Genomic DNA, 144,179 nt, shown 5'->3' on the forward strand with positions numbered 1-144,179 from the left:
AGCGGCGAATGTATTAACCCCCAACCCCCTTCTATATACTCTAGAGGTTATATGCGCCAAACTTTGCGGTTTGTTCTGGACATTGGTTGATATGCGCTCAAATAAGACCTTTTTAATGTCGGCTGCTAGAATTTGTGCACCCTGTATTCAATGAGGTATATAATAATCTACAATTCATGTGAGTTTCAGCACATTTAAAGCATATGGAACATTAGCAACGAATGTATTACCCCAACCCCCTTCTATATACTCTAGACGTTATATGCGCCAAACGTTTAGGTTTGTTCTGGACATTCGTTGATATGCGCTCAAATAAGACCTTTTTAATGTCGGCTGCTAGAATTTGTGCACCCTGTATTCGATGAGGTAAATAATAGTCTACAATTCATGTGATTTTCAGCACATTTAAAGCATATGGAACATTAGCAACGAATGTATTAACCCCCACCCCTTCTATATACTCCATACGTTATATGCGCCAAACGTTTAGGTTTGTTCTGGACATTGGTTGATATGCGCTCAAATAAAGCCTTTTTAATGTCGGCTGCTAGACTTTTTGCACCCCGTATTCGATGAAGTATATAATAAGCTACATTTCATGTGAGTTTAAGCACATTTAAAGCAAATGGGAATTAGCGGCGAATGTATTAACCCCACCCCCTTCTATATACTCTAGACGTTATAAGCGCCAAACGTTGCGGTTTGTGCTGGACATTGGTTGATATGCGCTCAAACAAGACCTTTTTAATGTCCGCTGCTAGAATTTGTGCACCCCGTATTCGATGAAGTATATAATAATCTACATTTCATGTGAGTTTAAGCACATTTAAAGCGAATGGGAATTAGCGGCGAATGTATTAAAGGCCAAAAAACCGTTCACCGATATACTCTCCACGTTATTCGCTATTAACGAAAATATTTGTTCTGGACTTTGGTTGAAATGCGCTCAAATAAAGCCTTTTTAATGTCGGCTGCTAGACTTTCTGCAACCCGTATTCGATGAAGTATATAATAAGCTACATTTCATGTGAGTTTCAGCACATTTAAAGCAAATGGGAATTAGCGGCGAATGTATTAACCCCACCCCCTTCTATATACTCTAGACGTTATATGCGCCAAACGTTTAGGTTTGTGCTGGCCATTGGTTGACATGCGCTCAAATAAGACCTTTTTAATGTCCGCTGCTAGAATTTGTGCACCCCGTATTCGATGAAGTATATAATTATCTACATTTCATGTGAGTTTAAGCACATTTAAAGCAAGTGGAATAGGGTTGCGTATGTATTAAAGCCCGAAAGCCCATTCACCGATATACTCCCCACGTTATTCGCTATTAACGAAAATATTTGTTCTGGACATTGGTTGATATGCGCTCAAATAAAACGTTTTTAATGTCGGCTGCTAGATTTTCTGCACCGTGTTTTCGATGAGGTATATAATAATCTACATTTCATGTGAGTTTCAGCACATTTAAAGCAAATGGGAATTAGCAACGAATGTATTAACCCTCACCCCCTTCTATATACTCTAGACGTTATATGCGCCAAACATTTAGGTTTGTGCTGGCCATTGGTTGATATGCGCTCAAATAAGACCTTTTTAATGTCCGCTGCTAGAATCTGTGCACCCCGTATTCGATGAAGTATATAATAAACTACATTTCATGTGAGTTTAAGCACATTTAAAGCAAATGGGAATTAGCGGCGAATGTATTAACCCCACCCCCTTCTATATACTCTAGACGTTATATGCGCCAAACTTTGCGGTTTGTGCTGGACATTGGTTGATATGCGCTCAAATAAGACCTTTTTAATGTCCGCTGCTAGAATTTGTGCACCCCGTATTCGATAAAGTATATAATAATCTACATTTCATGTGAGTTTAAGCACATTTAAAGCGAATGGGAATTAGCGGCGAATGTATTAAAGGCCAAAACCCCGTTCACCGATATACTCTCCACGTTATTCGCTATTAACGAAAATATTTGTTCTGGACTTTGGTTGATATGCGCTCAAATAAAACCTATTTAATGTCGGCGGCTAGATTTTCTGCACACAGTTTTCGATGAGGTATTTAATAATCTACATTTCACATGAGTTTCAGCACTTGAAAAGCAAATGGGAATCAGCAACGAATGTATTAACCCCACCCCCTTCTATATACTCTAGACGTTATAAGCTCCAAACGTTGCGGTTTGTGCTGGACATTGGTTGATATGCGCTCAAATAAAACATTTTTAATGTCGGCTGCTAGAATTTCTGCACCCCGTATTCGATGAAGTATATAATAAACTACATTTCACGTGAGTTTAAGCACATATAAAGCAAATGGGAATTAGCGGCGAATGTATTAACCCCACTCCCTTCTATATACTCTAGACGTTATATGCGCCAAACGTTGCGGTTTGTGTGTGACATTGGTTGATATGCACTCAAATAAGACCTTTTTAATGTCCGCTGCTAGAATTTGTGCACCCCGTATTCGATGAAGTATATAATAATCTACATTTCATGTGAGTTTAAGCACATTTAAAGCGAATGGGAATTAGCGGCGAATGTATTAAAGGCCAAAACCCCGTTCACCGATATACTCTCCACGTTATTCGACATTAACGAAAATATTTGTTCTGGACCTTGGTTGATATGCGCTCAAATAAAAACCTATTTAATGTCGGCGGCTAGATTTTCTGCACACAGTTTTCGATGAGGTATATAATAATTTACATTTCACATGAATTTAAGCACATTTAAAGCAAATGGGAATTAGCAGCGAATGTATTAACCCCAACCCCTTCTATATACTCTAGACGTTATATGCGCCAAACGTTGCGGTTTGTGCTGGACATTGGTTGATATGCGCTCCAATAAGACCTTTTTAATGTCGGCTGCTAGAATTGTGCACCTTATATTTGATGAGGTATAGAATAATCTACATTTCATGTGAGTTTCAGCACATTGAAAGCAAATGGGAAATTAGCAAGGAATGTATTAACCCCCACCCCCTTCTATATACTCTAGACGTTATATGCGCCAAACGTTTAGGTTTGTTCTGGACATTGGTTGATATGCGCTCAAATAAGACCTTTTTAATGTCCGCTGCTAGAATTTGTGCACCCCGTATTCGATAAAGTATATAATAATCTACATTTCATGTGAGTTTAAGCACATTTAAAGCGAATGGGAATTAGCGGCGAATGTATTAAAGGCCAAAACCCCGTTCACCGATATACTCTCCACGTTATTCGCTATTAACGAAAATATTTGTTCTGGACTTTGGTTGATATGCGCTCAAATAAAACCTATTTAATGTCGGCGGCTAGATTTTCTGCACACAGTTTTCGATGAGGTTTTTAATAATCTACATTTCACATGAGTTTCAGCACTTGAAAAGCAAATGGCAATCAGCAACGAATGTATTAACCCCACCCCCTTCTATATACTCTAGACGTTATATGCGCCAAACGTTTAGGTTTGTGCTGGCCATTGGTTGACATGCGCTAAAATAAGACCTTTTTAATGTCCGCTGCTAGAATTTGTGCACCCCGTATTCGATAAAGTATATAATAATCTACATTTCATGTGAGTTTAAGCACATTTAAAGCGAATGGGAATTAGCGGCGAATGTATTAAAGGCCAAAACCCCGTTCACCGATATACTCTCCACGTTATTCGCTATTAACGAAAATATTTGTTCTGGACTTTGGTTGATATGCGCTCAAATAAAACCTATTTAATGTCGGCGGCTAGATTTTCTGCACACAGTTTTCGATGAGGTATTTAATAATCTACATTTCACATGAGTTTCAGCACTTGAAAAGCAAATGGGAATCAGCAACGAATGTATTAACCCCACCCCCTTCTATATACTCTAGACGTTATAAGCTCCAAACGTTGCGGTTTGTGCTGGACATTGGTTGATATGCGCTCAAATAAAACATTTTTAATGTCGGCTGCTAGAATTTCTGCACCCCGTATTCGATGAAGTATATAATAAACTACATTTCACGTGAGTTTAAGCACATATAAAGCAAATGGGAATTAGCGGCGAATGTATTAACCCCACTCCCTTCTATATACTCTAGACGTTATATGCGCCAAACGTTGCGGTTTGTGTGTGACATTGGTTGATATGCACTCAAATAAGACCTTTTTAATGTCCGCTGCTAGAATTTGTGCACCCCGTATTCGATGAAGTATATAATAATCTACATTTCATGTGAGTTTAAGCACATTTAAAGCGAATGGGAATTAGCGGCGAATGTATTAAAGGCCAAAACCCCGTTCACCGATATACTCTCCACGTTATTCGACATTAACGAAAATATTTGTTCTGGACCTTGGTTGATATGCGCTCAAATAAAAACCTATTTAATGTCGGCGGCTAGATTTTCTGCACACAGTTTTCGATGAGGTATATAATAATTTACATTTCACATGAATTTAAGCACATTTAAAGCAAATGGGAATTAGCAGCGAATGTATTAACCCCAACCCCTTCTATATACTCTAGACGTTATATGCGCCAAACGTTGCGGTTTGTGCTGGACATTGGTTGATATGCGCTCCAATAAGACCTTTTTAATGTCGGCTGCTAGAATTGTGCACCTTATATTTGATGAGGTATAGAATAATCTACATTTCATGTGAGTTTCAGCACATTGAAAGCAAATGGGAAATTAGCAAGGAATGTATTAACCCCCACCCCCTTCTATATACTCTAGACGTTATATGCGCCAAACGTTTAGGTTTGTTCTGGACATTGGTTGATATGCGCTCAAATAAGACCTTTTTAATGTCCGCTGCTAGAATTTGTGCACCCCGTATTCGATAAAGTATATAATAATCTACATTTCATGTGAGTTTAAGCACATTTAAAGCGAATGGGAATTAGCGGCGAATGTATTAAAGGCCAAAACCCCGTTCACCGATATACTCTCCACGTTATTCGCTATTAACGAAAATATTTGTTCTGGACTTTGGTTGATATGCGCTCAAATAAAACCTATTTAATGTCGGCGGCTAGATTTTCTGCACACAGTTTTCGATGAGGTTTTTAATAATCTACATTTCACATGAGTTTCAGCACTTGAAAAGCAAATGGCAATCAGCAACGAATGTATTAACCCCACCCCCTTCTATATACTCTAGACGTTATATGCGCCAAACGTTTAGGTTTGTGCTGGCCATTGGTTGACATGCGCTAAAATAAGACCTTTTTAATGTCCGCTGCTAGAATTTGTGCACCCCGTATTCGATGAAGTATATAATAATCTTCATTTCATGTGAGTTTAAGCACATTTAAAGCAAGTGGGATGGGGTGGCGAATGTATTAAAGCCCGAAAGCCCATTCACCGATATACTCCCCACGTACTTCGCTATTAACGAAAATATTTGTTCTGGACATTGGTTGATATGCGCTCAAATAAAGCCTTTTTAATGTCGGCTGCTAGACTTTTTGCACCCCGTATTCGATGAGGTATATAATAAGCTACATTTCATGTGAGTTTCAGCACATTTAAAGCGAATGGGAATTAGCGGCGAATGTATTAACCCCACCCCCTTCTATATACTCTAGACGTTATATGCGCCAAACGTTTAGGTTTGTGCTTGCCATTGGTTGACATGCGCTCAAATAAGACCTTTTTAATGTCCGCTGCTAGAATTTGTGCACCCCGTGATCGATGAAGTATAAAATAATCTACATTTCATGTGAGTTTAAGCACATTTAAAGCAAGTGGGATAGGGTGGCGAATGTATTAAAGCTTGAAAGCCGATTCACCGATATACTCCCCACGTTATTCGCTATTAACGAAAATATTTGTTCTGGACATTGGTTGATATGCGCTCAAATAAAACATTTTTAATGTCGGCTGCTAGACTTTCTGCACCCCGTATTCGATGAGGTATATAATAATCTACATTTCATGTGAGTTTAAGCACATTTAAAGCAAGTGGGATATAGTGGCGAATGTATTAAAGCTTGAAAGCCGATTCACCGATATACTCCCCACGTTATTCGCTATTAACGAAAATATTTGTTCTGGACATTGGTTGATATGCGCTCAAATAAAACATTTTTAATGTCGGCTGCTAGATTTTCTGCACCCCGTATTCGATGAGGTATATAATAATCTACATTTCATGTGAGTTTCAGCACATTTAAAGCAAATGGGAATTAGCAACGAATGTATTAACCCTCACCCCCTTCTATATACTCTAGACGTTATATGCGCCAAACTTTTAGGTTTGTGCTGGCCATTGGTTGATATGCGCTCAAATAAGACCCTTTTAATGTCCGCTGCTAGAATTTGTGCACCCCGTATTCGATGAAGTATATAATAATCTACATTTCATGTGAGTTTAAGCACATTTAAAGCAAGTGGGATAGGGTGGCGAATGTATTAAAGCTTGAAAGCCCATTCACCGATATACTCCCCACGTTATTCGCTATTAACGAAAATATTTGTTCTGGACATTGGTTGATATGCGCTCAAATAAAACAATTTTAATGTCGGCTGCTAGATTTTCTGCACCCCGTATTCGATGAGGTATATAATAATCTACATTTCATGTGAGTTTCAGCACATTTAAAGCAAATGGAAATTAGCAACGATTGTATTAACCCTCACCCCCTTCTATATACTCTAGACGTTATATGCGCCAAACTTTTAGGTTTGTGCTGGCCATTGGTTGATATGCGCTCAAATAAGACCTTTTTAATGTCCGCTGCTAGAATTTGTGCACCCCGTCTTCGATGAAGTATATAATAAACTACATTTCATGTGAGTTTAAGCACATTTAAAGCAAATGGGAATTAGCGGCGAATGTATTAACCCCACCCCCTTCTATATACTCTAGACGTTATCAGCTCCAAACGTTGCGGTTTGTGCTGGACATTGGTTGATATGCGCTCAAATAAAACATTTTTAATGTCGGCTGCTAGAATTTCTGCACCCCGTATTCGATGAAGTATATAATAAACTACATTTCATGTGAGTTTAAGCACATATAAAGCAAATGGGAATTAGCGGCGAATGTATTAACCCCACTCCCTTCTATATACTCTAGACGTTATATGCGCCAAACGTTGCGGTTTGTGCTGGACATTGGTTGATATGCACTCAAATAAGACCTTTTTAATGTCCGCTGCTAGAATTTGTGCACCCCGTATTCGATGAGGTATATAATAATCTACATTTCATGTGAGTTTAAGCACATTTAAAGCAAGTGGGATATAGTGGCGAATGTATTAAAGCTTGAAAGCCGATTCACCGATATACTCCCCACGTTATTCGCTATTAACGAAAATATTTGTTCTGGACATTGGTTGATATGCGCTCAAATAAAACAGTTTTAATGTCGGCTGCTAGATTTTCTGCACCCCGTATTCGATGAGGTATATAATAATCTACATTTCATGTGAGTTTCAGCACATTTAAAGCAAATGGGAATTAGCAACGAATGTATTAACCCTCACCCCCTTCTATATACTCTAGACGTTATATGCGCCAAACTTTTAGGTTTGTGCTGGCCATTGGTTGATATGCGCTCAAATAAGACCCTTTTAATGTCCGCTGCTAGAATTTGTGCACCCCGTATTCGATGAAGTATATAATAATCTACATTTCATGTGAGTTTAAGCACATTTAAAGCAAGTGGGATAGGGTGGCGAATGTATTAAAGCTTGAAAGCCCATTCACCGATATACTCCCCACGTTATTCGCTATTAACGAAAATATTTGTTCTGGACATTGGTTGATATGCGCTCAAATAAAACATTTTTAATGTCGGCTGCTAGATTTTCTGCACCCCGTATTCGATGAGTTATATAATAATCTACATTTCATGTGAGTTTCAGCACATTTAAAGCAAATGGAAATTAGCAACGATTGTATTAACCCTCACCCCCTTCTATATACTCTAGACGTTATATGCGCCAAACTTTTAGGTTTGTGCTGGCCTTTGGTTGATATGCGCTCAAATAAGACCTTTTTAATGTCCGCTGCTAGAATTTGTGCACCCCGTATTCGATGAAGTATATAATAAACTACATTTCATGTGAGTTTAAGCACATTTAAAGCAAATGGGAATTAGCGGCGAATGTATTAACCCCACCCCCTTCTATATACTCTAGACGTTATAAGCTCCAAACGTTGCGGTTTGTGCTGGACATTGGTTGATATGCGCTCAAATAAAACATTTTTAATGTCGGCTGCTAGAATTTCTGCACCCCGTATTCGATGAAGTATATAATAAACTACATTTCATGTGAGTTTAAGCACATATAAAGCAAATGGGAATTAGCGGCGAATGTATTAACCCCACTCCCTTCTATATACTCTAGACGTTATATGCGCCAAACGTTGCGGTTTGTGCAGGACATTGGTTGATATGCACTCAAATAAGACCTTTTTAATGTCCGCTGCTAGAATTTGTGCACCCCGTATTCGATGAAGTATATAATAATCTACATTTCATGTGAGTTTAAGCACATTTAAAGCGAATGGGAATTAGCGGCGAATGTATTAAAGGCCAAAACCCCGTTCACCGATATACTCTCCACGTTATTCGCTATTAACGAAAATATTTGTTCTGGACTTTGGTTGATATGCGCTCAAATAAAATCTATTTAATGTCGGCGGCTAGATTTTCTGCACACAGTTTTCGATGAGGTATATAATAATCTACATTTCATGTGAGTTTCAGCACATTTAAAGCATATGGAACATTAGCAACGAATGTATTAACCCTCACCCCTTCTATATACTCTTACGTTATATGCGCCAAACGTTTAGGTTTGTTCTGGACATTGGTTGATATGCGCTCAAATAAAGCCTTTTTAATGTCGGCTGCTAGACTTTTTGCACCCCGTATTCGATGAGGTATATAATAAGCTACATTTCATGTGAGTTTCAGCACATTTAAAGCGAATGGGAATTAGCGGCGAATGTATTAACCCCACCCCCTTCTATATACTCTAGACGTTATATGCGCCAAACGTTTAGGTTTGTGCTTGCCATTGGTTGACATGCGCTCAAAAAAGACCTTTTTAATGTCCGCTGCTAGAATTTGTGCACCCCGTGATCGATGAAGTATAAAATAATCTACATTTCATGTGAGTTTAAGCACATTTAAAGCAAGTGGAATAGAATGGCGTATGTATTAAAGCCCGAAAGCCCATTCACCGATATACTCCCCACGTTATTCGCTATTAACGAAAATATTTGTTCTGGACATTCGTTGATATGTGCTCAAATAAAACGTTTTTAATGTCGGCTGCTAGATTTTCTGCACCGTGTTTTCGATGAGGTATATAATAATCTACATTTCATGTGAGTTTCAGCACATTTAAAGCAAATGGAAATTAGCAACGATTGTATTAACCCTCACCCCCTTCTATATACTCTAGACGTTATATGCGCCAAACTTTTAGGTCTGTGCTGGCCATTGGTTGATATGCGCTCAAATAAGACCTTTTTAATGTCCGCTGCTAGAATTTGTGCACCCCGTATTCGATGAAGTATATAATAAACTACATTTCATGTGAGTTTCAGCACATTTAAAGCAAATGGGAATTAGCGGCGAATGTATTAACCCTCACCCCCTTCTATATACTCTAGACGTTATATGCGCCAAACTTTTAGGTTTGTGCTGGCCATTGGTTGATATGCGCTCAAATAAGACCCTTTTTAATGTCCGCTGCTAGAATTTGTGCACCCCGTATTCGATGAAGTATATAATAAACTACATTTCATGTGAGTTTAAGCACATTTAAAGCAAATGGGAATTAGCGGCGAATGTATTAACCCCACCCTCTTCTATATACTCTAGACGTTATATGCGCCAAACTTTGCGGTTTGTGCTGGACATTGGTTGATATGCGCTCAAATAAGACCTTTTTAATGTCCGCTGCTAGAATTTGTGCACCCCGTATTCGATAAAGTATATAATAATCTACATTTCATGTGAGTTTAAGCACATTTAAAGCGAATGGGAATTAGCGGCGAATGTATTAAAGGCCAAAACCCCGTTCACCGATATACTCTCCACGTTATTCGCTATTAACGAAAATATTTGTTCTGGACTTTGGTTGATATGCGCTCAAATAAAACCTATTTAATGTCGGCGGCTAGATTTTCTGCACACAGTTTTCGATGAGGTATTTAATAATCTACATTTCACATGAGTTTCAGCACTTGAAAAGCAAATGGGAATCAGCAACGAATGTATTAACCCCACCCCCTTCTATATACTCTAGACGTTATAAGCTCCAAACGTTGCGGTTTGTGCTGGACATTGGTTGATATGCGCTCAAATAAAACATTTTTAATGTCGGCTGCTAGAATTTCTGCACCCCGTATTCGATGAAGTATATAATAAACTACATTTCACGTGAGTTTAAGCACATATAAAGCAAATGGGAATTAGCGGCGAATGTATTAACCCCACTCCCTTCTATATACTCTAGACGTTATATGCGCCAAACGTTGCGGTTTGTGTGTGACATTGGTTGATATGCACTCAAATAAGACCTTTTTAATGTCCGCTGCTAGAATTTGTGCACCCCGTATTCGATGAAGTATATAATAATCTACATTTCATGTGAGTTTAAGCACATTTAAAGCGAATGGGAATTAGCGGCGAATGTATTAAAGGCCAAAACCCCGTTCACCGATATACTCTCCACGTTATTCGCTATTAACGAAAATATTTGTTCTGGACCTTGGTTGATATGCGCTCAAATAAAATCTATTTAATGTCGGCGGCTAGATTTTCTGCACACAGTTTTCGATGAGGTATATAATAATCTACATTTCATGTGAGTTTCAGCACATTTAAAGCATATGGAACATTAGCAACGAATGTATTAACCCCCACCCCTTCTATATACTCTATACGTTATATGCGCCAAACGTTTAGGTTTGTTCTGGACATTGGTTGATATGCGCTCAAATAAAGCCTTTTTAATGTCGGCTGCTAGACTTTTTGCACCCCGTTTTCGATGAGGTATATAATAAGCTACATTTCATGTGAGTTTAAGCACATTTAAAGCAAGTGGAATAGAATGGCGTATGTATTAAAGCCCGAAAGCCCATTCACCGATATACTCCCCACGTTATTCGCTATTAACGAAAATATTTGTTCTGGACATTCGTTGATATGTGCTCAAATAAAACGTTTTTAATGTCGGCTGCTAGATTTTCTGCACCGTGTTTTCGATGAGGTATATAATAATCTACATTTCATGTGAGTTTCAGCACATTTAAAGCAAATGGCAATTAGCAACGATTGTATTAACCCTCACCCCCTTCTATATACTCTAGACGTTATATGCGCCAAACTTTTAGGTTTGTGCTGGCCATTGGTTGATATGCGCTCAAATAAGACCCTTTTTAATGTCCGCTGCTAGAATTTGTGCACCCCGTATTCGATGAAGTATATAATAAACTACATTTCATGTGAGTTTAAGCACATTTAAAGCAAATGGGAATTAGCGGCGAATATATTAACCCCACCCCCTTCTATATACTCTAGACGTTATATGCGCCAAACTTTGCGGTTTGTGCTGGATATTGGTTGATATGCGCTCAAATAAGACCTTTTTAATGTCCGCTGCTAGAATTTGTGCACCCCGTATTCGATAAAGTATATAATAATCTACATTTCATGTGAGTTTAAGCACATTTAAAGCGAATGGGAATTAGCGGCGAATGTATTAAAGGCCAAAACCCCGTTCACCGATATACTCTCCACGTTATTCGCTATTAACGAAAATATTTGTTCTGGACTTTGGTTGATATGCGCTCAAATAAAACCTATTTAATGTCGGCGGCTAGATTTTCTGCACACAGTTTTCGATGAGGTATTTAATAATCTACATTTCACATGAGTTTCAGCACTTGAAAAGCAAATGGGAATCAGCAACGAATGTATTAACCCCACCCCCTTCTATATACTCTAGACGTTATAAGCTCCAAACGTTGCGGTTTGTGCTGGACATTGCTTGATATGCGCTCCAATAAGACCTTTTTAATGTCGGCTGCTAGAATTGTGCACCTTATATTTGATGAGGTATAGAATAATCTACATTTCATGTGAGTTTCAGCACATTGAAAGCAAATGGGAAATTAGCAAGGAATGTATTAACCCCCACCCCCTTCTATATACTCTAGACGTTATATGCGCCAAACGTTTAGGTTTGTTCTGGACATTGGTTGATATGCGCTCAAATAAGACCTTTATAATGTCCGCTGCTAGAATTTGTGCACCCCGTATTCGATAAAGTATATAATAATCTACATTTCATGTGAGTTTAAGCACATTTAAAGCGAATGGGAATTAGCGGCGAATGTATTAAAGGCCAAAACCCCGTTCACCGATATACTCTCCACGTTATTCGCTATTAACGAAAATATTTGTTCTGGACTTTGGTTGATATGCGCTCAAATAAAACCTATTTAATGTCGGCGGCTAGATTTTCTGCACACAGTTTTCGATGAGGTTTTTAATAATCTACATTTCACATGAGTTTCAGCACTTGAAAAGCAAATGGGAATCAGCAACGAATGTATTAACCCCACCCCCTTCTATATACTCTAGACGTTATATGCGCCAAACGTTTAGGTTTGTGCTGGCCATTGGTTGACATGCGCTAAAATAAGACCTTTTTAATGTCCGCTGCTAGAATTTGTGCACCCCGTATTCGATGAAGTATATAATAATCTTCATTTCATGTGAGTTTAAGCACATTTAAAGCAAGTGGGATGGGGTGGCGAATGTATTAAAGCCCGAAAGCCCATTCACCGATATACTCCCCACGTACTTCGCTATTAACGAAAATATTTGTTCTGGACATTGGTTGATATGCGCTCAAATAAAGCCTTTTTAATGTCGGCTGCTAGACTTTTTGCACCCCGTATTCGATGAGGTATATAATAAGCTACATTTCATGTGAGTTTCAGCACATTTAAAGCGAATGGGAATTAGCGGCGAATGTATTAACCCCACCCCCTTCTATATACTCTAGACGTTATATGCGCCAAACGTTTAGGTTTGTGCTTGCCATTGGTTGACATGCGCTCAAATAAGACCTTTTTAATGTCCGCTGCTAGAATTTGTGCACCCCGTGATCGATGAAGTATAAAATAATCTACATTTCATGTGAGTTTAAGCACATTTAAAGCAAGTGGGATAGGGTGGCGAATGTATTAAAGCTTGAAAGCCGATTCACCGATATACTCCCCACGTTATTCGCTATTAACGAAAATATTTGTTCTGGACATTGGTTGATATGCGCTCAAATAAAACATTTTTAATGTCGGCTGCTAGACTTTCTGCACCCCGTATTCGATGAGGTATATAATAATCTACATTTCATGTGAGTTTAAGCACATTTAAAGCAAGTGGGATATAGTGGCGAATGTATTAAAGCTTGAAAGCCGATTCACCGATATACTCCCCACGTTATTCGCTATTAACGAAAATATTTGTTCTGGACATTGGTTGATATGCGCTCAAATAAAACATTTTTAATGTCGGCTGCTAGATTTTCTGCACCCCGTATTCGATGAGGTATATAATAATCTACATTTCATGTGAGTTTCAGCACATTTAAAGCAAATGGGAATTAGCAACGAATGTATTAACCCTCACCCCCTTCTATATACTCTAGACGTTATATGCGCCAAACTTTTAGGTTTGTGCTGGCCATTGGTTGATATGCGCTCAAATAAGACCCTTTTAATGTCCGCTGCTAGAATTTGTGCACCCCGTATTCGATGAAGTATATAATAATCTACATTTCATGTGAGTTTAAGCACATTTAAAGCAAGTGGGATAGGGTGGCGAATGTATTAAAGCTTGAAAGCCCATTCACCGATATACTCCCCACGTTATTCGCTATTAACGAAAATATTTGTTCTGGACATTGGTTGATATGCGCTCAAATAAAACATTTTTAATGTCGGCTGCTAGATTTTCTGCACCCCGTATTCGATGAGGTATATAATAATCTACATTTCATGTGAGTTTCAGCACATTTAAAGCAAATGGAAATTAGCAACGATTGTATTAACCCTCACCCCCTTCTATATACTCTAGACGTTATATGCGCCAAACTTTTAGGTTTGTGCTGGCCATTGGTTGATATGCGCTCAAATAAGACCTTTTTAATGTCCGGTGCTAGAATTTGTGCACCCCGTATTCGATGAAGTATATAATAAACTACATTTCATGTGAGTTTAAGCACATTTAAAGCAAATGGGAATTAGCGGCGAATGTATTAACCCCACCCCCTTCTATATACTCTAGACGTTATAAGCTCCAAACGTTGCGGTTTGTGCTGGACATTGGTTGATATGCGCTCAAATAAAACATTTTTAATGTCGGCTGCTAGAATTTCTGCACCCCGTATTCGATGAAGTATATAATAAACTACATTTCATGTGAGTTTAAGCACATATAAAGCAAATGGGAATTAGCGGCGAATGTATTAACCCCACTCCCTTCTATATACTCTAGACGTTATATGCGCCAAACGTTGCGGTTTGTGCTGGACATTGGTTGATATACACTCAAATAAGACCTTTTTAATGTCCGCTGCTAGAATTTGTGCACCCCGTATTCGATGAGGTATATAATAATCTACATTTCATGTGAGTTTAAGCACATTTAAAGCAAGTGGGATATAGTGGCGAATGTATTAAAGCTTGAAAGCCGATTCACCGATATACTCCCCACGTTATTCGTTATTAACGAAAATATTTGTTCTGGACATTGGTTGATATGCGCTCAAATAAAACATTTTTAATGTCGGCTGCTAGATTTTCTGCACCCCGTATTCGATGAGGTATATAATAATCTACATTTCATGTGAGTTTCAGCACATTTAAAGCAAATGGGAATTAGCAACGAATGTATTAACCCTCACCCCCTTCTATATACTCTAGACGTTATATGCGCCAAACTTTTAGGTTTGTGCTGGCCATTGGTTGATATGCGCTCAAATAAGACCCTTTTAATGTCCGCTGCTAGAATTTGTGCACCCCGTATTCGATGAAGTATATAATAATCTACATTTCATGTGAGTTTAAGCACATTTAAAGCAAGTGGGATAGGGTGGCGAATGTATTAAAGCTTGAAAGCCCATTCACCGATATACTCCCCACGTTATTCGCTATTAACGAAAATATTTGTTCTGGACATTGGTTGATATGCGCTCAAATAAAACATTTTTAATGTCGGCTGCTAGATTTTCTGCACCCCGTATTCGATGAGGTATATAATAATCTACATTTCATGTGAGTTTCAGCACATTTAAAGCAAATGGAAATTAGCAACGATTGTATTAACCCTCACCCCCTTCTATATACTCTAGACGTTATATGCGCCAAACTTTTAGGTTTGTGCTGGCCATTGGTTGATATGCGCTCAAATAAGACCTTTTTAATGTCCGCTGCTAGAATTTGTGCACCCCGTATTCGATGAAGTATATAATAAACTACATTTCATGTGAGTTTAAGCACATTTAAAGCAAATGGGAATTAGCGGCGAATGTATTAACCCCACCCCCTTCTATATACTCTAGACGTTATAAGCTCCAAACGTTGCGGTTTGTGCTGGACATTGGTTGATATGCGCTCAAATAAAACATTTTTAATGTCGGCTGCTAGAATTTCTGCACCCCGTATTCGATGAAGTATATAATAAACTACATTTCATGTGAGTTTAAGCACATATAAAGCAAATGGGAATTAGCGGCGAATGTATTAACCCCACTCCCTTCTATATACTCTAGACGTTATATGCGCCAAACGTTGCGGTTTGTGCTGGACATTGGTTGATATGCACTCAAATAAGACCTTTTTAATGTCCGCTGCTAGAATTTGTGCACCCCGTATTCGATGAAGTATATAATAATCTACATTTCATGTGAGTTTAAGCACATTTAAAGCGAATGGGAATTAGCGGCGAATGTATTAAAGGCCAAAACCCCGTTCACCGATATACTCTCCACGTTATTCGCTATTAACGAAAATATTTGTTCTGGACTTTGGTTGATATGCGCTCAAATAAAATCTATTTAATGTCGGCGGCTAGATTTTCTGCACACAGTTTTCGATGAGGTATATAATAATCTACATTTCATGTGAGTTTCAGCACATTTAAAGCATATGGAACATTAGCAACGAATGTATTAACCCCCACCCCTTCTATATACTCTATACGTTATATGCGCCAAACGTTTAGGTTTGTTCTGGACATTGGTTGATATGCGCTCAAATAAAGCCTTTTTAATGTCGGCTGCTAGACTTTTTGCACCCCGTATTCGATGAGGTATATAATAAGCTACATTTCATGTGAGTTTCAGCACATTTAAAGCGAATGGGAATTAGCGGCGAATGTATTAACCCCACCCCCTTCTATATACTCTAGACGTTATATGCGCCAAACGTTTAGGTTTGTGCTTGCCATTGGTTGACATGCGCTCAAATAAGACCTTTTTAATGTCCGCTGCTAGAATTTGTGCACCCCGTGATCGATGAAGTATAAAATAATCTACATTTCATGTGAGTTTAAGCACATTTAAAGCAAGTGGAATAGAATGGCGTATGTATTAAAGCCCGAAAGCCCATTCACCGATATACTCCCCACGTTATTCGCTATTAACGAAAATATTTGTTCTGGACATTCGTTGATATGTGCTCAAATAAAACGTTTTTAATGTCGGCTGCTAGATTTTATGCACCGTGTTTTCGATGAGGTATATAATAATCTACATTTCATGTGAGTTTCAGCACATTTAAAGCAAATGGAAATTAGCAACGATTGTATTAACCCTCACCCCCTTCTTTATACTCTAGACGTTATATGCGCCAAACTTTTAGGTCTGTGCTGGCCATTGGTTGATATGCGCTCAAATAAGACCTTTTTAATGTCCGCTGCTAGAATTTGTGCACCCCGTATTCGATGAAGTATATAATAAACTACATTTCATGTGAGTTTCAGCACATTTAAAGCAAATGGGAATTAGCGGCGAATGTATTAACCCTCACCCCCTTCTATATACTCTAGACGTTATATGCGCCAAACTTTTAGGTTTGTGCTGGCCATTGGTTGATATGCGCTCAAATAAGACCCTTTTTAATGTCCGCTGCTAGAATTTGTGCACCCCGTATTCGATGAAGTATATAATAATCTACATTTCATGTGAGTTTAAGCACATTTAAAGCAAGTGGGATAGGGTGGCGAATGTATTAAAGCTTGAAAGCCGATTCACCGATATACTCCCCACGTTATTCGCTATTAACGAAAATATTTGTTCTGGACATTGGTTGATATGCGCTCAAATAAAACATTTTTAATGTCGGCTGCTAGATTTTCTGCACCCCGTATTCGATGAGGTATATAATAATCTACATTTCATGTGAGTTTAAGCACATTTAAAGCAAGTGGGATATAGTGGCGAATGTATTAAAGCTTGAAAGCCGATTCACCGATATACTCCCCACGTTATTCGCTATTAACGAAAATATTTGTTCTGGACATTGGTTGATATGCACTCAAATAAAACATTTTTAATGTCGGCTGCTAGATTTTCTGCACCCCGTATTCGATGAGGTATATAATAATCTACATTTCATGTGAGTTTCAGCACATTTAAAGCAAATGGGAATTAGCAACGAATGTATTAACCCTCACCCCCTTCTATATACTCTAGACGTTATATGCGCCAAACTTTTAGGTTTGTGCTGGCCATTGGTTGATATGCGCTCAAATAAGACCCTTTTAATGTCCGCTGCTAGAATTTGTGCACCCCGTATTCGATGAAGTATATAATAATCTACATTTCATGTGAGTTTAAGCACATTTAAAGCAAGTGGGATAGGGTGGCGAATGTATTAAAGCTTGAAAGCCCATTCACCGATATACTCCCCACGTTATTCGCTATTAACGAAAATATTTGTTCTGGACATTGGTTGATATGCGCTCAAATAAAACATTTTTAATGTCGGCTGCTAGATTTTCTGCACCCCGTATTCGATGAGGTATATAATAATCTACATTTCATGTGAGTTTCAGCACATTTAAAGCAAGTGGGATAGGGTGGCGAATGTATTAAAGCTTGAAAGCCCATTCACCGATATACTCCCCACGTTATTCGCTATTAACGAAAATATTTGTTCTGGACATTGGTTGATATGCGCTCAAATAAAACATTTTTAATGTCGGCTGCTAGATTTTCTGCACCCCGTATTCGATGAGGTATATAATAATCTACATTTTCATGTGAGTTTCAGCACATTTAAAGCAAATGGGAATTAGCAACGAATGTATTAACCCTCACCCCCTTCTATATACTCTAGACGTTATATGCGCCAAACTTTTAGGTTTGTGCTGGCCATTGGTTGATATGCGCTCAAATAAGACCCTTTTAATGTCCGCTGCTAGAACTTGTGCACCCCGTATTCGATGAAATATATAATAATCTACATTTCATGTGAGTTTAAGCACATTTAAAGCAAGTGGGATAGGGTGGCGAATGTATTAAAGCTTGAAAGCCCATTCACCGATATACTCCCCACGTTATTCGCTATTAACGAAAATATTTGTTCTGGACATTGGTTGATATGCGCTCAAATAAGACCTATTTAATGTCGGCGGCTAGATTTTCCGCATCCCGTTTTCGATGAGGTATATAATAATCTACATTTCACATGAGTTTAAGCACATTTAAAGCAAATGGGAATTAGCGGCGAATATATTAACCCCCACCCCTTCTATATAATCTATACGTTATATGCGCCAAACGTTTAGGTTTGTTCTGAACATTGGTTGATATGCGCTCAAATAAAGCCTTTTTAATGTCGGCTGCTAGACTTTCTGCACCCCGTATTCGATGAAGTATAAAATAATCTACATTTCATGTGAGTTTAAGCACATTTAAAGCAAATGGGAATTAGCGGCGAATGTATTAACCCCATCCCCTTCTATATGCTCTAGACGTTATATGCGCCAAACGTTTAGGTTTGTTCTGAACATTGGTTGATATGCGCTCAAATAAAGCCTTTTTAACGTCGGCTGCTAGACTTTCTGCACCCCGTATTCGATGAAGTATAAAATAATCTACATTTCATGTGAGTTTAAGCACATTTAAAGCAAATGGGAATTAGCGGCGAATGTATTAACCCCACCCCCTTCTATATACTCTAGACGTTATATGCGCCAAACGTTGCGGTTTGTGCTGGACATTGGTTGATATGCGCTCAAATAAGACCTTTTTAATGTCCGCTGCTAGAATTTGTGCACCCCGTATTCGATGAGGTATATAATAATCTACATTTCATGTGAGTTTAAGCACATTTAAAGCAAGTGGGATATAGTGGCGAATGTATTAAAGCTTGAAAGCCGATTCACCGATATACTCCCCACGTTATTCGCTATTAACGAAAATATTTGTTCTGGACATTGGTTGATATGCGCTCAAATAAAACATTTTTAATGTCGGCTGCTAGATTTTCTGCACCCCGTATTCGATGAGGTATATAATAATCTACATTTCATGTGAGTTTCAGCACATTTAAAGCAAATGGGAATTAGCAACGAATGTATTAACCCTCACCCCCTTCTATATACTCTAGACGTTATATGCGCCAAACTTTTAGGTTTGTGCTGGCCATTGGTTGATATGCGCTCAAATAAGACCCTTTTAATGTCCGCTGCTAGAATTTGTGCACCCCGTATTCGATGAAGTATATAATATTCTACATTTCATGTGAGTTTAAGCACATTTAAAGCAAGTGGGATAGGGTGGCGAATGTATTAAAGCTTGAAAGCCCATTCACCGATATACTCCCCACGTTATTCGCTATTAACGAAAATATTTGTTCTGGACATTGGTTGATATGCGCTCAAATAAAACATTTTTAATGTCGGCTGCTAGATTTTCTGCACCCCGTATTCGATGAGGTATATAATAATCTACATTTCATGTGAGTTTCAGCACATTTAAAGCAAATGGAAATTAGCAACGATTGTATTAACCCTCACCCCCTTCTATATACTCTAGACGTTATATGCGCCAAACTTTTAGGTTTGTGCTGGCCATTGGTTGATATGCGCTCAAATAAGACCTTTTTAATGTCCGCTGCTAGAATTTGTGCACCCCGTATTCGATGGAGTATATAATAAACTACATTTCATGTGAGTTTAAGCACATTTAAAGCAAATGGGAATTAGCGGCGAATGTATTAACCCCACCCCCTTCTATATACTCTAGACGTTATAAGCTCCAAACGTTGCGGTTTGTGCTGGACATTGGTTGATATGCGCTCAAATAAAACATTTTTAATGTCGGCTGCTAGAATTTCTGCACCCCGTATTCGATGAAGGATATAATAAACTACATTTCATGTGAGTTTAAGCACATATAAAGCAAATGGGAATTAGCGGCGAATGTATTAACCCCACTCCCTTCTATATACTCTAGACGTTATATGCGCCAAACGTTGCGGTTTGTGCTGGACATTGGTTGATATGCACTCAAATAAGACCTTTTTAATGTCCGCTGCTAGAATTTGTGCACCCCGTATTCGATGAAGTATATAATAATCTACATTTCATGTGAGTTTAAGCACATTTAAAGCGAATGGGAATTAGCGGCGAATGTATTAAAGGCCAAAACCCCGTTCACCGATATACTCTCCACGTTATTCGCTATTAACGAAAATATTTGTTCTGGACTTTGGTTGATATGCGCTCAAATAAAATCTATTTAATGTCGGCGGCTAGATTTTCTGCACACAGTTTTCGATGAGGTATATAATAATCTACATTTCATGTGAGTTTCAGCACATTTAAAGCATATGGAACATTAGCAACGAATGTATTAACCCCCACCCCTTCTATATACTCTATACGTTATATGCGCCAAACGTTTAGGTTTGTTCTGGACATTGGTTGATATGCGCTCAAATAAAGCCTTTTTAATGTCGGCTGCTAGACTTTTTGCACCCCGTATTCGATGAGGTATATAATAAGCTACATTTCATGTGAGTTTCAGCACATTTAAAGCGAATGGGAATTAGCGGCGAATGTATTAACCCCACCCCCTTCTATATACTCTAGACGTTATATGCGCCAAACGTTTAGGTTTGTGCTTGCCATTGGTTGACATGCGCTCAAATAAGACCTTTTTAATGTCCGCTGCTAGAATTTGTGCACCCCGTGATCGATGAAGTATAAAATAATCTACATTTCATGTGAGTTTAAGCACATTTAAAGCAAGTGGAATAGAATGGCGTATGTATTAAAGCCCGAAAGCCCATTCACCGATATACTCCCCACGTTATTCGCTATTAACGAAAATATTTGTTCTGGACATTCGTTGATATGTGCTCAAATAAAACGTTTTTAATGTCGGCTGCTAGATTTTCTGCACCGTGTTTTCGATGAGGTATATAATAATCTACATTTCATGTGAGTTTCAGCACATTTAAAGCAAATGGAAATTAGCAACGATTGTATTAACCCTCACCCCCTTCTATATACTCTAGACGTTATATGCGCCAAACTTTTAGGTCTGTGCTGGCCATTGGTTGATATGCGCTCAAATAAGACCTTTTTAATGTCCGCTGCTAGAATTTGTGCACCCCGTATTCGATGAAGTATATAATAAACTACATTTCATGTGAGTTTCAGCACATTTAAAGCAAATGGGAATTAGCGGCGAATGTATTAACCCTCACCCCCTTCTATATACTCTAGACGTTATATGCGCCAAACTTTTAGGTTTGTGCTGGCCATTGGTTGATATGCGCTCAAATAAGACCCTTTTTAATGTCCGCTGCTAGAATTTGTGCACCCCGTATTCGATGAAGTATATAATAATCTACATTTCATGTGAGTTTAAGCACATTTAAAGCAAGTGGGATAGGGTGGCGAATGTATTAAAGCTTGAAAGCCGATTCACCGATATACTCCCCACGTTATTCGCTATTAACGAAAATATTTGTTCTGGACATTGGTTAATATGCGCTCAAATAAAACATTTTTAATGTCGGCTGCTAGATTTTCTGCATCCCGTATTCGATGAGGTATATAATAATCTACATTTCATGTGAGTTTAAGCACATTTAAAGCAAGTGGGATATAGTGGCGAATGTATTAAAGCTTGAAAGCCGATTCACCGATATACTCCCCACGTTATTCGCTATTAACGAAAATATTTGTTCTGGACATTGGTTGATATGCGCTCAAATAAAACATTTTTAATGTCGGTTGCTAGATTTTCTGCACCCCGTATTCGATGAGGTATATAATAATCTACATTTCATGTGAGTTTCAGCACATTTAAAGCAAATGGGAATTAGCAACGAATGTATTAACCCTCACCCCCTTCTATATACTCTAGACGTTATATGCGCCAAACTTTTAGGTTTGTGCTGGCCATTGGTTGATATGCGCTCAAATAAGACCCTGTTAATGTCCGCTGCTAGAATTTGTGCACCCCGTATTCGATGAAGTAAATAATAATCTACATTTCATGTGAGTTTAAGCACATTTAAAGCAAGTGGGATAGGGTGGCGAATGTATTAAAGCTTGAAAGCCCATTCACCGATATACTCCCCACGTTATTCGCTATTAACGAAAATATTTGTTCTGGACATTGGTTGATATGCGCTCAAATAAAACATTTTTAATGTCGGCTGCTAGATTTTCTGCACCCCGTATTCGATGAGGTATATAATAATCTACATTTCATGTGAGTTTCAGCACATTTAAAGCAAATGGGAATTAGCAACGAATGTATTAACCCTCACCCCCTTCTATATACTCTAGACGTTATATGCGCCAAACTTTTAGGTTTGTGCTGGCCATTGGTTGATATGCGCTCAAATAAGACCCTTTTAATGTCCGCTGCTAGAACTTGTGCACCCCGTATTCGATGAAATATATAATAATCTACATTTCATGTGAGTTTAAGCACATTTAAAGCAAGTGGGATAGGGTGGCGAATGTATTAAAGCTTGAAAGCCCATTCACCAATATACTCCCCACGTTATTCGCTATTAACGAAAATATTTGTTCTGGACATTGGTTGATATGCGCTCAAATAAGACCTATTTAATGTCGGCGGCTAGATTTTGCGCATCCCGTTTTCGATGAGGTATATAATAATCTACATTTCACATGAGTTTAAGCACATTTAAAGCAAATGGGAATTAGCGGCGAATATATTAACCCCCACCCCTTCTATATAATCTATACGTTATATGCGCCAAACGTTTAGGTTTGTTCTGAACATTGGTTGATATGCGCTCAAATAAAGCCTTTTTAATGTCGGCTGCTAGACTTTCTGCACCCCGTATTCGATGAAGTATAAAATAATCTACATTTCATGTGAGTTTAAGCACATTTAAAGCAAATGGGAATTAGCGGCGAATGTATTAACCCCATCCCCTTCTATATGCTCTAGACGTTATATGCGCCAAACGTTTAGGTTTGTTCTGAACATTGGTTGATATGCGCTCAAATAAAGCCTTTTTAACGTCGGCTGCTAGACTTTCTGCACCCCGTATTCGATGAAGTATAAAATAATCTACATTTCATGTGAGTTTAAGCACATTTAAAGCAAATGGGAATTAGCGGCGAATGTATTAACCCCACCCCCTTCTATATACTCTAGACGTTATATGCGCCAAACGTTGCGGTTTGTGCTGGACATTGGTTGATATGCGCTCAAATAAGACCTTTTTAATGTCCGCTGCTAGAATTTGTGCACCCCGTATTCGATGAAGTATATAATAATCTACATTTCATGTGAGTTTAAGCACATTTAAAGCGAGTGGGATAGGGTGGCGAATGTATTAAAGCCCGAAAGCCCATTCACCGATATACTCCCCACGTTATTCGCTATTAACGAAAATATTTGTTCTGGACATTGGTTGATATGCGCTCAAATAAAACGTTTTTAATGTCGGCTGCTAGATTTTCTGCACCCCGTTTTCGATGAGGTATATAATAATCTACATTTCATGTGAGTTTCAGCACATTTAAAGCAAATGAGAATTTGCAACGAATGTATTAACCCTCACCCCCTTCTATATACTCTAGACGTTATATGCGCCAAACTTTTAGGTTTGTGCTGGCCATTGGTTGATATTAGCTCAAATAAGACCCTTTTAATGTCCGCTGCTAGAATTTGTGCACCCCGTATTCGATGAAGTATATAATAATCTACATTTCATGTGAGTTTAAGCACATTTAAAGCAAGTGGGATAGGGTGGCGAATGTATTAAAGCTTGAAAGCCCATTCACCGATATACTCCCCACGTTATTCGCTATTAACGAAAATATTTGTTCTGGACATTGGTTGATATGCGCTCAAATAAAACATTTTTAATGTCGGCTGCTAGATTTTCTGCACCCCGTATTCGATGAGGTATATAATAATCTACATTTCATGTGAGTTTCAGCACATTTAAAGCAAATGGGAATTAGCAACGAATGTATTAACCCTCACCCCCTTCTATATACTCTAGACGTTATATGCGCCAAACTTTTAGGTTTGTGCTGGCCATTGGTTGATATGCGCTCAAATAAGACCCTTTTAATGTCCGCTGCTAGAACTTGTGCACCCCGTATTCGATGAAGTATATAATAATCTACATTTCATGTGAGTTTAAGCACATTTAAAGCAAGTGGGATAGGGTGGCGAATGTATTAAAGCTTGAAAGCCCATTCACCGATATACTCCCCACGTTATTCGCTATTAACGAAAATATTTGTTCTGGACATTGGTTGATATGCGCTCAAATAAGACCTTTTTAATGTCCGCTGCTAGAATTTGTGCACCCCGTATTCGATGAAGTACAGTATATAATAATCTACATTTCATGTGAGTTTAAGCACATTTAAAGCAAGTGGGAATTAGCAACGAATGTATTAACCCTCACCCCCTTCTATATACTCTAGACGTTATATGCGCCAAACTTTTAGGTTTGTGCTGGCCATTGGTTGATATGCGCTCAAATAAGACCCTTTTAATGTCCGCTGCTAGAATTTGTGCACCCCGTATTCGATGAAGTATATAATAATCTACATTTCATGTGAGTTTAAGCACATTTAAAGCAAGTGGGATAGGGTGGCGAATGTATTAAAGCTTGAAAGCCCATTCGCCGATATACTCCCCACGTTATTCGCTATTAACGAAAATATTTGTTCTGGACATTGGTTGATATGCGCTCAAATAAAACCTTTTTAATGTCGGCTGCTAGATTTTCTGCACCCCGTATTCGATGAGGTATATAATAATCTACATTTCATGTGAGTTTCAGCACATTTAAAGCAAATGGGAATTATTAACGAATGTATTAACCCTCACCCCCTTCTATATACTCTAGACGTTATATGCGCCAAACTTTTAGGTTTGTGCTGGCCATTGGTTGATATGCGCTCAAATAAGACCTTTTTAATGTCCGCTGCTAGAATTTGTGCACCCCGTATTCGATGAAGTATATAATAATCTACATTTCATGTGAGTTTAAGCACATTTAAAGCGAGTGGGATAGGGTGGCGAATGTATTAAAGCCCGAAAGCCCATTCACCGATATACTCCCCACGTTATTCGCTATTAACGAAAATATTTGTTCTGGACATTGGTTGATATGCGCTCAAATAAAACGTTTTTAATGTCGGCTGCTAGATTTTCTGCACCCCGTTTTCGATGAGGTATATAATAATCTACATTTCATGTGAGTTTCAGCACATTTAAAGCAAATGAGAATTTGCAACGAATGTATTAACCCTCACCCCCTTCTATATACTCTAGACGTTATATGCGCCAAACTTTTAGGTTTGTGCTGGCCATTGGTTGATATTAGCTCAAATAAGACCCTTTTAATGTCCGCTGCTAGAATTTGTGCACCCCGTATTCGATGAAGTATATAATAATCTACATTTCATGTGAGTTTAAGCACATTTAAAGCAAGTGGGATAGGGTGGCGAATGTATTAAAGCTTGAAAGCCCATTCACCGATATACTCCCCACGTTATTCGCTATTAACGAAAATATTTGTTCTGGACATTGGTTGATATGCGCTCAAATAAAACATTTTTAATGTCGGCTGCTAGATTTTCTGCACCCCGTATTCGATGAGGTATATAATAATCTACATTTCATGTGAGTTTCAGCACATTTAAAGCAAATGGGAATTAGCAACGAATGTATTAACCCTCACCCCCTTCTATATACTCTAGACGTTATATGCGCCAAACTTTTAGGTTTGTGCTGGCCATTGGTTGATATGCGCTCAAATAAGACCCTTTTAATGTCCGCTGCTAGAACTTGTGCACCCCGTATTCGATGAAGTATATAATAATCTACATTTCATGTGAGTTTAAGCACATTTAAAGCAAGTGGGATAGGGTGGCGAATGTATTAAAGCTTGAAAGCCCATTCACCGATATACTCCCCACGTTATTCGCTATTAACGAAAATATTTGTTCTGGACATTGGTTGATATGCGCTCAAATAAGACCTTTTTAATGTCCGCTGCTAGAATTTGTGCACCCCGTATTCGATGAAGTACAGTATATAATAATCTACATTTCATGTGAGTTTAAGCACATTTAAAGCAAGTGGGAATTAGCAACGAATGTATTAACCCTCACCCCCTTCTATATACTCTAGACGTTATATGCGCCAAACTTTTAGGTTTGTGCTGGCCATTGGTTGATATGCGCTCAAATAAGACCCTTTTAATGTCCGCTGCTAGAATTTGTGCACCCCGTATTCGATGAAGTATATAATAATCTACATTTCATGTGAGTTTAAGCACATTTAAAGCAAGTGGGATAGGGTGGCGAATGTATTAAAGCTTGAAAGCCCATTCACCGATATACTCCCCACGTTATTCGCTATTAACGAAAATATTTGTTCTGGACATTGGTTGATATGCGCTCAAATAAAACCTTTTTAATGTCGGCTGCTAGATTTTCTGCACCCCGTATTCGATGAGGTATATAATAATCTACATTTCATGTGAGTTTCAGCACATTTAAAGCAAATGGGAATTATTAACGAATGTATTAACCCTCACCCCCTTCTATATACTCTAGACGTTATATGCGCCAAACTTTTAGGTTTGTGCTGGCCATTGGTTGATATGCGCTCAAATAAGACCTTTTTAATGTCCGCTGCTAGAATTTGTGCACCCCGTATTCGATGAAGTATATAATAATCTACATTTCATGTGAGTTTCATCACATTTAAAGCAAGTGGGATAGGGTGGCGAATGTATTAAAGCCCGAAAGCCCATTCACCGTTATACTCCCCACGTTATTCGCTATTAACGAAAATATTTGTTCTGGACATTGGTTCATATGCGCTCAAATAAGACCTATTTAATGTCGGCGGCTAGATTTTCCGCATCCCGTTTTCGATGAGGTATATAATAATCTACATTTCACATGAGTTTAAGCACATTTAAAGTTCAGTTCAGTTCAGTTCATTTATTTTCCACAATAATAAAAGTACAAAGATGTACATTACATATAACAGATATATACATGTATATACAATAAAAACAACAAATACCAAAACAAAATGTGAACATTTACAGTAACATTGACAAAGAGCATAAGTGATTGATTAAAGTGTAATGATATAGAACATGTTATTATTGCGGAGGGAGCCAACTGGAAGACAGGAAAATAGTCTTAAGTGCGTTGGCACCCATCATGATCAATTAAATATAATCTTAATACATTAAATAACAATTGAATAATTGCGTTAAACAAAAAAAAAGCAAAGTAAATTTGTATATAAAGAAAGAAAGGACGGGTTAAGAAGCTCTACTAACGTTGTAGTTGATTACGGTATGAATTTATCAAGTGTTTTTTTAGTTTGCGTTTGAAAGATTGGAGTGACACTGAGTTTTTTATTTCATTTGGTAAAGAACTCCACAGTTTTGGGCCGGTAAAAAATAAAGTAGATTTTGCATAGGATGTACGTATTTTGGGGAAATGAAAATCATTAGAAGACCGAGTTTGATAAGAGTGAATACTTGCATTTATAGGAAATAGATCAGTAATATAACGAGGGAATAAGCGATTTTTACATTTATACATGAACATACCAGTTTGTAGCTGACAAATATCGGATAGGCTTAATACATTGAGCTTATGAAATAGCGGAGCAGAATGAGAGTTATACGAGGATTTTGATATCAGGCGAATGGCTTTTTTTTGTAGTTTAAAGACTCTATCAGAATATGACTTAGGACAGCCACCCCAATTTATATTACAGTATGATATGTGGGGTAGGAAAAGGGTATTGTAAATAGTAAGAAGAATTTTTTCGGGTAATAAATTGCGCAGGCGATATAGGATACCAACAACTTGAGAAATTTTAGAACAAACATCTCCTAAATGATATTTCCAAGACATGGATTCATCTATATGAACACCTAAAAATTTGGTATGATTTGTATGTAATAGTTGGGATTTGTCCATATGGATTCTTATATCATCAATATTATAATTCATATTGCTAAAAACCATATAGTTAGTTTTAGACATATTTATAATTAACTTATTACATTTTAACCACTGATATACATTTTGTAATTCTTTATTAAACGTGGTATTAATAAGGGGAATATCTTTATGGGTAAAAAAAATACTTGTATCGTCGGCAAACTGTATAAAACTTAGGACATTTGATGAACACTGAATATCATTTATGTAAATTAGAAATAATAATGGGCCGAGGATAGAACCCTGTGGAACCCCGCAAACAACATTGAGCATATTTGAGTCTGTAGAATTAATTGTAACATATTGTTTTCTATTGCTAAGATAATTTTCAATCCATTTATGGGGAACACCTCGTATGCCAATATGATATAATTTGTGCATTAAAATATTATGGTCTATTGTATCAAATGCTTTTGACATATCTAAAAATACACCGACTGTTGTTTTTTTAATTTCAATGGAATTTGTAATATCTTGAGTGAATTTTGTAATTGCTAATGATGTTGACAGACCCTCTCTAAATCCATATTGAGTGCTATTTAATAAGTTGTTGGAAGATAAAAAATTGGAAATTCTACTGAAAACACATTTTTCGATTATTTTTGAGAAAACAGTAAGTACAGAAATTGGTCTATAATTCGACATACATTCTTTTGACCCCGATTTAAAAACTGGTATAACTTTAGCTACTTTGAGATTATCTGGAACAAGACCTGTCGACATTGACATGTTAAAAATTTGACTCAATGGTTTACAAATAAACGGTATTACTTTCTTAACTACTTTTACATCTATGTGGTCGAAACCAGAAGAAGTATCATTTTTAAATTTGTCAACAATGGATATAATTTCACTTTCAACAATCGGTTGAAAAAATATTGAAGAAGAACAAGGATTTGAAAGATATTTGGAGAAATGTTTATTACATGTATCATGGGGATCATCCAGTTTCTTTTGTAAATTGGGGCCTATCGAAATGAAATATTTATTAAATTCGTTAGCCATTTCCCTTGGGTGAGATATGTCATTATTGTCATTTACAATTTTGGAAGGGATATTTTTTTTAATTTTAGTTCTATTTAAAACCGTATTAATTTCTTTCCAAGTAGCCTTGGAATTCCCTGTAACGGCACAAAATTTAGATTGAAAATATCGTTGTTTTGTTTTTTGTATTGCCTTTGTGCATTTGTTACGGAATGACTTGTAAATTCTTTCATCAATTACTGCTCGGCGTGATATAAATTTTTTGTATAAAGTTTGTCTTTTTTTACACATTTTTTTTAGTTCTTTTGTGAACCAAGCCTTGTTCTTCCGATTGTTCATATTTTTTGATTTTTTGAGAGGGAAACACTTGTCGTATATATCTAGAAAAATATCCACAAAGTCTTTGAACATGTCATTTACATTTGTCACACGAAGATTCCAGTCAAAATCCCTTAAATGTCTACAAAATATTGCAATATTATAATCATTGACTACACGTTTAAAACTGTTTACATTGTCAGAGTTAGAAAATTTACAACTTGGTGAAATAACGCTAAATATGGGCAAATGATCACTAATGTCTCCAAAGAGAATACCACTTTCCCTGACCGTATCAGGCTTATTTGTAAACATGTTGTCAATTAATGTAGCAGAATCTTTCGTTATGCGGGTGGGCTTATCAATAACTGGGTAAAATGAAAAAGAACAAAACATATCTATGAATTCATTATTGAAAAGATTGCCCTCAGACGATAAAAGATTTATATTATAGTCTCCAAAGAAATAACATGACATGGAACGTGGAATATGTTGGAGAGTATTTTGTAAAATATTCAAAAAATCATTAATTGGTTGACCAGGTGGTCTATATACACAGCCGATAATAACATTCTCATTGATTTTCAAAAATATAGCTTCACAATATTCATTGTTTATATTGAGATTATGCATTATACTGTAATTCAGATTATTCAAGATAAAAAAACCAACGCCACCACCGCGTCTATTTTCTCTTTCCTGACTGATAAAAGAGTAATTATTGAGTTGACATAGATTAGGATGTGATTTTTTCAACCATGTTTCCGACAAAGCAATAATACTAAATTGTCTATCAAAACCATTTAAATATAGAGATAGATTGTCAAAATTCTTCGTTAAACTACGACAATTTAGGTGTATAGTTGATATATTTGTTTTACAATCAAATGCTGAAATACATTCATTAAATTTTCCAACTGTGAAATATGTAGATTCTCCAAAGATGTTTGTAATATTAGACATCACGAGATTCCGTCATGGTGTCGAGTAAACACACTTTTTACACATAGAATAGTGGAAATAGTAGAGCAACGTAAGAAAGAAATCATCATAAAACATATTACAGTATACATATTGGCATTAGAAATTTACAAAAACAATTTACAATATTAAAAAAGAGAGATAAGATTCCAATAAACTGAAACTATAAATAAGAGCAGAGTAGTCCTGGAATGCATCAATATCATCATTACTTGTGTATATTATATTAATTCGAATATCAGAATATCCATTACCTAAAAAAACTGGAGCATGAAGGTATGGAGTTAATGTTTTGTATTAAAAAATATGTCAAATTAGGTCCAAGTCCTCTTCACAGGTGATGAGTTTTTTCATAGTCTTTCCCCCAGACGCAGGGAGTAGGGCAATGACCCTACCGTCTGACGTCCAGGCAGACAGAACCTTCGCACAGTCTTTTGTTTTTCGTAAGAGGGCAGCATTTGCCTTTGTAAAGCAAATGGGAATTAGCGGCGAATATATTAACCCCCACCCCTTCTATATAATCTATACGTTATATGCGCCAAACGTTTAGGTTTGTTCTGAACATTGGTTGATATGCGCTCAAATAAAGCCTTTTTAATGTCGGCTGCTAGACTTTCTGCACCCCGTATTCGATGAAGTATAAAATAAACTACATTTCATGTGAGTTTCAGCACATTTAAAGCAAATGGGAATTAGCGGCGAATGTATTAACCCCTCCCCTTCTATATACTCTAGACGTTATATGCGCCAAACGTTGCAGTTTGTGCTGGACATTGGTTGATATGCGCTCAAATAAGACCTTTTTAATGTCCGCTGCTAGAATTTGTGCACCCCGTATTCGATGAAGTGTATAATAATCTACATTTCATGTGAGTTTAAGCACATTTAAAGCGAATGGGAATTAGCGGCGAATGTATTAAAGGCCAAAACCCCGTTCACCGATATACTCTCCACGTTATTCGCTATTAACGAAAATATTTGTTCTGGACCTTGGTTGATATGCGCTCAAATAAAACCTATTTAATGTCGGCGGCTAGATTTTCTGCACACAGTTTTCGATGAGGTATATAATAATCTACATTTCACATGAGTTCAAGCACATTTAAAGCAAATGGGAATTAGCGGCGAATGTATTAAAGGCCAAAACCCCGTTCACCGATATTCTCTCCACGTTATTCGCTATTAACGAAAATATTTGTTCTGGACATTGGTTGATATGCGCTCAAATAAGACCTTTTTAATGTCGGCTGCTAGAATTTGTGCACCCTGTATTCGATGAGGTATATAATAGTCTACAATTCATGTGAGTTTCAGCACATTTAAAGCATATGGGATAGGGTGGCGAATGTATTAAAGCCCGAAAGCCCATTCACCGATATACTCCCCACGTTATTCGCAATTAACGAAAATATTTGTTCTGGACATTGGTTGATATGCGCTCAAATAAAACGTTTTTAATGTCGGCTGCTAAATTTTCTGCACCCCGTTTTCGATGAGGTATATAATAATCTACATTTCATGTGAGTTTCAGCACATTTAAAGCAAATGAGAATTTGCAACGAATGTATTAACCCTCACCCCCTTCTATATACTCTAGACGTTATATGCGCCAAACTTTTAGGTTTGTGCTGGCCATTGGTTGATATGCGCTCAAATAAGACCCTTTTAATGTCCGCTGCTAGAATTTGTGCACCCCGTATTCGATGAAGTATATAATAATCTACATTTCATGTGAGTTTCAGCACATTTAAAGCAAATGGGAGTTAGCAACGAATGTATTAACCCTCACCCCCTTCTATATACTCTATACGTTATATGCGCTAAACGTTTAGGTTTGTTCTGGACATTGGTTGATATGCGCTCAATAAGACTTTTTTAATGTAGGCTGCTAGAAATTGTGCACCCTGTATTCGATGAGGTATATAATAGTCTACAATTCATGTGAGTTTCAGCACATTTAAAGCATATGGAACATTAGCAACGAATGTATTAACCCCCACCCCTGCTATATACTCTATACGTTATATGCGCCAAACGTTGCGGTTTGTGCTGGACATTGGTTGATATGCGCTCAAATAAGACCTTTTTAATGTCCGCTGCTAGAATTTGTGCACCCCGTATTCGATGAAGTGTATAATAATCTACATTTCATGTGAGTTTAAGCACATTTAAAGCGAATGGGAATTAGCGGCGAATGTATTAAAGGCCAAAACCCCGTTCACCGATATACTCTCCACGTTATTCGCTATTAACGAAAATATTTGTTCTGGACCTTGGTTGATATGTGCTCAAATAAAACGTTTTTAATGTCGGCTGCTAGATTTTCTGCACCCTGTTTTCGATGAGGTATATAATAATCTACATTTCATGTGAGTTTCAGCACATTTAAAGCAAATGAGAATTTGCAACGAATGTATTAACCCTCACCCCCTTCTATATACTCTAGACGTTATATGCGCCAAACTTTTAGGTTTGTGCTGGCCATTGGTTGATATGCGCTCAAATAAGACCCTTTTAATGTCCGCTGCTAGAATCTGTGCACCCCGTATTCGATGAAGTATATAATAATCTACATTTCATGTGAGTTTAAGCACATTTAAAGCAAGTGGGATAGGTGGCGAATGTATTAAAGCTTGAAAGCCCATTCACCGATATACTCCCCACGTTATTCGCTATTAACGAAAATATTTGTTCTGGACATTGGTTGATTTGCGCTCAAATAAAACATTTTTAATGTCGGCTGCTAGATTTTCTGCACCCCGTATTCGATGAGGTATATAATAATCTACATTTCATGTGAGTTTCAGCACATTTAAAGCAAATGGGAGTTAGCAACGAATGTATTAACCCTCACCCCCTTCTATATACTCTATACGTTATATGCGCTAAACGTTTAGGTTTGTTCTGGACCTTGGTTGATATGCGCTCAAATAAGACTTTTTTAATGTAGGCTGCTAGAATTTGTGCACCCTGTATTCGATGAGGTATATAATAGTCTACAATTCATGTGAGTTTCAGCACATTTAAAGCATATGGAACATTAGCAACGAATGTATTAACCCCCACCCCTGCTATATACTCTATACGTTATATGCGCCAAACGTTGCGGTTTGTGCTGGACATTGGTTGATATGCGCTCAAATAAGACCTTTTTAATGTCCGCTGCTAGAATTTGTGCACCCCGTATTCGATGAAGTGTATAATAATCTACATTTCATGTGAGTTTAAGCACATTTAAAGCGAATGGGAATTAGCGGCGAATGTATTAAAGGCCAAAACCCCGTTCACCGATATACTCTCCACGTTATTCGCTATTAACGAAAATATTTGTTCTGGACCTTGGTTGATATGCGCTCAAATAAAACCTATTTAATGTCGGCGGCTAGATTTTCTGCACACAGTTTTCGATTAGGTATATAATAATCTACATTTCACATGAGTTTAAGCACATTTAAAGCAAATGGGAATTAGCGGCGAATGTATTAAAGGCCAAAACCCCATTCACCGATATTCTCTCCACGTTATTCGCTATTAACGAAAATATTTGTTCTGGACATTGGTTGATATGCGCTCAAATAAGACCTTTTTAATGTCGGCTGCTAGAACTTGTGCACCCTGTATTCGATGAGGTATATAATAGTCTACAATTCATGCGAGTTTCAGCACATTTAAAGCATATGGGATAGGGTGGCGAATGTATTAAAGCCCGAAAGCCCATTCACCGATATACTCCCCACGTTATTCGCTATTAACGAAAATATTTGTTCTGGACATTGGTTGATATGCGCTCAAATAAAACGTTTTTAATGTCGGCTGCTAGATTTTCTGCACCCCGTTTTCGATGAGGTATATAATAATCTACATTTCATGTGAGTTTCAGCACATTTAAAGCAAATGAGAATTTGCAACGAATGTATTAACCCTCACCCCCTTCTATATACTCTAGACGTTATATGCGCCAAACTTTTAGGTTTGTGCTGGCCATTGGTTGATATGCGCTCAAATAAGACCCTTTTAATGTCCGCTGCTAGAATTTGTGCACCCCGTATTCGATGAAGTATATAATAATCTACATTTCATGTGAGTTTAAGCACATTTAAAGCAAGTGGGATAGGTGGCGAATGTATTAAAGCTTGAAAGCCCATTCACCGATATACTCCCCACGTTATTCGCTATTAACGAAAATATTTGTTCTGGACATTGGTTGATTTGCGCTCAAATAAAACATTTTTAATGTCGGCTGCTAGATTTTCTGCACCCCGTATTCGATGAGGTATATAATAATCTACATTTCATATGAGTTTCAGCACTTTTAAAGCAAATGGAAATCAGCAACGAATGTATTAACCCTCACCCCCTTCTATATACTCTATACGTTATATGCGCTAAACGTTTAGGTTTGTTCTGGACATTGGTTGATAAGCGCTCAAATAAGACTTTTTTAATGTAGGCTGCTAGAATTTGTGCACCCTGTATTCGATGAGGTATATAATAGTCTACAATTCATGTGAGTTTCAGCACATTTAAAGCATATGGAACATTAGCAACGAATGTATTAACCCCCACCCCTGCTATATACTCTATACGTTATATGCGCCAAACGTTGCGGTTTGTGCTGGACATTGGTTGATATGCGCTCAAATAAGACCTTTTTAATGTCCGCTGCTAGAATTTGTGCACCCCGTATTCGATGAAGTGTATAATAATCTACATTTCATGTGAGTTTAAGCACATTTAAAGCGAATGGGAATTAGCGGCGAATGTATTAAAGGCCAAAACCCCGTTCACCGATATACTCTCCACGTTATTCGCTATTAACGAAAATATTTGTTCTGGACCTTGGTTGATATGCGCTCAAATAAAACCTATTTAATGTCGGCGGCTAGATTTTCTGCACACAGTTTTCGATGAGGTATATAATAATCTACATTTCACATGAGTTTAAGCACATTTAAAGCAAATGGGAATTAGCGGCGAATGTATTAAAGGCCAAAACCCCGTTCACCGATATTCTCTCCACGTTATTCGCTATTAACGAAAATATTTGTTCTGGACATTGGTTGATATGCGCTCAAATAAGACCTTTTTAATGTCGGCTGCTAGAATTTGTGCACCCCGTATTCGATGAGGTATATAATAGTCTACAATTCATGTGAGTTTCAGCACATTTAAAGCATATGGGATAGGGTGGCGAATGTATTAAAGCCCGAAAGCCCATTCACCGATATACTCCCCACGTTATTCGCTATTAACGAAAATATTTGTTCTGGACATTGGTTGATATGCGCTCAAATAAAACGTTTTTAATGTCGGCTGCTAGATTTTCTGCACCCTGTATTCGATGAGGTTTATAATAGTCTACAATTCATGTGAGTTTCAGCACATTTAAGCATATGGAACATTAGCAACGAATGTATTAACCCCCACCCCTTCTATATAATCTATACGTTATATGCGCCAAACGTTTAGGTTTGTTCTGAACATTGGTTGATATGCGCTCAAATAAAGCCTTTTTAATGTCGGCTGATAGACTTTCTGCACCCCGTATTCGATGAAGTATAAAATAAACTACATTTCATGTGAGTTTAAGCACATTTAAAGCAAATGGGAATTAGCGGCGAATGTATTAACCCCTCCCCCTTCTATATACTCTAGACGTTATATGCGCCAAACGTTGCGGTTTGTGCTGGACATTGGTTGATATGCGCTCAAATAAGACCTTTTTAATGTCCGCTGCTAGAATTTGTGCACCCTGTATTCGATGAGGTATATAATAGTCTACAATTCATGTGAGTTTCAGCACATTTAAAGCATATGGAACATTAGCAACGAATGTATTAACCCCCACCCCTTCTATATACTCTATACATTATATGCGCCAAACGTTGCGGTTTGTGCTGGACATTGGTTGATATGCGCTCAAATAAGACCTTTTTAATGTCCGCTGCTAGAATTTGTGCACCCCGTATTCGATGAAGTGTATAATAATCTACATTTCATGTGAGTTTAAGCACATTTAAAGCGAATGGGAATTAGCGGCGAATGTATTAAAGGCCAAAACCCCGTTCACCGATATACTCCCCACGTTATTCGCTATTAACGAAAATATTTGTTCTGGACCTTGGTTGATATGCGCTCAAATAAAACCTATTTAATGTCGGCGGCTAGATTTTCTGCACACCGTTTTCGATGAGGTATATAATAATCTACATTTCATATGAGTTTCAGCACTTTTAAAGCAAATGGAAATCAGCAACGAATGTATTAACCCCACCCCCTTCTATATACTCTAGACGTTATATGCGCCAAACTTTTAGGTTTGTGCTGGCCATTGGTTGATTTGCGCTCAAATAAGACCTTTTTAATGTCCACTGCTAGAATTTGTGCACCCCGTATTCGATGAAGTATATAATAATCTACATTTCATGTGAGTTTAAGCACATTTAAAGCAAGTGGGATAGGGTGGCGAATGTATTAAAGCCCGAAAGCCCATTCACCGATATACTCCCCCACGTTATTCGCTATTAACGAAAATATTTGTTCTGGACATTGGTTGATATGCGCTCAAATAAAACGTTTTTAATGTCGGCTGCTAGATTTTCTGCACCCCGTATTCGATGAGGTATATAATAATCTACATTTCATGTGAGTTTCAGCACATTTAAAGCAAATGGGAATTAGCAACGAATGTATTAACCCTCAGCCCCTTCTATATACTCTAGACGTTATATGCGCTAAACGTTTAGGTTTGTTCTGGACATTCGTTGATATGCGCTCAAATAAGACCTTTTTATTGTCGGGTGCTAGAATTGTGCACCTTATATTTGATGAGGTATATAATAATCTACATTTCATGTGAGTTTCAGCACATTGAAAGCAAATGGGAATTAGCGGCGAATGTATTAAAGGCCGAAACCCCATTCACCGGTATTCTCTGCACGTTATTCGCTATTAACAAAAATATTTGTTCTGGACATTGGTTGATATGCGCTCAAATAAAACCTATTTAATGTCGGCGGCTAGATTTTCTGCACACCGTTTTCGATGAGGTATATAATAATCTACATTTCACATGAGTTTCAGCACTTTTAAAGCAAATGGAAATCAGCAACGAATGTATTAACCCCACCCCCTTCTATATACTCTAGACGTTATATGCGCCAAACTTTTAGGTTTGTGCTGGTCATTGGTTGATATGCGCTCAAATAAGACCTTTTTAATGTCCGCTGCTAGAATTTGTGCACCCCGTATTCGATGAAGTATATAATAATTTACATTTCATGTGAGTTTAAGCACATTTAAAGCAAGTGGGATAGGATGGCGAATGTATTAAAGCCCGAAAGCCCATTCGCCGATATACTCCCCACGTTATTCGCTATTAACGAAAATATTTGTTCTGGACATTGGTTGATATGCGCTCAAATAAAACGTTTTTAATGTCGGCTGCTAGATTTTCTGCACCCCGTATTCGATGAGGTATATAATAATCTACATTTCATGTGAGTTTCAGCACATTTAAAGCAAATGGGAATTAGCGGCGAATGTATTAACCCTCACCCCCTTCTATATACTCTAGACGTTATATGCGCCAAACGTTTAGGTTTGTTCTGGACATTGGTTGATATGCGCTCAAATAAGACCTTTTTATTGTCTGCTGCTAGAATTGTGCACCTTATATTTGATGAGGTATATAATAATCTACATTTCATGTGAGTTTCAGCACATTGAAAGCAAATGGGAAATTAGCAAGGAATTTATTAACCCTCACCCCCTTCTATATACTCTAGACGTTATTTGCGTCAAACGTTCAGATTTGTGCTGGACATTGGTTGGTACGCGCTCAAATAAAACCTTTTTAATGTCCGCTGCTAGAATTTGTGCACCCCGTATTCGATGAAGTATATAATAATCTACATTTCATGTGAGTTTAAGCACATTTAAAGCGAATGGGAATTAGCGGCGAATGTATTAAAGGCCAAAACCCCGTTCACCGATATACTCTCCACGTTATTCGCTATTAACGAAAATATTTGTTCTGGACCTTGGTTGATATGCGCTCAAATAAAACCTATTTAATGTCGGCGGCTAGATTTTCTGCACACAGTTTTCGATGAGGTATATAATAATCTACATTTCACATGAGTTTCAGCACTTTAAAAGCAAATGAGAATCAGCAACGAATGTATTAACCCTCACCCCCTTCTACATACTCTAGACGTTATATGCGCCAAACGTTTAGGTTTGTTCTGGACATTCGTTGATATGCGCCCAAATAAGACCTTTTTGTTGTCGGCTGCTAGAATTTTGCACCTTATATTTGATGAGGTATATAATAATCTACATTTCATGTGAGTTTCAGCACATTTAAAGCAAATGGGAAATTAGCAAGGAATGTATTAACCCCCTCCCCGTTCTATATACTCTAGAGGTTATATGCGCCAAACGTTTAGGTTTGTTCTAGACATTGGTTGATATGCGCTCAAATAAGACCTTTTTAATGTCGGCTGCTAGAATTTGTGCACCCTGTATTCGATGAGGTATATAATAATCTACATTTCATGTGAGTTTAAGTACATTTAAAGCAATTGGGAATTAGCGGCGAATGTAATAACCCCCACCCCCTTCTATATACTCTAGACGTTATATGCGCTATACGTTTAGGTTTGTTCTGGACATTGGGTGAATCGTTTGTTTAAACATCGACTTTCTTTTGCAAAATGTTTAGATACATGTTTTTACAAAACGTTTTGACGGGAACAGCATGATCTTTAGATCGCTATAATTTAAAACAATCGATTTGTCGGCTTTTTTTGCGTAATGTCTGTATTATGCATGAATTAACAATGTTTCGTAAGTCATATTTAAAAAAAAAATGTGTATCCATTTGGCAGAGCGTGATGTTTTATGTTTTATGTCTTCTTTTTGAAAGGGAAAACATAATAATCACGACTAAAGCAAGTCAAGTTAAATACTCAATCTATATCGCTTTTATAATAATACGCTCATATTTCAATAAAGCGTCCACTGGGAGCGGTCTCTTACATTCAAACTCTCTCTCCTTCTTCCCCTTTTATTCAGCCACCCCCTCATTCTCTTTGTCCCGTACCCCACTTCTAACTCACTCTCCCTCATCCCCACCTGTTTACTGCCACTCCATCTTGGCTATCTGCCCTGCCTCCCTCCCCCATTCTAACTCCCTCTCATGTTTAGCCACCCCTTTCTCTCTGTCCTGCCCCCCCCCCCGATTCTAACTCTGTATCTCTTCCTCTTTCACTCTAATTATTTAGCCATCGTGTCACTCTCTTTTTCTTTCGCTTTAAAGCTTTAAAAAAAATTGTTTCATGTATTCGTACTAGATGTTCATTTGTTATTAAACGATATCATACCCCACTGATATGTGAAGTGTTTTGTAAGTATTACATAATAATGGTATGAATTGTGCTTTGTCTGCTGTTTTAACAGGGAATAATGTGACTTTGACATTTTATGAAGCTTTCATAGTGACAGTAGATGTATTGGCTGTCAACCTAAAGTATAATATATGTAGCAAAAAGAATAGTTTGCTATACATTAACAGTGTAGGAGTAGAAATGTAACTTTGTGAAATTGACGGACTTATAAGCTACTGAGAGTACTCTCTATCAAGCCAGTATTATGTTGAGATTATCTTTTCTATGACCTTTTTTATTTTAGTTTTACGTCAATTCGAATAACGATAATGAAGTTTCGAACGTGCCCATAACAAAAACATACAAAGTGTTAATAAAAAGGTTCGGTTGGAGATTAAAGCCTTTAGTAAGGATAACTTAAAGAGGAGAAAACTTCCAGTGTACACAAAGGGGAATTCTTAGCCTCATGCTGGAAAGGGCTTCTCTTCTTCAGTTTGGTATCGGAGGGGGTAAGGAGGGGGAAAGGAAGTTGTTGAGTAAAGGAACATTAAGCAAGAAAGCGGGTTAACAACCTACCGTCTCGTTCCATTTCCAGATCCAGAGTCCGACTGTGAAAATATCCCGGGGAAAATATAGTTTGAATTCAAGTTGGAGTGGGAGGGGGCGTGTCCATAAAGAGAAGCTTCAGTTGGTAAGGGTGCAAATATTTTGCTAGCATTCCAATTTGTTTTCGTTTGTTGAATAGTTCAAAAGTATATATCGTAGTAGAAATATCGCCTGAACATTGCTATTTGTATTTGCATTGATCCCATTTCGTTTGAGTAAGTTTGTTTATATTAATTATGTTATGCAAACACTAATCAAATGCATCAAAAAATGTGTGATTAGTTTTTTGTTATTGGGGTTACCCATAGATATTCCCAATTTGTATGCATATTTCATGAAATCAATTTGAATCAAAATCAAATCAACTCAACATCATTGTCAAATTAAAATTAAAAAAACAAAACAAACATCATCTACACTGCACTGCTAAAGCCAGGGTAATTATGCTGCATTATTGTAGAGCGCTTAGAGACTTCTGATAAAGTAAGTGTTAGGCGCTATAAGCAAGGATAATTATTATTATTAGTACATTGAATAAAGGTAGCGGGATCATAATTTATTTTTAAGCGTAGGACTAATCCTATACGGAGTAGCTTATTGAGTGAAGTTAGTATATGGTGACGGCCTTGTTACATTGTAATTTCGTTTTGTATTTATACATTGGGAAAGTTAATTATCATTTGATTTGTTTATATATTTTTTTTCTTCAGTTTAATAAAGACAGTCTTGTAAAAAAAAAATGAAAAGACTAGTAGTTTTAACCAATCAGAACGCATGAAACTGTACATCTATACAACTATACTACTATACAACGCCTGCGTATTTTCGCTCATCCCCTGAAACTTATATGTAGGTATAATTTACAACTGCATTTTGTCCGTCAGTTTAATATAGCGAAGCAGCATTTACAGGAAGCGCATGCATCGCCTGCTTCTCATCGTAAATGACCAACAAACGCAGATATTTTAATTTGGAATGTAAAACTTTTTGCGGGATACCGTGCTATGTGTGTGTGTGTGTGTATGAAATAACAACAACTGTATATATTTGTTTTTTGCATAAAGTGGAGTAGGCTATTGGTTAGCTCTTTCTTTAGATATTTTGTATTGTATACGTTTAAAATATGTACAAATCATAATGTATATGTATACACATTACACATTTTAAATGTCATTTCTGAACAAAATATCATTTATTCAACATATGCAAGTTATGGTCGTAGGCTTATATGAACGCTTAAATCAACGACAAAAAAAACTGCTTGTGAAAATCATTTTGCATATAGGCATTACATGACTTGTATTTACATAAGCGGCAGATACAATATAGGCGAAGAGGCTCATGAAAGAGCCATCATTTTCATGAATTGGTCTTCGCTAAGCGAGGACTTCAGAGAATCGTGTATGATTTTTCAACTTTGTCGAAGTGTGCTGGCATTTGACGAGAGAATATATACTAATATTGTGTTCTTAAACTAACCGATGTAATATTACCAACAACAAAAAAGAAAACTTGTTATTGTTATTTCAATTTCAGTATGAAATCTTGTCGGTACAATCATGAAAATGTAATTTCCCTGGTAGAATATTCATATTCAGTTGTACATGTTTATGAGGCGCTTATACTATTAACTAAAAACAAAGGCCATATCGTTTTCTCAATCACCTTTTACATGTATAATTCATTACCAAACACAGCGCCAGGATAACAATTCCTTTTAAACAGGAAGGTAAAATCTACCAGATTAATTTGTTCATGGCCGCGGTTGGTTATTTGTTGATATATAAATAAACAATCGAAACAAATTAAATAAAATCAATAAACGGTCCAATTAACATCCTGGTGTGTTTGAGATGCCATGTTTGTACGCATTTGTGTTAGCTTACTGTGATCTGAAAAAGAAGATCACGATTACGATCATCATTTTCCTGTATGATACTCATCGCTTTTTCACGGAATGTGACATGTCAGTATATGTACTTTTTCCTCAGTACACGTCGGTTCTTGTACAGTGGTACTGGTGGAACTCGGACTGCCTACACAGTTTCCCTCTTTCTTAGTTGAAGATTATTCTTGATTATTCTTAAAATTTACAATCGTTTTACCCCTTTTTAAACAGACTGACATTTGTTATTCACCTGATTGCAGCGCCCTGTCATCTTAATGGGGTTCGGGTTGAAAGGACTGCTATAAACCGCGATAAAAATCGACTTGTTTTGAAAAGTTGTCTTTGCAGACGACACGAAGAGGATATATTCCCGCCAAAATTGAAGGAGAGATAAATCATTGAAAATGCCGTCAGTCAGGTCACCACACAGGCTAAACCGTCTTGGGAGTGTAGTCGTTTTCTTTCTTACATTCGTCCTAGGAGTTTTCACAGTGCACGCAAGTAAGTTTGTACATGTTTTAATTTTTCAGTTTCCTTGATCATGTTGATAGCATAGTATAACGTATGACTTATGCTTCGATGATAATTTTCTCCGCGGCGCCTGTTTCATACTTCATTTCGGTATACGTTATTACTTGTGCTAACCGAGCCTGATTTTTACAGCAGTTAGTCCATAAGCCGATAGTTCAACGCATTTTGACACTCTTCATTTCACATTTACGCCTTGTATGATACTCTTGTCAAACGGTGCTTCCAAGACGGCACCAGTCACTGACGCTGCCCTACGTCAGGTAATAACGCCTCGTGTGTATCACATCTTCGAATTCCTTACTTTAGACTCAACTACCCCTAACCATTTCCCTAGACCTAACATAAAACCCATCTACAACTCGAACCGTAGCCCTTTATCGTTGACGAAATAAAGTCCGGTGCTAAACGGTAGTTCTCGTCTGGGCGGATCTCGTATAACCCATTTCTTTACACGGCGTCCTTTGCAATTTGCCTTTTCGCAAAGAATATTATGAAGTTTGTTGGAAATGTTATCACTTTACCTCAAATGCACTCAGAAATCAAGCTTACAACGAGGTGCACTTTAATGTTAGCACACTGAAGTACTTTTTGTTTCTTTTCAATCCCATCGATATTATGTTTTTAAGCACTTTAAAACAAATTATTTGTAAACATTGGAGGTCGACCTTATAATTGATCAGCAAAATAATAACAAACTATTGAAACTTTGCAAGGCTGTGTCTGAAGTATCATTCAGTGAGAGTTCAGTGCAGTCACTAAATTTCGTTTCATTCTCTGAAGTCCACATCATTCCCATGATAACTTAATATTTTGCTGTAAAATTAAATTGTACCGGTAAAGAGCAGCTCAGAGGGATACAAATTAAGAGAGATAAAGAGAGAATTCACAAGATGAAAGCCTTGTTACCTAATAAGGAATCGCTTTTCTTTTTAACACAAAGAAACGAATAATTTCTTCAGATGTGCTCATATATTTTCATTCAAGTGAGAGAGAAACAAATCATATCGAAATCGAAATCAATAAAGGTTTCAGAAAAAGATATTACCGTATAATTATGTCAATCAACATTGCACTTCCTCGATCATGCATGTCATTTCCTTGTTGAAATAAAGCAATCATTGTTGAAGATCAGTGATTTTCATAATAATCATGGACTTCATAACTAAAACAATCCCACACATGCCTAATCAGGAAGGACATATAAGTAGAAATATTTGCTCACAATAATTGCTTCCGATTATGTCATAAATGGGGCAAGTTCAAGGACTGTTGGCCATTTTCGGAAAAACAATTGCCTCCCTCACAATTTTATGTTGGTTTAAGAAAATTGATTATGGGTCGATGTATCGTGTGATTTGAATGAATTAATGAACTCTCATAATGGTTTAACAAACTGTAGAAAAAGGAGTAAAATAATCCTTTTCTGTTCTCCAAATGAATACCAAAAAGGAGAAAAGAAAAAAACGATTTCCACATGGACCGTGTTTTGAATGGTCTCGAGGTGAAAAATGAAAGATATATTATCACCATGATCACGTCATTCTTTGTGATCGTTCACAAATTTTCAACTGCAGTCCAACCTATAGACTCCTGCGCTTGGTATCACATGCCCAATCTGTATCTCCTTGTCATCGATGATAATAACACAACGCACAGACAGTCAAAGGGGACTATAATACCTCGTATAAACTATTATACACAGCTTATAAAGCACTTAAACGCTCTGATGAACGTGAACTCTTTCGAATCGTATTAAAGAGATAATCACCGACTCGTCTATGTACATCGTTGTATATTGTTAAAAATGACTGATGCTTCCAATAAAACAACATCAATACACACAGTCATTGGGAAATTTTGTATAAATATAGTAAGAATTGGTATTGTGAGTTATATGCAAAATGAAATGTACATAATGAGTTTGGTTTAAAAAAACCTAATAAATCTATTAAACATAACAGAACTCATCATTCTCTTTTAAAATCCCGGTTAAGGTGGGACGCATGTATTATTGTGTATGTCTCTGATATAGTTTGATAAAGTTCGAGAAAAAAATCAGACATTTTCACCTATCATCGGCACACCAAATGGAAGATTTGAAAAACGTGATTAGGTCATCAATGCTGTTAAATATCATCTCCACGAACTAATATATGAGCTAGGAGCTCAGTTCTAGAATTGATTGAAAATGAAATAAAGCCACATTGGGGAAACGAGGGGGTGGGGCTCTTATGTATATAACTGAGTGCTTGGATTGGCTTGTTTGGCCTAAAATCTAGGCTAAAGAAAATCAAGTTTTTGTCGCCATCTTCCTGACTCTTGCTATATTTCATGATAATAAAAGTGTTTTTTATCTATAGTAATTTACAACCCATATTTTCATTTGAATATGTTTGTTTATATTATTCGTTTCTATATTTATCAGAGAAGGAAATATAACCTGTTCCAAACATAAATCATGACAGTTGAAATACCTGTGCTAAGATAATAGATATGATCTGGAATCTGGTATAGAACCGAAATGCATAAAAATGCATATTGAAATGCATGTATTTCCGTACTAATAGACGTGGCTGCGTGGCAGTACGTTGCTTTCATGATCATAATCCACTCCTCGATTTTGTGAGGGTAACATCTTGAACATATATGCAAGTATTGTATATCATGTATATACCAACTTATGCATTCACCTAAAACCCATTTCAACAATCCTCATTCATGTTCATTAAATGTTCCAGTCCTAAGAATTCATGTGTTGTTTTTGTAATAAATATGTTCAGTGTATGTTTCACTAAGTATTACTTTACAAATAGGAAAATGTGGTTTTAGTCTGACTCCTTCATAGCGTTGAATGTTTGATTCAAAACTTTCCATGACGTGGTAATTCTGTATTTAGCGATTCCAGTTTCACTTTCCTTTTCATTTAACAAATCTTTTTGGGCTGTTGTTGAATATAATAACATGTTTAGAATTTCCTTTCGAAGGAAATATCGTGAGTTAGACTCGACTATGAATACACTGAATTCAAATTTACCACAAATGTGGGTGAAGAAAGTGCTATTAAAACAAAAATGTTACGTCATTACGATGTTCAAATGATTTGAAACTTCGCCCATCATAAACATTAACCAATAGATTTGTTTGCATATTCATAACATCGATTCGTAACTTTGTTTTGTTTTTATACTCTCCTCATAGATGAAGAGCTCAGCTCGATCTGTCAAGGAGCCCAGAACTGTGGAGAATGTATAACAGTGAATCCAGATTGTACATGGTGTACGGAAGATGTAAGTTATATTGACATTAGTATCATAATTATGATTATCATTATGATTATTGTTGTTGTTGATATTATTATGATTATATTCTTATTCTTATTAGAGGAAGAGAGAAGGAGAAAGAAAGAGGCTTTGAAAATACCGAGAGAGAGAGAGAGAGAGAGAGAGAGAGAGAGAAAGTGAGGGAGAGAGAGTGAGAGAGAGGGATAGAAGAGAGTAGAAACACAAATTACATTAAAATTGTGCAGAGGAGAGACAGATCGATAGATGGAGACACTTCCAAAAATACATAGACGCAGAGAGACAGGGGCGACAACAAGGGGGTGGGAGAAAGGGTTCAAACCCATGAAATTGTAATGTAATTCTTTAATTTTTGTTATTTTTGCTGCATTTTACGGGATTAATGTGAACATTAATAATTTTGTAATATTTTTTTCTTGCAAACCTTAATTTCCCACTCAATAGGAATACGGTAACTGCAGGAATATGATTTGAAATAGAGAACTGTTATTCATAAGCCAGGCCACTCGGATTCATCGAGACCAAATAAAATGTCGCATGATTTACCAAGCCTTATTCCGAGAAATTATAATCATTGATTTCACCCGATTTCATCATTTTTATTGTTAGGGTTATATGTGGATGACGATATTGATGATGATAATGATAATAATGATAATATTGTAACAGTTAGTAGGGACTTTTAGATTTGCGTGGACTGATACGTGTGACGTCCATTCAAGGCAGTGCATTAAAAGGACGTCGATCGTAGTAATCCACGTTGTCGTTGTGCAAATCTAAAAGTCCCTATTATGATGTTCTCAACCACTTTCTTCTTCCAGACATTCCAGGGGCGAAGATGCGATCTTGAAAGCCGCTTGCAAGACGCTGGGTGCAGCAACATCACCAATCCTCTTGCATCTGCCGATGCCACACAAGTAAGTGACACCCCAACATACAGGGCATGCTATTTGCTTTTGTCTCCATAGGCGCCGGAAGTGGGGGTGGGGGGAGGCAGGGGGGGGGGGGCAGTTGCGAAGTCTTGTTTCTTCCATACCCAGATACTGGATGTTTTGGTTAAAGCAGCTATTCTATAGAAATAAAACTATGTATCAATGAAAAGCTTATGACCTCAGGAATTCGGAAAAGGTTATTCAGATTTGTTAATTAAGTCGTAAAAACAAACACAAAAATACCTTCTTTTTTTTCTTCTTCTTCTTCTTCATCATTCATTTTCTCGTCCTAATAAAACCAATAGAACGCCCGAAATAATGTGACGTAGGGGATTGCAGCATGTCCCCAAAACATAAACAAAGACTCGTAACCACTACATATAGTCTGTGGCTTTAGCTGTATAAGTTTGTTGCATATTTTGATTGTTTTCCATGTATGTTCCTTGTATTAGATTTTTAAAAAAATAAACTAAAAAGAAGAAAGGATAAATGTTGCTCATTACATAAAACTGACGAAAGAAATGATATAGATTAAATAAATCAATGAAAAATAACACAACATGTAATGCTGGTCATCATTCATGCTCTAATCACACTGACCAATAAAGTCACCTCTAATCAAGCATCGTTCAGTGTTTGTTTCGTGTATTGGTGACTGGAGGCTTCTTATAACATCAATTTCACAACATTCTTTGTTATAAATATGAACTATCTTTGGCCTTTTTAAGTCGGAAATTACAATAAATTGAAAACTGTCCCATCGTCACTGATTAAAGACGACGAATACTATCAAAATAACAATAGAGAAGTGGTCGTAAAGCATGACAAACATTAAATTTGATAGTGAATCAGGTAATGTATTTTGCAAAGTTTGCAATCGTACAGTTGTCTTTTGTATTCTCGTCCACGTTGATAAACCGGCACGTGGGTTATTGTTATTTGAAAATACCTTGTGGTTAACGTAGTTGAGCAGACATGAAAAGTCATCTAAATTCTGCTCAGCAAATTGATGACGTATTGTGAGTCACGTACTAAGTAAACAATAGTAGGAGTTTTCCGGTATTCTATTTTTCCCTCCAATTTATTGAAAATGATGTTGCTAACAAACTGATTGATTCTGTGTTGCGACGTGTGTACCGGTGACCATTGCTTTGGCAACCATTATTTGTCGGTCAATTTTTTTACGTAATCGAATTCCAAACTTCATCCGTGGACCACACATTAAACTTGACACTAAAAACTAACCCTAAACCTTTTCAGGAGTTACTTCTTTTGGAGTTGAATCCGGGTCATAATTAAAGTGGAATCCATCCCAAAGCAGTGGTTGAATCTCTCTTTAAAGACTAATTAGTTCCATTATTTTCAGCGTTGAGATCCATTCTGTGATTCTGTCATTTGAAGTGATCCCTTAAATAAGTGTTCAAACCCGTATTTGCAGTTCCAACCGATCACGAATGATGCTGAATACAATTTGGCTGAATGCAAATTGTCGTCTGGCTCAACGGTTGCTCAAGCAATACTAATATTCACTTTTTCCGATGTTACACAAACTTTCTGCTCCTTTTTTGTTGAAGGCGGATATGCGTATATTGTCTTTAATATTTCAATTTTAGTATGAAGTCTTGTTTGTTCAATCACGAAACTGTCATTTCCCTGGTAGAATATTCATAGTCAGTTGTACATGTTTATGAGACGATTATACTACATTATTACATAAAAACAAAGGCCATATCGTTTTCTAAATCAATTTTTACATATATAATTCATTACCAAACGCAGCGCCAGGATAACAATTCCTTTTAAACAGGAAGGTAAGGTTTACCACGTTAATATTTTTCATGGCCGCTGTTGGTTATTCGTTGCTAGATAAATAAAACAATCCAAACAAATAAAATAAAATCAATAAACGGTCCAATTAATATCCGGATGCGCTTGAGTTGAGATGCCATGTTTATACGCAGTTGTGTTAGCTTACTGTCATGACGAAATGCTATCAAACATCAATCGTAATCACCCATATTAATTCGTTAATATGATTTTTTTTTTTTTAATGCACGTTGAACACACCTTTCGCCCCAGGTGTGTGCTTTGGTAATGGCATCAAAGCAAAGCCAAGTGATCGTCATTCCAAGAGAAATAGAGAGAGAAGGGGTAAGGACGGAGAGAGAAGGAGACAGAGAGAGAGAGAGGAGGAGACCGAGAGAGAGAGAGGGGGAGAGAGAGGGAGAGAGGGAAAGAGAGGGGGAGAGAGGGGAGGGGGGGGAGAGAGAGAGAGGGAGTGTGAAATAGACCGAGAAAGAAATAGAGAAAGCAAAGAAGGAATGACCAGATCTAAAGCGAGTGAAGATGACCCACTTTAAAACAGCGTGAGGAAGATTGGTTATACGAGAGAGAGAGAGAGAGAGAGATTTGTTTGTTTTGTTTTGTTCGTTTGCGTCTGTGTTTGTTTGTGTTTGGGTTTTTGGAGGGGCGGGGTGGATCAATAGCATGTATATTCCCTTGGGGGCGTACGTGTTCCTGATCCTGGCAAACAAGTATAATAGAAAAGTAGCCGCATATTCCACCTCTTGAAATGGAATTTACCATCTCCCCCGTAAGCATTACATATTTGTGTACTATTCACATTCCAATACCAATCAGTACCAATCCTAAGAAGAGACCGTTGCGCGTCGGTGCGAGCATTCAGCGTGACAAATGGAGAACGATTCGTTGAATGGAACAGTTGCATATAAAAAATAGTATACAAATATACACTGTATACAAATATGCGGTGACTCCAATAGTTCTAATTGCTGAGGGCCACGAAGTAAATGGTACTATTGGAGTCACCGAGGCACATAGTTTTAACCAGTACCTCGAAGAGAAGGCACGGTTTATTTGTTTTATATCCTGCAAATTCTTTATTTTTCTTTAATCCAGTTTTTTTTATCAAAAAATAATTAAAATTAAGAATAGATTATTATTTTAAGATTTGAAGGGGGGGGGGGGAAATCCAAAATAGTTTTATTCCCCAAAAGTACTACCAAATAAATATTTTTTTTAGTGCAACCTTATAGTTGAAATATTTCTGGTCACGTGACGAGCTCTTAACTAGTCAAAAACCAATTTTTTTTTTATGCAGGATATTATGTTTTCTAGTTTCATTCTAATACCAATCAGTACTAATCCCAAGAAGCTTCTCCAAGAGAGTGAGAGACCATCAATGCGAGCATTTAGACAAATGGAGAAAGATTCGTTGAATAGAATACTTGCATATTTTACTTCACGAAATAGTTTGTACTGTTCTATCTCACTTATAACCAGGATATATACTGATTCGTTTCTCTCTTTCCAATAGGACGACCCGCTGAGTGAGGCAAACGCTGATCTAGATGAAATCGTTCAAGTCAAGCCTCAGAGGATGAAGATCAAAGTAAGACCAAGTAAGTATAATTTATCAGTTCGTATTAAATGTAATCAAATGTAATGCTTAAATCTTTGTTTAGTGCCTCGTTGCAAAATTATTTCATTTACCTGTTACAAATAATTATATTCCAGTATAGTCATAACGCGAATTATATTATTACGTGTTGTTAGGTGATGCACTACCTAGCAACAACAAATATATGCAATTTCAATCTGACTATTGAAGTTATTCGTAAAAGGTGAATGAAATAATTTGTAATGAGGCACTTAACAAAGACTTTGTATTAAATATGATTACATAGCTTCGAAGGCGATCGTTTAGACTGTGAAAAATACCCGCAATTTAAATAGCTGTCTGTGCGTACGAGTGTACGTAGCGGGAGAAGGAGAGAGGGGGAGAAATGATTTTAGAAAAGGAATAATTTCAAGCATTTACAAAATTCACTGTTGTATTCTTCATCATGATTGTATAAAATGTTTTTGTTGTGTTTTTCCTTCAGATGCAAGTATGTATGGTTTGTAGGTTTTCAGATGCTATCCAGAATTTATTTTTAAAAAATCCAAAACAAAAATTACCTCGCTTTCTTGATTATATGAGCGTAATCGTTCCTAATCTATAACTCTAATCCTGCCACATAAGTTAACATATTTACCCGTATAAAATAATGCCAGGTGAGTACCATATTTGGTACAGGGATTTAATTTCATCGCTGCAATTTTCTTTCCAACTTTGCCAAGTGGACGTCGAACCTCTCAATGTGATGTCGTGCTTGTTTGCTGAGCATGCTAGCAGGAGAAAAAGTGGCGGAAAACGTGGTCACTTCTGATCGTTCCCAGGGCCGTAGCCAGAGTTTGATGTTTGGGGGGGGGGCACATACATGTAATTGATCGACGTCCTGGGGAGGGGTCTAAAAACGTTCAACCGATCTAGGAAACAAAAATTGGGGAAGGGGAGGGGGGGGGGCTACGGGCCTGATCGTTCCGAGTTCACAGGAAGGCGGGAACTTTCACTTCCGAATGACATGTTGCGAATTTAAAACCCGTTGCGTAGAATCGAGAAAAAAAACGTATGACGTTGATGTACCTGGGTCGTATTTATAGCTTTATGATGCCATGAATAACAGTTGAAAATACCCTGGGCTTTAACACGTTACCCTAACAATCGAATGGCAAAAGATTATTTTAAAAGATGAAACAGAGGAGGAGGGAGAACGAGGAGGAGCAGAAGAAGAAGAGACAGAGATAGAAGGGGAACAAAGTGTTAAAAGGAGATGATTAAACACTTTTCTACTCCCCCTTTTTCTCCCTCACTTATCATCCACCTAATTTTTCAAGTCCTCCCCCCCCCCTCCCCGAAAAAAAAATCCTTTCTATATAGCGCTAAATACAAAAAAATAAGAATGCTCATTGCGCTTTACATCACAAATTAATACTGCTGTCGGTTTTTTGCTTCCTTTCTTGCCTTTTTGCTTTGGCGGGGGGCATTAACATCTAGCTATAACTAATTACATTTTCATTTTTCAGACGAGCCGATCGACATACGGTTGTACGTGCGCCAAGCCGCGGACTATCCGGTCGATCTCTACTACGCTATGGACCTCAGTAACTCAATGAGAGATGATCTAGAAAATCTCAAGGGTCTCGGAACAACCTTATGTAAGTCAGTGCATCGTTTCGCAAAACCGTCAGAACAGTGCCATTGATTTGATAGGAGAGTTTGGCCAACCCAGGTTGAGTTGGGCACAATATGGCGAATACTTCTGAGCTGTTCAAACAAACAAAAAAAGACTATGCGCCATGTTGTAACTAATTGAAACCAAGTTCGCCAAAATCTGTGTATAGAGGGTTTTTGGTCATCAGTATATTAAAGTTCGCCGGGTTGTACATTATTGTTCCTTCGACAATTATTGCTCCTTGTCAGATTCCTAGAGTAACCGATTTTCTAACCTGACCATATAGAACCAGCCCTATACCTAACCCCAACCTTAAAGCCCCTCTAAAGTGTTGGGAGCCCCAAATTCGCAAAACATCTGATGGTAAAATTTCAATTAAATGGTATCATATTGTGAAAGAGGATTTCATTTAAAACACACTTCTGCAAAGATTCCCCCCTAAATAAAAGGATTTGAAGACAAATATGATAACAAAAAATACAGAACTGTAGAGGTACCATGGTAGAGTTGATACGTCACCTGACTGTGGATCACAAGTTCCTCGGTTCGAGTGCCGCCGCGGCACTAATCTACATTGCCAAATTCTACCTAGGTGATGGAAATGTAATTGGGTACCTGGCAGGAATTGATTCCTTGAAATGCTATACCGCCGGAATGGCAACCGTGCTAAAGCAGGGGGGAGCCGGAGATCGGGAGCGCCAGGAGTGCCAAGTCTGACAGACACGAGCTGGGGCGGCGATTTCTTTTCATGACCGGGGGGATAGGGGATGCGAGGGACGATGGAGCAGTGCCGTAAGGAGCAAAAACGTCCGGGGTGCAGGAAAAAAATTTGCATCAACCCCGCTCTTACATGATACATGCAGGCCCCGCGGAATGTTTTTCAAAGTGGGGGGGGGGGGAGGGGTCTAAAGTATTTACGATCAGGTATAGAGCAAAGCGAGCGAAGCAAGTGGAGCATAAATTGGCGTAGGGTCCAGGGGCAAAGCCCTGGCGGAGGTCAAGGTGCGTAGCCCCATAGACATTAAATAACGGTCAGATTAGCATCCAGGGGCCAGTCCCTCGGAAGCTCAGGGGTTTAGGCATTTGAATACGGTCGGATGAGCATATTTTAATACCTTATTTGTGACACTGGCATGCACGTCGCTAATTGGAGTGGGGTAAAGGGGGCGTAGACCCCATAATCTAACGGGTTTTAGGCATTGAATTACGATCAGATGAGCATCTAGGGACTGCCTTAGGGCCATTGGTGGGGTCCTATGGGGAGAGCACCCGGAAGCTCAGGGAAAAACCATGCCATTTCAGCAACATTTTTAATCACTGGTATCGAATCAGAAATAAACCACGTTTGAATTTTATTAGGGGGCAACTGCCGGCAAGCCCCCCCCCCCCCCCCCCCCCCAAAAAAAAAAAATCATTACACCAGTGCGAGGGAGCTTAGTGAACGAGAGGGCTGAAGGCGACGGAAGTGACTACAGGTTTTTGTAGTTTTTTTGTATTAAAAAATTACATTCTGTTGCAAAACTATAGTATAAAAACAAGCTTTAAACTTTTTTCAAATTTCACTTTTTCTATAATATTTACTTGTACACTTTGAAGGATATTATGCGAGGGAGCGTAGCTCCCGAGCGAGAAGATTTTTGCTCTTTTTTTTGTGTGGTCTAAACGCTGCACTCTGGGACCCTACAGAGCCTTACGTTTGTTGCAGTCTTTAGTCAGTATTTGCTATACACTTTTTTTTCTTCACTTTTTCAAATTTTCCAGGGGGGGGGGGACGATACCCCCTAAAAGAATCGAGGAGGGACGTGTCCCCCCCCCCTCCCCGTCCCCCCTGGATCGCTGTCCCTGGATATGAGCGCTTCAGAACCCACTATATTATTATTATTAATTTGGGTTTTCTGTTGTACGCAGAAAACCTAAATTTTGTATTCTTTCATCAATATTCGACATCAATAACATTTTGTTTTGAAAATCCTTGAATAGCATCCTTGTCTTAAATAGCATCCTCTTTCCCTTTAATATGATACAATTTAAGTGAATGTCTGTCATCAAATTTGTGGGGCTCCCAACACTTTAGTGGGGGTATGGAGAAAGCCCAAAGCATTCGTTACAGGAGCTTATCACTTCGAAAATAATGCATTTATTTAAGTGAACTTTCTAAGAAGATTATTGAAACAGGAGCCGTTACACTTAAAACGCGGTAGCTCTCCAAATAACAGCTCTGCCTTTCAATCAAAGTTGAAACAATTTGTTAAACATTGCATTGATTCACTCCTCGATAATGTTAACTTCCTTTCTCCCCAATACAGCGAAAGTGTTGAGTAACATAACCGGGGACTTTCGGCTCGGTTTTGGCTCCTTTGTTGATAAGAGAATTCTGCCTTTCGTAAACACCCTCCCTGACAGGTAAGGATTATCAGAGTTTTTTTCTTCTTCAAATTTAGGTTCAAGGGGTCAGTTATATTTTGTTCATTTTGTTTAAATATTGGTGTATAAAAACTGTCCAGCAGCAGTCAATTAAGAAGAAATACAATATTACAAAGGCATTTTTCATCGATGATACAAACATAAATTGTAAACTATTATACATAAACAATTATACATTACATCAAGCTTTTTTGTTATAAGGGGTAAAATGCAGAGAATAAAAATGAGAAAGGGACAAGAGAGAGTGAGAGACAGATAGAGGGTGAGAAAGAGAGAGAGAGAGAGAGAGAGAGAGGGAAAGAAAGATAGAGAGAGAGAGAGGGAAAGAAAGATAGAGAGATAAAGAAAGAGAGAGAGTCAGAGAGAGAAAGATATATACGTAGAGAAGAGAGAGAGAGAAAAAACAAAGAAAAAGAGACAGAGAGAGAGAAAAGAAATAGATAGATAGACAGATTGGCGAAATAAATAGACAGATAGATAGATATATATAGAGATTCAAGATATACTTAAATGAGTAAACAAGATATCGGAGATCATCAGAGAAATGTTGTTGCACATGAGGGATCATTACAATGCGTCATTACATATTATCATTGAGCCTATGGAGGCAAATAGCGCATGCGCCAGTAATCCATCGCAACTGAAACAGTCCACTTTGCGCGTCAACCACCACGCCTCCGTATTGTTGGCGCACCCCTACGTCAGCAAAGTAACGCCTCGTGTGCAACGTGCCTGATAGAATATATTTATCAATGTGTGAAGATGATGAGTCAAACCTAAACGTTCCTACGTTCAATGTTCCCTGCCTTTAAGGCCGGCTCACATAGTAGCAGCAAAGACCCCGCGAAAGGCGACGGACGTAAAAATCACAACAAGCGACGGAAAAAGGAGAAAATCAAAATTCGAAGACGGGTGGGAAAGACCTTCAGCGACAACACGACGGCAAGGGACGAATGGCTGCGGCAGGGAACGGAGTCTAGCGACCAAAATCGTACGTTGTCTGGGCGGCGAGTGACGATGTCTCGACGGAAACCGGCAACAAGGAACGAAGTCAGACGGTTGGCAGTGGATTGGCTGGCGGCAAGGAACGGCGGCTGACGGTGGGTTGCGGTGACGATGACGTGACTCAGCGGCCGACATGAAGCCTGTGCCAGTTTAAAATCGTAACTCATCGCAGACCACCGCGCCGTTGCAATGCCGCAGGTACTAGCAAATGACCCGCCATCAACAGTCATCAACCGTCACCCTCCGGCCAAAATTCGCAATCCATCGTCGCACCAAGGTCGTTAAAAATTCGTTATTTGCCGCGCAATGTGTCGTCAGGGTTCGAGATGTGACGTCGCCTGCCGTTGTTCTGCCGTCAATGGTCGTTGACAACGACAACGACAACGACTACCAACGAAATTGTGACGACCTCAAAACGACTAGAGACGGAATCGCACGGCATGGAAACGTCAAGGAAATGAGGAGTGCGGTCTCCAACGAAATCTGAACGGAATCACAACTATTTTTTTTTGCCGCCACAAAATTTTCAATGTGCTGAAAATTTGTCGACGGATGCGACTGATACTTTCGGCCGTCTGCGGTTGCTAGCGGAATTCGTCAGCGGCAATTGAAGGCAACACACGATGATTGTCGGGAAGCTCTATATTGCAATTCGCAGCTTAACGTAGCTGGCGGTACCTCCCTATTCGGCATAGTGTGAGCCGGCCTTTAACAAGGAATCAACACAGTCACTCTGATGCTTCTCATTATATAAAAATAATTTAGGCAAGAGCACAAACAATCGTCCGTATACCCTCATATTTTGATGAGAAGGTTTCGGGTTTCTGGTAAAGATGCAGATATATACTTCTGAGTCTCAAATAAGGGACTGAATGTGAATTGTTAGATTGTAAAGTTTAATTGATTCGCTTAGGTTCAATGTCTACAAATACAGACAGTTAAGAACTGATCATACGATTGTGTTATTAAAGTAGCTGTCTAGAGAGTTGACTATGTAGATATAAGACATTATGTATGTGACGATGTCCTGAAATTGAAATTGACTCAACCTTGCTCACTGGAAATTAACAAAAAATAGTATTAAGGGGGACGAGGCACAAGTGGCATTAAAGTTAGGTCCAGACTGTTCAGCTATTTTTTATCATTCTCTGGGAGAGCTGAAGAACAATCCTCTTCGGGGACATTTTTACCATGGCAATTATTCAAAAATGAAATGAAAAGAAATGAGAAAACTCACAATTTATAGTTCATTTTTATCAGAACTCAATGTTAAGACAAACAGAAGAAGTCAACATTTTACAATATCAAAACACTCTGCCTCTATCTCCTCTCTTGCTGTCTCTCTTTCTTTCTCTCTTTCTTACTTTCTCTCTGTCTTTCTCTCTTGGCATCCTCTCTTTCTTTCTCTCTTTCTTTTTTCCTCTCTTTATCCTACGCTGAAGTTAATATCAAGAGTATTTTCTTTCTTCTCAGACTGATTTTCCCATGCCCAGAGTCATCAGAATCCTGTGCTAGAACACACGGATTCTTCAATGCACTACCTCTAAATGAGGACTCAACACTCTTCGCTGTAAGTTACTCTGCCTATGTCCATACGGGTTTTGTAAATCTCATTTTGGCGTTCGTATCTACCGGAGAGACTTTTTACGGTGAAATTAAGGCGCTGCTTTTGCATTATTGTATATCCATTTGTTGTGTAAAGCGTTAATTGGTAATGAAATATTATCTGCTTTTACTACTTCTTTTTCTCGAAAATAGGGGACAAAATGGCTTACCGCAAGGTTGATTCGGGACTCAGGACGCATCTCGTACGATCCCATACAATACCAGAGGTCATCCTGCTTAACAGGCTCCTCTGCACCTCCAACCTTTCTCGAGTAACAAATATGTACCTACTAACTATATATGCCTACCATGATTAATGGTATAGATCATACAGCATATTATCATTACTTTTCATGCAATATGAGGACTGAACCATTCGCCATTTAAGTAGAGATATAACTTTCACAGCTATGCGAAAGGAAAAGCCGCTTTTAAAAGGATGATTTAAAGTTACCATATTAATCAAACATTGTTTTAAAGTAAAAGTAGAACCTATCACTCTCTCCGTTGTTAATGTCTGTATATTCTTTGTTTTCAGAATCTTATCGCAAACACCATTATTTCAGGTAACTTGGATACTCCTGAGGGAGGGTTTGACGCTTTGATGCAGATTGCTGTTTGCGGGGTATGATATCAAAACTACATCTCATTATCAATACAAATGTCATTTATATTCAAACATGATTTTCAAACAACCAACCTAATATAATTTCATTAGCCTTTTGTTCATCATCTGTTCATGTGCGAACATTATAACGACTTTTCATGTCATCAGAACACTATTTCTCTAGACAACGCCCTTAAGTTGAATTCTTGAAAGTCGTTGTGATCTTATCTTCGATAATTATTCGCCATGTGTTAATGCTTATTGCTGTTTATGGGGATTTCATAAACTACAACTCATACCAATGTCATTTATATGCAATAATTGTAGGCAAATTAATACCTGTGGTAGTAATTAATAGGTTGAATTATGAGTTGTCACTTTAAAAACTCAGATATGAATCGTCATTTTATTATTCTTGTTAATGCTAAAACCTAGACCTAAATCTTCTCTCTTCCCCTTTTATATCTGATTTGCAAGATCATTTTCATTTTTAACGTAAATGACCAAAGATTGTCATCTATGTATGAAAAACTATGAAATAATGGAAATCTCTACACAAAGTAGAGCGTCCGCCTCACAACCGGAAGGTCGTGGGTTCGAACCCCGGCCGCGTCATACCAAAAGACGTTAACAGATGGGAGTTGTTGCTACCTTGTTTGGCGTTCAATAATAAGGGATAGAGCAACGTCGATCTGGCGCTGCTCAGTGGCTGCCGGGCTCATTATTATTATTATTATTATTATTATCATTATTATTATTATTTGGTTATCAGTTTGTGACGTCATTGCCTCACTATTTATCAATAACTTTATATATTTTTATCCCATTAATTTCCCTTTTTATCCCCCAAACTTGATTTCCCATGTCTTTACCCAGGTTATATGATTCGTATCAAATTGCGTGCATTACATTTCACAAAATCTTTTAATCTGAAGAATCGATATTATTTTCTGAATATTGTATATTTATAATCCTAGATTTTTACATTAAATAGTTTAACAAAATTCACATTTTTCATGATTTAACTGAAATCAAAATTACTCTATATAAGTGCATCCTTAGCAAAACATCTTACTATCAATTTAACTTGGATGCTGGTGTGAGGAAATAAGATTTTTAGGGGGAAAATGGGAAATTTATATTATCAATATAAAGAAAATAATTAGTGGATAGTGAGGCAATGACGTCACAGACTCATGACTGAGTTCCCAATTTGTCTTGTGATGTTCAAAGTTATTCATGTCATTTTACATGACACTTTATGTCTGTCTATTTGTTTCGTTGTCGATGATTATAGTTATCTATTTAAAATTTGTCAATACATCCGTATGAAGACCGTATCTGTCTAACATAGACTTTACCCTGCCTCGCCATGTTTAATGTGTACACCTATTCAATCCGTGTTTTAATTGACTCAACTATATGAATTGGAAAGAAAAATCAAAGATAATAATGATATTTGAAATATTTAACTTTGTATTTATCTTTACTTTGACAGAACATAATCGGTTGGAGACCCAAAGCTCGCCATCTGGTAATCTTTACAACAGACGCTCCGTTTCACATTGCGGGGGACGGGAGAGTACGTTTAATAGAATTACCCCGTGTCCACACACAACATTTTCCGTGATTAGGCGTGATTAGTTATACCGTTTCGCGATAGTTATACAATGACATTGTGTGTGTGGACGCTTACTAACGATACGTCGTATAACGAAACGTCGTATAACGAATCGATGCCCAAACATGCGTTTCGTTATACGACGTATAACTAATCACGCCTACTCACGCCTAATCACGGAATATGTTGTGTGTGGACGTAACTAGTATAACTAGTCGAACTAAAACGGTATAACTGGGCGGGGCTTAACGTGAACTCGAGCGAAAGGAGACCTGACCTCTCATTTCCGCTTCCATTTCATGATCGCAGTAGCAAACTGCGCACCTATACGACATTTCGCTGTAGAGTTTCAGAATTACTTTCTTCTGTGTGTGGACACCCTGAAATTTATACGATGATTCTTTATACGACGTTTCGTTATAGAGTTTCGGGCGGGATAATCGTGACAATAATTATTAAAAAGCTCATTATGATATTGTTCATTAGATAAAATAATGAATACAGAACAGATAAATAAACAACCAACTTTGATGAACATAAACATTTAGAAAATGATTCATTATTTCATCTTGCGCTCCATCCCTCACGCTCTCTCTCTCTCTACCTCGCTCTCTTTATCTTTTTCCCTATCTGTCTCACTATCTCTAACGCAATTTACCCCCACCCTCTCGCTCTTTACCTTGCTCGTTATATCTGTTTATCTCTCTCGTTCTCTCTCTCTCTCATCAGCTTGGAGGCCTAGTGGAACCCAATGACGGACAGTGCCACACGGATCCTAACACAAACATGTACACCTTTAGTACGCTACAGGTAAGTTGTTTTTTCAAGTAAGTCGGTTATTCGGTTTCCTTGTTTTACCTGACTGTATTACCCGACCGACCGTTTTAACTATCCTCAGAGGGTCATAGTATGAGAATCAATGTCTTACCAATTACAGCTCACTGGCGCATCGACTTGGATTCTATTCCAGCAAACACACAGCTTTCTCAAAGCAACACGGGATAGAAGCAGTAAACCCTACTCTTTAAAAAAAATCGAGTGATCACGGACGTCACTCCTCTGGAGAGTGAAAATGTAGTGAAAATAGAGTGAACATTCACTCTTTTCTTCTTAGAGAGCACTCTAAAATCAATCGATTTTCACTTCTAAACAAGTGATCACGGACGTCACTCCCAAGAAAGTGAAAATAGAGTGAAAATTCACTCTTTTTTTAAAGAGAGTATACCAATCTCAGCTAGCCGGTCTGATAAATGACTTGACACAGTAATAACCGTGGCCGTGTACTGATTTATGTATGATAGACTTCAGTAAGGCCTGTGATACCATACCCTATCAACGACTTGTTAAAGATCGATCACCATGGTAACAGAAGAAACATGAAATGATGGATTCTTTTCCCTTCACAATGCCAACAGATATTTCTTCTCGATGGACAAATATCGTCTAATATTTCAATGACTTCTGGGATCCCCAGGGCACTGTACTCGGTCCTTTCCTGTTTGACACGATTTATTCAATTGAAAAACATCTTTGCAGTGATGGTGGTGATAAAGACGATGATAATGATGGTGATGATGAGTACAATGATGATGGCGATGATGAGTTTAATGATGATTACGGCCATAATACCTACAAGCTTATCTGTATTATTTTCATGATTTTCAGGATTACCCCTCTATCGGTCATCTCAGCGCCAAGCTACGAGAAAACAACGTCATTCCCATTTTCGCTGTTACCAGTCGCCGAACGAACCTGTACATGGTCAGTGTACTGTCTCAACTTGGTTGTAGTGTACAGTACATGTAGCAGCAAACGATGAAACTTAACAGAAATAGTAATGGAGAAGTTTAAAGGGATGATTGTCTCTTGTAATGATATTAATGATATAGGTGGAATCGTGTATAGCGCTTAATAATACTAATAGGATAATGTTAAGACAATAAAATGAATTTTACATCGTCAACGATATTCCCTTGATGACAAAACATTGTGGCAATTTATTTCAATACCCATTTTACAATTTCTTGAAGATGAAGGAATATGTCGAATGAAACTTTTTGTCTCTCTGGTTGTTATGATCTTTACATGTACAAATATATTACTTGTTTATATAATTATGTAAGAAATGTTGATTTATCCTTGGTAGAATCCTGAGTCAATTAGTTGTATGCAAATTGTAAATATTCATGTTCAAATACTAACTTACTTTATGTGAGCGTTTATTATTTATTGTTACATTAATTATTGTAACAAAACGCAAAACAATGATCAAAATCAAATCACCGATTTAAGCATGCAGTTTTCATGATATTTTCTATTTTACAGAAACTGGAGAACTACATTGAAGGTGCGACAGTTGGGACGCTTGACGTTGACTCGGGAAACATTGTGCAGCTCATTCAATCCAACTATGACGTAAGACCCACATAACTTGTCGTTTTTATGAAAAAAGGGGGAAAGTAAGGCTATATTCCCAGGCTCTTGATTCAGACTATGACGTAAGGTTAATATAACTCTTCTGTAATGGCCTTTATAGATGATGATTATTAAAGGTAAATGTCACACTTTCTGCACAGTTAATTCCTCCTCGAGGATGATTAGATATAGTAGTTGTGCATATCGGTCGTTTTCATGATTTTGCTGTACTTGCTGCAAGTAGCAATCGTGATATGCACAACATTGGAGACTGTTCATTTACTTCTGCACGCATATTTTATAAAAGCAAAGCACTTTATGCATATGAATGTATATTGATATTATGGTGATCAATTCCTCACCTTCCTTTTCCTAATAATTGCATGTCCGACACAGGCCATGTAAAGCCTCGGTCACAAATGCCATTGCGAACTGCTACGAACGCCGTACGAACGATTTTCAGACAATTGATATTCGGAAAGACAATGGAAAAACAGGGAGATTCGTACGAACGCATCTTTCGTACGAACCTTTGTGACCGTAGCTTAACTTTCTACCTCACAACAGGGAGGTGAAAGAAAAGGAGGCGAAACTCTTGTAATTTATTCAACGCATTCTTGAGTTCTAAAGCGTAACAATGGGATGTGTAACATTCCACTTGGCTTTGAAGTTCCATGCTCCGAACCGCGCTTCCACTGCGGGGACTTTCGGAAGCCAGGCACCAGTTTTACATTTATTACAAAATATTAAATTACCGGCAAAATTTCAGTGTAAATCAAAAACTTTATATGGGGATTTTATTGGGAATAGTGCATCAAACAAATTTTTAAATTTAAAACTCCGTCCTTCCTTTAATTTGTGTGCCAGAGTTGGTAAAAGAAAAATTACATCCTGTCAAAAACTCAATATTTTAGGATGATGCGCTAATTTGTGCATGCTTTAATGTCCCGTTATTTGATCCATGGTTTACAATCTTCAATAACATTAAGTTTGCTAATGCGTGTTTTCGCGTGTTTTTTGTATTTTTCAAGTTTAAAAAAGGATGAAAGTACACAAGTTTGTGTTCGCTTGTTCTACTCTTTACACATTCAACAATGGATGAGAAATCATTGGAAGGGACAGCGAACAGTTGCAGTGATACCATTTTCTGATGTAGGAATTCTAACTCCTGAAATTTCATGCGCTCTTTTATCTCACCACCTGGTCAACAGTTGCAGATTAGCGCATAACTTTTCGACGGCTTGGAGCATGGGGTCAAAGGAGAGCGGCTTGATTCCAGTCCTTCTCTATCACGTCCCTGCTCACAACGAGTTCCTTAAATCTTCATCACAGTGTTTTAGATATTGGTTTGTATTTTATTTGTGTTAAGTATATGCGAACGGTGGGATCAAATACAATTTGTTTGGGGGGCCTTGGAAGTCTTTCAAAATTATTATCAATTACAATTTGGTTCGGTTGCACTTTCAGCGTATCACATCGCAAGTCCGACTGACGTCAACAGCCCCCGATGACGTCACACTCTCCTACCGAGCGAACTGTATAGACCAGACATACGAAGACACGAACGAGTGTTCGGGACTCAAGCTAGAGGACACAGTATCCTTTGATATCACCATCACGGCCGAGAGGTGTGTCGAAGGCGGCATGACGAGGTAAGCGTCGTTCAGATATGACCCGACAAAACCGCGTTTTTGTATATATATTTTTTGTATAGGTAACGTAACGTGTCATTTCTGTTTGTTATATTTAATACAGAGCTCAGTGATCTTTGTAGTGCGCAGTTACCATTCATTTGTAATAACAAACTTGTTCGAAAAAAAAAGTATTGATGCACATATTCTACGGCGAGTGTATCAAACTATTAGACTACTGGGTATTTAGGGGAGAAAAGGACGATTCGCTGAAATGTCGTGGAGAAAATGCAATTATTATTTCTCGCTAAATTAAAGTCGAGTTTCTGCGTGAAGTGAGTGCTGTTTTGCAATAACATGTGGTCTGTGAATCAAATTTGTTTCGCAAAAATAATCTGTTGTTCATGATTACATTCCAATTTAATGAAAGTTTTTCTTTCCTTTCCATATAATCAGTTTTGAAATTGGACCAGTCGGATTCAATGAAGAACTTAAGATTGAGCTAGAAGTGACGTGTGAATGCGATTGTCAGGGATTAGGGGTAAGTATTAGGCTACTCTAAAACATTAATTAGAAGAATATAAAAGAAGAGCCTCTGAAAAGGATTACTTTTTTAATATCCCTCTTTGTTTGCAATAAAAGTTGAGTTTTGGTGAAAGTGAAAACAAAATTGTTTATGGGGTTTTATTTCTTTTTGTGTCAGCTCGGAAGACTATCATAAAACAAATACCCTCTGAGAACATTGTTTTCCCCATCCACTCGGATTCAACATATGACGAGAAATAGCAGAAAAGTTTGGCCCACAGATAATGACATATGTAGACCTATACGTAGTCTTACATACCCATATTTGTATGTGGTATGTGGTTTTCAGCAAGTCCATTATTGTCTCGCCTGCATAGCAAAAAGCGAGACATAGGCGCCGTTTACCGGTGACGTCGGCGTCGACGGTGTGAACATCAAAATCATCAAAAACTTAACCTAAGGTTAAGTTTTCTTATTCTTATTCTATGTAACTAAGATTAGAGGGTTATCAAGTATTCCCAATCATGTGAGTAGAATTTCAGGTCACAAAGTCAAGGTCAAAGGTAATTTCAAATCAACAATCTTAGGCTATGTTGTGGCATCAACATCAAAAACTTAACCAGTTGTTAAGATTTTGAATTTTTAATATAATTTTAAAAGTATACATTCCTATTTCATGAAACTTGAACATAAAGGTTATCAAGCATCATCAATTATCTGATTAGTCTTTTAGGTTACAAAGTCAAGGTCAAATGTCATTTCAGGCCTGCAAACTTATACTTTGTTATGGCATCAACATCAAGATTTTGAATCTTTAGCATAATTTCACAAATGTTTGTTCAAATTTCATGAAACTTTCCCAGGGTTATCAAGTTTCACAAATCATATGGCACAAATTCCAGGTCACAAAGTCAAGTTCAATTGTCATTTTAGGTCAGTAGACTTGGATTATGTTTTCACAAATTATAGTAATTAATTCTTCAAAATGCTGATTACATTCAGGGGATTTCATTTTGGGAGGCATGCTAATTGCTCCCCCCCCCCCATTCCTGCCTATAACAAATTGTCTAACCTCAATTTCTCATCATATTGAATTGCGTAATGAAGGCGAGACCGCCGAGAGCGTTTCCCTTGTTAGAAATTGTTTTGATGATTCCAAAGCCACATAGTGTACATCAATAATAATGTACTACATGCTCAACCTTTCCCAATTCTTTCCAGACAGTTGAGAAGTAAAAGCAACAGTATTAAAAATGTGTATTATGTTCAGAATGTGAACAGGACCAACCACAGTTGATATCTCTTATCTTTTCACATTCAAAAGGAAGCAAACAGCAATGTTTGCAGCAATGGTAACGGGACGTTGGTGTGTGGTGAGTGTGCATGCAACCCTGGACGGTATGGCGTCAAGTGTGAATGCAGCGGTAATGAAATCAGCATGGAGAGCACGGATACATCCCAATGCAGAACGTTAGTATCACGGTACCCCCAAATAAGGAATTTTAAGTGAAATTAATGAAATGAAGCCATTCATAAATTGGTTCAAATTGATCAACTTTTCTTCTTCGATTGAGAAACGCTGATAATTTTATTTTATTATCACAATGTTATATTAAAAGATCATGCATATGAACATAATGTACATGGATCAAGAGAGAGAGAGAGAGAGAGAGAGAGAGGAGGGGGTGGGACAAGAACAAAAATCAAACGAAAATTCTGAAAGTTTGAAACTATTATTACTATTATTACTATTGCTAAATATATTACTCATTGCGGATGTAGTATCGAAAATAATATCACTAGCGATATTATTTTCGATATTATTACTATTGTTATTATTATTATCATCATTATTATAATTATTATTATCATTATTATAATTATTATTATCATTATTGTTATCATTATTACAATTATGATTATCATTATTTTTATTATTATTATCATTATTACTATTATATTGCTAGTATGATGAATATTACTATTTACATCAATATTGTTATTATGATTGGTTCAATCATTAGTATTTTTCTTATCATAATTATCATCATGATTATTATTATTAATATAATTTTCATTATGTTGTTATTATTATTATTAGTATTAATATCATTATTATTATGATTATTATTGTTATATTTATTATAATCTTATCATTGCAATGACGAACCTTCGTCATTGCCTTGTTTTCGTTCACATTCTGCCCCATTCTGCATTAATATTCTCCTCCTTGTTTTCGTTTTCTTCCTTATCGTCAGGAAATCGCATTCGTTTTGCACGTAGTGCTTGTTATTCCTAGTTAGGTACTTTTCTCATGTCCTTTTCCTTTCAAATTTCATAGGCATAGTCTCTAACATCTCATCAAGGTCACTACATTCTTCGATTTTCGAAATCACTCATGCATAACCGTCCAGGCGCCATTTTGTCCGTTTCTGGTCCATTTTAAGGCCTTTCTTTCTTCCTTCCTATCTCCACTATCCTAGATCCTACAAACTTCTAACAAATTCCTCTAAATAGTCTAAGAGATGTTCTTTCATCTGCGATATATAACCTGCCCTTCAAAATGCCATCTTCGTACCCAAAATTCAAATCTGAAACCGACTCCGTCAAAAGTCTCTCAAATTCTTGAAAAATTGACCCCTTAATAATCTAAAACTGCCATAACTTTCTCATATAAATTTCGTTTTGTATTTAAATCTCACAGTATCTTTATCTCATAATTGCACATAGCCATGCCAAATAATCACGCTCCAATTGCTTTGCAAAACATAAATAGCGCCCTCTAAAGTTCTGGGAATTGGCTTTCTCTCTGTGGCCGTATCTCCATAATGGCTTGGCAAACCCGTACCCTTTTTTGGATTTAGATACTTGAAGATATGCCCTTTCCAGCCATATACAAAATCATATACCCTATCACTGACCAAATTTGAGAAAATTGCCCTCCAAATTCGCCATTTTCAAGAAAATTGAGAAAAAACTTCAACTTGCTCTAAACCGGCGATCTTTATACCTACATCAATGAAACTTGGCACACACATGTATCCATATACGTGACAACTGTCTGTTAAGTTTAGTAAATTGTAATGCCCTCTTCGCCAAGTTATCGCCAAAAATGATGAATTTACTATGCTTTACGTAATAGCGCGTTTGATGCGTGCAGTACGTTTTGCGCAGATGACAATGGTTTCAAACTGACCGCACTGAAGTGCCCTTTCGAATGATACCAAGTATGGTATATGTTCACGCAGAAAATTGTGAGTAAATCGCATTTGAACAAGGGTACGCCGAGTTTCCGCCCTATTATAACACGTTTCGGCCATGAAGTCATTTTTAAGACTGTTATTCGGTTGTGTTAGTATGGGCGGCCGTTCGTGCCAAAGCACGCGTCGCAACATGTTCATCATGCACCAAGTCCTATTGGTTTTGTACGCAGTGCTTGCGAGCCCTTTCTATATGCCTTACTCTACTCCAATTCCCTTCAAAATTCGTAGGCGTAGTCTCTAGCATTCCTTCAAGGTCACTAAATTCTTCGTTCTCCGGAAACCCTCATGCGTGACCGTCCAGGCACCATTTTTTCCGTTTCGGGCCGTTTTGGTGACCTTTCTTTCGCCCTAACTATCTCCACTATCACAGAAGCTACAGACTTCTTACATATTGCTCTGGATAGTCCGAGAGTAGCTCCTTCGTTTGACACGTAGAAACATGGCGTCATTGCACGCACATCGTTGTGACACGATTGCATTTCTAGTTATTATTAATACTGTTATTATTATCATTAGTATTAATATCATTATTACTATTACTATTATTATTTGTATATTTATTATTGTTACTATCATTTGTATTATTATATTATATGTATCATTACTATCCAGGGACAACACAACAAGAACTTGTTCTGGACGTGGAGAATGCATCTGTGGGAAATGTGTCTGTGATAACACTGGGGTGAGCTATATATATATATATATATATATATATATATATATATATAATACCATACTCTTTGAATTCATCTTAGATATCAAAGGTAATACAAAGATTTGGGAAATTTTGAAATTGGGTGGATAGTGATTCTTTACCATTTTGATATATTTGGATGCCCCTGTGGATGTCTTATAAGCACTGAAAAATTAGCCCCTAAAACACTTCTGCTTTCGAGAAAAATTGAATATAAACATTTACCGGTGCTCCCGGTAAATTTAGATAAATTGCAAGTAGCGCCTGTACGGCCGTACAATGTTAGCTGCGACCATGAAAATCTCAGAATATGTAGTTGTGATAAATAATTTCCAAACGGGAAGAGCTAATCGGTCGATTTTAGTCAAGAAACATTGTTTTATAGCTTAATTAATATCTTGACCTTGAGAGGGAGTTATACAACATAGAGAGTTTATTATTTACAATTTCAAAACTTTAGACTCGTTTTCAACCGCGACAACGATCACTTAATATTGTCGAACCGCATTGCTTCCATTATGTTCATTTGAACCCAATTCATGACCCCATACCAAAACTTTGTATTACCTTCAACAGAATATATGGATCAGACATTGGATCATAATCTTTTTTCACTATTCGACTTCTTGATGTTGGATTATCCAATTTAAGTTCGTTTATTATATCTTAACCTGATATTGATGAAATGTCTGGGAAATTATTGCGTGATGTCTGAGAAATTGTTGTTTAATGTATCATATACCTGGTTATGCATTTTCCTGCTTTCTGTTCTTTGTTAACACGATATTGTATATCATTTTACTGATCCTCTGTATTTTTTACTACGCATTTAAATAATTTTCCATAAATGATTTGTGGATAATAATTACTGTAATGAAGAATTGATTTAAATGAATAATGGCGTGATGCAGTAACGTTATCATGTATCTTATGACGAGTCTCCGACCCACATCAACTCTTAACATAATACTTTGGTACCCTTTTAATGAATATCTAACACTTTGTAAAACATGTCTGTATTGTTATTATTATTTTTAGTGTTAATATCAATGCCATTATTATCATCATTATTATTACTAGTATTATTATTGTCATTATCATCCATGTTTTGTCATATTTTCAGATCCCTGGTGAGGTAATCTCAGGACAATTCTGTGAATGTGATAACTTCAATTGTCCATACAGCCGAGGATTGCGTTGTGGAGGTATGTATTCTCATCTCCAATTCGCTGAAAACAAATTTCTTCAAGTTCTCAGTCAAAATGTGTGTAGTTGTAAATGTATCAACAGCATCTTATGAGTGGATGGTGTACATTTTGTGTCATTAGTGCCCTTTTAGGCTAAACATTAACCTACAATTGCCACCCTCAACCCAGGTGTACTAAGAAGGTACTCAGAAATGAATTCCTTTGATGTTTCAGGGTCTCATGGCAGCTAGGCCGAAAGCTAGAGTCAATTGCATCAGGTTTTATTGATCTTTTTCATTTCAATTTAAACATCACATAGTATCAATATAAATTATGCTGTTTTCTTTAATGTAAGCATTTCGAGGACCAACACTTCATTCTTTAAACAAAAATTACAATAATTTTTTTGTTTTGTTCGTAGGGCCTGATCAAGGAATGTGTGTCTGTGACGTAGCTACAAGACAACCTAAGTGCCGATGCGAGCCGGGCTTCAAGGGAGATAGTTGTGACTGCCCAACACGAAAAGACACGTGTCGGGCCAGCAATGGAGTAAGTCACCAATTATTGCAAATGGAAGGTTATCCGTTTTAATTATGTAGTGATTGTTAGATCGAGCGATCCCTATAATATTTGCACTGATACTTGGATATTTGAACAATTCAGGACGTGTCATGTGAATTGGTAGTAGTGCAATATATGGATGGATGAATGAATAAACTCACCTATGTATCTGTTAACAGATCAATTACAAACCAGGCAAACAATCTTTCAATCGATAAAGTTGTTCATAAATTAAGAATCACTATGAATTCACAATGGTATCAATGTTGTTTATTGTGTTATATCACTTAGTTTTCACTGTGATATTATTGAGGTCTCTCTAACTTGACTATTGTTTCATAATGATATTTCAGAGGTATCACTGTCATTTCACTGTGATTTTGGTGTGGTTTCACTGTGGTTTCAGCATGATATTACTGTGGTATCATGGATATCACTCTGGTATCACTGTGGTTCAATTAGGTATCACTGTGGTATCGATGTAGTATCACTGTGGTATAACTGGTTCACTGAGGTACCACTATGGTATCACTGTAGTTTGCTAAGTTTATTACACTGTGTTATCACTGAGGTTTCACTGTGGTGTCACTGTGGTATCACTGAGATAACATTGTGGTTCACTGAGGTACCACTGTGGTATCACTATGGTGTAATATGGTATCACTGTAGTTTCACTCTTGTTTTACTGTGGCACCACTGAGGTATCACTGTAGTGTCATTGTGGCATCATTGTTGTTACCACTGTGGTATTACTATGGTGTAACTATGGTATCATTGTGATATCACTGTAGTATCACTGAGGTATCACTGTGGTATCACTGGTATCACTATGGTGTAACTATGGTATCATTGTGATATCACTGTAGTATCACTGAGGTATCGCTGTAGTTTCACTCTGGTTTGACTGTGGCACCACTGAGGTATCATTGTGGTGTCATTGTGGTGTCATTGTGGCATCATTGTTGTTTCACTGCGGTGTCCCTGTTGTATTATTGTGTTAAAATTTTGTTCAATAACATTCTCTTCCATTGCAGTTGGAATGTAACGCACGTGGAACATGTGAATGCGGTGTCTGCGAGTGTATTGAGGACTCACAGTTTCAGGGTAAAACGTGTGAGAGATGCACTGTAAGTTTGTGAATGAATGTTCCTTGGTCATTTTCATAAATTTTCTAAAATAGGCAAGATCTGAAAGCAAACATCTTGAATTATGCTTCGGTTACCTCCATTTGTAATAAAAATGGTAACGTAATAATAGTACTTATAGTAGTTGAATAAAGCACTCGTTGAATTACTACTGAACTGAGCCCACAATTGAGCTTCGATTGTCGATAAAGATGTTGGCGTAAAAAAATATAAGATATTTCTTCTATCTTTTTTAAGATATAAAATTTTCAGCCATCATTCTTGTTAACTTTGATAGAAATGTCAATGCTTTTTAAAGTTTAAGAGATTCAATAAAATTATATTATTTTACATCATTTGAAAGCTTTTTATTGAATATGAAAGTAAATCTTACATTCTGAATTAAACTGACTTTTTATTCCCTCATGGCAGGCATGTCCATCTGGAAATTGTCACATACACAGAGATTGTGTACAGTGCACAGTGTTTGAATCAGGTAGGCTAACACCTGAACAGTGCGGCATGTGCAGTATCGACATCATCAACGTTACAAGTATTGACGAGTGTAAGTATGATGAGTGTTAATCCGTAGATGAATGTGTGGTGGAAGTGTTGATTGTTTGTATCTGACACGTTACCACGAGAAAAGTGCAGCATGTGTAGTACCAATATCATTTACATATACCCAATCTTAAAGATGTATAGTACAATATTGGTTTACATTTTGCCCAGTAGACTAGTCGCTTAATCAAAATGTAAAATGATTGCAAATCAGTTCTGCATCATTGTTTCTTTACTAGGTATTATATTCCACATACTAATCTTGCTCTACGACTGGTCAAAACAAAATCACGCGATGAAAGATAGTTAGCCCATCATTGAGGGGAGAAGAAAAGATCGTTACACTGTGTAGATAGTACTACTACTTACACAGTGCAACGCACTTTCACTGAAGATAGTAGTACTATCTATACAGTTCAAAGCACTTTTACTGAAGATTGTATACTTGCGTATACGTACGTAAGTAAGTACTGCATGTACTGTACATATCGTACACCGTTTGTTAGCTGTTAATTGATGACTTGTTGCTCTAAAAATTAAATGACGGAAGAACTGAAATGTTTCTGATGTGGAATATAAAGCAAAAAATCACCTTTTGGTTTCAGGCGATGGCAAACTATCACTTCCTCGGCGATCTGAATGTATATCTTTCGAAGCGAAGCTGAGGAAAGATGCGTATACATCCAGATCGCCTCGAAAGTGATAGTTTGTCACATCACCTTCACCACCGGTAATTATTTGCTTAATAACTATTCATCAAATATTATTCATCTACTATCTCTTATCTATCTCTGTCATTTCAGATACGAAAGACAACCCCATATGTGACTTTATGCTGAACGGCATCTGCACTTTTCGGTTTGTCGTTGTCTCAGAGAACGAAACAGTCACTGTATATGTTGAGGGGGAACCAAGTAAGTACATGTATATTTCTGCCAAAAGTAGAATTTATCAATAATACAAGAAACAGTTAAGTTCCAAGAGACGAAGGAGTGACAGGCGGAGAGATGTACAGAGAAAGAGATAGAAAATGGAGAGACAGAGTGAGAGAGACAGCGAGAACAGGAGAGAGAGGGAGTGGGGTGAAAGAGAGAGAAAGAAATGGAGGGAGGGGTGAGAAAGAAAGGACGATATATTATATAGAAATAAAGATAATGAAGAAGCCATTGGAAGTAGAGAGAAGATGGGGGTTTGTGTGTTCGTGTGTGCGTGCTTGTGCGTGAGAGAGAGAGAGATATATATATATATATATATATATATATATAAAGAGAGAGAGAGAGAGATAGAAAGAGAAAGAAAGAGACATGGAGGGATAGAGGGGAGGGGACAGTACTAGATGATCCATGCACTGTCCCATGTACCATATCCATAAAGTTGATTTACAATACCCTCACCTTCATCCTCATTGAACAGCATGCATCACACCAAATCCGAGAAAGCCGCGGCTGACTCCGACAGAAATCAGGTGGATCATCATCGGAATCATTCTCGGCATCGTCCTGATCGGGATTATCCTGGTCTGCGCCTGGAGGTTATATATCAACATCCAAGATAGGAGAGAGTATGCTCAGTGGAAGAAGGAGAGTCAGAAACCCAAATGGGCTCAGGTAAGGCTCGAACCCTTGTCCCTCTTTGCTGTATGCCCTTAACGCGTTATTTGCTGGCGTACAACTACGCGGTCTTTGAGGCTGTTCACATCGGCAGAGATACCGCGGTCTAGCGCGCGCTAGACCGCGCTATCTCTGCGGTGTGGAAGGTACAACGTCGTTTCGGACGCCTAACAGCGAGCCACGGCGAGCCAACACTGGAGCACCTCTTGGGGGTGGTCCACGAGAGAAAGCGCGGTCTAGCACGCGCTAGACCGCGCTATATTTGCCGGTGTGAACTCGAGCTACGATAGCACGCCGGAAGTCATCGTTCTATACGCGGGGAATTTTATACTCATTCTATTTTGGTGCGATCTGAATCTGAATCGGTACAATTCAACACTCCTAGTTCGTAATAGCGCGCGAAATCTTTGAACGCTCTGACCTCATGACGTCACGCATCATGACAACAGGACCTCTCAAAAAAGGGGGTGCTACGATAGACCGCGCTATCTCACTGCGGTGTGGATCCGGCGAATGCCAATGGGCGGACCGTGGATCGCGCTACGATAGCGCGATCCACGGTCCGCCCACGGTCCGCCCACGGTCCCCCCTTGCGGTGTGAACACGCCCCTAGACTCGTCTTGTAGTCCCAAATAAACATTATAAAACACTAGCGCCATTTACCTGACGTATACGATTGCGTCAATGTGTAAAGTTGATAAAACCTCAAGTTTTGGCCGTGGAATGTAAAAGGACCAATATTTGTCGACGTTGACTTTGGACTGTGTCAGCGGCTGGCACGGTCTTTGTCACGTCATGTTATGTCCGTCACACACCAGGTGACATTAGGAACTTTTAGATTTACCCGACGAGAACGTGAACTGCCACGTGTTACATCCTTTCCAGGCAGTGTGACGTCCTTTTAAGGCACTTACCGTGTCCGGCAGTGCCTTAAAGGACGTCACATCGCCTTATAAGGATGTCACACGTGGCAGTCCACGTTCTCGTCGTGTAAATCTAAAAGTCCCTAATCATTGATTTAGGACTGGATAGGCAACTACAACTGGTGCGTTCTCTAACTAATCATGTTATGGCTATCGAGCATTAATCGCAACTTGCTGACCTACATGTAGGACCGTATAAGCGACTGGCGGGATCTTTGTCATGTCATGTTACGCCAGTTGAACACGAGCATCATTTGATAAAGAATTCATATTTTCCCAAAAAACTGATCTTGATACTCTCGGTGTTTTGTAATGTCATGTTATGCTTGTTGAACACGAGCATCATTTGATAAAGATTTCCTATTTTCCCCCAAAACTGATCTCGATACTTTCGGTGTTTTGTCAAAATATGATTATGATATTGATAACGATAACAATAGTAATAATAATAACGTTAATAATAATACTTATGATAAGGATAATAGTAATGATGATAATAATAATAATAACAATAATATCAATATCGAAGTCATGTATAAAGCGCTCTTATACATATCAAGCGGCTTGACTTCGCTTCACTCGTAAAAAAACATATTGTAATAAATTGTAATAAATATCCTAACTGAGCCATACAAGGTGAGCAGTTCATATTCATCATTTATCTGGGAGAGTTCTACATATTAACCAGGATCACACGATCGCTACTAATTTGAGGTTGTTGGGGCGACAAATAAATGAACCTTGATTTTTATCTTTGTTAACAAAAATTGTAATTTTTATATTTTGATTTTAAAAAAAGTTGATGCAGGATATAACAAATATACCATGCCTTCTTTTCGAGGTACTGGTTGAAACTAAGGGCCTCGGTGGCTCCAATAGTACCATTTGCTGAGGGGTTCGCCCCTCAGCAAATGGTACTATTGGAGCCATCTCTTGCCCATAGTTTTAACCAAAAACCTCTCAAGACAGTGGCATATTTGTATATTATTATTATTATTTATGTTATTATTATATGTAATTATATTATCAGTATCATTATTATTTTAACTATTCCTCGTGTTTCTGTTTCTGCATATCTTACTTTACAGGGTAAAAGTACAATCTATCTTCCTCCGATATCTCGTCATGAAAATCCGCTGCATATAGATAATCAGAAATAATTATATTTCTGCTTTCTGGAATGGGATATTATGCATATTTTACTTGGTTTCTATGGTAAATATTTCCAGTTCTTGCTTTGCGAGCTTCTCTTTCTATTAAATCATCTTAAGCACAGTTACACTCTGGCACTTGCAGGCCAGTTCTGATTTTTATTATTTTATGAGTCATAATGCATAATCTTTTAACTAGTGAAATGTGAAACTGTAGTATTTCTTTCCATAAAAAAGCAGTAACTAATATCTCGTGTTTTAAGGTGAAATTCATATTTTTGTTTAAACGGACGCAACAGCTACTTATATCGGTGGATGTTTCATTCACTTTTTAGTGCGAAAGTCTCTTGTACTTGGAAATTAAATCTCTAAAAAGATATTCAAACACCGAACGAATGTGACCAGTGACCAACAAAAAATGACAAAGTTGGTTCGAAACAGAAGTATCTTGTTGTATGTGTACTGCCCTGTCATTGACAAAAACGTGTAAGGTGTAAACTGTTTACCTTTCAAGCTGAGCTAGAGTTAACAGATCAAAAGCTTATCTATTTTGTTGTGTGCAAAATATTTGAGATACATTCAGTAATTTTCGAGGGGTCAGTGACACAAAGACGTAACTCCATTTTGGCCATTTTGAGAAAAAGTGGTTTATGCGTCACTGAGCCTTGGGCCCTAAGGGGTTAAGTCTATGTTTCACTAGCCATTGACTCCAATGGGTGTTGGGTGGAGTTAAGTCTTTGTGTTTTCTGGAAAGCCCACATTTTTCTGAACATTTTGATATCAAATACTCATTTTGGCAAAATATTAGGTTTTTGTGTCACTGAACCCTCGAATTATTACTATTGCATTTCTTCACTTTGATGTAATCTAACACTTTTTTATGATTAATGAATAACACATATTTGTAAAGCTTAAGTCCTTCTCTTTCATTTGATGCGACTCATATGATGCATATTTTATGCATGGGTGATCGAAACCAATTTGAAGAAAGGGTACCAAATAGTCATTTGGCGAACGGTATCTGAATTTCAAAGAGAAAATCACATTTCCAGAAAGTTCATTTTCTGCCCTTTCATATGACACCTCAATTAGAGAAATGAGCCAGGAGGAAAAAAAAAATCTTATTGTTTAAAGTAATGCTTGCATTTCCAGATGCATTCAACAAATCATGTCTTTCATTAATTTGAGAAGCTTAAGACTTAATCGACTTCATATCGCCAAATTTCATTAACATTTTTGAAATTGCCTATTTCTGGGGATAATTGCGAATATAGCGACTATTAAATCGTTATCTGGCCAGTGAAAGTCCAAACGTGCCGATAATAATTTCAAGATGTATGCTGATATATTGAATGCTAAATGTTTCTTGTAAATAGCCTAAACTATCATATTGATCTTATATCTGCTGTGATTGTTTTAATGCAGTAATTCTTCTATTCTCTTACTTTGCAATTAATGATAATAATAATATGGATATTTATATAGCGCCGGTATCCGCTAGGAGTTACTTGTTAACCGAGGGGCCGTCAGAAATGTAATTAGGTATATATAGCTTGAGTTGGGTCTTTCCTATTTTTATATTAATATATGAAATTGGCGGCTGAATGGTAATTGCTGTAATTGCGAAGATAAAGTTGAATAATAATAATAATTGAATTGTATTTTGTTCAGCTAGTGTACAACGTTATAATTTGCGCGTTGAGATCGTAGAGTTCTAAGGAAAAAAATTGTTAATAGGACCCAAAAAGTACTATTCGTAGTTTTTACGAGTTCAAAGAATGATTATTGCATTATGTGTGAGTGGTATATGGTAGTATGTTCATGATGAATATATAAAAAATAAGAATAATAAACTGATTATGGAATAGTTGTGGTGTATAAGAAGATGTGCAGTAATGTTTTTGTTAACATTGTTTGAGTTAGAACACGTCCTGGTAAAAACGAAAAAATATTTTGTGAGTTTCTTTTTGTGTCAGTTTTGAAGAATATCGAATTTAAAAAAATGTTCATTGGAAAAGTGCTCTTCAAAAGCCCTTTTGTTAAAAAACTGAGGTAAAATATCTTAAACGTTTGGACCAAACTTTCATGCTACATGAAAGTGTAGTCCCATATGCTAATTTCTGTGATGGAGAAGAGGGCGTCATATTCCTATGAATTGTTTAGGTTTTCTTATCTACAATGAGTTATGTTACATTTATAAGTATAATGTATAAGTATACGGCAAATCTTCGTTTTGTAATTATTATTTACCCTTTTTTTTATAATCGTTTTCAAACTGTCTTTGTAATACTGCAAGGAATAGTATTTTCTCTGAAACAGTCCATACCCACTCACTATTCCCCACCCCCTATTCCTCCACCCCTATTTCCCCCTACCCCCCCCCCCCCCTCCCATCCTATCAACATTTTACTTTCTATTTCTTTTTTCTGTCCATTGTTGTACAGGCGATAACTAAATCGAAGATCTTCCATTTTAGTCTATGTTTGTACATGCTTGTGTAATGTCATATCTGGTTCGTTATTTCTTTGTTAGTTTGCAACATTGAATTATATAGTTTGATATATAACTCCAAGATAAAACGATACAATGCGATTCCTACTTGGTTATTACATTTATTCTTGAAGTGAATTGGTTTTGCCACAGTATTTCATAGGCCTATCCTTCTCAATGGTCTTCATCAACTTGTTTAAGTTCGTTAAATAGCAAATTGTGATTTATTACCTTTACTATTGCCGTATTTACATATTGGTCACGAAATGCCCTAAAATATCATATGTTTTCAGTGGCGGTTCCGGTAAGGGGGGGGGGGTGGCCTGCCCTCTCGGCAAAACTCACTCTGGCATATCTTACGCACAACAATTTTGTTCCCCCCCCCCAAAAAAAAAGTTCGCGTTCATGACCCCATCGCAAAAAAAATTGTCCTAACCAGGCGCGTAGCCACGCGGGGGCACGGGGGGGGGGGGGGGGGGGCACGTGCCCCCTAAATTTTCCAGGATCGGTTGAAATTTTGTAGACCCCTATTTTTTTACCTCGATCGATTACATGTATGTGCCCCCCCCCCCCCCCAACATCAAACTCTGGCTACGCGCCTGGTCTTAACGCGAATAATGTGAGAGCTCTGCTTTTTTTTCCGGGAGCACACCCCCCCCCCCCCCCCCCACCTTAAAGAGAACCCTGGATCCGCCTCTGTTTTCACTGGGCTTCAAAGACACGAACATGAAGCGGGTATCTTCTATTTCAGAGACTTGCGATATTTATGTGATGTATATTTTAATGATGCGGTGCATTTAATTAATTTATTTAATTATGATTGTAATAACATTTGGTTTTTATCTATTATGTCATTTGTCATGTTGACCATGACACTCTGTTTGTTTTTCTAACCAGTGCAATTTTCTAGAACACATAATCATCTTAATATATTATTTGCTGACCTATTGTAGGAGTATAAATAGAAAATCAATCGAACGAACAAGTATACATTTCACTGTTAGTTACATTATGTTGTAAGAATTCAGAGAGTTACATTGTTGATAGAAATTTATTGTTTGTGTTGCAATTTACTTTAAAATGATTTCAAAGTCACTTGTTTCAATTCGAGAAACGTGGGATGTCCATAAATAAACTTAATCGCAATATTTATTTTTCAACATGTCCAATGGTAGGGAGGTGGTATATTTTTGAAATATATTAAAGGAAAGTCGACCTATTTCTTTCAAAGAATCCTAATATGACGTCATGTTCACGAGACTTGTAAAAAAATGTGGAGTTATTGTGTAATTTGATCGAAGGAATGTACAGGATTTACACACCGGCCATTGCTCGGTTATGGGTCGTGACTCCCGTTCATGCTTTTCTAGTCACCCTGATTAAATGAAAATCGATCTAAGCAGCCAATTAATGGCTTATAGGGACCACGGGGCTTGTATCACGTGAGCAATTGATTCTGATGGATGATGGTCTGAATGCCTTGTACCAGTGGCGGATCCAGGGGGAGGGCCCGGGGGCCCGCCCCCCTGTAGAAAAAAAATCATGTAAAAACACTTGATTTTTACCTTGTTAGGGGGGTTGGGCCTCCCCCTCTGGCGCTCTAGGGGGGGGGGGTGCACATTTTTAAATTTTCGAGGACCAAAAAAAAAATGTGCTCACTACCCCACCCCCCCCCCCCCCCACTGAGCGACTTTTCGCCGAATTTTCGGGAGCAAAAAAAAAATAGTTGGCCCCCCCCCCCCTTTAGAAAAAAAATCATGTACAAACACGTGATTTTTACTTTTTTGGGGGGTTGGGCCTCCCCCTCTGGCGCTCAAGGGGGGGGTGCAAATTTTTGGGCCCCTCCCCTAAGAAATCCTGGCTCCGCGCCTGCCTTGTACCTCTATTTAATTATTCTTTTGTTGCTGTAATAATATATTGATAGATAAGGAAGTTAGTCAGGTAGACTGTTGCTTGATTATGTGTCCAGAAAATAAAAGTAATAATATTCAGTAGGCTATTGTAGAAAATAATGATCCTGATGGAAGAATGTTTCATATACTTGCTATGTTTGTCACAGTCATAAACTTAATACTTGAATATTGCAACGTTGCACTTACTAGGACCATTATAATATGCTTATATGGATTTATTAAACTGTCAGCTTTTTAAAAACTAAGAAATGACGTGCATTTTGATGTTGTTCGTGTCCTGCTTTTAGTTAGTGTTTGGTAGAAATAAATATGTATGTGATTATTGACGAGCGACTGAGTGAAGGAAGAGAGAGAGAGAGAGAGAGAGAGATAATAATAATAATAATAATAATAATAATAATAATAATAATAATAATAATAATAATAATAATAATAATATATGAGGATAATAGTAATGATAAAAATAAAACTAAGAATGAGAATACTGTTACAGTAGTAAATCCAACAAATAAGGACACAGGTTCAAGTGTATTCAGTTCAAAGTCATTCTGGTTCATTCAATTCCAGGCAATGAATATCAAACGTGATAGAATCTATCTATTGGCAGTAGGGGCGGCGGGGCGACTGCCAAAGTAGGGGGGGACCAACAAAAGAGGGCACTTTTGGGGAAAAAGGGCACCTACAAAGGGAAATCTCAAAGCGAAAATATACAATTTTTTTAGACATTGGAATACCCCTACATTATCAAGAATTTTTTCAATATTTGTTCCTCTTTATACATCTTTATACAAGATATTGCAGTTGGGCGAGATGGTCTACTAAATATTCTTTTGCGCCGCCAGTTGAGAAGGCCTGATCTATACTTTATACTGAGTACTATATGCCCTGATCTATATAACATCGTCTTTCGGACATAACTAATAATATCTGATTGATACACTTCTATAAAAATAATTTTTTTTTACACACACATACCTGATCTAACAGATTTTGCATAGTGGGGGGGGGGGGAGGGGTTGGCCGGGTCAAACGATAAGGCTGATTAACTGGTTGTTCATCTCCTGTCTTGACCTTGCGTGGTATCTCAGCGTAATACCCCCACATCAACTGTCATCATAATCACTGAATATTGCTCTTCCTCTTCCACTCATAATTGAGTCCTGTCTCCCCCATTCTCTAACTCTCTCTTCCTTTCCCCCTCTAATTATTTTTCAGCCACCCCCTCTCTTTCTCCTCTTCCTCTCTATCTCTTTCCTTTCTTGCACTACATGCAGGTTATTGCGTATATTTGCTTTTTTGATTCTTTCGCATTTAAAAATCTTTTATGACATTTCATTCCCTCGCCTAACATGCTATAAGCTGACACATCCAACACAGTGCAATTTATGCCGCACGTAACAACAATGCAACCTGCAACAATGACATCTTGAAAGATAATTATCCATTGTACTGTACCATCCACTTGTCAACAATGTATCAATCGTCGATGCAATCCATTTCACTGGGCCATCCAGCTTCTTGAGCGATGAGGTCAGGGTGAATCCTATACGTCTATGCATGAGTGGGCATCTAGCTGTTTACAACGGCTATTCAAACCCATATACACCGGAGTCGGTGAATAGTCTCGCCCGAACTGCACTGCACTGCATCGGCACAGGCGGAAATACAGGCGGAAATTACATGTATAATATACGGTTTAAAATGTCGGGGGTTTCTGCACGTTGAATACATGGTGGTTCTTATGGTTCTCGTAGTACAGCATTGTACAAAATGGTATTGACTCGCGTAGGTTCTAGATGTGAATAGCGAACTGCATGCATATTGTGGGCTGAATCGTTTATCCATCTAGTTTTCCGTGGTAATAAACACCACTTTACTACGTAGACTCTGCGATCCGTTGACCGTTGAACATGTCATCTGCAGCGGACGACTCGGCGGCGGCGTCGCCTGCTGGACCTGGGGAGCAAGGCGCTACCATCACCACAACAACGAGCAACCCCCCTGCACTCTCCCGTTCTACTTCTCATGTTATTGCGGTAAGAGCTTTATTACGCCGAGGCTTATTGAGCTGAGCGTGAGGTGATAATGATTTATACCCGATTATGTCGAATGTGATTAAGGAGTTACTAGCTCCTTGATGTGATTAAAATATCATATGATATGTTCGTAACTGAGCTGGTAGAGGCTGCTGGGGGGGGGGGGTGTTGCAATGAACATGTTAAGTGATACTGTCTGTCTCTCTTATCATAATTTAGATATTGATAATAGGCCTATCTCTGATAGCTAAGTGTTTTTTTTATGGTAGTTACTTAATAAATAAGGAAAAATTGTGTAAATGTACAATTCTAATACACATGTTAATTATATACTGTATGTACTTCCGCGAACTGTCAAATCTGACACGATGATATATACGTAATTCACGCAGAATTCGATGCACGGTTGATTGCTGCTGTGCTGCTTGTGCATATATTCATTGTGTAGAGACTAGAGTAGTATTCCTCAATTAGAAATGCGAATAATATTTACTCAAGAATCGAGGACTTACTGAGATCTTCTGTTTCGCGTAGACAAATAAAGTGTCAGGGTTTAATATTTCATTAAAATAGTGTGATTTGTTACCCGACTGTATATGTATTCATCTACTTTAATAGATTCCGATTTCCTACCAAATTATTACAATGACAAATTATTATTATTTGTATTATTATCATTCTATGATTATATTATCATCATAATTATTTATTTAGCATCATGAATTCATTGGAGATCAGTATTAGATTATAACAATATAACAACAGTTTACAATGTATACTACTTATTTTACTACTACTAGTACAACTACTACAACTAGTACTTCTTCTCCTACTACTACTATACTACTACAACTACTACTACTACTAGTAGTAGTATAGTAGTAGTAGTAGTAGTAGTAGTAGTAGGCCTACTAGCACGACTTCTACTATTACTACTACCACTGCTATAAATATCTGCAGTATAAGTACATGCACGTATCACTCAGATACGTAATTGTAGGTATACACAACTTTATGCCATTGTGAGTTATAAAAGTCAGTATTATTTGCCCGCAGAAAAAAACATCCAACCGGTATTATTAAATTGATTGTTTTTATCAATTCAAAGGATATGGACGCAATTTAATCGGTTTCCCGACATATGGTATTGAAGAGCGATTGGTGTAGGGAATGGGAAACAGGCAAAGAGCGAAGATTGGTTCTCCTCAAAAGCATCATTAAATAGAGTCGATACTACGTCCCCCCCCCCCCCCCCCCGTCTTTTCTCCCTTATTTAGGAGGATGGGACATTTAACATTTTCTTTTATGAAGAAGGAATCGACATTGGTGTGTGGCATTATCAAAACATTTATTATTCCTTTTTAAAATTGTATTTGTTTACTATTTTGTATTCATTTATTAATTATATCTTCTTCTTTTTTTCTTCTTCTTTTTTTTTTGGGGGGGGGGGTGGGGGGGGGAGGGGGTGGCTCTTGCACTAAAGGAAAGGATTACATTTTCTGAGTAGGAATGGGGTGATTGACACTCGATAGAACAGTTTCCGGGGTCTCTTTTCATTAAACGTGGATTCTTTTTTTTAAACAGTGGGGAGGGGGAATAAAAAATGTCCTCAATCCTCGTCCATTTTGTCCTTGCAATTACCATTTTCTCAATATTTTCAAATGTACTTTTGTAAAAATGATACTTGATCATTCGAGTGGTGAACTAATGATAGTCATTAGCCTCCATCCCAGGTGTTTCTACCCAGAGCAGAAAAAAAAAAAGAATCTTTATGTTGCCTTGTAAAAAATAAAATGTGCTGGTATAGAATACTCTCTGATCTTTTAGCCCACAAATTGTCAGCTACAGGGTTAGTGTGACATCCAGACAGACACGACGGAGTTATTTTGCCATGTAAACAAATATTCTTCCTTTTATGCCAATCCGTAATTGTCGAGAGCCACTCTCAAGCCAAATCTCCAATATCTTTCAATTCAGAATCCAGCTACAGGAACTGTTACATGTCTCCAAAATCTCATTAGTTCCCCCCCCCCCCCCCGCCGCAGTTGTCTTTAGGGGGGTGTTTGGAAAGAAGTCTGCACCCCTGTGGCATCTGTCCTGTATATATCACACACGCTATGGGCATATTATATTTCAGATTGTTGAAATTATGACTATATTTACCAATGTATTTCATATCAATATAAAAAAAACCTAGTTTCGCCTTAATTTGTATTCACCTGAAATAAGCACATCTACGGATGGAATCAACTGTGCATGCATCAGTGTTGCTATGTCAATAAAGCTCCTGAGAATCTTTGTATTTGTTGAGAGAAACTCCTGTTCAAGAAGTAATAGTTGGGTAATAATAATTGTGGAGCGCCAGGAGTGAACAGCCTGACAGACATGGCCGCAAAGGCCTGCAATAACTATTCTTATTAATATCATCATCATTTATTATCATTAGTAGTAATATTATTATTAATCATGCATGAAATTAGTCAACGGGTCTATTATATCATTGCCATGGTAATCATTTTAATTTTCCATCATCATCGTCCTACAGGACGCCGTTCACGTGAAGACGCCGAACGCTCGGGAGACATGGGGAAGCGAGTTGGACTACGTTCTCTCCAGCATGGGATTAGCCATCGGCCTCGGGAACGTGTGGCGGTTCCCGTACCTGTGTTACCAAAATGGTGGAGGTCAGTGAACTTTTGTAAAACACTGCAAATTCCCTTGAGGGTTTAAGAGTACATCCATATTATTGTTTATATATATATCGCGTTAGTTTCCCAAATTAAATGAAAGATGCATAATGATATATCTTTCTTTTAATCTGGAATCTAACGCAATTCATATATTCTGCTATAAGATGTATTTTAATGAATCTTGGATCTTGAGACCATCGTTTTTGGAGGACTTCGGATGTCCTCCGTTAGCAATTCAAGTTCCACATCAGTGTGAACATTTTTTAATGTTACAGGGAAAGTAAAAAGGGTGAAACGTAGAGAAAGAGGAACTTACCCTTCCAGGAATAGTAATAGTCATATAGACCAATATAGTATTGCTTGTCCCTTTCAAATGAGCATTTTTTTTTTACTGTCTGTAGCTAACCTTGGCTAATTGAAGGTAAGGTTGGTTGTGACATTGCACCGTGTAAGAGACCGTGTAGAAGATAGGTCTATCTGGAATGGTCGATTAGAATAACTGTAAATTTTAAGATTTTAAAATCATCAAAATTATGACAGTTTGACAGAAATCTTGCTAAAGCAAGATATGGTCATGTATACAGTCGTATGGCTACGGTGTAAGTAAGGACATTACAAGAGCAATCGTTTCCATGTGATACTACTGCTACGATGTTCTTCTACGTAGGAATAATTTCCAAAAATGCGAAAGCTGCTCACAAACTACTTTGTTACCCTTACCAGAAATAACTATTCTCTTTAAATTGCAGGTGCTTTTCTATTACCGTACACACTTATGCTGTTGTTTGCTGGGTTGCCGCTGTATTTCATGGAGGTGGCCCTGGGCCAGTACTGCAGCAGCGGTCTGATCAAAGTCTGGCGAGCTGTACCGCCAATGAGAGGTGAGACAGAGCGAAATGATGTCGTATTAATGAGGAAATGGCGAATTCCCTTTTGTTTCGTTTTGGGGGGATTTCCCCATTGTTGTTGGAGATGTATCGTCGGGGCCTACCTATAGAGGGAGTGATAAATAGCTGAAAGGTTCAGGGTTAATAATACCCATGAGGAGACCGACACTTAACTAACAACAGACCAAACAGTATTACACTACCCTGATTGTCCTAGAATGGGTCATCTTGCAGTCAGTCTGTCAGGTGTGTCTGAACTATAAGATTGATGTCATTTTTAATATGGGGATTTCCCGCTTAACATGATCGCAAAGACTATCAAAACACCAACCTAACATATTTCCAATAGCCACGTCCATCGCCAGTTTAATGTGCGAACTTTACATTGACTTATTACGTAATCCGTTCATAATCTGTGTATGATAAAGGGTATAGACATTGTCCTTGAGACGATCTCCAGAGTCTTCATAATCTTGTTGCTCATAATGTATGCCCTATAGACTTTTTTATAATACTTTTGATCGTGTTGGAGGTACATGAGTTGGTTGCTAGATGAGACTCGTAAATACGTGAGAGGTAAACAAAATGAGGGGTAAAATATGAAGCGATGTTTGAAATCAGTATGGAGAATCCTAAGGCTTCTTGTTTTCTTTACGTAACGATTGTGTTGAAAATGTGTATGAAGCGGATAGACACAGTCATAAATTACAGGGGTAAGATAGATTATGATGTTACCCTTTATAATATTGGGATCACATGTGTTTGTCTAGGTGTTTCCATTATAATTGTGTTGGAAATGCGTAAAGTGGTTGATAGATTAGATTAGTAAATTCGTAAATACGTGAAAGGTCAGAGGTTAGATAAAATACTATGTTATGTATAAAAACTATAATCATTGCATTATGCTGACCTATTCAAAAAACCAAGTAACTCCTTTTATTGTATGGGCAACTAAGAACTTTCCACTAAATCCAAATCGACTGATCTTTCCGAATTCTCTCCAGGTCTTGGCTACGGCCAGCTCTTCATGTCTGTCTACGTATCCATTTTCTACAACGTGGTGCTTGCCTACTGCCTCTACTTCTTTTTTGCCTCCTTCACCAGTCGTTTACCTTGGATCGGCTGTTCGAACTCCTGGAACACGCGTCTATGCAGCGAGATATACGAAGAATGTATAGAGGACGGTGGAATCGTGACGGACGATAAAAATTGTACGAGACTGGACGACTTGAATCAAGACGAACTCACATATTACAACGTTACAATTATACCGAGGAATGGCACATACAATACTAGTCTTTATCGAGACCCCTTTATACACGTTAGAGCTCTGCCTAGCCAAGAGTACTGGAAGTAAGTGATTTTCAATTTAAAAATACATATACAACTCAATTCGGTATCCAATATTTCTTGTCTCTATCGCTCATCTTGATCATCTTTTCCCGTTCCCATTATTAAAAAAAAACATAGCCTAACTGCTAATACACTTTTTATTGCACATTCACATGCTGCATGGGTCCTGATATGATTCAGCCCTAATATTTGCCCTCGACTTTGTTGTAAGTGCTTAGTATACGAAATTTCATCACCTGTCCATAGTGCGCCCACTGTCTGTTACCATAGCATAATAGTCTTCATACTTCCTCTTCTTTCCCTACCATGATATGATAATCCGATCCATGTTTTTTCTTATAAATTTTGTTTTAGAAATTAAGCGATATGATGTGGGCATTTTTGAGAAACTGTTCTTTATTATTTCAGTATGTTAATGTTGTAACACTACAGATACGTCCCAAGAATTGTTAGTAGGAACGGGGACGTCGATTTAATCGAAAAACCGGTCACCACCGTCATTCGTTGTTCGATGCTTTGTTTAATAAAATAAGCGAACCTTTCTAAAAACCCGTTCCCATTGCCTTCTTGCTTGTGCACTAGGAATGAAGTACTGCAAGAATCGTCGAGTATGAACGAGACCGGGACGCTAGTATGGAAGCTCACTCTATGTCTCCTGCTCGCATGGGTGCTGATATTCCTCTGCCTCATCAAAGGTGTCAAGTCCGCCGGCAAGGTAGGGGACCAAACCTCTTCTCTAGGGACCATGAATTGCATTTTGTCTCCTAGCTATTTAGGAGTAATTAATGTTAGTGATTGTTAAGATCTGTGCTGTGTTTAATTGAAGGTTGGAAATTGGAAAAGGCGGAAAGGACATGGAAAGTTATGTTGGTGATGATGATGATGATGGTGATGCTAATGATGATGGTGATGATGATGATGAAGTTGATGGTGATGGTGGTGGTGGTTTGCTGCTGCTGATGATGATAATGATAATGGATTGGTATGTGCATTTCCAATTAGAGAACTGCATACTGTAAAATCAGGATGAGAAATGTAATTAAAATGAGAGAAATTAGAAAGAGCTTAAATACCAATCCAATCCCAAGAGTATTTGGTTCGGGTCGAGGAAAACGTTATTTAATAATATTCCTGTCCCTCATGAACGACGTGAACCTTTATCCAAGTTCATGAATTGTAAGTTGTTGCTATGCTATTACCCGTTATCATTTAGTATTGGTTGTTGAATTGACTGTGTCTGAATTGCGATCGGAAATGATGGAATGGGATGGGAAGGACGAGGAAGTGATGATGGCGGTGGTGATGGTATTGTCAAGGAAAATGATGTTGGTTGAATACCGGGATGCGCTACTTTTTTCTTATTTGTTGATGTTGGATTAGATCGGTTTTATAAAGGGTTTGCGTTAATCAGTATAAGCAACAACCATATCGAGGATTGCAGTGCTTGTACAAATATTATTCTTGAGGGAAAATACAAATGCATGAATTCTCAGTACGGAGCACATGGAAGAAGTCCTCAAAAGGTATGTCGTGCGGGTGCCAAATTGCTTCTGGTCAATTACAACTCTCGAAACGAAACAACAAACAAACCATCTATACGCAACAATATAGGTATATATTTTATTTCTTGATAGATAGACGCACTCCAACTAATCTTAATACTAGAACCTTGTTTTTCTTTGTACCTTTCTTTGTCAAATGTATGTATCCATCATTGTTTACAATTGCTTATACTGTGTTATGCTTTACGAAAAGTAAGAATAAAGACTTTATGTGAAGGAAAAATATATTAAAAACTGAATTATTCTTCCTTTAATTAGCGGATTTACTTTGTCACTTTAATCCATTTATCTCCTTCTCCATTTTAATTACAAAAACAACATTGTAAGTCCCCTTTTAAAGAGTGAATAGCCTGGTGTCGAAGCTGAGAAAACGATTATGTATATTCCATCTTTTGGTCGGCAGGTGGTATACTTCACCGCCACGTTTCCATTCGTGGTTATATTCATCCTTCTCATCCGAGCCGCAACACTGGAGGGACACGAAGAGGGTGTGAGATACTATATATACCCCGAATGGGAACGCCTCAAACATGCTGTGGTACGTCATGTATTATTTTAAAATTTCATCGTCATCGATGATTATGTAATTGTTATCAGTGCTAAAACTGCTAATAAAAATGATGATGATGATGTTGATGATAATAATAACGAGAAGAAGAACAACAAGAAGTAGAAGAAGGAGAAAAAAGAGGAGTATATGTACATCGACATTTATATTGCGCTCTTAGCCGTCCCATGCTCAAAATAATAATGCATTATCTCGGCCACAGCGCCGAAATGGCTCTATCCGAACCGGCCAAAGTATCTAACAAGGCGACGTAAATACGAAAGAAGCTAAAGAAATAACATTCTCTTCTAACAGACTAGATAGTTCACGTTTGCTTGAAATTATCAATGGTGTTTTCAGGGTTCCCCCTTAGCATCTTTTGGAAGAGATATACAGTGTATTAGGGAAGACAATTTCTTTTAAAACCACTATTTTGCGTAGAACTCCAGCTGCGATATTGTACTTCTTCCGGGAATAATACTCGTCTGATTCTGTCTTGAAAACCTGCTAGATTTGGCGAGACGCTGCAGTGCAGATCTTTTTCTCACTTGGTGCCGGTGGGGGCGGGCTCCTGACCTTGGCATCGTACAATAAGTTTCATAGTAATTGTTACAGGTGAGTACACATGCGGAGATTTATAGTCACCGGCATTAAAACAATATAATACTCTGTGTGTACAACTCTATTCTGCACCCTTTAAAATGGTCTCTAAGTCGCCGCAACCGTACATTTCATACTGTGACTTATAAATGTACTTAGTCCTGAACAAACGAGAATAACAAGGACGATTCTTTCTCCATTTAAGTCAGTGTTTAGCGACTTTGAAAACGAAAGGAGGTTTTTAAAAGAGGAAGGAATATTCAGAATGATAACAAATAAATTTAACATTTCAAATTGGAGGGGTTCTAGCTATTCGGTTCAATCTTTCATTATCCTCTCCTTGATCATAATAATTTAGTTGTCCAAGGACCCCATTGTGTTAATTCTCAATCCCAAAATATTCCACCTCTCTATCTCTCTCTCTCTCTCTCTCTATCTCTATCTCTATCTCTCTCCCTCCCATTCCCCTCTATTTATCTTTACCTCTCCCTCTCTCTACTGATCCTCCCTATTTATCACTCTTTTTTGTTTACCTCCATCTTTTTTATATTTAAACAGAAACTCGGTCTTCGTGGCAGTGGTTAACTGTTTGACGAGTTTTATCTCAGGGTTCATGATCTTTTCCATAGTAGGCTACATGGCCCACAAACTCAACAAGTCCGTCAAAGACTTCGCACACGATGGTAAAATATATACGTTAAACCCACTGCACTATTCGCTTAAGAGTAGGGGGAAACCCCGGTGTTATACCGGGAGGAGAAACCCGAGGGTTACAGTGATTAGTTTGCTTTTCGCCTCCCAGGCTCAGCTGACGCCAAACAATAAGATGTGTCGAACATGATCAGGTTGTTCAGGAGGTAATAACTAATTATAGAAACAGAAAACCGTTTATATAATATTGTCTGATATAGCCAATTCCTTCAGAGGTTGAATTGAATTGAACTTTATTTGTTTCCAATCACAGTAAAAATGACATTATAAATTGTTGTTATACATACATAGGCAAAGAAAAATACCTTGAAATATATATACATTTATATAAACAAAAAATTAAATTAAAAAAAGGAAAATAAGAACAAGAAAAAGAAGACATGATTAAATCTACTAAGAGTATAGGATGAAAAAAAGGTGCATCCGTAAAAGCCACACCGGCCTGAGCGCGTCAGAATATAATTTAACAATAAAAAGCTCAGTCAGCTGGAAAAGAGTAAAGGGATTAAAACAACGTTTACAATATATCATTTAAGAATAACTATATAAAGACAAGAAGTGCTGCTTAAGTTTACGTTTAAATGTTTTGGTAAACTGAATAGATTGGAAAGAATGTGGTAATATGTTCCAAACTTTGGAGTCATTATGGCGTAAAGAAATTGCAACAGTGCTGGAAGATACTTTCCACGGGTGAAACTTAGAGGCACTCCTTGTATTAGGTGTATACCATGATCTGATTGCTCATTCATTTGAATGTTTTGATGTTCCTCCGAATTTTACAATGTATGTTAATAATAATCTGTATAGTAGATCTAGATTAGTTTTCTTTTTTGCCTTTCTACGTTCAAATTTTTCTGTGGCATCTATTGGAGCCGACAAGTACGGACGTGACTAGAAGTTGAATAATATATTTCTGTCCTGTTGCTCTTTAGATCTTTCAGGTTTTGGGTTAGTGTTTGTAGCATGTCCAGAGGCCTTAGCGAAGTTTCCTGGTGCTCCATTCTGGTCTCTTATGTTCTTCTTTATGCTCATACTTCTAGCTGTCGATAGCCAGGTAATCATCATTTCTGTCTTTTAGTTTATATTAATTTGATTTCAAAAGTAAACATGGATTTAATGTCATTTTCGCTTTTGGTACCTATATTTTGGCATCTTTAATCACCTCAAATTGTATTATCGTTTCGTAGCTTGTTTGGTATAGCTTTTAATCAAACACGGATTGAATGTCAAATTTGCCACCTTATATGCCCATTAAGTATAGATAAAATAGTCGTCAGGTTCTACTGAATTACCCGTTTTCTGCCGAAAGGACCACCATCTTCCGGTCGAAGGATTGACATACATACCATGGTTTCAGTTCAATGCAGAGCTTGATTTAAGTGTTTGTGGGCGGAGTAGATGATTAGACTTGAAATTCCATTTGTTGGTCCTTCATTGAGTCAGCAATGACCACCGATGTTTGTCGGTCAGGCCCCGTTTTATAAAATTTGTTAAAATAACAAGTTACAAGAACTGTTATAAGCTACGGAAATCGTGGCATTTGATTGGCTGACCGCCGGAGCATAGGTCAGCGTTTTAATTTATTATCATATCTTATTTTGTGTCACCCCAAACATTATTCCCGTCTACAGGAGTGTGTCTTTGTATTTCTTCTTTATAAACGTTTATTCCAATTGTTGTGATGTTCTTTTAAAAATATTTATCTTTATTATTTCTTCTTTGTTTTAAATATGTCATTGGATGTACATGTACCATTGTCATTTTTATGTTAATTCGATGTATTAACATTGTTTCACAAGCCCCAATGGAATCTTGTAACTGTTTGGGCTTTTTTTAACCGTTTATAAATAAAGATATCAATTCAATTCAATTAGTTTTAAATATACTAAATAGCTCCTTAATGCCAGTTTTATGTTATATTTTATTGTTCTTTGTTATACCTTTTCAATGGAATGTAGAAAATGAACTTGAATGGGCATATCAGAACTGAAATCTTCAAATCTGTCCTAGGATGAGAAATTAATGTACTTTGCTCAGCTTTGTAAGCGTCTGTAAAATGAGGCCTGGATGGAATGCTCCCCGGGGAGTAGAGAATGTGCATACATTGTGTGCGGGCAAGCCTGATTCCGACCGGGATAATAATATATCTGTAAAGTGCTTAGAGACATTGTTGATGCATTAAGCGATATATAACAGCGGAATATTATATTATTGTTATAATTTATGACAGTTCGTTGGTGTGGAAGTGATAGTCACCGTACTCATTGACGAGTTTCCTGATATTCTACGACCTCGAAGAACACTGGTCACTGGAATAGCTTGCTTTGTCATGTTCATACTTGGCCTACCCATAGTGACCAATGTAAGTACACCTGTCGGATACCTATCATTGCCGATACAATTGTAAAAATTATATCATCACCAATAAAAGTGCTTTATTATCCAATATCTTCATTGAGGTATATGTTTCTCCATATAGTCCATCGTCTTTAATTATTCTGTAGAGTAAGCAAAAATGATTTAATTGAATAACTGATAATTAAATTAATTGAAAATTGTAATGTTGACTGATTATCCCTTGAATTATTTAAACTTTGAAATCCTTCTATTGACTGTGCCAAGCTGAATTAAAACATTTGCTGTTGTGAATGAGATACATGAATGAATAAGGGCCTATGTTTTTACGGATTCTCTCCGAAGTATTTCGAATATCACGTTATTACACTATGGTTATTTTATTACTAGCATTCTGCTTAAACAAGTAATTATTAGGTGCAGTAATCAAGTATTCATGATTTCCTTTTCATTCTCTAACGGTTTTGTAGGCGGGCGGCTACTGGATGGCGCTGTATAATAACTACGCTGTGAGTTTTGTTCCCTTGGTCGCTGGCATTCTTCTCACGTGCAATATTAGTTATATCTACGGTTTTCGGAGATTTCTAGATGACATCCGGGTTATGATCGGAACTCGCATCGTCGATCATTGGCATTTCTGGTTCTGGCTGGGCAACTGGTTGGTTGCCACTCCGCTCCTGTTAGGGGTGCGTTCACTTAAATTCATATTTACGTTTCGAATCGTTACTCTGCACTGTGCAATGTGATATTTGCTTCCTTTTCTGTCTCCTTGTTTTATTTTGTGTATTTATATTTGTGTTTCTTTCGTCTGCATTTCATTCTGCATTTCATTTTTGATGAACTTGTACTAAGAATTATTTTTTCCATTTCTCCCTAAGAAAAGATTCGAACTTTGCTGGGTTAGTTCTTGTTCTTCCTTTTCTTATAACGAGTTGATATTAATCACAACTATGTACATAAGAGATAGGAGACTGCAAACTTGCAATTGATTAGAGGGCTTGCGATTAATTTGGATCAATCGCAACTCTTTATAGGACGGGGCCCAGGTCTACAAAGTTGAGTTCATCAATTTTTTAAAGAGTATGTGCTCAAAACTACTCGATAGGCCTATATGTTTTTGTTTGTATTCACACTGACCAAAGTTTATTGCCGAATATAATTTAGGATGTGACGGAAAACTTATCCTTCTTCTTAACCATCAAAACGGGTTCCTACATTGTCAAGTTAGCGGTTAATACACAATTTGTTTTATTTCAACATTAGTTAGAAAGAAAAAGGTATTGATAAACCCTTGTCTTTCAAAATTGAATGGTGCTACAAGAGTTTAAAGGCTGGGGCAAAATAATTGTTTATTCGGATTTGAAAGTTTTAACCAGGTATTCTTTTTAAACCAAAAGTGACTGCTTGAAAATGTACTGAATCGTAACCGCTCCGCGTGCCAATTTACTTCTGCTCAGATCGTTCTTATATGCCACTGGGCTTTCGACGAAGCACCGACGTATAATGGGATGGCGTTTCCCGGATGGGCGACTGCTATTGGTTATCTCATGATGATGACGGCGTTGCTCTGCTTTCCCGCCTTCTGGGTCTACGACTTTGTGCGCAAGCCCACCTTGATCACGTGGGAAGATATCAGACCTTCGTCCATAATACAGGTAGGTATCGTTTGATTTCGATATTAATGTCAAACCCAGCACCGCGATTCTTCCCCATTTTGTTTTGTTGAGCTTGTAAGCACCGATGTACTTGTAATATTTTGAGTCGCACTCGGTGTTTTAAAAGTGCAAAAGCCATGATACTTCAGTCACTGCACCGGACCGTCACCTGACCGATAAAAGCCCGACGAAAATGGCCAAGGTATCGGTCGCTTTGGGGTCGGTTCGGCTGCTTGACTGGGGTATAAAATTATGTTTTTAGATCATATGGTTGGACAGGCGCGTACACAGGGGGGGTGTTTGGGGGGTTAAACCCCCCCCCCCTTTGGTAATTTTTTGCGTGTAAACCCCCCCTAAATTTCTCTAAAACACCCCCCTTTTGGATTTTTTTTTTTTTTTTTTTTTTTTTTTAATTAAAAAAAAAAAAAAAAAAAAAATTCCCATGGTTGACCTAAAAAAGCTGACCTTACCCCCCCCCCCCAACGGAGCAAAATGTCAAATTTTCAAATTTCGAGACCAAAAAAAAAAAAAAAAATGTGTCCTCTTACCCCCCCCCCCCCCCCCCCCCCCCCCCCCCCCCCCCCCCCCCCCCCCCCCCCCCCCCCGCTTATTCAGCGGTCGGCTGAGTCGTTGCGATTTTTTTGGGACCAAAAAAAAAAAAAAAGTGACCTCTTACCCCCCCCCCCCCCCCCCCCCCCCGCTTATTCAGCGGCTGGCTGAGTCGTTGCGAAATTTTCGGCCCGATTTATAAATGTTAAAACCCCCCCTTGAAAAAATCCTGCGTACGCGCCTGTGGTTGGATATCGGTATCTTTATAAGTCAAACTAGAGGATCACGACAGTAGGTCATAAGAATATTCTCTATAAATAGTCATACCCCCAAAGTCGGCCTTATTTTTATTTATTGTAAGTGACCCTTGCGAAATGGCCCTGGGGCAGTACAATCCGAGTTCAATAATTTGTAAAGTCTGGATTATTCGTTTTTCGTGGTCTTTTGGTTTACAATTGTACACAATTTGTGTATTTCACATTGATGCTTTTGTTGATGGCTATGGAATAATCTATCTTCACTGCTAGATATGTATGTTTATGTAAAAAAAAAAATATATATAGATCGTTTTGTGCATCACGTTTCTTTAAAAAAAAAGAATAATGTGTTGAAAAAGATTGTGTTGTTTTAGCTAAACACACTCTTATTATACCTGTATCATTTGCATAATCAAAATTAGATTTCCTTTAGATGTTGCTCTATGTAAATGCACTGTCTTATGTGGTTGTGGGACGAATAATTTATTGTTAAATGTCTGTCTTTCCTTTGGTTGTGGGAATTAACTGATTAATTGATTATTTCAAAATATCCAACAATTTCCTCTTCTCTTACTTGAAGGTCGGTATTATGCTTAGTTAATACCCGCCGCTGGACTCAACCTTTGGTTAGAAATAAGGTTTAACAAAGTAAATTTGTTCATTTACAAGTGTTTTCTGATGTGTTAAACTTGATCTTAAATCTATGGTCTGTTCTAACTGTATTAGTAGGATACTAACCAATGGAAATTAATTTCACATTGGAGGAAATACAATACATTCATTCAACATAAAATACTGGATCGAACAGTTCTATCGGGCTGTGGGACTAACATTCACCAAAAGCTGGCTACCCAAACTGTTCTTCTCCTTGGCCCATACTGTATTAAAGAAATATATCCGAAAGTTCTGTGTCAGCTTATATTTGAGCAGCCTCGACGTAGGCCAAGGATACAATCGAATTTTGATTTGATTTGATTTATATACCAACAGTAATACAACAATGATATTTACTGCTCACAAAAGACAATGAAAATTGACCTTGTGTCATTCTAAATTTGGGACGACATAATTGTTCACCTTCTTTTTGTCAAGTAGGTCATGTAGAGTAGTTATGCAATGTCACATATGTGTTTGATAAGGTTTCCATGCCGGTGCCGGTGATCAAAATAATGTTCCGGTCACAACAAAATTGCTTTATTCCGTCAAAGATAAATAGCCTTATATGTTCAGGGTTGTATTTGTTATTTGGTATTAGTTACGGGCTAGAGTTAGGTGCAGAGTTTCGTCCAGGGTCAAAGTTAGGAATATGGTTAAGGCAACTTAATGGTAGGATATGGACTGCGGAGAAGTTATCACCAGATCATGTGTCGTGAAACCTCCATGCCATTCAACATGCGCAGAAACTTATGTAGTGTTGTGTTCTCACTTGGCAGTAACTTGGGTATAGCTTGGTGTTAACTAACCGTGACACGACAAGGATTTTCGAAAAACATTTTGTGTTTTGGGTCAATTTTTCGATAGGCTATTTCCCTGTTTACGATTTCAAAAGTCCCACAACAACCCCTTCCTCTCCCCTCTCTCCCTCTCTCTCTCTCTCTCTCTCCCCTCTCTCCCTCTCTCTCTCTCTCTCTCTCTTTCTGTCCATACTTCTATATTCTAATAATTTGGTTGGGTGGTACTAACTATTAATTAAAATCATGGTCAATGGACTAGATGGTGAGAATACAATATTCAAAATGTCTGTATCTTTCCGGAAGCCTATACACTATACTACTGGGGCCTTTTTTGTATAAAAGTTTGTGATCCAAAGCACGTTCTATTTGAATACATTATTCTGATCATTATGTTAGCGACAAATTGCTATTTACAAATCAACTTACGATCAATTGAAAGTACGATCAATAAGCTGTGTGTTTAATACGTAGCCCTGGTCGGATGGGCGATCATGGTTCGTTTTATTTTGAACTTGCATTCAACTTTATGCAAGAAGACTACGGACTTGGTCGGTGATGGTTGTGGGTGAGTGTATTTGATGGGTTTATGTGCATGGATGTCTGGATGAATTTGAATCTATGGGTGAAGAAAAAAAAATCCTCCAATCTCTTCCCCATCCTTTCCCATCTCCAGCGGTTAAAACTCATCTCCGAGCCCCACAACACTTGGGGCCCATTATGGACCGGTCATCGGCTGGCATCGTGGGAGGTACACGACCAGAACGGGACGACAATGGGGGGCGATGTCGTGCCCGCCACCGCCACGCCCATCCACCCTATTCCCATGACTACCGTACCTTTGCTGGATAACGTTGGTGACTGAATGAGTGGTTGACTGAGTAAGTGAGAGTGAATGTTTGCATGTTTTGCTTTCCATTAATCATTATAACAGAATCGCAAAGACTTCGAAAAATCAACGTACGGACAATAGTCCATTTTCGTAATGCAATCAAATTTAATGCATAAATCTTTGATACAAGTACCATGTTACAAATTATTTCATTCACCTGATACAAATAATTGTATTTGAATAGCCACAATGCGAATTGCATACATCGATTGTTGCTAGGAAGGACATACATAGCTTGTCCTACCTAACAACACGGAATATAAGCAATTCTCATTCTGACTATTGAAATAATCATTAACGAGGTACTTAACAAAGATTCGTGCATTAGATTTGATTGCATTAGGAAAGTGGCATATTTTTATGCCCTTTAGAAATCATCATGTTCGGATTTCTATTTGTGCAATATGGTACGGTACTGGTCGTACATTCCAAAAATATATTAATTGAAATTACTCTGGGTTGATTACAAGTCTTTGACATCGTGTTTCATATGTACTTATCATAATTTTCCCCTTTTTAATCACTAACATGTCCTCACCGTTTGTTTGTTTGGTTTTCTCAAAACAACTTTTTCGTAATAACTCATGTATAGAATTAATTAACCTGGTCATCATTATGCACGTCCATCAATCTCTCATCCTTACGCCATAAATATATTGTTTGTTTGTTTGTTTGTTTTGTTTTCCCTTTAACCACACAATTGCTTGTTTCATTCACCGCAATATAATTCATACTTTTTATCCCAATCATTGGCATGTTGGATATTTACATAACACATGTTTAATGTTACTTCATTTTCGGTAATGCATTTTTAATGTTACTTCATTTTCGTTAATGCATTTTCTCCTTAGAATGCGTTCGCAAACATTTCAAGAATTGCCCGTACAGGCAGAAAAGTTGCATACAGAAACAGAAACAGATAGGCTATATCTCTATTGAAATCATCGATACGGACTAAGAATTGAAGGTTCAAATTTGCACCCAAGCAGTACAAAAAACAACACCATTGAAAAGGGTGCAGATTTGAAACTCTGACTAAGGGGTGCGGGATTGAACCTGTAGGGGTACAAATGTGCACCTGTAAGTTTGAAAAGGGTGCAGATTTGTACCGCTGACAAGAAGAGTGCAGGATTGAACCGAAAGGGGTACAAATGTGCATCTGTAAGTTGCAGGTAGTAAGATTGCTGCTATATGGTCTCGGTTGTAAAATTGAACGTTTATTTCTTCAGAAGTACAAAATTGGTTAATCGAAATAGATGTACTGGAACAGTGGCGGATCCAGCCGGCGGGAAGAAAATATTAGTTGCGACTCAGCCGTCGGTGAATAAGGGGGGGGGGGGGGGGGTAGGAGGCACTTTTTTTGGTCCAATTTTTCAGGAAATATTTTGCGCCGACTCAGTCAGCAGGTGAATAAGCGGGGGGGGGGGGGGGGGGGGTGAGACCAATAAAAAAAAATTTGGACCTAATTCGTGAGATTTTGTTTTTTAATTCTTTTTTTGTTGTTGACCCGTCAGCCCCCCCCCCCCCCCCCCCGTGGATCCACGCCTGCAGAGGATCCAGCCGGCGTCAAAGGGGGAGGGGTAGCCAAATCTTAATACAAAATTTAGTGCCGTCTCAGCCGGCCGGCGAATAAGCGGGGGGGGGGGGCGCTTTTGTTTTTTGTTTTATAAAGGTTAACTTTACGTTATCATCCTATTTTTTTTATCGTTTTGGGGGCTGGATGGTGGGCCGGGCCGGAAAAATCGCTACGTGGATCCGCCCCTGTACTGGAATAAGGGTTTTTCTTGAAATGTTTGCGAAAGAAATATCATTCATAACCCAAGGCTTAATACCAATCTACTCATTCCATCCGCACCACTTATAACATTATTGCAGTGTACCAAGTGCATGATTGAAAATCATTATGAAACATGTTTTTTCTGTAAGTAATAGTTTGAGCAACATAATATACCTGTGTAGTGAATCAAATTGTCATTTACGGTTAACAAACAAACAAAAAAAGTCCATTTAAGCTCTAAATTGGTGAGACAATATTTTCACTTAAATTGTTATGATTTTGATTATTTTATGCGAGGTTCCTGAATATCACATGCACTTTGCACAGAAATGGAAATAAGCTATGGAATACACCTTTATTGTAGGGAAGTTTGATCCAAACTTCTAAGATTTTTTTGGTCATATTTTGAACATGAGGGCGTTTGAAGAGCAATCCTTACTAGGGGGCAATTCTACTTTTTTATTTTCCACTATGGCATAAAAAAAATAAAGGAAATGCGTTTATAATGGTAGCTCCGCTGCAACCGGGCAAATAACATATTACATCTGACGCAAAGGCAACCTGAATCTAGTCAGGAATGCCTGTCTCCAAAGGATCACAAATACCCTACATTTTATATAACAAATATTTAATGCGTTTCGTTTTTCAATGGAACATATATTCACTTCCAAGTTATTAAGATGTCGGTTCATACATTTTGTAATATAGAACGCCGGAGCGTGCAATATAGGTGTATAATGTTTCCCGCAAGTTGTTTTATACCGAGGGCATTGTGGTATTACATATTGATGTGGATCGTATTCATGAAAGATTATCACTTTTATCATTGTTTTATTAAATATCATTTATGAAGCGGTTGAAGCTGATTACAAGACCCAGTATATCCTGGGGCCCTCTCCTCGCCGAAAACCGGCTGAAATCGTGGGACCTCCACGAGAAGCGAGGTACAACCATGGGCGGAAAGGTTGATCCGAACGCACGTCCGCACGAACCCGTCATCATGAGCCGAATCGAAGAAGAACCCGATGGGGGAGCACCAAGGACCTTTCACTATGCCGTGTTCGAGAACGAACCCGAGAGCGATGTCCTTCCGTGATGGCGGACGGTCGTATTTTTGCATGCGGGGAAAAAGGGAAGACAAAGGCTATGATATTTACATGAATTTCGCATTATCGTGTAAAACACAACCGCAAACGCTGTCAAGAACTCAACTCATGGGCAATTTTAATACCCTAATGCATTGCTTAATTAATATTGATGTGATGTCCGCACTTTTCAATAGGTAGCGCCCTAAGCTATTAGAATTGTAGATGTTTTGACAGTCTTTGAGAACATGTGACATTATCTTGTTTTTTCCCTTTCAAATTTCATTCAAATTCTATCCCTCTGTGCCTCAGAATAATTTACTAGATTGATGGCGCATAATAAATGCTGTATTATCATTATCATTATCTTATGAAAGAGTTTCTTATATATTATAATTACTATTCAATTAATAATATTTGAATTTTTTTAGTTTTCTTTTCAATGTTTACAAATTATTTTTACATTCTACATTTACGTTTACATTTACATTTACTACACGTACGTGTCAAAGATAAATAATAAAGTTGGCTATAAAAAAATGAATGTGTCATCAAACAAGGTGACAGAAATAATCCGAGCTTGATGGCATGACTGGGTCTACCCTTTAAAAAGTACATATTAATTTCATAATTCACATTTTTCTCAGTTCCCCGGCATTTTCAATAACAAGATTTAAACAAATATCCCTTATAAAACACTTATATAACTTGCCTCTTTTCTGTTCAACACCGTTGCCCATAAAGTTGGAATAATTTTTAATACCTCTGTTTTATGAAATGATTGTGACAATACGGTTTATTCTTGATAGATAAACTTATATTTTCGCAGAACTTTTTCATTCTCTAGATCGATTAATACATTTCTGAGAAGATATGAACTTTATCTAGATCAAGAATACATCATATTGTCACAATCATTTCATGAAAAGAGGTAAGGAAAAATTGTTCCAGCATCATGAGAAACAGTGTAGAAGGGCAGGATTAGCAGCAGATTTTCTTTTAAACTTAATAATATTTAAGAAATTCTGCCATACTTAACCCATGTCCTTTTGACTTTCAAAACGTTCTTCTTTTATTGTAGAATTTCCTTCATCTTGAAAATGCATTGTAATTTATTAGGGAAGCGGGGTTTTCGAGCACAAAATGTGAGAGAGAATGGAGCTACAATTGTCTTTCCAAAATATGTTTGCTTGACTCATAATTATTAGATCAATATCAGGATGTACCTATTTTTCGGCATAGTTGCGTTTACATAGTGGCCATACTCTTGAGTAGCTTATTGACTACAGTATTAATCGTGACGGTCCTTACTGGCGGATTGTGTTCACACAATTTTCTTTCCTCTCAATTTTAAAGTGAAACTTCTAGGATTACTTAAAGCCCGTTGCGCGCGAGGCGTCATTTCGAATGCCTTATTACCTGCAATATTGAAGCAGAATCCATGAAGGCAATTGTTGCATGCTGCAGTAATTTAACGCAATCGTTGCAATTTCATTTGGTTAACTTTTTTTTGGCACAAATGGTGTGTCAAAGATACTGACGCAGCCTTACGTCAGTAAAATGCCGCTTCGTGTGCAACGGGTATTATCACTATGAATATGACAGATAAAGAAAGCGGACAAAATATACTGTTCCTCAGGTAGACAAAGGAACATCCCTTCACTGCTATTATGTAAAAAGGTGAATATGCATGTGACACCTGTTCTACACATTTTTACATAATAGCAGTGAAGGGATGTTCCTTTGTGTACCTGAGGAACTGTATATTTTGTCCGCTTTCTTTGTCTGTCAAATTTCATAGTGTATTCTCGCAATTGGTTCACACGGGACTACAGCAAGCTTACTATCGAAAATAACAGCCACCGTGTAAACACAACTTATATAATGCAAATATTTATAGACAGTAAATTTGAAGGGGAACCTACAATGAAGTTGATGTGCCTGAGGGAAAAAAGCGAGTGGGAGTCTCATTGTCCTGGAGTTAGTTCCCTTTTGTTGGATGTTCATTTCATGACAAAGTCAAGGTTTTGACCTATATCCTGCTCTTGAATAACTCAGCAATATGTGTACTTTTCCAGTACTGTATAATAATTAATGTAATTGCTGCCTTGTTAATGTCGATGAATTGTAATAGCGTTGTAAAATGTAATTATGCTTATGTTTAACGTGAATAACATGCACACGAATTTTTGCACGGCTGCCTTGTATATCAGTGGTGTATATTTATAAATACATGTACCTTATCCTTTTAAAATGTAACCAAGGCCTTTTGAATATCGATGGTTTAGGATGGTATTATGAAATAATTTTATGGTTATTTACTTATTTTTCTTATACAGAATATTCTTTTTTACATGGCTCCTTCGTATATCAATAGTGTGTGGATTATACAAGTGAATGTCTATTTTCTGTACTGACTTTTGTATTAAAGTAAATATGAGAAGTGATAATATTTATGAGAAAAGATATTTGTATATTTGGATCAATATGGGACACAAATGTTGATTATTGTAAACATGTATATTCACCCGTGCACTTCAATAAAAAAAAAATGCGATCTAACCAGTTTATTGTTGAGTCATAATTATTTTGATGACGATATAGGGTACGTCTAGGATCTGTATATACAATAGGCGGTGTCACACAGAGGCCAACAAACCGGATTTTAGTTATCCTCTTAATTGCTGTCTGTCATCCATTATCCCATTAAAAATCCTATAACGAAGCAAGAAAATTCTCCCTTGAAAGGATTTTTCAAGGGATTTTTCAATGGATTTTTCTGTGTGACACCGCCTAATGTGAGTTTTAAAAAAAGTCTACACCTAGAAAATTGCTAATTATTGTTAAGATCATCTATGAACAGTAAATCATTATATCCCAAATCATTTGGTATCATTTTGTGTGAGGTATATGTTCACGCTTGGATGAACAGAAGACATTGTTTAAGAGAGTGCAAAAATCGACTTGCGCCAAAGTAATTTATCGTGCATTACTTTGGCGCAAGTCGATTTTTGTTATGCATGTGATTAATTCGTTCTTTGCAGATCCAAATAACATCCCTAACAAAATTAATCATCCACCAAATATCAAAGAACATTTGTGCGTGTGTGTGTGTACGCATGTGAGGGACTTTGTTTCTGCAAAAACCAAATGCAATACATCTCATTTGATACATTCAATTCATTCTCTCACTTTGATACTTTTGCGCAAGCAAACAATGCCTCCGATTCATCCAAGCATGAACACATACCACACAAAAATGATACCAAACGATTCGGGATAGTACACTCTTTCAAAACATGTATGATAACCTTTCGTTCATAGCTGACTTTTAGAATAAATTACAATTTTCTGAGTTTAAACCTTTTTTGACTTACACGGTAGAGGGTGTTTTTTAAATGCAGGAATGAAGTGTATAGAACAATGAGAAGAGATAGAGTGTTGAGTGATGTCGGGTTATTCTGAAGCCAGAGGATCATGTATGCATATAGAGATGTCCCAGTCGAGTGATTTGAACACTGGAATAAAGATGGGAAGGTCGTTGGTTCAAGCCTTGGCACACAACTCATTTCCTTTGGCAAGACCTTAAAGGTTATACAAAGTTTTGGTATGGGGTCATGAATTTGGTTCAAATTAACATATTGGAAGCAAATGCGATCCTACAATATTCAGTGATCGCTGTCGCGGTTGAAATTGAGTCTAAAGTTATGAAATTGTAAATAATAAACTCTTTATGTTGTTTAGCTCCCTCTTCAGGTCAAGATATCAATTAAGCTATAAAACAATGCTTCTTGACTAAAATAGACCGATTGGCTATTCTCTTTTGGAAAATATGTATCACAACTACGTATTCTGAAATTTTCATGGTCGCAGCTACCATTGTATGACCGTAGGCGCTATTTGAAATGTATCCAAATTTACCGGGAGCACCGGTAAATTTTTAAATTCAATTTTTCTCGAAAGCAGAAGTGTTTTAGGGGCTAAATTTTCTAGTGCTTATAATACATCCACAGGGGTATCCAATTATATTAAAATCGTAAAGAATCATTATCCATCCAATTTCAAAATTTCCCGAAACTTTGTATTACCTTTAATCTACATTTGCCGCTCCATACTCCATGCATTAAAAGGGGAACTGGACACTGTCTTGTAGGATGACGAAATGCATTGCGATTATAGTTGCATATGACTTCACTGTGACCGTGGTGTAGTGGCAATACAACCACAACTTTTAACACTGTCTTGCACTCTTCCATGGGTCGCAACTCTGAAGGGCTACAAAATTGCAACATATAATCACCATATTAGGCTCCTGTTTTGGCCGTTTAATTTGGCGGTTTAAAAGTATTTCAAACCACAAAAGTGGCGAAAAGAGAACTTAACATTCTGCAAAATAATTTTGTAACAGATAACAGGTTTTGGACAAAAGAGCATTTTCAAAGTACATTCCGTGAGAAACAGTTCAGTGCTTTTCATATATCTCTGACTCCCTCTCTCTCTCTCTCACTTACTCTCTCTCTCTCTCTCTCTCTCTCTCTCTCTCCCTCTCTCAAGCGCGTAGCCAGGATTTCATTTTAGGGGGGCGATAGTGAGCACGCGAAGCGTGCGAATCATTTACAGAGCGCGCGTAGCGCGCTCCCTAGGGGGGAGGGTGCAGGGAGGGCGCGAAAGCTTTGAGGTTTCATCAAATTATAAGAGCATGAAGACGATTCGTTGGACCATTCTCGACTCTTAATCCTTATCTAAATCCAGTTTCTGTTGACGTTTTATTAGAGAAAGAAGACGATTCGCTGTACCGTCACGGTCCTCGACTCTTAATCTTTGTTTGAATCAAGTTCCCCTGCCTCCCCTCCCGCTCAAGCTTTGACGTTTCATAAATTATTAGAGAAAGAAAACGATTTGTTGTACCGTTTTCGATTCTTAATCCTTATCTGAATTCAGTTCCCCCGTCCCCTCCCGCGCGAAACGCGGAAGCTTAGACGTTTCATTAAATTATTAGAGAAAGAAGATGATTCGTTGTACCGTTCTCGACTCTTAATCCTTTTTCTTCCTACGTCCTCTTCCTTTCTTCTTTTTTTCTCTCTTTTTTTTTCGGCCGGCGTTTTTTTTTGGGGGGGACCGCCCCCACCGCCCCCCTGGCTACGCGCCGCCTCTCTCTCTCTCTCTCTCTCTCTCTCTTTCTCTCTCTCTCTCTTTCTCTTTCTCTTTCTCTCTCTTAGATTATCACAACAAAAACGTTTCGATCGCATTGATTTCTAAACACTGAACTTTGACTCAACAATGTAATAACATTATAATTGTTACATTTTTGGGTCGTCAACGCTTTTATGAAACGAGAGAGAGAGAGAGGGGGGGGGGCTAGGTTTTGTGGATTCGGTTTATGAGTGCACTCTTGAGAATTAGTTTGTGCTTTGTGTTATTTTTCTTGTTTACATGTTTCTAATTATCAACGAACCTGGAAACCTGTTTTCAAATAAATTAGATTTAATTTAGACTCGTTTTTCCGCACTTTGTGTACACACAAGAGTTTATGTTAGGCATATAATATGCACAATAGGACATTTCTTTAAAATGTCTTTGTGATTGATTCTGAAATCCTAATTCTGCCAAAGCTCGACTCTTTGTCCTGTTTGATAATGGCAATGGAGAATACTGCCATAGTCTGGGCCCCATTTCACAAAACTAATCATCAGTGACAAACGACAGTTTTTGTTATGAACTATTGAAATCCTTGCTTCTGATTTGCTCTTTGATCAGCAGATTTGTCTCTGAAATTTGTCATTTGTCATCGAAAAAGGCTTTGTTTAGTCAGTGGTCGTCAATATTTCGAATATAAGGCAGGGGGGGGGGGGGGTAAATTAAAAAAATGAAAAACATTTACGGTTACTTACGAATTGTTGTACAATGGGTTTCGTGTTAGTAATCACACGATCTTTGAGCGAATGCATTGTCATCAGATTCTGTCTGGTTACAATTCTGCCTATAAAACAGATTAGTGTAATGACCAACGGGGAAATACTCTCAGCAACAACAGAAAGTGGAAAATTGATTTCAATTGAGTTGAATCGACTGTGCTTGTCAAAACCATGCAATCCTGAGACAAACATTTGAATCAACACTTGCTCTATTTTTGCAATTTTCTCAATCAGACCTTAGGCTAACGGTAAAATGAATTTGCCCATCCGGCAAGTGTGAAAGTTCAAATCTTGATCATAATTGATGTATGTAGAGCTTTAATTTTTCCTTCAATTTGATATATCTTATTGGCGGTTTATGTGAAAATTTTGAACTATAAAATAGTGCCCACCTTCTTTTCTTTTTTTTACCGAGTGCAGTAGCGATTAAATTTACTTTGATTATTATTGCTATAGTATCTGGATTGTAGCGACGATTAAAACACGTTATTGATTTTTAAACAAGAGAATGATTCATATCCTTACACGAATAATCAGACTTGGAATAGGTCAATTATCCAATCTCCCATTTATTTCCAGATAATACAACAAGTATAAAATGATAAATGGTGATAAATATCAAGTTCAGACTTCCTTTTTACTACACCATGTGTACAAAAATATACAAGACAATTCGAGTTCACCACACACCTTCCAACCCGACAAAGAGTTGATTTTGAAAGACATTGAAATACGATATCATTTTTAAAAGGAAGGTTCAGTGTTGATAAAGATTAATACAATTCGTAAGCTGGGAAGTAACTGATTTCAGACAAAAGCTATATCACCCCTTTTTTTATAATAATAATACCAACCTCCTTTCTCGTGGCTTGTTTCTAACATACGGCAAAATTTAACAACCTGAGTACTTATCCTCATTGATCTAGAGTATGTAAACGGCTTCTGTTACTGTGCAATTGATCATTGCGAGATGGTTTATAACAAATATGTCGCTACAGACAATGAAAACGAATAATATATATATAGGTATAACGACGTCATTAAAATCGAAACGAAATAATATTTAAAATGAATACATTGACTGTCTCCAGTCAAAACCTATACATCTACTACAACTACTTACCTCTACTTCTACATGAAAGACGTTTTTATTTCTTCAGAAATGCTAAATGGTATACACTTATACAATATTATGCTTACTTCAAATAAACAAACAAACAATAAACGTATATATAAAGATTATTACAAACCGATGTCCGCTCATCGCATTTTCTCTCATTTTTCTTTGCAGTGTTTCTTCTTTTTCTTCCCCATCATTATATCCTGCTCTGTTCTTTCCTTTTTTCTCCTTCTTCATAATTATTGTATCCTATTTTCTTCCGGCGATCGCCACCATCGACGGTTAAACTCAAGCCCCCCCCCCCCCCTACTTCGCCAATTTTGCTTCCAAATTTCTCGTGTACCTTGGATTTGGATTTATATTTGAATTTGAATTCGAATTTGAAGTTGAAGATGAATTTGAATGTGAATTTGAATTAGATTTTTTGTTAATTTGAATTTGAATTTTCAAACTCATTTGAAATATCAATTTCAAATTTGATCTTTAATGTTCATATCAGCAGAACGTGCATATCCTCATACTGTAATCACTCTTGTTTACCGTCTAGGCACTTTTTTCCATCTCTAATTCTTGGATGTTAACCCGACGACCGCTTCCATCGACTGCCAAGCTGCCTCCCATGTTGGTTCCGTATTCCTCATGCACCTTGGCTGCCTCGAGTCTGAACTTGGGGAGGGCAGGCCCCCATTCTTCTGTGGGGTTGGAAACCGCTCGCCAGCGCTGATGGAATAAAAAAAATATACATATATATATAACGATTGAACATATTCACTGCATTGATTTCATCCATGATTATGCGCGAGGGTTGTTATTTTTATACCGAATTATAGTAGTTTGGTTTAATTTTCTTTCGAATACAGCACATGTAGAAGACAACTTGTTTTGACAGCTCCATTTAGGAAATTTTGTCGGCATATTTAACATCTTGTGGTAAATAAAAGACTAACATTCTAGATAATGCATCCGCTTGGCCTGCTGTATTGTTGTGATCTGATGATACTCAAATTGAAGAAAAAATAGACATTTTCAACCAATCAAACCACCATAAACTTCGCAGAACTCGTGAATAATTGTAATCAAGATGGAAAAAAGAAAAAAAATCTAATAGCGCCTCCCAAACATCTGAAAGTTTGCCTGCTTGTTTTTATAGCTGCTCTTAGTTTTTTTCCATGGCTAAGTTAAAAAAGAAGTTTCCTACCTGAGCAAGATCTCCATCAGCCCTGAGGAACTCGAAGATCATGACGACTGGGATCCAGATGAGCGACATGGTGGTCATCAACCAGCCGATGATGACGGCCCAGGTCGGGAAGGGTCCGTTGTAGCTCGGCTCCACCCATTGCAACCAGTTAAAGAACAGGACAAACTGTATGGGAATGTAGAAGGGGGAAAAACGCAATGCAGTACATTTGAGATTTCGTCAATCCTGCCATAATGGCAGCCTCTTGTAATGGTCATCGGTCTGTTTTGACCACCTATATTGTTCATGTTTGTCTTCCTTTAGGGAGACAGATGTGCCATAGAGACTGTCTAGAACGCTACCTGTCTGCAGTGTTCGTTTCTTCCTGTTTCTATATATATATATATATATAAAGGCAAGTATTTTTATACAGGTTATTACCGTATGTTAGTTATCAGATTTAGCTGTAGATGGGTTTCCCACCGCACATGTTGCACATTAAACAACTAAATCTAAATCATCTAAATCATTTAAATCTATTAAAGTGGCACGTTCCCGCCAGTGTAGTTATCGCTGCTCTAGTCATCGCCATCTTGGTTCCGAAGATCGACTTCTAATTTGCATACAGCTGTCAATCAAAGTACGTGCGGCCTGGCCTGCCTTCGCCAAGCCAGCTGATCGCTGACGATCGCGACGTCAAGAAGTGGGCGGAAACAGCAGCCGAATCTTAGAGCCGAACTGCGATTGGCATTACTTCGGCACATGTATGCGATAATCGGTATTGTCCGGGCATTCGGAACATGCCATCTGCGTAAGACCCGTATTCTGTTGGTGTCAATAGGCAGCTAGCACCGTCCGCCAGCGGGTTCGTATTTTGAACGCCCTCTGGAATACGGGGAACATGCCTATTTAAAGTCGTAATTATTCTTCTGAGCTGATGGACCATTAGACAGGTGGAAGACATCATGGCATGCAGACAGAAGACTGTTACCTTTCATTCCTAACCCAACAGCCAATTTGACCATCAATCGTAACTATTGAAATAACGTGCAGCCGAATTATATGGACGGATATCATTGCTGGGCTGTAGTTGGACACACCCAGTACACACCCCCTGACCTTGAACTTCATCAATGCTAACCCGTCCACTTGATAAACCACCGAGTGGACCGGCCAGCACCAACTTCATTCAATGATGGGTAGGTGGAAACTACGTCGTTGATTCACTTACCACCATCAGACCTGGTGTGAACGCACTCCAGTTGACTGACCACCAGTTAAAGGTGAAGTTGTCGACCCATCCGTTGCCCACGATTGTTCGGATGTCGTTGGTGAAGCGTTTGATTCCGTAGAACCAAGCTATGGCGATGCACTCGAGAAGAGCGTACACCAGGTAGTTGAAGAAGGCACCATAGCTGTCCAGGTGGGCTACCCAGTAACCTCCGGTCTACATCAGGAAAGAATGGCATAGCGTAAGTACTTTTTTTTAATTATTAATTTATAATCTTTCTAACATTCATGATATAGGTTATTGATCTTTATAGCCCTTTTCAAAATGTTCCTTTTGCCTCTGCAGCTATTGTTATTCTATCTCTTCGTAATAATACTTTGCTTTTTAAATTCTTCTTTATCTTCGAAATTCAGAGAAGAGCCCGTGTTGAGTCCAGTCGTAATATGCCCTCACATAATATGTGAACTCTCTCAATTCTCTAAAACGCTAACGTTTTCTGCAGCCTTAATAAGCGACTCTGATCGTACCAGCCCACCATCAAATTGCAACTTTGTGTTGGGTTAAAATCATAAGTTATATATGAAAAAATAACAACGTCGAAGTCCAAATTTCTCACCAACATTAACGCCGACTCGAAATGGCTAATATGTAATAGTATCGCCGCAGCGAGATTTCGTTTAATTACTCAATGAGGAGAGGGTGCATAATATACCCCTCATGACACGCCCATTGGTCCATGGTTATATCGATAGAAATACTGACTTACATGTGTGATGCATGTAAATCCAAGGAAGAACATGGAAACACAGGCAACCAACATGACCTTGTTCTTCCTCTTACGGAGGGTTTGAGGGAACTCATCACAGATCATCGTCACAAGGTTCTCCATGATGGCAAACTGAGGGGAAGAAGGAGAGGTAATGAATATTTATGTAGAAATATGTAGAGACGCCATCTTTGACATCATTACCACCTACAAAACTTACACAATCCTCACTGCCATAATCATCATTATCACCATCACTAACTTAATCACCATCACCACCATCGACATCATCACCAACACCATCATCGTAATAATAATAATATTGGGTTTTTGTATAGCGCTCATAATTATCTGTCAGACTTGTCACCCTGAAGCTTCCGAGTATCACTCTTGCCTTAGCATTACTGCCATTACGACGCTCTAGCATTTCAAGCAATTAATTCCTGCCAGGTACCATTCACATCACCTGGGTTTAGTGTGGCAAATGTAGATCGATGTCTTGCCAAAGGACATTAGTGCCGCGGCGGGACTCGACCAGCGAACCTTGTGATTCACCGTCCGGTTACGTATCCAGTCGACGACGATACCTCTACATTATTATCATCACTACCACCACCACCACCACCACCACCACCACCACCACTATGACCACCATGCATCACTGTAAGAATGACTATCACGTTCGGGGAGACTAATGTAAAATGTTTATCGAGTTTGTACTGTATGAACGTTGGCATGGATAGACATAATTTTAGAGAGTGTCCATCAGAGGCGGATACCTGAAATGAATCCATCATCGTCATCATCGTCGTGATCATCATCTCTATCACAATAATTCTTCGAAAAGCTTTCATGATCTCCCCCCCCCCCCAACCCCGCCCCCTCATTCTCTCTCTCTCTCTCTCTCTCTAGTTTGCTATTTTTCTATTTTCACCATATAAGAGGGATGAGGAAAGTGCCCTGTGTCTCCTGTGGCTACGCCAATATGTTTAAATCGAAAGTTACAATTTCTACCTGACTGTCCAGTCCGAGTGTTATCAACATGCCAAAGAAGAGAACAGACCAGAGTGGGGAGATGGGCATACGGGCCACCGCTGCCGGGTACGCGACGAAGGCAAGACCAAAACCTGCAGAAACATGGTTAATTGTGATATACAGTGAGCATTATTTTAATCGTAGTAGCTACTGCACCATTAATATTGCCAATGTAATAAATTATTTCTATTGCGCCATGTGTCTTTGGTAACCCTAAAGGCTAAAGTACACTTAGGCGCGTTTACTACCCCCAACTTATAGCCTCGCTGCTCAGATAAGACGCTGTAGCATTCAATAAATGTCCTCCTACCGGTACATATTATATCCTCACCTGGGTCGAGGGTATCAAATTTAGATTAATGCCTGACTAAAGGACTTAGAATGTAGCAGGGATTAGAACCCCGTTCCCAATCAGCTGATTTTATCCACTGTAGATCACAACATCAGCACCATTACAACACCAACTACTACTACCATATACTACTTGCTCATATACTACCACTGCTGCTGCATGCTGTACACTAGCTGCTTCTACTACATGCTACTACTACTACACAGTAAAAACGCTGTTTAAAAAAGTGATGTTCACTTACAGTTGTACACTATCTTAAACAACAGTTGATCAAATTGTAAACAATGTTGCTCGAAACAGAAGTAATTTTGTTAAACATTCGTTGTTTAAAATTTAATGACTGCTATATTTACTATACGAGAGCTTTTAGACAGTGTTGTTTACATATGACGTCATGTGTCTCGTGCCAGTTAAGTGCGTGTTGGCTAAAGGCTTTATTTCACATTGTTATGTTTAGAAACAGGTTCCTTGAAACTAACATGCAATTGAAATTGACATGCCACTTAGAAATGCAGTGCAGCTGTTAAGGCACAGCTCATTGTTATTCATATTAGATGCATACACACAATGCAAGTGTATGCAAGGGTCTTTTGCTGACTACACAGATTGATACATATGTAAAAGCACATGGACATTGAGTCTGGATTAAACTACCAAAGCAACCACACGTGTTTCTGCAGGCTCCATTTTGTTTGTCTCTATACTTACATTTATTTAGCTTAATAGTTATTACTTTCCAACCCACAACACAACATCATGGCCGACCAAGCTACCGACGCGCTTCTAAGTGACTGGGGATTCAATGGCTTAATTGAAATCACTTTTCTATTAACTACTTTGAAGTTTTTAGCGTAAGTTCACAGTTAAAATTTTCGGTATCTGTACGCAAATGTCAGAATACAGGTAGACTTAAAATCGTCGCGTCATGCAGTGCGGCACTGATCGCGCACTCGGTTATAACGTGTGCTAAATTCCTTGCCATAGGGATTGCATGCATCCCTATTATGCAGTTTATACGTGCGTGCATGCGCGCTCATGTTTTGGCGCTAATTCATGAATTGCAGAATTACCCTAGTCTTCATATACCTATATAGAGACCCAGAAGTAGTGGTGCACTTATTCAGAGTATCAAACCCAAATTATACCCCATTATACAACCCTTTTGTTGTAAACAACCCCCACTGAACAACAGCTCCTTTTTAAACAACTTTCTTTAAACAACCCAGTTGGTTTAAACAACCCCAACTGAACAACAGCTCCATTTTAAACAACTTTCTTTAAGCAACCCAGTTGGTGTAAACAACCCCCACTGAACAACAGCTTCTTTTTAAACAACTTTCTTTAAACAACCCAGTTGGTGTAAACAACCCCCACTGAACAACAGCTCCGTTTTAAACAACTTTCTTTAAACAACCCAGTTGGTGTAAACAACCCCCACTGAACAACAGCTCCTTTTTAAACAACTTTCTTTAAACAACCCAGTTGGTGTAAACAACCTCCACTGAACAACAGCTCCGTTTTAAACAACCGTCTTTAAACAACACCGGTTGTTTAAATTGTGATTTTAAACAAGTTGTTCAAAATGTTGATCAACTAAGTGTTTAAACTTTAAACAACTCGAGTTGCTTAACATTTTAAACAACTCTTAGATCAGGTCACCCGTTAATCAAGAGTTGTTTAAACTTTTAAACAACTTGTTCACAAAAATTTTAACTGTGTACGACTACTACTATTTCTTCTGCTACGAACTTCTACAACTTTTTTTCTTCTTCTCCTCCTCCTTCTTCTTCTTCTTCTCAATTGTTTGGCGCATGATTACACTACCCGGACTCTGAAGCTTCATGCACATACCTTCTTCTTTTAATCTACCACAACTACTCTGTATGAACACGCCCATATTAAACTACTTCTACTTTACTACTTTTGCTTCGACTGTAAAAACAACTATGTCAGATTACACACCTTCTGATACGACGGTTTCGACGGGCTGTTGGAGTTCATGGGCCATGAATCCGACGATGGAGAAGATGACAAACCCGGCGAAGACGCTGGTACAGCAGTTAGCGATGGCTACAAACAACGAATCTCTGTTATAAACCAAATGGGGGATATAACATGAATGGGATGTAATTCATTATCTATCGATAGAGCTTATTTCTGCACTGCGATAATGCCCACATAGCCAAAAAGTATAAAAGGTGGCAAAAGAACTAAGAGCTATGATTTTCAAATAGAACACAGAAGGCCATATCCTATATGCCTTTCTCTCAGACGAATTCATCTTTAACATATTGCTTGATTCATTTACAATTTGATGAACGAAACTGTCAGCCAGTTATTCAGGTTGCTGCTACACCTCATATCCCTCAGCGCGATTGAACCTCTTTCTATTGTCGAAAATTCATAATTTCTCGTCAATCACTAAGTGCGCGATCTCACCGATGTTTTTTAAAATCAGAAATATATGTGAATTACATATTATTCCAGATTTCGATGGCAACAATGTAGATGTGAGCTTGAAACACTTACACGTAACAATTGTTGTGGAATTTGTTGTAGGATGCGAGTGTAGTGAGTCCTCCTCCAGCGGCGCTGAGAGAATAGAAAATCTGGATGGCCGCATCTTGCCACACCTAAGTAACATGACATCATAAATGAATGATAATGGGTGAAAGTGATGTGTAAGGACGAACAGGTTATAAATCATTCTTACTCCCTTTCTCCTGTTGTTTGTACACTCATTTTGCGTGAAAGTAATATTTGTGTCTTTGCTCTTTAATTGATTCATATCAATCAAGATCTGTTCCTTAAATATTAGTATATCAGACTCATTGCCGAGCTGAAACAGGACGCCATTATAAACTAACCTAATAATTTTTACTTGTTTTTCTTATATCATTCTTGTATTTTTTCATTATCAAATTTCGTTTGTGATTCTTTGTTCTCTAATAATCATAACGATTTAATTTTAATTTTTATCAGACATTCGGTCATGCACGAGTTTTTGAACCTTTTCCTGCATCCCCGGACATGTTTAATTGTTCAAATTGTGTGAATTACAAACAATTAAAACAATACGATTTAAGACAATACCATACAATACAACTCAATCATACAATAAAATACAATCCATTTTTGTTCTTTAAACGTATTGAAAATTTACCCCAGCATCACTGAGCTTGCTGAGATCAGGTGTTACAAAGAAACGGATTCCCTCTGAAGCTCCTGGCAGAGTTAGACCCCGGACGAGAAGGATGACGAGCACGACGTATGGGAAAGTGGCAGTAAAATAGACCACCTGTGAAGAGAAACCATCAAGGAATAAATTGGTGTCAGCTTTAATATGTAAATTGCATTAACCGTTGTGTTTCGACATATCAAAACTCTCACAAACACTTCTGTTGTGATTATATACACTCTGCAATTATTGCATCGTTTTATTGTCATTTTATTAGAAATGAGGTATGTTGAGGGTTTTTTTTTCAAAATCCTTTTCTGCATTCCTAGACATGTTTGATGTTGGAATGTTCTGCATTCGACTTGAAGCTAAGTTCGCACACTTTATATAGTGCATTTGGTCAACAAATATGGCATGACCCACAGTGTCTCTTGCTTCTGCTGCGTTTTAACTCTGAAGCTTGAGCTAAAATCGGCATTGCTCTTTGTGTGTCAGGGTTCCAAATAGCGAGACACACTCATATTTTGCTAAGCTTCATTTGCATTTGAATTGTACGACTTCATCCAGATATTAGAGACACGACAAATACTGGAAACATGATGATGAATCATTGCTAGTTTTTGATTATCAAAGTGTGTTTTCCTAGCTGCCTATGAGTTCTTTCCGACAAACCCAGAGTAAAACTTATAAGACTTTAATAATACGGGTATTTCAGATACGTAAGTTAAACTTGCTCATATAATGTCAGTGCAAGTTCCTACACTTGAGGCAGCCAAATCATTTTCAGGTGTTTCCCGGCTTTCCTCCGATTGAGCTATCTGTGAGTTATCCAGAACTAGCCTGGGGTCGAGCTTGGCATATGACACCGTTCTTTTTACTTATGATCTCACCTTTCCAGAGGACTTGATACCCCTGACCAAGCACAGATAGACGATGAGCCAGGAGACGAAGAGGCAGATGAGCAGCTGCCAGATGATCCCATCGGTATCGTTCATTGAATCGGATTCCTGAAGGACTGCTCCCCTGATCAAGAACACCGCTAATAAATTAGTATTTGACAACGATAAAATATAACATGACTCCTTCTGTGAGCCATGGCTTTAACTCCGATAGCACAACTTACTATCATAGCACTACCAGCATTCGTTCAGACATCACATAGATATGGTCATGAAGATAAAAGACGTGTACCTAAAACGAAAGAAGGGGTAGAGAAGGGGAAATAAGGGTAAAGAGAGACGGAGAGGAGGGGGAGAAGAAGAGGGAGGAGAAGGAGATGACTACGAAGAATAAGAAGAAGAAAACCGGAAGAGAGCGAGAGAGAAAAGAATGGAAAAAGAAAGATCGAGATTTGGCTAGGTTGTCTTAAGTTTGGCACAAATTAACCCAGAAGTGGTATAAAGCTACCTCCTCGGCCCGGACTCTTTCCTTGTCATTATATGAACAAATGTATAAACAGCCCGTACTGTTTAGTAAGTGCAGCCTACTCTTTACAATTACATACGAGAGAGAGAGAGAGGGGAGAGAGAGAGAGAGAGAGAGAGAGAGAGAGAGAGGACGGAGGCAAGTGCAAGGTGAAGGATTTCGAGCCCAATCTATGGTGCTACTACGAATGCATCTCAGTCTAATACAGTAGATGTTAGTTTAAACGGAGCTAAATTGGTCTGCTCCTCAAAGCATATTAATTCTTCACAACTCACTTCCAATATTCCTCGCTAGCCAGTTTTCGCTCCGCCTGCAACGGATCGGTGTAGTTTGTCAGGTCGTATCGCATGGCTTCCCCCTCATCGTACGACGTGTTCCGAGCAACGCCGAACACGTTGAGCGTTTGCTCGTCCAGGGATTCGAGATGCACGCAGGTGTTGTTGGTGTCTGTGATGATGCTGGTGTTGTCGATGCATTGCCTGTAGTTGTCGTAGCAGTACTTGGTGTTCCACGAATTACCACACCCGACCCACGGTAGATTGGAGGTGAAGGATACACCGAAGTAGTACACAGTGTACGTGATGATGATGTTGTAGTAAATACCGACGTAGAATACGGTAACCATCTGGCAGTACCCGATACCTAGTGGGAAGATAGTGCCAAGTTAGTGACAAAGTAATATTGACAAGCTTTAGTAGGTTGTGGTGTAGAAATGAGAACGTGGAAAGATAGTAACGATATCGGGAAGACACAGCGACGAGATAATTTTATGAAATGGTTACAAATTAGCAATGAAATCGTGACAGGATTGTGGCAAGATAGTGACGAGATATTGGCTTGATAGTGACATAATAGTAATGAGATATTGATGAGACTGAGAGGATGTAGGACTTAGAGTGACAAATTAGTAACAACTAGACAACTGGTGAAGGATAGTGACGGTGTCATGAGGACGGTGACGAGATGGTGAAAAAATCGTGACGAGGTAGTGACGAAAACTACGCGGAAAAGAGTAACTATATACACAGGGATGAGCTAGTTTCACAATTGTGAATAGTGATGACGTTATAATTATAGTGACGAGATGGTTGCAAGGCAGATCTAGTGGAGAAATAGTGACTATATATAATAAAGAGTTTATTGAAGAAATAGTGACGAAGTGACAAGATGATGTCAAGATAGTGCAAGTAAATAGTTATGGCTCAATATGGAGAATTAGTAATGAGACAATGACGTGATATTGCCGAGATAGTACTGATATATTGGCAACCTATAGCGGTGAAAAGTGTTAAGACATTTACGAGATAGCGACGAGAGAGTAATGGAATGTACTTTATAACAAGATTCAGTGTTTTCTCTGTTCCCGTCTAACCCTGTAGTTGGTTCCGTCCTGCCTCCCCCATACAAATATGTTTTTAAAAAGGGAATACGTATATTCCTCATATCACAACCATTCCGCTGACTCACCTCTAAAGAGCGGCACAGATTTCCAGCACCGGATAGGTCCCAGGCTGCAGTACTGTCCAAGTGACACCTCAAGAAAGAAGAGCGGTATACCAGCGAAAAACAACATGATGACGTATGGGATGAGGAAGGCTCCTGCGAGAAGTGAGAATAAATTCAAACAAAAAATAAAAAATATCAACATTTTATTTTTTACATGATACAATGTCATGTCATGTCATGACATGTCAATCTCTAACAGGATTCTCCAGTAATGCGATCATAAGCATTATTATAAAATGTACAGTATTATTATTTTATTTGATGAATTACGAACAGGACGTCCTTTAACTTTGACTTGGCCTAAGAGACAGGTAAAGGAACATCCAGGATCGTCCTGAGTCTTCGTTAGAGAAGGGTGTATAGCACTAGCTATTCAACATTTCCTAATTGCAGATTATTATTTTTTACTTTAGAGGCTAGTCGGTAAATTACCAATATTGATGACACTTTGCTGGTATCTTTATTTGTTTAACATATTCTTTAAACATTCTGTCACCATATTTGAAGGGGGGGGGGTAAGAGCACATATATATATTTTTTGTGACGGAAATTGAAGAATTATGCTGACCCCCCCCCCCCCCCCCTGCGTACGCGCCTGAGTGAACCTCTAGACTTTCAACCACCCCCACCCCCATCCTGTTCCTCTATGCATTATACCAATATATAATAATACAAAAACGCCCCCTCTCCTCCTGCGAGCTAGGTAATGCGGTGGTCACATCCCGCCGTACTTGCAAGTGCGTGCTGTCTACGTGCAAAAACGTGGGCAAAATTTGGGTATCCGTACGTGATGAGTACCGCCTCCGTACGGATTTGGGAGCACGCAGACACACCGTAGCACTTTTAGTGCATGAGGAACTTTCGCTGCGTTCGGGCTGCGTTCGGGCTACCGATTCACCCCAGTGCGTGTGAATTGCGTGCCCGGTACTGCCAACGAGCGCACAACGCACTGACTCCGTGCGTCTTTTAAAGGCGCACGTGATAAGTGCGTGGTCCGTGCTTACTCACTACTTCCCCAGTTTAGCTATCCAATGAGCACGCACATCTCACGTGGACCGTACCGATTAAGCACTTACAACGCACGTTGTTCGCACTGATGTATGCAGTAGATAGTCTCTTCGGTGGAATGGGCGGCATCTTGAGGCAGCAACAGCTGGGACTTCTGGAGAACATCGGAATGTCGTCCTATATAAACACGCACTTACAACATGCGAGTGAGTAAGGACACCGTACGTGAGCAGCTCTTGTAAGTACGGCCTCCGTACGATAACGTGGTAACCGCACGGAGACCGTACGTTGTAAGTACGTTGTAAGCACGTACAACGCACTTACCACGTGCGCAACGTACGATGCACGCAACCGTTCACGCCCAGGCGTGGCGTGCGGGCCACGTACTTACACAGTGCGTGTGACGCGCATTGCCGGTACTCCCTCCCTGCCTTTGCCACTCCCTCCCTACGTTTTCAGAAAAACGTGGCGACCGTGGCCTCCCCAAAAACCGTACGGACTAAAAACACGCACGGTGGGATGTGACCAACGCTTAAGGGAATCTCTAAACTAATACCAATATCAAACAACCAATACCAACTCCAGCTCTAGTCCCTCCAGATTCATACTGATACCAACCACGCTTACCCCTTGGTACAAGGAAACCTCTATATTGTCAACCAAACCCACCTCCTCCGTTTCTGTACGCCAGATAAGGGAATCTCCAGACGTTTCCTAGACCTACGGCGTAACCAAGACAAGACAGTACGAAGTCCATCTTGTTACTCCAGTTCCCTCGCTCCTCGTTCTCGTCTCCCTTGAACTCGCCTTCCACTCCGTCTGCACCCTGTGGGTGAAAAGTGTATATGATTGATTGTGCATGGACATACGACCGCAGCTCCTATCGGAGGGACTTGGAATATTTTGAGGATGATGTCATCATATCAGAGTGACCATTTTGCCAAACATGTACAATTTGGAAAGCAACAATGGACCTGCGGTTTTTAGTCCTTACGAAGGGACTGTGGTCATTGAGTATACCTCTGAAAGGTAATGTGTTCATTTTGCAGTCTTTTGCGCAAAGATTCACTCAGTTTAATTTTGGCCATTACACGAAGTTGGTTATTGATGTAGACAAATGCTCATGTACCTGTTACAGCTCATTTTATGTATATTATTAGCAAAGAAACAAGAGAAATCAGTCACTCACTCAATAGTGTCTGACAGTGAAGTCTAGAAGGTAAACGGGTTTTCTTGCATAATTTGAATAATAGGATACTGCTAAAGTTTAAATTTCACAGATAGGACATATTCGACATATTCATAATTCCTGCAAAGTTCTACAGAATGTAATGTGGGCTGCAAATGGGACATAGTACCTTTAATGTGCCTTATCGAAGGACAATTTCGTTTCGACTTGGTTTTAATTCAATTTTAATCCAAAATGGTATTTATTGAAATTAAAATTAAAAAAACAATCATGCGTCGCAACATGATGTTGAATTGTGCATAATTCACAATCAAAATGGTACATAATTATAACAAGAACATACTTCAACGTTCAAAAGCAATATTTACATGAGTGATGGTTAAAAATGACATTAGTTAGTTCACCGTCTGTAGAAACGAAAGAAAAAATATTAAGCAAATAATTACCGTTGGTGAAGGTGATGGGACAAAATATCACTTCCGAGGCGATCTGGATGTACATTCAGATCGCCGAGGAAGTGAAAAGTATGCCATCACCTGAAACCAAAAGGTGATTATTTGCTTTATATTCCACATCGGAAACATTTTATTTTTTCCGTCATTATAGAGCAACAAATCAGTGCAACGAACTTTTATAGTTCCATCAATGATGGGCGAACTATCTTTCATCACGTGATTTACTTTTGACCAATCGTAGCGCAAGATTCTTTGTATGTGGAATATACACGTATATATAAAAGTAACATAATAACACAATTTTTCACAAAAATACTACAAAGGGAACAGACAACGTGCTAAAATAGTGATTTGGGACCTTTTTGATAAAAAAAGTTTAAAGGTAAAGACCAGTTATGGTCATGCGATTGCATTGTGAAAGAAACGTTGTGGAATCGATCAGAAAAGATTGATCATCTAGCATCTAGCATCTGCAAGGTTCTGGAATCATCAAAATGATAAGAAATTTGGCCCATTCTTCGTAAAGTTACAAGCACTATACACAGAATGATGTATATGGGACTACCCTATATCTCTCACAGACCATGAGAGAAACAAATTTTCCAAATATATGAATTAGTAGGCGGTTTCCCGTTTTTATCATCATGTATTAGTCAAAACATATTCTTTCACATGATTGGTAATGAGAGCTTCCATTTCATTTTTTGAAATTGGGGCGTTTCCAATACTGGTCTTTACCTTTAATACTCTGATAAAAAAATACAAGCTGAATATGAGATAAAGAAAAGTAATTACGGAACTGACGAGATTTATAAAGGGCATGTTATGATATCGGTACGAACATACATTGAGATAGAAATGTATCACTTTAAAAAGATAAATTGACAGTTGGATGGAAAGAAATAACATAACACACACAAAAAACACCAAAAATCAATCTAGGGTGTGATTTTAAAGAGATACAAGAGAATCTAAGATTTACCGAATGAGCTGTATAGTTATTTGTTTTGAGTCCATACATTGCATATAAACAAGTGTATCCGACTCTGGCTGCTTCTAATTAAAGGTTATAACCTATGACGTGACCTTGAATCATATATGTCATTGTAAAGGGTAAATAATACCATGCCTCAGGGGCGGATCCACGGGTGGGGGACAAAAAAACAGTTTTTTTTTTTAAATGGTAACGATAATTTTACCTTTTTTTCCCAAGGGGGAAGGGGAGGGGTGGATGTTGAGAAGAAAAAAAAATGTTCACTCCCCCACTGAGCGAAATATAGGTGGACACAATTTTCACATTTCCGACGGCAGAAATTTATGTGATACTTATCATCATGAGTTTTTTCTTGCATTTGGTTTAGTAACATTTGAGTTTTTACTTGCTATTCGAGACAAACACTTTATTTTCATTACGCGTGTGAAATGACGCATCGGGCAAATGAGCAGAGAGAAAATAATATAGACATCATGAGACAAGAAGTTAGTATGCTGTTTAAAATAATAAAAGGTTATCCAATGGGTTGAAACTGAATTTTAAACAATGAAGCACTGAAGCATGAGGAGTGATTCAACTGTTGAAAGGATTTATGACCAAAGAAGCATAGTATATATCTTTTTTTATACGCACTGTAATCAAATCAATAGGCATTATTTATATAGCGCCGTCTGTCTAGACAATTCTATTTCAAGGCGCACAAGAAAAATAAACAGAATAAACAGTATTTTATGAGTTTCATTGGATAAAGAGACATTTTGATTGCGTATATACCAGAGGAAACAAATTCGAACTGGTAATTCCTGAGGTAGGGATTGCCATACATCATGAGTTTGAGAATGAAATGAAAGTATCAGTGTATACCGAGAAGATGTATTGTAACAGACATTAATAATTAAAAAAGAATGAAAGAAAAAAAAATATCGAGAGGAGGAGAGAATAGAGGAAAAAACTTGGAATAGTTAATAGAGAATGAGTGAGTGAGAGAAAGAAAGAAAGAGAGGGAAGGAGGGAAGGAGAGAGAGAGTAGATAAAAGAAAAGGAGTAGAAGACAAAGAAGAAGATGAAGAAAATATTCTACTACTGCTGTTGCTGCTGCTACTACTATACTACAACAATTACTACTATATACAACTTCTGGCTCTATACTACTACCATGACTACTACCACTGCCACTATGACAACTACCTACTATTATACACTAGTACTGCTGCTGCTGCTACTACTACGGCTGATCTCTCTCTCTCTCTCTCTCTGTCTACCCCCCTTTCTCTCCCTCTCTTTCTTTCTCTCTCTTCTCGTTATGTTTCTCGAATAGTGCATAATTCCATCACACCCTTTATGTTTCTATCAATCTACATCTAATTTTTCAGCGGTATTATAAACCTTGCTTGTATCATTTCTCTTCTTGTCCTGACTTCTCTATCGCTCTCTTGAATCCCTCGATAACCATCTCGATATGTTCTTCCATTCATTTTGCGTTCCCCCTTTCTGCCTCCGTGTATACAATGTCATGTATTCTATACCACTGAACGCCCACTAGCTTTCTCTGATATACTAAACGATATTTTTGCTTTTCATCAGTGAACCACTACTGAATATTTCAAGCTTTATGTGTATAGCTTGTTTAAATACAATGGTAGTTCTGCTTTTGAAAAGAAGACAATGCGCCACGTAACTAAACAAAAATTAAATGTAAATGAAGTTGCTTAGTCTTGTTGGAGGCGCCAACGTTCTTTGGAAAGGATTCTAGGCACACCTTATTTACCAACATTTACAAAAGTAGGTGTTGTTCAAAGTGCAACCGTTGTTAATGCAGAGAAACCCTACCATTGTTAAGGCGGTCGTGATTTCGTGATACATGTAACTCTGCCTACATTCTCATTTATTATAAGAATGATCAAGTACAAGAGGTAATGAAAATCATCCATGTAATATTTCTGAGACTAGCAGTTGGTAATAGAATCGGAAGTGTGCCTGCTCTCTCATAATTTTTACAATGCCCCCCCCCCCCCATGATCCCGAATGAGAGAACGTATCTTTCCAATAATCCATATAATTTTCGTAATGTAAGGAATTTCAGTGGATACGTTTTAGTTATTAAAGTGTCTCGTTAACAATTATTTCAGTCACCTCTTACGGATGATTGTATTTCATTCGTCATAATGCACATAACATACAATCAGGCGCGTACGCAGGATTTTTTCAAGGGGGGGGGGTTAACATTTATAAATAGGGCCGAAAATTTCGCAACGACTCAGCCGACCGCTGAATAAGCGGGGGGGGGGGGTAAGAGGACACTTAAAAAAAAAAAAAAAAAAAAAAAAATTCCAAAAGGGGGGGGGGGGTTTTAGGGAAATTTAGGGGGGGGGGTTTTACACAAAAAAAAATACCAAAGGGGGGGTTTAACCCCTCAACCCCCCCCCCCCCCCCTGTGTACGCGCCTGCATACAATGCGTGTTGTCAAACTTGTCAGACATAGCAAGCCATGTTTGTCCGACCAAGCAGCAAATAATGTATGCAATTTGCATTCTGACCATTGGGATACAATAACAAATCAATGTTATAGCTTGTCGCTAGAGAGAGAGGTTTACCTCTTTAATACATTTTTTTGAATGACTTGTTCAGAGACCAAAATCATCATAACTTGTACCTACAAATACTGCACAGCACTATCACGACCTCCAAACGGCATAAATGGGTCAATTCGTCATGGCAGATGGGATACAAAAGCTATTTTCCTACTGGTATTACTTTTTTTCTCACTGAGGTCTTCCATCGTTGCATTGACTTCGCTTTTCAGCTCCGAAACCGATCGACCATAAACTATTTTCTTCTTTTCATGGCAGATTTAATTTCGGAACGAAAAAAAAGAGAAGAAAATCGGTTCTGTTTGACCTCGATGGCTCGATGTTTGAATGTTCTGCCATTTTGTTTAGATGCAGATAAATGGATTGGGTTATACTTATATTATATTTAACCCTTGATGAGAAGCTGATGTCCATTCGAAATCAAACTGACCCACTGAAACCAATCGACGATGGAAAAATGGGTGCGGCAGAGTAGTGGGATACTATAACATTTTTTATGTGCTATTGCTAATACTTTAATATTAAAAGTTTTGAAGATTTTTTTCTTCTTCAAGGGCTTCTATTCAAGTATGACTCATCCCGATCAGTTATATGTCATTAAAAATGATAATAATTTAGTAAGCACTATATACAAACGACAAAATGGTGGTATTCGTGACGTCACAAAGTCTGAGATTCTCTAACTTTCTTTGTACATAGATAATGTGATACTTCTGTAGTATCTGGTATAGACACCACCCCTCCCCCCCCCCCCCCAAAAAAAAAAAAGTGAGGAAGGGGGAATTAAACCCCTACATCATTTCAACTACTTCTTACACGGCCAAATTTTTGGCAGTAAAATGATGTACAAATACATGACTACTTTACATAAATAGTATAGCATTTAGTCCTAAAAATTAAAGCAACCATTGTACCCATGACTTCAAGTTCTGTATCCAGAAATTGGCAGTAGAAGATTAATGCCATACCAAATTCGGTTGAATATCCCTTTTCATTCAGGACTACCAAGCAACGCCCCAATGAACATCATTTTACGAGCGTTGAAAACACGTATATTTGCTATTTTGAAATTTGTTCAATTTGTTTACCAATCACCGCAGGAAATATATCGATGCCGATCGCATTGGATTATATTATTTGCTATTATTTTCACCTAGATCTTTACAATACATTGACCCTTCAGCCAACAAGCACAAAAGCGAATACCCCCCCCCCCTCCCTCTCTCTCTCTCTCTCTCTCTCTCTCTCTCTTGATCGTTCTACCACTGTACTGTTCTACACAAAGAAGTCCATTCTGAGCCGCAGTTATAGAAATGAATGCTATTGTTCAGCGAGGTTGTCCTCGTACCGTCTGTATTATTCAATGATGATGCGCCGTTTGAAGGTATATGCCAAGTGAAGTTTTGGTACACAGTTGACAATTTCATCGGTGCTGACGTCTTTAGAATATCCAGAGAATAGCTAAATCTGGCTGTGGCATCTCTTCTCTCTCCCCAAAACAAAAAAGTTATGGCACTTTTCCCCAGTACAATTGCATTCGTTAATTGTAAAGAAAGCAAAGAAGTCTACAAAAGTAAAAATTCTCTTTTAATTAGCGCATCAAAATTGTAATAATATTGCGGGATTATATTTTTCAGAGAGACTGAGAGAGAGAAAGAGAGAGAGAGAGAGAGAGAGAGAGAGAGAGCGAGAGGGGGGAGGGAGAGGTTGAGAGATGAAGGGGAAGTTATCATAGAAGACGATGGGGTGGATATTTTGCCCCTGCCCTCTGACGAAGAGATCCCACTTTGGCAGAACATTCCTTGTTCTGATTTTAATGCCATACGTAAAAAGTGAATTGTGAACCAGACATTGAACTCTTTCCATGCATCATAACGCCAATTTTAAAGGGCAACGAACTGGGTATGGAATGTGATTGAGAAAACTGCCGACACTTTCAAAGCAAACCGAATAAGATGCTTGAATAGAGAAATCGATGAACATCATAAAGTAAATAAAAAATATTGTGTTCCCACTTAATCAGTCCTTAATTGACTTTTCTGCATGGATTCATATTGAAATAATAATTTAAAAAATCAAGTAAAGAAGCGAAAGCTGATGATGACTTTTTTTTGTTGTTGATAACTTACTGGTGCGAAAATTCTTTCTTCGCCATGAATCTATTCAAAAAGTAATGTTCATGATATAAGACTTTTAGGAACAATGCATGAACTGCGAATGTTCTGGGTCAGACAGAATTGAAATAATGTTGCTCGTACGTGCTCGTACCTGCTTGTAGAGCGAAATAGGAGCGAGAAAAAGATAAAGGAGAACGAAATAAAGAAAGAAAGAAAGAAAGAAAGAAAGAAGTGAGAACAAATAAGTCAGATCAAGTAGAGACAGAGCAAATGGGAAATAATCAAAGCCAGAAAATGGGGAAAATAGAAGAAAAGATAGATTGGAAGAAGGAAGGGGGAGGAGAGAGGAAGGGATGGAGTGACGGAGGGAGATTAGGACGGAGGAGAGATAAAAAGGATAATTAGAGAGAGCAAAATATACTTTATATGGTCTGATCAATAGTCACTCTGAGGTTTTCAAAATAGTCATTTCATTTTGGTTTCAGCTTGGTTTTCTTTTATAGAGGAACGTTCTTTGCTCATAAATAATAGTTTATCTGCCACAACGATGATTGTTAATATATTCAACTTCGACCCCATATACAAATGTTCCCATGCATGTATAATGCTTGCAGTATAACATTGACTAGCTAAGACAAATTGTGTGTCCCTGCGAGTCATTATTACGTAACAAAAGAAAGTATAATCTATCTAAAATGCACAGAGAACGATGTTTGAACAAGAAATCGGGTGCATTTCAATAGACTATGTATATATTTAGTAGGATCCTAAGCTGTTTGGTAAACTTATCTTGACTATATTCAAAGAAGTGTACAATAACATAGGCCATTGTTTGTTGACCTCATGCAATCTTACAAAGGGTTGATCTGTTTTTCTTCAGGATGAATGTCGGAATGAATTTCTGACTTCGAGTCTGATAATGTTGTTTTGCAGTCATATTACTGCTGTTGCTGTTCCTTCATAAATCGTTGCTGGGTCCCGTTGCATAAACCTTACCATTGATGGTAACTTCCGCGGAAACCTTGATTTGATTGGCTTTCGAGTGATGTTGTTATAGTATATTGATTGCAAAGTTACCACCGATGGTAAATGTTATGCAACCGGCTCCTGTTCATGTCATTAGTTTTGACCATCCTGACGCACAGTGTATAGTGTTCAACACTGGGAGCCGCCCCAACCACAAGTTTTTGGGGGACCGGAGGCGTTTTATTCTAATCAATGCAATGCATAGCCGGGCCTCACTACCTCAATTACTTAAGACTTTTCACTCTTTAGTTATACTAGACTCATTAATATGTTAGCATTTGCTTCTTATTCTAACATCAAACTTCAACTTTGCAATATTCCTTCTGCGTCTCTGAATAGCTGCTCCACAAATAGACGCCGCCATTTGATTATCATTACGTATTTTTCTATCATAGTATGTCTTTCTGTATACTACCAATCATGTTTTTAGTTACCACAATATGATCCTTTACATCAACAGAATATAACTTATTTAGACCAAAAATTGACCGTCTTGAGTGTGTCTACGAGTTAGATGGGTGTTTACTAATGGCGTATCTATATGGTATTGTCCTTTTGAAAGACGCTTTTCTATACGCATTGAGCATGATAAGTGAATACATATGGAACAATAAAGACCAATTCAACCTTGACAGCAAATTGCAAGCTTCGAAGAGAAGCTATAATGCAGAGAGGCCCTGTCCTGTGAAAGGTCGAACGAACTAAAATAGGAATAACGATATGATTTTTTTTTGGTAAAATGGAAATGGGAATATAGGTTCCACTAGTCATAATTATAGGCCCCACATGTTGGGTAATAACTCTTTTTCACAAAAGACCAAAATTTCACTTAAGTGTAAAATGAATAAGCAGGATTAACCATTATCTTCAGTGCAGCCCTGATTCTCATATAATTATGTCAGCTTATTAATCGAAGCGTTTTAAAACTGCAACACGGTCGAAAATTCGAAAAATTAAGAATCGCATCCATTAAAACGGAGCAAGCTAGTACATTTAGTGACCTTAATTGTCTCAACTTTTTTTAACTTTCACGAAAGGTGTTGCTTTATAATTCTCTGCTTTAATCCAACTTTGCTTTAAAACAAAATGTTTGATTGCCTTTTAAAACCTGAAGGAACCATGGTAGTGGTATCCACATTTGTTAACCATGTACTCTCCTCATTACTTTATTCTTCTTATGCCATTCTCTCTCTCTCTCCCTCTCTCTATCTCTCTCTCTCTATTTCTATCTCTACTCTTCTCTCTCTCTCATTTCGCATCTCTTTCTGACTGTCTCCCCCTCTCTTGGTATGTGTATTTTTTAAACCAAAAAGCCTACCCCTCCTAAACTAATTGCGTATAATACTCTCTGCATGTATTGCTTTAAAATCGAATTAAATCACGCACAGCATGCATGTGCAGGGTTCATATCTTCACAACATGCACCGTTCATCTCTTTGCATATCCATACATCGTGTGAAGAGCAAATAGTATCTATCAATTCAAATGTTGGCTTATACAAACAACCACAAACCCTTATGAATCATTCTTTTCAAACAAATCTCAACCACAACAGACAGACATTATAGCAGACTCCACATTAACTGAACACTGCTGAAGATCGTTCATTTTGATACCACATTCTTTGGAAATTGTAAGAATAAATCAGCTCTGAATTAAGTAATACCTTTTACAGAAAGGTTCATCTTTCAATAAATTAATAATTTGTCTGTTTATAGTCAGAAGCGTGTTAACTCTGTGTTCAAGTTTATATGAGTTAACGCAGTTTTGACTCTCAAAGCTGGTTCATTTTACAAGTGACGCGTTATAGAATATCGTTACGTACTCCAGTCACTATATTTGAATTTCGATCCTGTGCTTATATCGCACAATCTTTACTTAACTTGGTAACATTAATCTGTACATCCAATCGTGTAAAATTACCAAAACATTTTTAAAAAATGAATTATATCTTAAAGCTTATTAAACTTTATATTTTCCACTCGGAATATATCATTCAGTGTCACAGAAGGAAAGGATGATCGTATATGTTCTTACCGCTGTTTCCATGGTTCCATTTTCCTCCGACTTGCCCATAACGTCCAAGGTAAAGTTCAAAACTCACGAAGATCGTGCTGAGAAACCAAAAAGTTATGAAGTGAAAACTAGTTTCCACCAACCCTGCAGGGACTCGTATGAAGCAGATAGCTTCGAAGTCTGAAAACAAATTTGAACACCCAACAATAAGTCACTAGTGCAGGATGAATTTCACCTGTTGTATGCACTTTGTGACCGGCGCGAAGGGCATCCGAGTCGAGTTTTGCATAAGTAATGAGGGTGCAGCTTTCATTTAGCTTTCTGATTGGTCCAATACTTCATCAAGGGTTCGACGTCATCCATAGAAATTTGTGTGGCGTTAACTTATCGGTATATCCTTCGATGCGCCCGAACGGGTTTAATCATTAGGAAAGCTTGGAGCACAATATTATTGGTATTAGAAAAATCTTTGTTATCATTTATCCTTGGAATTCTTCATTGATTTGGATCTGTCTTTTTGCCAGAGGGTTCTTGTACGGGCTCCATTATAATGATTGTGTTTTAATTGCAGATATGGCTTTGTTGTATTGTGTGAATGCGTTATTTTGACGGTTATTGCGCAGTGATAGCATTCTATTCCGTCGTCAACATTGGCTTACTTTAAATAGCACATTGTGTGAGTCTAAAGTTCTAAATCTGATGAATGGGGTGCAGTTTTCATCTTTCCAAAGACTGTTTGGATGTAGATCACCGTAATTGCATTTGTTTCTTTTGTTTACCAGATTGTGTATATACCTAATTTTCAATATCATCCCTCTTTAGCTGACATTATACAGCTTTGGCTGATGTTGTCATCATGTAGGCCTATAAATATTTGTAAATGAATAAATAAATAAATACAATTAATCAAATTGAAATAATATATATGAGAGTATGTTCTAATTGCTGCCAACATGGTCAAACGGGGCAACATTTCCGAAACATTTCCTAATTAACTGATCTTTAAATATTATTGCATCGTGATTACTTAATCCCTACCAATTCAGCTATAGTGTCTCACTTGACGTTCCTTATACTATTCTGGATGTGCATTGATAATTTTTTAACGTCTTTGACACATTTCCATGAATACCACAAAATATAGGCCTATATAATAATGAATTACTGATGTAATATGAAATAAGAAGATTGATGTTGAAAGGGGCGCCCCTATAGTGAAGTTTGGCGAGTGCGAGAGTGCGGCCTAGCCATATCAATGATTACGTTCCCATTTATAGTAGTCTGAGAGCCCTTTCTGAATGTTTTATCACTCGAAAATTCATTTTGTCGGACAGCTAACTCACACCCCCCCCCCTATTTTTTGCAAATGAAAATTAATTATAAAAATCTATAAAGTGACAAATCACACAAAATATACCCGAGCATCACCTTCCTATACTATATATATATTCAGCCTAAATATTACTAAAAGAGCAGAACATTTACTCGAAAGAATGTTTTAATAATATGCTTTTGCGATCCGCTAAGCTAGCTGATGTTCCTTTGTCCAAACCAAAAGTTGGAAGTGTGGAGACATGAAATTAATTTGGCTCAGTAAAAAGAAAACTAAAACAAAAAAGTATTACGCCGTATAATTATGTTCCATCGTAAATTGCTGCTTCATAATTATGTCTCGATCAAATGCATATCTTCAGCATAATTATGTAGTAGCCAGGGGGGATCCGGAGGCGATCGAGGGAGGGGGCCCAATTCGTAAGAAAATAGTTAGCGGCGAGTGACACTGAATAAGCGCGGGGTATGGGGCTCTATTTTTTGTTTATCAACACCCCCACCCCCCTTTGAGCACCCCCAAAAACACTTTTTTAATTTTTTGCCTGTTTTAGGGGAGGGAAATCTAAGCGGTGAAATCTAAGCAGTCCAAGCCAAATTAAAAGCTGATACCGCCAAAATGTACAATATTTTCATAGAGATATATACTTAATAAGGCTAGAGTGCGGACTCGTCATACGCGCCCGTTCAAAGCTCTGTGCGCGCATGGAGCGCGGTCCGCCATTACTAAGGAGGGCACAACTTCGAGAAATACCCGGATGTTCCCTTCGAAACTGTGCTACTGATATGCAATGTGAAGCTTCATTTTTCGGGTTGATTTATCGGTTTTCGAGTATGAAACGTTATAATTTTGGTATTTTGCATAATGCATGAACCCTACTCATGCCTCAGTCATGGTATCTGGTGTAGGTCAAGATTAATTACGGATGTTATGGTGAGGTAAAAGGGACACAAAAAGCTATTTATATTTCAGTATATCTTCAATTTTTCTTCCTCTTTGTCAATATAAAACTGCGATATTATGACATTAAATATTACTTGGCTTTCAACCAATCAGAATCAAGCATTTGGGACTTGTATTTGATATTTATGTCATGATATTAAACAAAGTTTTATGCTACAGGGCCAATGCCGGGGGCCAAAGTCTTTCTAATTCAGTTATTATGAGAGTCAGGGTTTATTGATTTAAAATGCTTTAAAGGTAATATATTCATTTTATGTTTATGACTATTATAAACAGATTGATACTTATAGATTTGGGATAGAGATGGGTATGTAGATAGCTAGATACATAAATAGATGGATAGATAGATATAATATAGAAGGATAGGTAGATAATGGAAATGCAGATAAAGGACGATACTGAAGATAGGAAGAGGGGGAAGGAAAGAATTATAGGCCTACACATTTATTTAAAAAAATTATGTTATTTACTCATCCAATCATTCATCCATCCATCCAAACATTCTTTTACTTCTTCTCTCACTCATTTTATATCAAATTCACACCTTATGTCTTTCACCCATTCTCTATAAAATCTCTATTTTTGTCTGAAAGAGTAATTCAATTTTTTACAGTTCACTATAAAACAGCTGATCATTGATGTAATAATTATTTATTCACACCACTTTTTTTCTCCATAAATAATATTCTCCTTGAAACAGTGTATTTCTTATTTTCTTCATCAACCAGTTTTAGAGAATAAACTTATAATTAAATTTGAAGAAAAAAATGAATAAATGAACCTTTTATTACCACACGGCACACGTGTGTTGATATTCTACAGCATAGGCATTTAAGTTTTGACATTTTATCGGACATATATACTGCAATAATACATCACAATTGAAAAGACAGACATTGCAAAAACAACACCTCAGATTTTAGCCCCAAATTTACTGTCACGGATCATAGGCAACACAACCACAACAAATTGATTCGCCACCAAAGAGAAGCATTACACATCCCAAAACCGCCACAATAACTCCCAAAACATAAATGTCAGGAGGCCAATGTCTATGTGTCAAGATGTCAGCGATAACGAACACTTTATTAACTAGTCTTGGCTCCAAGCGCACACAGGCGCGTCACATTTACAAATAATACATCGAGTAATAAATGCAAACCAGAAATAGTAATTGAGCATATATATTCCAAGTCACCTGTATTGCTATGAAGAACTATAATTGAAGAGACTTACATCTCAGGATACTGCACTACACTATTCAGTGAAACCTCATAGTAACATGGTCTTTTGACATCATTATTCATCAGGTATAATAATAAATTTGAAACTGATTACCCTCAAATGTACACAGTAGATACAACAAGCCAAAGAGTGCACAATCTTATGGGTTTACATCTAGTGACATTATTCCATATAATTTTTCTGTTATCAAATCTTTTCAAAAGCAGTTTTCCATTTTGGAACAAAATTCAAACCTATGTACAAAACGATCTATGGGTGTGTATATGGTGTGCATTACACAGGCTTTTCAATTGCCACACATCTGTGAATTCTTCTCGTTTATTAAAAATGGGCTCACTTGATGTGAATTTCTTGCTTTTCATCTTTAATGATGTAAATCACTTGGTTGAGACTTGAGAGCAATCCAGACAATGTTATAAAAAAGGTCTACATGTTTATCTCAGGTTATCCATACTGTACCTGCAGAATCAAAGCACATGTAGAGTGCAAATAATTTGCAAAAATTTGTCGCTGTTCTCACGAAGTGACGGTAGTGAGAAAAAAAATGCATTCACTTTGCGTTATGATTTTCCTCACTACCGTCACTTCCTGAAAATAGGGACGAATTATAGCAACTGAATCAGATACAGCAGGTACAATCATGAAGCTTATAGAGTAAATATTCAAATACAGTGTACCTCACAACAACTCAAAATTCAAGTACATTTTGTTTAACCCCTAATGTAATCAATTCTTCTAAGTTCCACTTTAGTTTGCCTTCGTGTAAAGTTAACAAACAGAAAATTATGGTTAGGTTGTGCAACTGTCACAATGTGTCCCCAAAATTTTATTTCATTACACAGAACAAAAGTCTCAGATTGTTCTGTTTTTTTAAAAGATTATTAAAAGTTCTCTCCAGTTTTAAACGGCTTCACAGTCAATCATCCAGTGGATAAGCTATGCAGACAAGAGGCAAAATATAAAACACTGATCTGTATTTGTAGTTTGTACGAATGAAGTTCTATGTTTTGTTTTGTTTTTCCTGAAAATGCGTTCTCTCCAAAGTAGTGTTGAAGTAGGTCAAGCTGATCCTGGCTAATGAGCTTGCTTTCGTGGACTTCCTGCAAGAGAGTCCTGGTTTTTCCATCTCTCCTGTTTACCTTGTTTCACCACTTTAAGCTGTTTCTTGGCATCCTGCACTTGCTGTCTGTTATATTCAGTTTCTAATCAACTCAGACAGAAAAAGAATAGTCATGTTCTTTTGTAATGTCATAGGGTTTCTTTGGAGGCACGGGAACACTTTTGGATGTTGTACATGGTTTTGCTGGGAGTCTTGAGCCATGGGTCTGTTTATAGGGAGGATGTCCAGGAAAGACAAGTAGGCACAGCTCTAAGAATGAGATGTGGTGTGTAACATCCTTTTCCTCTCTTGGGTGTATTCCTGCATTACAATGAAAGCAAATGGAAACAATAATGAGTTTTTTCTCATAACATGACAATTGTTCTACTATTCATGCTATTTCATGTGATTTTTAAGACTGAAACTGAAAGCAGCTTCCAGCCAAATAAATAAAATAATAATGATGTCAGCAAGTCATAAGCAAATTTGATAGAAATAGTGTAGTGTGCTGTGGGATTTTTAGGCTAGCCTAGCCTTGTTGGATAACTCCTGTGATGTGAAATTTGGCAGGCTAGCCTGGCTTAGACCAAAAGTTTCAGTCTCTCTATATCGTTGGTTGTTCTACTGAGACTGCGTCTGGCTCCACTAGACCTCTGATTATATTATGGGGAATGTCAACAAATGTCAGTTTTATTAAAGAAATGACCCATATCAGACGGTTATTTCTGTCTAACCTGGCTTTGCCTTTCGGGCTTTAGAAATTAGAGAGTAGAGTTTAGATCTAGAGTCTAGATCTAGATCTAGAGTCAGGGGTCTTGTTAATTATTTTTGAAGGAGGTCATTTGAATTTTATAGGAGGTACCATCACTGCGAGGGAGCGAAGCGACCGAGGGGGGGGAGGGTGTGGAGGGGGGTGTCCCCCCTCCCACGGTACGGACCTTTTGGGATTTTCCACTTGAAATCGTGCAATCTGGTGCATACCTAAGAAGAAAATTTGTAGTTATCTTTCCTACCTTGTATTACACATATATTGTAATAAACACACATATTGTTCATGTTTAAAGGTAAAGACCAGTTATGGTCATGCGATTGCATTGTGAAAGAAACGTTGTGGAATCGATCAGAAAAGGTTGATCATCTAGCATCTAGCATCTGCAAGGTTCTGGAATCATCAAAATGATAAGAAATTTGGCCCATTCTTCGTAAAGTTACAAGCACTATACACAGAAAGATGTATAAGGGACTACCCTATATCTCTCACAGACCATGAGAGAAACAAATTTACCAAATATATGAATTAGTAGGCGGTTTCCCGGCAAATTTTTTATCATCATGTATTAGTCAAAACATATTCTTTCACATGATTGGTAATGAGAGCTTCCATTTCATTTTTTGAAATTGGGGCGTTTCCAATACTGGTCTTTACCTTCAATATTACATGAACAATCATAACTCATAAGAAAAGTTATTAAGTTGATAATTATTTATCACTTTGTACCATTACTTTGTAATTTTTAATTAAACTGAGATGATGCACCATACTCAATCTTTCTACATCATGATTTGTTGAATACATGTACAATATTTAAATAATGGGCAGCAGAGGCTAGATTTTGATTTTTTTTTTTACTTGTGACTTTTATTTGGCTCCCCATATGAATTCTCATTTAATTATTTTTTTTTTACATGAAATTATTGAAAAAATTTAAGAATTTACTTCAGTTCCTGTTCATTTTATAATGTTATATCACTGTTTTTTCCTGACAAGATCGAGATCGATTGCGATCGGAAGTTAGTTTTGAATATTCGCGGAGCGCGAGCCTGCATATATCATGCGAGCTAGCTGCGGGGGTCCGCCGGGGACGGCCGTGGCCGGTGTCATAGGCGATTTGTTCCGTGCAGGCGATCGGTTCCTCCGGAACCGATCGCCTGGATATGTACCCGTCGATTTGTTCCGGATTCGTAGATTCGTTCCGCTAGTCACAGGCGATCGGTTCCGGCCAGGCGATTCATTCCGTGGAACCAATCGGCGGGATATTTAGCCGCCGATCCGTTCCGAATCTCATCGGAGAGCGTGCGTGCTCACGTATTATTGAATACACGCCATGGTACACCCCTAAAGCAAAATGAACTATTCTGGTCGGCCTTTGCAACCAATCAAACTTCTCCAAATTAGCTACACCAACGATTGCCAATTTGAGAACTTGACTAGAAATGCAGATTCCCGTTGTTCAAATATGTTGATAATTGCGGCCCGATGATTGACCACAAACAGTAACTATAGACAGCGCCGTCGGGAAGCGACGGGGACTGCATGGGTGGTCTAGCAAAAAGGGCTGTTGTTGCCATAGGCTTAGTTTTGCCTGTAAAAGCAGATGTCGGGGTGTTTTCTAATCAGGCCTTCTAATTTGGTTTGAATGCTGCTTTATAATTATGATATCGTGTTACGTCAACCACCTATTACCGGGCTTCATCACAGAATCTAATTATGCATGTGGGCTGCATGCCGCGATGTACATGTAGTTTAAATGAAAGAGATGCGGGGTGGGGTGGGGGGGGGCGGGGTCAACACAAAAAGAAATGAGTGGTCGAGCTGATAATTAAGAAGGGCCAATAAAAAAAAAGAAGAAGAAAAGAAGAGAAAGAAAATTCCTCAAGTAAAAGACGTGTTGATCCGGCAGAATAAAAAAAAAAGAAATAAAAGAAAAACCCGACATATTTTGTTGAATTTTCAACCCTTGGTACTAGCCGACAAAAGTTAGTGTTAAACAGAGCCATAGCATAGTGTGTCTATACCCCCCCCCCCCCCATTCCGCTACATACAGTGGCAGATCTGTTGCGCCCCCTTGTTTGGAAACCACTAATTTCACGCGTACATTTTCACGTACATGTAGGCCTAATATCAGAAAACTATCGCCTGCCCCCCCCCCCCCCCCCCCCCCCCCCCCCGTTTTTCAAATTTTTGGGCTGTGCCCGGCCCCTATTTTCGAATCCTGGATCCGCCGCTGTAGTGCGCACCCTTTCCTTACTTATTCCAAGTGCCATTTTAATATCAATTGTCACAGTTGCTACGTGCACCTTATACTTTGACAAAGTGGCCCCTGTACCTTTTATGCATTTCCCTTGTAAGCATGCCCTTTGAATCTGTGATGGGTGTCCCATCTGTAAGTTACACTTTTTTTTCTTTCCCTTTTAAAAAAAAATTAGAATACTTCAGTCTCAGAAAGGCCTCATTCTCTGAAATTTCAGATAATTTTCTCATTGCCCATGTAACTGGCCTGCATGGAGTGGTTATCTTTATTCTCATGTGCTTTCGATGTAGAAACTGTGAAGCCATTCAGTGTGGTGTAAGGAAATACTTGTGATTAACTGATCATCCATACAAAATTTTAAAAAAGAAACCATGAGCCTGCATGCATGTAACGCAGCAAAAAAGAAAAAGAAAAGAAAAAAAAAAGGGGAATATGGGACAGCGTAACAAGGGTTGCGTTAGTGGGGGGGGGGGGGGGGGGCAGGGGGGAAATTTAAATTTTATTTCAAAGGGTCCCAAATGAGAGGTGGTTTTATAAGGGGGAAGGTACCTAAGAGGGACATGTGAAAGGGGAGATGTGAAGGAATTTAGGAACATGTACTCTATGCGCATATACTAGTCAGTAGGTTATTTATTTATTTATTTTTCGTACCGCGCGCGGGTAATTCCGTACGAGGTTATAAACCTTATTATTAAGTAATATTTCAAAAAAAAATAATATTGGTTTTCATTCCAACAATAAATACAAAAGTATCAAGATAAAGCTAAAAATTATTTTTACCATGTTTATTCGACACAAGTAATAAAAATATACGCGATTATATAAGCAGAAACGTTCGGCCAATGTTGGATAAGAACGGCGGCTTTCGAACGTATCTGCGAACGAGTCGATCCAGTAGATTCGTTCCGCGGAACAAATCGGCGCGCCGATTTGTTCCGCGGAACCCGGAACAAATCGCCTACCACACCGGCCTAAACTCAGCAAGTTCAAAACTCTGTCGCCGATTTGCGCATCTCAGAATCTAAAGTACGTTGTCTCTAGACATTGCACGCACGTGTATAGGCCCCGGTTTCCGTGATCTTCAAATATCAAATCGGCAACGGATAGTTTGGTTACAGCGAGCTAGCTTCAGTTTTGTTATGATCAGTGTGTAATTTTGTGCAGTGCATCGTCTTCACGCGTGCACATCGGGATCGCAATGGGGTAGGGACGGGCGGGCTTAGCCGCCGCGCTGTGGGGGGAGAACGTACTGCGATGTAACGTTAGATAGATAGGTCTAGGTAAGTACGGACGACGTCGCGTTCGTGATCGTAAGGGATTTCGTCGACTGCGGCCGTGTATGTGCGGCACTAATTATATCTTGGACGAAATTAAGGAAATTTTGGATTAGCATTGATTTAGATCTACTTTCTGTGATTTTTGCAAGGTTTATTATAGGAATTATAGCCGGTAAGAAACGAGTGAATAGGCGGCAAGTTTTACCGGTTACCGGCTTTAAACGACAGCCCTGAGAGTCTATAGTTAAAATATAGATCTAAAGTAGTTGCCATTTGATTTTTATCTTGAAATTAGATAAGATAAAATTAATTGTATCGTTTTATTCTAGACTTTTCTTTAATAGAATCAAGCTCATGGAGTTATATTTCCGAGTTGGACTCTCTGGCTCTTGGAGTTGCGAGCGACTCCGGCGCAGCAGAATTTTCCCATCACCATCCCCAGAACCTTAACCCATGCCTGCCCCAGCCCGGCGGGCGTGGACTGGCGCGCTCCGCTGCTGCAGGAGTAGACCGAATTTTCCGTCTCTTTCGTTCGTTAGCCTCTTATTGGGGTAGGGTCGGCTCTCTCTTTAGAGACGGAAGCCGTTTATACACATGTCCTTGCTAACGCCACGGCCAGTTCTGGTCGTAGCGTTTTGCCCCCAAAATCCCCCAAAATGTCATTTTACCTCGAGCATGTTATATTGTAAATTAGGCCTAGGCTATAATAAATCAGTTCCACCTACCAACTTGACTTAAATAATCAGTTTAATAGTCCCTTTTTAGGAAATTATGGGTCAAAATCGAAATCCATTTTGAAAATCTTTTTCAACATGGATTCCGATTTTGACCCATAATTTCCTAAAAAGGGACTATTAAACTGATTATTTCAGTCAAGTTGGTAAGTGGAACTGATTTATTATAGCCTAGGCCTAATTTACAATATAACATGCTCGAGGTAAAATGACATTTTGGGGGATTTTGGGGGCAAAACGCTACGACCAGAACTGGCCGTGGCGTTAGCAAGGACATGTGTATAAACGGCTTCCGTCTCTAAAGAGAGAGCCGACCCTACCCCAATAAGAGGCTAACGAACGAAAGAGACGGAAAATTCGGTCTACTGCAGGAGCTGCGGTGGCTTGTCATGAGACAACCCGGGTACAGACTACAGTCACTGCATAAACTACATTTTTAGCTCTAAAATCTCCTTATTAGTCAACATAACATTAAGAAGAACTTACTTGTGAAATATTATGCAGTTCCCTTTCTTTCTTCGGTTCGAACATCCAAATGCAACGCACGAACCTGGCTTCTCCAATTTTTTCCACGTATGTTGTGCACAGTATCTTGTTGGGTCGTTCGTTTTTCTGCCCTCCTTAGTAATGGCGGCCACAGCTCCAGGTCCACACAGCAATTTGAGCGAGTACGCCCTCTAGTGTTATTAAGTATATATCTCTATGAATATTTTGAATATACTGACTGCCTTCGTCTTCGTAAAGCCCAATTTGTTTTAGAAATAGCCTTGTTTGAAGAGCTCAAAAAGCATCGCATTGCATCATGGCTTCACGGGTTTCTCGCCGGATTGCCCAAAAGTTTACGAAATATCAACATTCATGCTCATTTTGGAATAGGTATGCGTTTCATTCATTTATATGATATACTAATTGCCATTTAGTACAACAGATGATATAAAATTACTCTAGAATCAGTTGTTAGAGCTCCGGTAAATGAGGCAATTTTGTTTTCCTTGCGTGCTGTGTGAATAGATTTTGCCTTTGTATGGCCCCACATCTTCATTTCTGTGTAGGCCTAGGGCCTAGATCGAGCTGTGGGTGTTTTTCCTTTTCGTTGAATGATCATTCCCTTCTCTTTTGCCCTATGTTTGCTTTTTTTCTCCTTCTGTTTGTTTATCAGAGCTGCCTCAGTAACACTGAATGAATTTTTTACTCTGCGTTTTGTTTCATTTGATGTGGAGATAGCTTGAATCAACATTTTCATGATTTTGAATTTTGACTGCAGCGACATGGCATGAAGAACTTGCGCACACATAGCGGCATTACTATCCTGGCTGTGTATTAAAAGCTGTGCTATTTATTCTCAACATTTCAAACACTACTGTACAAAACTCAAGTGATTTCACTCAAAATCGGTACTTTAGTGACAATTCATGACACCTAGATAGCAGTAAAATACAATTTTTTCAACTTACTGATACAGCACACGCTAGCCTTAAGGGCTCCCTCGAAATGTTTTTTATGATATTGATCGAGGGAGCCTTAAACGGCACCCATAGGGTCCCATGGAGAGGTAGGTAAACAACATCTCAAATGTGTCCAAAATCCCACTTTCCCGCACCCGCCCAATACTTGACAGTGGCTTTGATGAATTTTATGTTGGGTGTAATCGTAATGATATCCTGAATTTACAAATCGGAGGTAAAAATAAGGAAAGAATAGCAATTTTCTTACCAGACCGATGCAGCTCAGCTCCGTTTTCACGTGTACCGTGTGAATTCACGATCTCTACACAATGGTGATGACCTCTGACTGGCACTTCCGTGATTGTGCTGCTTCCGTATAATTCGCTGTATGAGTGTTATTCAGCGCATCATACGGAAGCAGCACATTTACGAAGTGCCAGTCAGAGGTCATCACCATTGTGTAGAGATCGTGAATTCACACGGTACACGTGAAAACGGAGCTGAGCTGCATCGGTCTGGTAAGAAAATTGCTATTATTTCCTTGTTTTTACCTCCGATTTGTAAATTCAGGATATCATTACGATTACACCTAACATAAAATTCATCAAAGCCACTGTCCAGTATTGGGCGGGTGCGGGAAAGCGGGATTTTGGACACATTTGAGATGTTGTTTACCTACCTCTCCATGGGACCCTATGGGTGCCGTTTAAGGCTCCCTCGATCAATATCATAAAAAACATTTCGAGGGAGCCCTTAAGGCTAGCACACGCTGTCAGATATCAACATGATCAATACACATACAATGTGTAGTATACACATAGGGAAACACAACTCATCAAGATAAGGAGGGAAGAAGAATGAGGAGGAGGAGGAGAAAAGGAAAAGAGTGGAGGAGGAAGAATAAGCAGAAGTAGAAGAAGGATAAGAAAAGGAGGAAGATCAAGAAGAATATGGAGAAGCTCAGAACCCAAAGAGAAGAAGAGGAGGAGGAGGGGAGAGCTGTTAAATGCTGCATTGTCCCTGAGGCACTATGATTGATCATAATTTTGAAGAGCACACCACATTGGTTGTTCAATGGGTTACATAAACTGGGATAGACGATATGATGGTCAAATGCTAATGGTGGCTAAAAACTTTGTAAAGTGGACTGAACATTCAGAATCTCTGGAGCCTGGAGGGGTGCTGATGCAGCAAGAAAGGCACCACTGCAAATAAGTATGTGGCCATTGCATGAATTTAGCCCTTGATATTGCCAATCCAGTTTTTAAAAATGTTTCCACATTCTGTCTTTTCCTGAAAATCTTGGTATCTGTTTTGAATAATCTGGTACTCTTTAACTTTTTGATGGGCTATGATGATATTAAGTGCAACCCAATTTTTAAGAGAGAATTGTGTTATTATCCAAACATCATTCATTGGAATCATTACATAGATTAAGTTTATGAGCTTTTGTTCTTTATCTAGACCCAGAAAATCATCACTACTATGTCAGAGGCAGTACTGCAGTGCTGGCAGTGCGTCCCCTGTAGAGGGTGTCCCACTGACCCAGCCCCTTCCAGGGATTCCACAACCCATATACGCTGCTGTTTCACATGACGTTGTGCACACTGACATAACAACGTTAGACAATGGGCTGAGAGTTGCATCCATGAACAAGTTCGGCCAGTTCTGTACAGTTGGAGGTAAGATATAAAAGTTTTGAAAAATGGGTTGAGGATAGACGAAATAAAAGTTTACATAAAAATCAATTCATCTGTTCAAAGCCAGATGGGCTTTAACTCAGTGTTAAAGTATATGAGTTATTGCCGTTGTTGCTCTAAACTGTTGATTTGCAAGTTCTTTGCAGTATCTCTAACAATGTATTGAAGTTCAGTTTAGAAAAGTATGAATCCTGCTTGTACAAATGTTTCCTTTATGATTGTATTTTTTGTTTGGACACTCTATCCATACACAAATCAGATTAGTGCTTCCTATTTGAATACTAGTATTAGGTATTGTTTTTGTATCTTCACAAAATTGTGTCTATTAAGATGAAACAAAAATAGGGACCTATGAATATTTAATAGGAAGCTTCACAAGTTCACACACACAGGAGATTTTTGTTGTTGGAAGAAGAATCAGAATTACTGCCCACCATGTTTCAGTGTTTTAGAGTGATAATGTTGTTCAAACTAAAAATGGGCAAGATCCTCTACCTCCAACCAAAACCTAGAGGGCATCCTAATGTGCCGATAATAGAAAGTAGCACAAGGACTGGCATAGTAGTTTATTTTAAAGGTAATACAAAGTTTGGTATGGGGTCATGAGTTTGGTTCAAATGAACATATTGGAAGCATATGCGATCCTACAATATTCAGTGATCGTTGTCTCTGTTGAAATCAAGTCTAAAGTTATGAAATTGTAAATAATACACTGTTTATGTTGTATAGCTCCCTCTCAAGGTCAAGATATTAATTAAGCCATAAAACAATGTTTCTTGACTAAAATCGACCGATTAGCTATTCCCGTTCGGAAATTATATATCACAACTATATATTCTGAGATTTTCATGGTCGCAGCTACCACTGTGCGGCCGTAGGCGTTATTTGAAATTTATAAAAAAAATTATTTTCAATTTTTCTCGAAAGCAGAAGTGTTTTAGGCGCTAAATTTTCTAGTGCTTATAATACATCCACAGGGGCATCCAAATATATCAAAATTGTAAAGAATCATATTGAGGGAGCCAGGCGCCTTTGAATGCTTTTGCAGATAAATGGCGCTATACAAATGTTGTTCATCATCATCATCATCATCACTATCCACCCAATTTTCAAAATTTCCCAAAACTTTGTATTACCTTTAAGTTCTTCATTATGTGATTCCAGAATTTCTTTCAGCATTTTATTACAAAATGACATCTGGTTTGTTTGTGTTTTACAGTCTTGGTGAATTCTGGATCAAGACATGAAATAGGTTATCCAAAAGGCATTGCACATTTTATGGAGAAGACAGCTTTTGGGGTAAGTCTGACATCCCTGCTTTTTAAATGGTATGACTATTGCAACATGTTCATGCTGTCCAGCCAGCCATCTCACTAGATTTCTCTAGAAATATTTGAAGCATAAACTTCAAACTTTTTACCCGCTTGCACTTTCATAGAGATATGAAACTTATGACTATTCCCCTTTCTGATATTTATCATGAATTTGTTGAATCATTCCTTTTTTGATGCAATCCATGCTAATGTTTTTCACGTTATACATGGTAGCATATCATAGGAAACAGGTTGGTCTACCAAAGAGTTAGCAACAACAACAAAAGTTACACTTTAAAGACAATAAGAATTTTACTTTTTTTAACAGTGAGAGTATTTATTATGTTTCCCTTTGATATTGTACCAAAACAGAACCAAACAGTTGTTCTTTGTTTTTTTCTTTTGACGCTGTCTTATAAAGAGTTGTTGATCCAAATCAATCGCAAGTCTTCTATCTCGTATAGATGCAATTGATATCAAAATACGTTGCGATCAATCGCAACTGTTTATAAGACAATGCCCAGATCTGGCTTGTAGGTCAGAAAATGGGTATATTTTAATTTATTTTTTTTTTAATTATTAAAAAAAAAAAAATGTACTTCACCTTGTTAATATAATATGTAATGCAATGGTCTTCCTCGACTTCCTTGACAACCACTATGAAATAAAAACTGTC

The 144,179-nt window shown here is 37.9% G+C and overlaps 4 protein-coding genes across 5 annotated transcripts in view; 3 read left to right on the top strand and 1 right to left on the bottom strand.

The window, feature by feature from the left end:
- The first annotated feature begins 42,935 nt into the window (after positions 1-42,935).
- LOC373365 (integrin beta L subunit) lies at positions 42,936-76,188 on the top strand. Its single transcript, NM_214566.2, is given in 23 exon segments — positions 42,936-43,205; positions 46,434-46,522; positions 47,356-47,451; positions 50,804-50,888; positions 52,396-52,527; positions 54,851-54,947; positions 57,447-57,543; positions 58,117-58,203; positions 59,684-59,767; positions 60,536-60,616; positions 61,472-61,567; positions 62,132-62,221; positions 63,689-63,873; positions 64,309-64,393; positions 65,702-65,847; positions 68,253-68,325; positions 69,461-69,542; positions 69,946-70,073; positions 71,120-71,212; positions 71,642-71,774; positions 72,574-72,684; positions 73,184-73,377; positions 75,392-76,188. Coding segments are annotated over 23 exon segments (2,433 nt in total). The 5' UTR covers positions 42,936-43,108; the 3' UTR covers positions 75,464-76,188.
- Positions 76,189-81,377: 5,189 nt separating this feature from the next.
- Positions 81,378-100,557, top strand: LOC580659 (sodium- and chloride-dependent neutral and basic amino acid transporter B(0+)). 2 transcript variants are annotated; one of them, XM_780705.4, is made up of 14 exons: positions 81,378-81,893; positions 84,439-84,577; positions 85,333-85,464; positions 86,475-86,823; positions 87,406-87,538; positions 88,789-88,923; positions 89,444-89,547; positions 90,091-90,215; positions 91,176-91,297; positions 92,474-92,605; positions 93,069-93,284; positions 94,056-94,253; positions 97,187-97,391; positions 100,033-100,127. In XM_780705.4, exons 1-13 carry the CDS (start codon positions 81,768-81,770, stop codon positions 97,373-97,375), a joined length of 2,100 nt encoding a protein of 699 aa, XP_785798.2. In that variant the 5' UTR covers positions 81,378-81,767; the 3' UTR covers positions 97,376-97,391; positions 100,033-100,127. The 2 variants fall into 2 exon arrangements, with proteins under 2 accessions (XP_785798.2, XP_003726159.2); XM_003726111.3 differs by lacking the exon at positions 97,187-97,391 and having other exon boundaries at positions 81,383-81,893; positions 100,033-100,557.
- A 6,171-nt stretch (positions 100,558-106,728) lies between these two features.
- LOC580597 (sodium- and chloride-dependent neutral and basic amino acid transporter B(0+)) lies at positions 106,729-129,626 on the bottom strand. The gene is made up of 13 exons (XM_030997699.1): positions 129,387-129,626; positions 119,647-119,803; positions 117,931-118,062; positions 116,739-117,105; positions 115,929-116,061; positions 115,024-115,158; positions 114,390-114,493; positions 113,823-113,947; positions 111,488-111,600; positions 110,474-110,605; positions 109,708-109,923; positions 108,498-108,662; positions 106,729-108,019 (listed from the first exon to the last, which is right to left on the bottom strand). Exons 1-13 carry the CDS (start codon positions 129,423-129,425, stop codon positions 107,843-107,845), a joined length of 1,995 nt encoding a protein of 664 aa, XP_030853559.1. The 5' UTR covers positions 129,426-129,626; the 3' UTR covers positions 106,729-107,842.
- Positions 129,627-139,810: 10,184 nt separating this feature from the next.
- The window catches only part of LOC100889464 (mitochondrial-processing peptidase subunit alpha), a 15,787-nt gene continuing 11,418 nt past the window's right edge, over positions 139,811-144,179 (top strand). Inside the window, exons 1-3 of the mRNA XM_011673547.2 lie at positions 139,811-139,921; positions 141,955-142,172; positions 143,410-143,489. Of these exons, the coding sequence (XP_011671849.2) occupies positions 139,848-139,921; positions 141,955-142,172; positions 143,410-143,489 (372 nt within the window). The 5' untranslated portion in view covers positions 139,811-139,847. The remainder of the gene's footprint in view (positions 139,922-141,954; positions 142,173-143,409; positions 143,490-144,179) is intronic.

This window comes from Strongylocentrotus purpuratus, unplaced genomic scaffold (assembly GCF_000002235.5).
Source record: "Strongylocentrotus purpuratus isolate Spur 01 unplaced genomic scaffold, Spur_5.0 spur5_scaffold_4, whole genome shotgun sequence".
Classification (NCBI taxonomy): domain Eukaryota; kingdom Metazoa; phylum Echinodermata; class Echinoidea; order Camarodonta; family Strongylocentrotidae; genus Strongylocentrotus; species Strongylocentrotus purpuratus.

Bases quoted from the DNA above. Each gene is read 5' to 3' on its own strand.
- LOC580659 (XM_003726111.3), top strand. From the start codon at position 81,768: ATGTCATCTGCAGCGGACGACTCGGCGGCGGCGTCGCCTGCTGGACCT. The intron at 86,824-87,405 runs GTAAGTGATTTT...CTTGTGCACTAG, and splicing joins CCTAGCCAAGAGTACTGGAA to GAATGAAGTACTGCAAGAAT. The intron at 88,924-89,443 runs GTACGTCATGTA...AAAACCTGCTAG, and splicing joins AACGCCTCAAACATGCTGTG to ATTTGGCGAGACGCTGCAGT.
- LOC580597 (XM_030997699.1), bottom strand. From the start codon at position 129,425: ATGGGCAAGTCGGAGGAAAATGGAACCATGGAAACAGCG. The intron at 116,062-116,738 runs GTGAGTTGTGAA...GTTCTTGATCAG, and splicing joins GCTAGCGAGGAATATTGGAA to GGGAGCAGTCCTTCAGGAAT. The intron at 111,601-113,822 runs GTGTGTAATCTG...ATGTTTCTGCAG, and splicing joins CGAAACCGTCGTATCAGAAG to GTTTTGGTCTTGCCTTCGTC.